The following is a 144,179-nucleotide window of genomic DNA, read 5'->3' as shown; positions in this document are numbered from 1 at the left end:
AAGTCTGCAGTGTGCCAGCTGTGCACCAAGTCTGGAGTAGTGAGGGCAGCTTTTCCTTCTGGGACCTGTCAGGTAAAGCACTTGTAATAGCCTGTGGTTGGACCTATAAGATCATGCATGGTGTTTTGGCTGGTGCCAAACTCTTCAACTTTATTTCCTTAGTTTCTTGGGCTCAAATGTGAAATAGACTAACTCATCATTGAACCAAATAGGTTTGGCTTTGAATAGCTGTGCCAAAAAACTGAGTAATTAGCCTGAGGCCATAGGGGAGAGGAAAGTCACAATCAAGATCATTCCAAGAAGTATTACCAGGGCTACCTGGAGTATAGAACTTAGCCATAAGCTCCAATCATTGCCAAGCCAGGAAAAGATATCCCAAAATAAATCTTTCTTCAGAGAACCTGAAGTCTTCTTTTATAAGCTGTACAATGGACTGTATTTTGCCATTCCATTGATCCAGGTGCAACACAAAGTGTTAGCAATTGCACAGACTTGTCTTGGCTGGCCATCAGGAAGTTGAGGACTGTGGTCATTCAAAAATCCTGGGGCCAAAGAATTGGGTCTCATTCACTGTGCCTCCAAAGTTTAAGGTATTATTAATCACCTCAGAAAAGATCAAGGACAAGTTTTATACAACCTTTTCTTTTTTTTTAATATGAAATTTATTGTCAAATTGGTTTCCATACAACACCCAGTGCTCATCCCAACAGGTGCCTTCCTCAGTGCCCATTACCCACTTTCGCTTCCCTCCCACCCCAATCAACCCTCAGTTTATTCTCAGTTTTTAAAAGTCTCTTATGGTTTGGCTCTATACAACCTTTTCTAACTGAAGGACCCTGATAGTGGGAATAATTCCCTGGTTCATTTATTTTAGCAGAGTTAGTAATATCACCTGGAATTTCCTTCACTAATCAGCATCTGCCTGGTTTTGGAGTTACTGCCTTACTTGTCTTTGTGTGATATTGTTAATTAGAGGGACTATTTTAATTATTTAGAAGTTTCTTATTGCTGACCCATATGAGCATGTTACATTGCTAGGGAAAAGACAAGTAAAAGTCTGGGCTTTAAAAAAATAAATAGGGGCCCCTGGATGGCTCAGTCAGTTAGGCATCTGACTTTGGCTCAGGTCATATCTCATACCTTGTGAGTTTGAGCCCCATGTCAGGCTCTGTGCTGATAGCTCAGAGCTGACAGCTGACAGCTGACAACTCTGTGTCTCTCTCTCTCTCTCTCTCTCTCTCTCTACCCCTCCCTTACTCTTGCTGTCTCTCTCTCTCTATCCCTCCCTCTTTCTCAAAAATAAATAAACATTAAAAAATTAGAAAAAAAATATCCCAAGGTGGCCCTCACAGTGCTAAGAGTGTAATAATACGACCATGGAGATCAATTCATCACAAATCCCTGCCAAAGGGAAGATCCGTTAAGTGGAACTGAACAGTCTATATAAGGCAGGAGCAAGAATGGGATAGGAGAAGGCTGCCACTATCAAGGCCAAAACAACCCTAAAGTTTTTCATCCTTTTCCCATACATTCTGATTGTCCCCATCTTTGACAGGGATGAGCTAACATCTTGGGAGGTGTTTTATTCCTACAGTATAAGAGTTCAGCTGTGGAACTCTGGGTCTAGATTAATAAAGTTGGGGTATATTAGGTAGCAGAATGTTCCATTTTTTAAAAAAAATATCCATTCGTAATACAAAGTGGCACAGCAGCCATGTTTATCAGTGGGATTGGACAATGAGTGACATATTCGTTAGTCAAGTTCAGCGCAGTGGCAACAACCTGGGACATATATATCAATAAATTTGGTGAGGTGGGAGTCACACAGTCTACTCTTTAGGAGACAGAGAAGAGATATTAGATCCGCATGCCTCCCTCAAGCTTATCCAGGCTCACTGATCTGAAAATGATGATGTTCTATCATTTGGGGGACTTTTCCCCATCAACTGAGACAGGGACAGTCTTTTCTGTACGATGAGTAAACATAGTATCTTTCATGAATCCCCTAGTGGGGAAAACACAAATATTCACATATGGATCTCCTCTTGTGGCTCAATAGCATTTTCTATTCTAGACATTGGTACCCATCACAAGGGGCTATCCAAAAAAAAGCAGGAGGACCACCTTAGGAAACTAGAAGCCTTAAATTAATGGTCATCAATTTCAAAGTCTTTGTAGGCAAAACTTCATAATGATTCTAATCTCCTTATCTATTTAAATTTTGGTCTAAGAACATGGGAGATTATAAGAGGGAAAAACAACTTTGTTTTAGTTTACACTATTACTACTCTCAGTACTTTTGGCCAAAAAATGTATGGGCCTTTCTCACATCAAACAATTCTCCAAATTTCTGTGGACACCAATTGGGTGCCCTAGAATTCAATTTCATTCTCACACTACCTAAAGATAGATCCCACAGATTAAAGTCTCCATACTTCAAGACTACTCCACCTCTCACACATGAACACTTCAGTTATAGATCCATAGTCATCTGTACTTCCGAATGCTGTCTCTATACAGAGATTCCCATGATTCTCTTCTTGAGTTTGATAATTTGCTACAGTGGCTCACAGAACTCAGAAAATCATTTTACCTTCTAGATCATTGGCTTATTATAAAAGGACATAACTCAGGAATAATAAGATGCAAGAGGTGCATAGGGAAAGTTATATAGAAAGGGACATGGAGCTTCCAAGCCCTCTTCAAGAGCATTACACTCATAGCACCTCCAAATTTTCCTAGAAGCTCTCTGAACTCCATACGTTAGGGATTTTTTATAGAAACTTTAATACATAGGTGGGCATGATTGATTCAATCATTGACCACTAATGACTAAATCAACCTCCTACTTTTCTCCCCTTCCCAGTGGTCAGGGGTGGAAATGAATGCTCCAATACTGTAATCACATCATTCATTCCCCTGGCAACAAGTTCCATCCATAGTTGTTTTCCAAAATATAAACTCAAGTGTGGTTGAAAGGAACTTGTTATAAATAGCAAGACATTCCTTCACTCTTATCACTTAAGAAATTACAAGGGTATTAGGAGCCCTGTGCCAGAAATTGGGACAAAGACCAAAGATATAATTTTTATTATTAATCACATTATCAAAAGTTCTCTTTATTAGGGTGTCTGAGTGGCTCAGTTGGTTAAGCATTGACTCTTGATTTCAGCGCAGGTCACGATCTTATAATTCATGGGTTTCAGCCCAGAATCGGACTCTACTGATAGCCTGGAGCCTGCTTGGGATTCTCTGTCTCCTTCTCACTCTCTGCCCCTCTCCCACTGTGCATTCACTCTCTTCTCCTCTCTCTTTCTCTCCCTGTCTCTCAAAAGAAATAAATAAACATTTTTTATATGGCCCTTTTTGTGTCCACCACAGAAACTGATGTATCAGTAACCATAAAAGAAGAATTGGAGGAAGTAGGTGGATAACCTTATAAAACAGACAGCACAAATAATAAATGCCCCTTCAAAAAATGCTGTATTATGATGACAGGTTTCTCACTTGAGATGTGTAGTTTGGACTGGGGCTATTTTCTCTTCTCTTCTAATCTACCACTTAAGCATGCCCTTCAATTTTTATTAACATTTCATCTTCTCTGAGGCTTGGTGGAAATATGGAACATAAATATTTCATTGAATACCCTTGATTGGGACCACTGATGTGTAGCTTCAGCCTCAAATATTGGGCTGTTGTCATATGCAATGTGCTCAGGACATCCGAACAAGAAATAAATGTGTTCTTGTAGGGCTTGGCTAACATGACCGAAGTGGAACACATGAAGTGTCTATGACAAACCAATAAGAAATTTCAATTGCGGTCAGAACCCAGTGGGATTTTTGGGATGGGATGAGAGTTCCAATACGATCTAGTGGAAGGAGTGTCCTGGCCCATTGGATCGAGAATCAGTCCCTGGGCAATGTTTTGGCCTTCGTCAGAGTCTGGCAAATAGGGAAGATTTTCCATGTTGTTTTTACATCTTCTGAATATATTGGTTGTCCAAACTTAGTTTCTATATTTATTAAATCATCATCAGTTAATATAGATCTTCATGAAAGTATGATATCTTGCATGGAAAGCCATAACTTATAAATCATTTTAATACATTTATTTGAGACTTCTTGCCTTCCTTCATTCACTCTCTTCATTTTAGGGGAAGAAGATTAATGATATTTGTATTTCCACATATTATTTTTGCATTCATTCAAGTTACATTTGCTTTTGTTGATGTTTGTTTTTTAAAAATTTGTTTATAGTGGACACATAACATCACATTACTTTCAGATGTACAACATAGTGATTCAGCTTTTAGATTTTTATTTTGAATGTTATAGCAACTTACTGAAGGAGAAAGATCACAATATTAGAAGTGTAAGGGTGCATTTCCCCCCAGTTAAGAGACTTTTAAGCATACAGTAATTCATTCCCACAGCTGATAATCTAATAGTGCTCACAGAAGGCATTTCATTGACCTCCTAAGTCAATTTAATGGTGAACATCAACAGAATGCATTTTTAAAAAGACCCTAAAAAAAGGATCCCGTCATATATTTTCTAGATGAAAGTCACTTCAAATATAAAAACATTGGTAGATTAAAATTAAAATGATGAAAAAATATATGCCATGGAAACATTAATTTTAGCAAAAAAAAGAGGAGTGAATAAAATAAAACAAATAAAATCATTAGAGAAAAAATGAGATATGGTGTATGAATAAAAATATCAATTCACCAAGAAGATATAAGAATTTTAAATGTATATACACCAAACAATAGAGTTTCAAAATGCATTAAGAAAAAACAAGTAGAGCTAAAAGAACAAAAAACAAATACACACTTGTAATTAGATAATTCAGTCTTCCTTCTCAGCAACTAGTAGAATTACTAGACAGAAAATCAACAAGAATATAGAAGAACTAAAAGAATGAAATTCACTAATAGGAACTACATGGATATACGTGTAGAACATTATATTCTGACCTGAATTAGACAGTATTCTCCTGAGATTCTATCTATCGATCTATCTATCTACACACACACACACACAAACACACACACACAGAGACACACACACACACACAATCTAGATTTTCCCAGATTAGATAGATAGATAGATAGACAGACTTTTCTATATATAGAGAGAGACAGAGAAAGATGGAGAGAGAGAGACAGAGATGGACAGAGACAGACACAGACACAAAAACACAGTGATAGAAGCAGAGAGGCAGAGGTAGAAAGAGAAGCAGTATAAGGAATATTTTTATACAATAAGGTAGGCTGAGAAGTCCCCAATCTGCTGTTGTCAAGCTGGAGATCAAGAGAGTTGATGGCATAGTTGCAGTCTGAGTCCAAAGGCCTAATTCCAGTATAAGGGCAAGAGAAAACTAATATTTCTGCTCAGCATTCAAGCAGGAGATGTTTCCTTCTTAGACTTTTTTGTTCTATCCAGGTATTCAACTGATTGAGGTCCACTCACAAAAGAGAGAGCGATTTGTTTTATTCAGTCTCCCAATTCAAACATTAATCTCATTAAGAAGCAACTTCACAGGCACACTAAGAAAAATATTTGTCCATATGTTTGGGTACATCCTACCCAATCAAGTTGACACATGAAATTAACCATCATACTTCTAATAAGAATGAGGGTCTGGTTTATTATGGGAGAAATTTTCCTGAGGATCGGGTCAGTAGAACACTGAGAAAATTTTGATGATTAATGCAGGCAAAGGGTAGGTATTTGAACTTTATAATGAGGAATCAGAGCACTGTTACAACACTGGCAAGCTTCCCATGAGATATGGAACTGAGGATACTGGGACAATACAGAGAAACTTCTGACAGAAATGCAGGCAATGTTTACTATTGGGCAATTTAAACATTTTATGATCATTAATATTGGAATGAAGAATAGAACACTACTATCTTACCAAAAGTATCAAGGGGCACCTGGGTGGTTGAGTCAGTTGAGCACCCAACTTTGGCTCAGGTCATGATCTCACAATTTGTGAGTTCATGCCCCACTTCGGGCTCTGTGCTGACAGCTCAGAGCCTAGAGCTTGCTTTGGATTCTGTGTCTCCCTCTCTCTCTGACCCTCCCCTGCTCACACTCTGTCTCTCTTTGTCCCTCAAAAATAAATTAAAATGTTATTTAAAAAAATATATCAAAATTGGGACAAAAAGGTAGAAGAAGCCCCATCATACCTTGTTCTCCCACAGAGACACAAACGTAACGTTATACAATCCAAAAAAATCTTTATGAAAATGCCAGAAATCAATTCAGAAGGTGCAATATCCCAAAGAAGGCGACGTTAAGAACAGCACAATGAAATGTGTAAGAAGAGCTGCTGTATTTAGTCTACAAAATCCCTTCCCCAAGCCAGCAAATATTGGCACAATTTGGACAAAAGATCCAAGTTGAAATTTTTCCTTTGGGAGAAGAAGAGTGGAAATGACTTCCAGTGTTTCAGGGACTTTCCTGAGGGACTGGTTTTTGTCTTTCATAACTTGTGGAGTGATGATGGGAACTGACAAATATTGAACACCATGGGGTTGCTGAAAACAAAGAGAGGAGAGGGGTCTGTGACACTACCAGGGAATTTGCATTACCATGGGCAAACATCAATGGGAGCATGTTTTCTGAAAAAGACACTGGCAAACATCTTTAATTGGGAAATTGCATGCACAAGACTAAAGGAGATTTGTCCAGAAAAGTTTTCAGAAGTTCCCAGAAACTCTACCCAGGCTGGTGAAAGGTTTTCCCTGTATAAAGGCAATGGCAAAATATACATTCTTCCCAAGTGCATAAGTATATCATGTGGTAGGCCACAAAATAATTATTTTTCCCCATAACTTTTAATTATTTCCTCTTATAGACAGAAGTGCCAAGTATTCCTTTTGGAAGAAATTGTCTTTGAAGTACAGGTGTCTTCTTTGCTTTGCTTTATTATTTTGGTTAACATACAGTGCTATCGTAGGTTTAGGTGTACAATTTAGTGATTCAACACTTATGTACAACACCCTGTATCATCACAAGTGTACTCCTTTGTCCCCATCACCTATTTAACCCCTCCTTCCACCTATCTCCCCCCCGGTAGCCATCAGTTTGTTCTCTATAGTTAAGAATCTGTTTCTTTGTACTCAAGTTTATTTATTGATTTTGGGAGAGAGAGAGAGAGAGTGCAAGCAGAGGAAGGGCAGAGAGAGAGAAAAAAAATCCCAAGCAGGCTCTGTACTGTCAGCATTGGGCTCAATCCCATTAACTGTGAGATCATGACCTGAATCTAAATCAAGGGTTAAATCCTTCAACACCTGAGCCACGCAGGTGCCCCAAGAACCTGTTTCATGATTTGTGTCTCTCACTTTTTTTTTGCTTTGCTCATTTGTATTCTTTCTTAAATTCCACATGTGAATGAAATCATAGGGTATTTCTCTTTGGCAGACTTATTTCACTTAGCATTATACTCTCTGGCTCCATCCATGTCATTGCAAATCGCAAGATTCAATTATTTTTTATGGATGAGTAATATTCTATTATATATGTATATATACATATACATACCTCGTGTGTGTGTGTGTGTGTGTGTGTGTGTGTGTGTGTTATATCTCTCTTCTTTATCCACTCATCAACCAATGAACATGTGGCCTGCCTCAATATCTTGGGCATTTTAAATAGTGCTGCAATAATCATATGGCTCATGTATCCCCTTAGATTACTGTTTTTGTATTCTTTAAGTAAATACCTATCAGTATGACTGCTGGATTATAAGGTAATTTAATCTTTTTAACTTTTTGAGGACCCTATATACTGTTTTCCACAGTAGTGTCTGAAAACTTTTTCTTCAGTGCACAGCTACGTATGTATTCATTTTTATGCCAGTACCATACTGTCTTGATTATTACAACTTTGTAATGTAACTTGAAGTCCAGAATTGTGATGCTTCCAGCACTGCTTTCCTTTGTCAAGATTGCTTTGGTTATTCAGGGTCTTTGAGGATGCATACAAATTTTAAAATCATTTGTTCTAGTTCTGTGAAGAATTCTGGTGACATTTTGATAAGGAATGAATTAAATGTGTAGATTACTTTAGGTAGTGGAGAAAATTTAACATTTGTTCTTCCAGTCCATGAGCATGGAGTGTCTTTCCATTTCTTTGTGTCCTCTTCAGTTCTTTAATCAGTGTTTTATAGTTTACAGAGTACAGATGGTTTGCCTCTTTGCTTAGGTTTATTCCGAGGTATTTTGTTTATGGTGTAATTGTAAAATGGATTGTTTTCTTAATCTCTCTTTCTGCTGCTTCATTGTTGGTGTAACAGAAACACAACGGATTTTTGTACATTGATTTTCTGTATTCTGCAACTTTACTGAACTCAGTTATCAGTTCTAACATTTTTTTGGTGGAGTCTTTCAGGTTTTCAATATATAATATCATGTAATCTGCAAATAGTGAAATTATTACTGTTTACAAATTGGATGCCTTTTATTTCTTTTTGTTGTCTTATTGCTGTGGTTTGGACTTCCAGTACTATGTTTAATAAAAGTGTTAAGAGTGGACATCCTTATCTTGCTCCTGATGTTAGGGGAAAAGCTATGTTTATTCCCCTTTTTGGATAATGTTAGCTGAGAGTTTTTAATAGATGGCATTAATATGTTTAGGTATGTTCCCTCTAAACCTCCTTTGTTGATGGCTTTTTATCACAAATGGATGTTGTACTTTATCATATGCCTTTCTGCATCTATTGAAATGATCCTATGGTTTTTATTATTTCTCTTGTACATGGGATGTATCACAATGATTTATTTGTGAATATTGACGTGTCTGGATCTCCATAATAAATCCAATTTTATTGTAGTGATGACTTTTAAATGCACTTATTTTTTTTAAATATTTATTTCTGAGAGAGAGAGAGAGAGAGAGAGAGAGAGAGAGAGAGAGAGAGATGGGGTGGGGGGGTGGGACACAGAATCCAAAGCAGGTTCAGGCTCTGAGCTGTCAGCACAGAGCCTGATGTGGGCCTCAAACTCATGAACTGAAAGATCATGACCTGAGTTGGGCGCTTAACTGACTGAGCCACCCAGGTGCCCCTCAATGCATTTTTGAAGATGGTTTGATAGTATTTTCTTGAGGACTTTTGCATCTGTGTTTGTCAGGGTATTGGTCTGTGTAGTTCTATTTTTTAGTGGTGTCTTATCTGGTTTTGGCATCAATGCAATATTGGCTTCATAGAATAAATTTGGAATATTTGTTTCCTTTTATATTTTTTGGACTAGTCTGAGAAAAAATAGGTATTTACTCTTCTTTAAGTGGTTGGTAGAATTCACCTGTGAAACAATCAATTCCTTAAATTTTGTTGTTTGGATTTTTTTTCATATCATTTTAAATTATTTGCTGGTTATTAATCTGTTCAAATTTTCTATTTCTTCCACTTTCAGTTGTGGTAGTTCATATGCTTCTAGGAATTTATCCCTTTCTTTTAGGTTGTCCAATTTGTTTGGCATATGATTTTTGATAATATTCACTTAAAATTGTTTGAATTCCTGTGGTGTTGGTTTTTCTCTTCTTTCATTTATGATTTTATTCACTTGAATCTTCTCTCTTTTTTTTCTTAATAATATTGGCTAGAGGTTTATTGATCTTATTGACCTTTCCAAAGGACCAGATCCTGCTTCATCGATCTGTTCTTTAATTTTTTTTAAGTTTATTTGTTTGTTTTGAGAGACAGAGGAGGGGTAGAGAGAGAGGGAGAATCTCAAGCATGCTCCACGCTGCGAGTACAGAGCCCAATATGGGGCTCTGATATGGGGCTCAAACCCACAAAACTGCGAGATCATGACCTGAGCTGAAATCAAGAGTCAGATGCTCAAACAACTGAGCCATCCAGATGCCACTTCATTGATCTATTTTACTGTTTATTTAGTTTTTATGTCATTGGCAGATGACATGGTATTCTACATAGAAAACCCTGGGTCATCTGGTGGCTCATTTGCTTTAGCATCCAACTTTGGCTCAGGTCATGACCTCATAGCCTGTGGGTTCAAGCCCCACGTTGGGCTCTGTGCTGACAGCTCAGAGCCTGGAGTCTGCTTTGGATTCTGTGTCTCCCTCTTTCTCTGCCCCTCCCCCAGTCACGCTCTGTTTCTCTATATCTTACACAAAACTAAAAATAAATAAATAAATAAATAACCCAAAATACTATGCACACATAAATTGCTAGAACTGATATGTGAATTCAGTAAGGTCATAGGATAAAAAAATGTTCCATTTTTAGACCTATGGAACAGATTTGTAGAAATTTATTGCATTTCTATACACCAACAATGAAGCAACAAGAATAATAAATCAAGGAATCAAGGTCATTTACAACTGCACCAAAACCAATGAGATACCTAGGAATAAACCTAACCAAAGAGGGAAACATCTGTATTCTGAAAACTATAAAATACTGATAAAAGAAATTGAAGATGACACAAAGAAACAGTAAAACATTCCATGCTCATGGATCAGAACAAATATTATTAAAATGTCATACTACTGAAAGCAATCAATACAGTTAGCGCAATCCCTATCAAAATGCCAACAGCATTTTTCACAGAGCTAGAACAAGCATTAAATTTGTATGGAACAACAAAAGACCCCAAATAGCCAAAGCAATCCTGAAAAAGAAAAGAAGGCATCACTATTTCAGACTTCAACTTATATTATAAAGCTATAATCTTCAAGATAGTATGGTACAGTGACAGAAACAGACACATAGAAAAATGGAACAGAATAAAAAAACGCAAAATGAACCAACATTTACATGGTCAATTAATCTTTGACAAAACAGGAAAGAATATCCAGTGTAAAAACAAAACAAAAGAAACAACTAAAAAAATGGTCTCTTTAATAAATGGTGCTGGGGAAACTGTACAGCAACATGAAAAAGAAAGAAACTGGACCACCTTCTTACACCATACACAAATGTAAATTCAAAATGAATGAAAGACCTAAAGGTCAGACAGGAAACCATAAAAGTCCTAGAAGAGAGCACAGGCAGTAACTTCTTTGACATAGACCTTAGCTACTTCTTACTAAATATGCCTCCTGAGACAAAGGAAGTAAAGGCAAAAATAAACTATTGGGACCTCATCAATATAAAAAGCTTCTGCACAGAGAAGTAAACAGTCAAAAAAAGTAAAAGTCAAAATTCAGAAAGGGAGAAGATATTTATAAATGACATATCTGATAAAGGGATAGTATACGAAACATACCAAAAATCTTATAAAACTAAACACTCACAAACAAACAAACAAACAGAAACAAATAACCTAGTTAAAAATGATAAGAAGAGGAGAGGAGCCAAGATGGGGGAAAAGTATGGAAGTTTTTGTGTGTCTCATGTCCTTGAAATACAGCCAGACCAACATTAAACCATCCTACACACCTACAAAACTGATTGGAGGATTAACACAACAATCTGCACAACATGAACCAAAGAATTCAGCAGGTGAGTGGTGTGGAGAGGTGAACTTGGGGAGAAAGAAGCTGGCAGCAGGGAGGGAGCCACTTTTGCAGGTGGGGAGAGGGCAGAGACTGGGGTGAGGGGAGAGAATACAGAAAAGCACCCCTCCCCAAAAGCAGCTGGAGAGAAAGTGGAAAATTGGAAACAGCCACAGGGACTAAACTAAAAAGGGAGAAAGGAGAGGGTTTAAATTCCATTAAGACTGTAAACAAGGGGAGCACAAAGTCTGCAACTCTGCAGCTCCATACCTGGCGGTGCTCTGGTAGGAACAGCGAATCCCCAGGAACAGAGTGGGGTCTGGGAGGTTCTTGGGCCACACAGGGAAAAGCGGTTTCGCTGCTAGAAGGATATTTGGTAGAAAATGTTGAAGCCACCTGGTCCCAGAAGACTGCCACATTCGCTGGTGCTGGAACAAGGTCCTTAATGGTGAAGCCTTGTGTGTGCCAGATGTGTGTTGTGATTTTCCACAATCCCTGAAACACTGTTGCTACACTATCTCACGAACTTTTTCTGGGGCAGGCTGGCACCTGGCTGCAGTCTCAGGCACCGGCAGCAGCAGGGTTCAGCAAGCGTTCCTGGGTGCAGCCAGCATTTTGGCATTGCTCAGTGAGACCCTCCGGCGGAGGGGAGGAATGGGTCAAAGCCACAGTCCTTCTGAAGTAAGGGGCCGGGGAAAACTGCCGCATCTGAGACAAAACTCGGGAGGGAGAGAGGTGCTCCCTGGGGCTTGGTAACAGACAGTGAGGAAACGGAAAGTGGATGAAAGCTGAAGACAGAGGACAGGTGCACGACCTCATCAAAATAAAAAGCTTCTGCACAGCAAAGGAAACAATCAGCAAAACTAAAAGGCAACCAACAGAATGGGAGAAGATATTTGCAAACGACATATCAAATAAAGGGTTAGTATCCAAAATCTATAAAGAACTTATCGAACTCAACACCCAAAAAACAAATAATCCAGTGAAGAAATAAGCAAAAGACATGAAGAGACACTTCTCCAAAGAAGACATCCAGATGGCCAACCAACACATGAAAAAATGCTCAACATCACTCATCATCAGGGAAATACAAATCAAACCACAATGAGATACCACCTGACACCTGCCAGAATGGCTAACATTAATAACTCAGTCCACAACAGATGTTGGTGAGGATGAAAAGAAAGAGGATCTCTTTTGCATTGTTGGTGGCAATGCAAGCTGGTGCAGCCACTCTGGAAACAGTATGGAGGTTCCTCAAAAAACTAAAAATAGAACTACCCTACGACCCAGCAATTGCACTACTGGGCATTTATGCATGGGATACAGGTGTGCTCTTTTGAAGGGATACATGCACCCCCATGTTTATAGCAGCACTATCAACAATATCCAAAGTATGGAAACAGTCCAATGTCCATTGACTGATAAATGGATAAAGCAGATGTGGTATACATATAAACAATGGAATATTACTCAGTAATAAAAAATAATGAAATCTTGTCATTTGTAGCAATGTGGATAGAACTAGATTGTACATCATAAGTGGAATTAGTCAGTCAAAGACAAAAATCATATGACTTCACTAATATGAGGACTTTAAGAGACAAAGCATATGAACATAAGGGAAGGGAAATGAAAATAATATAAAAGAAGTGAGGGGGACAAAACAGAAGAGTCTCATAAATATGCAGAACAAACTGAGGGTTACTGGAGGGGTTGTGGAAGAGGGGATGGGCTAAATGGGTAAGGGGCACTAAGGAATCTATTCCTGAAATCATTGTTGCACTATATGGTAACTAATTTGTATGTAAATTTTAAAAAAATAAAAAATAAAACAAGTTAATAAAAAAATGTGAGGAAGACATTAATAAGCATTTTCCCAAAGTAGACATACAGATGGCTAATAAACACATTAAAAGATGCTCAACGTCGGTCATCATCCAGTAAATACAAAGCAAAACTGTAATGAGATATCTCCTCACAACAGTCAGAATGTCTAAATTTAACAACACAGGAGAGAACTGGTGACCCAATGGCAAGTGATTAATGAATGGATAAAGAAATGTGGGATATGGTTGGTGGTAGAACATATTATCCTAAGCGAAATTAGTCAGAGAAAGACAAATACCATATGATGTCACTCATATCTGGAATTTAAGAAACAAAACAGATGAAAATAGCGGAAAAAAGAGATGCAAACCAGGAATCAGACTCTTAACTGTAGAGAAAAACATGAGGGTTACTGGAGAGGAAGTGGGCAGGGAGATGGGTAAAATGGGTAATGGGGATTAAGGAGGGCACTTGCTGTTATAAACACTGGGTGTTGTATGTAAGTGATGAATCATAATTCTACACCTGTAACTAGTATTACACTCTATGTTAACTAACTGGAATTGAAATATAAACTTGAAAACAAAACACAACAATTCCAAGTCAAGCAAGAATCTGCTCTGTGATTTGATTCACACATTCATGGACATCACCCCTTGAACCCTTGATGTGTAGACCTATGCTCTATTACACTATAACTCTTCCCACAATGATAATTATGAAAAAAATATATACTGAAATTTGTTTAAGCAGTTTGAATTTTCTTTGTAAATTACTCATATTTTATTCACACATAGACATGTTGCTATAACTTGCTTTTATGTTAACAAAATGAAAATGATATTTTCCAATGGGTAAAGTGTAAGCAGACAACTTTGACAAAGTTGAATTCTCTAGAGTTTTTACAAAATTTCATTTAAGAAAATTCATGTTTATTTTATTTTTTAATGTTTATTTATTTTGGGGGGGAGAAAGAGAACATGAGTGCACTTAGGGAGGGTCAAAAAGAGAGGGAGAGAGAACCCAAGGCAGGCTCCATGCTCAGTGCAGAGCCCAATGCAGGGCTCGATCTCATGACCATGAAGTCATAACCTGAGTTGAAATCAAATCAGACACTAAACCCACTGAGTCACCAGGTACCCAGAAAAATTCATGTTTACTTAAAAAATACACCATTAACATTAACTTTTAGAACTGATAAATTGAGATGCTTCTCTTGGAGAAATAATGGAATTTACAGGTGTCACTATAAATAGAAAGCTAAGGATTACATTTAATGAGCTGGCTGTCATTAGCAGTAAAAGGAGTATAAATTATTTTGTTTTTCTTTCTTACATGAAGTTAACTAGCTCCCCTTGGGGTCCAACTTAAAACTTTTCCTCTGTTAATAAATAGACTTCACTTACTCACTCAAGCATATATTCTGGATTTATAATTCCTGGCAAATAATCTTTATTTACCCTACCCTCTTCTTCCACTATATTTCATATAAATTTGGGATAATTAAGAAAACGAATGAAATATGAATAATTTGTGTGCTAAAATTAATAATATAAAATCAGGGGAACAGTTTTTGCATATCACCAGCCATAGCTGCCTCTTTCTATTCAACATAACTGAAGAGCATGTTTTCAAAAGACAATTTCTGGGTAGGGTTAAATATGATGAATTCTAGTGGTTGACAAGTGGCTATAGTTTTCATGCTGTCTCCTTTACAGGTGGAGATTTGATAGTTGGACCCTGTCCAAGACCCTCTCTTCATTTATCAGTTTCCAGTACGGAGGAGACTATAGAAGAAAAGCTTTCATAACAACAACAACAACAACAACAACAACAACAACAAAAATAGGGCAGGTATGTCAACTGCTTTTTTCTCCTAGGTGCACTCTCTTCCACAAGTATGCAGTTGAAATTCTGCCTGTAGACACTCTGTCTCTGTCTTTCACTATCTCTCTCCCTCTCCCTGTCTCTCTGTCTCTTGTTTCTCTGTCCTTTTCTCTGTGTTTCACTCTTGGTTTCTGCCTATGGACTCTCTTTCTCTGTCTCTTTGTTTTTCTCTCCCTCTCTGTCTCTCTTTCTGTTTCTGTCTCTCTTTTCCTTTCTCTCTCTCTACCCTTCCCTCCCCCTGTCTTGTTGCTGTGTGAGTCCTGTGATCTGATCGCCTAGTAACTTAAGTTGTGCAAACAGCAAAAAATATTCAATAGAGAATTAGAAAAAGGACTAGGAAAGTCTTTCACATAAAAGTCTACAAGGAAATAACAGAAAAGAAGAAATAAAGGCAGGACAAAAAGACACACTGGAAATATGAATTAGTGGAGAAAAGAGAGGTGTTAGAGTACAGAGGGTTTAAAGGACTTTATGCAAACTTCAGGCTATATCTTTTACATTTATGTTCCTCTGTGTTTAAATATTCTCATAAGATTAAAGATTCTCATAAACATTTTACTTTCTTTTTATTTGGTTAGTGTTGTGGTGCCTTGTTAATAGCATCTAGCATTGGTGTGTGTGTGTGTGTGGTATGGAAGGTAGTCAACACATTATATAACCAGTCTATATCTTCCATTTAAGCACAGGCTAGCAAATTTAATTCAAAGATTTTGATAAAGAACACAAGTGTATCAGTAAAAATATATATCCACAAAGGAGACATAGGCCCATAAGCATTTTCACACTGACTTCAAAATGGTAAAAAAAGCTTAGCTTTGAAACAATTACTTTTCTAAGGTCATTACTATAAATTTGGAAGTTCAATTGTTTAGAGGATTAATTATATTATTCCTTCTAATATTGAAGTAATGAAAGTAGTTAAAATAAGTAGATTTTGTGTATTATTGTACTTTTATGACATTGGAATTTATGTTCCATAAGAACTAAGAATTAAAACAAAACAATCAATCCTTTGTCTTGCTAAATGTAAACTTTATTATTATTGATGATTTTTTTCTTATAGTAGAAAGAAAATGGAATTATTTTTAACTATTATATTTTATACTAGGAATTTGGTAAAATCATTTTATTTTGCAGAATCTCTAGTTCTTTTTTAGAAAATGGATATTAATATTTGATTAGTAAAATGTAGAAGTGTGCTGTGTAGTACATATGATACAATGAGTAGAGGTGGGAGAAATTCTCAGTGTGAAACCAAAACCCTGTAATTCATCAAAAACAAGCAGTTGCATGATGCAGACAGTGATTTGGAAATGTTATTATTCCTTTGAATAGAATATTTGTGCAACAAAATTTCACAAATAATTGTTTATCCAACTTAAGATACATTTATCTCTAGCATTGTAGTTGATGTAATATGGGAATAGATTTAATGTTGCAATTTTAAAATAAGACCATTTTTGGTTTTTGCCTTCCTTTCATTTCAGCAGGAAACTTTCAGTGGTCAAAATGGGTCATGGGAATTTCAGTGTCATCAGTGAGCTGATCCTTGTAGGATTTTCCAATTACCCCCAGACTGAAATCCCACTCTTTTTTCTATTCTCTCTGGTCTACTTGGCAAGTCTCTTTGGAAACACAACTGTCATCACTTTAGTCATTCTAGATTTCTCTCTCCAGACACCCATGTACATCTTCCTCTGTCATCTGGCCTTTCTCAACATATTTTTTAGCACATTTGTGGTCCCCAAGATGCTTTTTAATTTTCTCGCAAGCAAGAAAGTTATATCTTACAACTTCTGTATTGCTCAGACCTACATCACCTTATTCCTGGAGTCAACTGAGTGCTTTCTTCTTGCAGTAATGGCTTTGGATCGCTATGTGGCCATTTGTTACCTACTGAGATATCTGCTCATCATGAACTGGTCTGTGTGTGCGGCATTAGCTCTGGGGGCCTGGACCGTTGGCTTTTTTGCCTCAGTGGTGCCTCTCTACCTCACAATTCTTCCACTCTGTGGTCCATATGTTGTTGACTATATTTTCTGTGAATTGCCCATTCTTCTTCATATGTTCTGTGCTGATACATCCCTGCTGGAGACCATAATGGCCACAGGAGGGGCTGGAACAGTGTTATTCCCCTTCCTCTTCATTATACTCTCTTACCTTCGCATCCTGGTGGCTGTGATGACAATAGACTCTATTAAGGGCAGAAAAAAAGCCTTTTCCACATGTACTTCCCACCTGATTGCTGTGATCATGTATTATGGAACAGGAATGATCCGGTACTTAAGACCCAAGTCCCTCTATTCAGCAGAGGGAGACAAACTCATTTCTGTGTTCTATGCAGTCATCAACCCTATGCTGAATCCTTTCATTTACAGCCTAAGGAACAAGGAAATGAAGGAGGGTATGAAAAAAGTTATGGGCAAATACAAAATTAAAACAAAACAACAAATCACAGGCTAGAATCTTTATGATTCTATAAGCGTTCTTATAAGCGTTTAAGGCAATGCTTATTTTTTTAACCTGTGTTCATATCCAAATACTATGAGACTAAGCTCCACCCCAAGTAATTTGGATTTGGCAGACTTCCAGATGAAAGTAGTCATTACATTTTTACAAATCTCCTCAAGTGTTTCCAGTTCAGATTTCTCCCATGAGTTAATATTTATGTATAGTTGTTCTTTAAGTGTTAGAACATTGTTATATCAACTCAGTCAAATAGTTTGTGACCTGCACGATGAATTCCAGGTCAACACATTCTTATCCTCTGTAGCCACTCAATTTACAGTATTTTATTCTCTCTTTTTCCATTTATTTTGCGAAGTTTAAAATTATGACAAGGTGACCAATCCTACTCTACTCATATGCTCCATCCTTTGAGGGATATAAATCTGAAGATACAAGTCTCAGATCTTTACAGGGGTAAAAAAGGCAGGCTAAATTCTGAAATACATGTCATTAACTCTTACAAAAAGAAAATATATTTGAAATCACTAATGAGAATTTTTTAAAGAAATATAAAACTCTGTCCCCATTTTACTGCTTTTACTTTTTATTTATCTAAACTTTTACTTTTTGGTCTCTAATTTTAGGAAAAGGGTATGATTTTTTGAAATTGAAAACTGAGAAAAAAACTTCTCAATTACTTGAACTTTAGTTATCTCCATATGGAAAATAGCTTGCAGGAGTAAATACTAACCGTCATTTAATTTATTAACTTTTTAGCTATTTAAACATGTTGGTTACAATAGATTTGCAACTATAGTATTTTGAGGAGCCATATGCTAATTAGTTTAATACTGCTAGATTTGGAGGCAAACTTAAGAGTTAATCCTAGGTTCAATCACTTAGTTGGTGCATGTCCTTTATCAAAATCTTCCCTGTGCTTTAATATCCCACTTGAAAAATCAGGAAATGCAATGTATAGGAGTGTAAAAGTGAACACATATAATACAACTAAACTATGGGAGAGGCTTAAAACACACAAGACAAGATCATTCTCCATCTGCTATTGAAAAAAAGAAAAACTTTGTGCTAGATTCTACAATATTTTAGAAAGAAAAGAAATGTACAGTAATTACACTAAATAAAAAATTTTTCAGATTATCTTTTCTAATATCTGTTGGAAATTGATGTTCCCATGAAAGTGGAAATTCCTCTTTTCAAGGTTAGGTTTGTACACTTGGAATAATCTAGAGGATCTATTCATGTGTCTAAGTATGAGGCCCAAAGAACTTAATGTTTCCAATTAACATATTTCATACCTGTGTACCAGAGGATGGCTAAAACATATGCCTGTGTAGCAGCCTTCTGACTTCTTCAAAGAAATTTAATTCTAATATATGGAAGAACCAGGATTTGTTCCTCTGTCATCAAATTTTATTAAATCCCAATGTATAATTCATAAGGAAAAAAAAAGGAAACAAATCTTAATGTGGAATGAAGCAATAGGTGTCTGATTTGTAATATTTTTTTGCAATACTTAGGATTCCATGGCAACATTGTACAAACTACGCATGTGGATGGTTTTCTTTATTCCAAGTTCATTTAACAGTGGCTCTATATTAGTGAATTTTCTTGAAAATAATACAATATTTATAGTGATCCCAAATGTCGTCAAAACCAAAACATAGTAACATTGTATCTTGCTCTTATAACCATTTATCCAGCAAGCAGAACATACTGGGGAAATCATTTGAAAGGGAAGGAGTGAGAAGACCTGAATAAAAACTGAATTTAACTCAATATATACCTTGAAATCAATGACAAAACTATCCTTAGTTCACTGAAAAATGATCCTTCCTTTTAACTAGAAAATAGTTCTGGGGTACCAGAACTGTCGCCCAACCTACCGAGCCACTGACTTCGGTTCAGGTCATGATCTCACAGCTCTCATGAGTTTGAGCCCTGCTTTGGACTCTGTGCTCACAGCCCAGAGCCTGGAGCCTGCTTTGGATCCTGTGTCTCTCTCTCTCTCTCTGCCCCTAACCCACTCACATTCTGTCTCTGTCTCTCTCAAAAGTAAATAAACATTAAAAAAATTAACTAGAAAGTAGTTCCAATGAATCTTTCATGACTCACTGTCAGCAATGCAAGAATATTATGTGAGACTGTGGTAGTAATCAAGTGACTCTAGAACCAACATATATAGAGTAAGACCAGTTATTTTTCTGTTATTGCTTAAAATTAACAACATAGTTAGTAAAATGACTTTTAAATAACAAAATATAAATTAAGTGTGAAATAATAATCATAGATCAAGACTTTGATTAAAAGTATTTTTCAGGGAAAGTTTATAGCCTCCCCAAACCCCTGTGTTTGAATTTCATGTTGAATATTTAGCTATCTCTCAATGAAAATTTCCTGAGAATATAAATTTTGTCTGCTTTCTAGAGATTTCTGTTGTTGTTCACCTCGTGGATTATATAAAAAACACAAGATATATCAATTTAGTTTATTAAATTATTATCACTGTTAATCCAGTAAATATTTGATTAACTCACTCTTATCTTTGGTTAAACCAAATTTTGCTTCCACAGCAAAAATTAATTTTGAACTCGCTTTTGACATGATTAATTTTGACAATATGTTGACATAGGTAATTTAAGCAATTTTGCAAACAATGGGTCTGTTACTGGAAACCATAAGCTAGAATACAAATGGACAAGAAAGAGCAATTATGGGAAAACAATGTGGAGGGAAATCAGTTTCTCTAAGAATTAATTATGAGATACTTCTTGCTCAAGTAACTAGCATAGGCTTTCCACACATCTTAATGAGATCATGGTAGGGAAAGGTATTTCTTTGTTTTGCCTCAACACACTGTCTCAAACACCAATGAAGACATCTTTTTTTGAAATTTAAACACATTACTTTGATTATTTGAGAAGAAATGACTAGTTATATAGGTAAGTAAATTATATGCCCACTAAGTTCTTTCTTTTTAGCTTACAAAGAGGGCAGACTTGCAAGGAGTGTGTGTGTGTGTGTGTGTGTGTGTGCATAAAATATATGGACTTGATAATTAACTGTGTTGTAGGATCTAACCAAGTAAAATTTTAATACATTGTGAATACTTGAAGGCAACATAAATTTTAGTGTCTTTAAAGTAATGTTCTCAGTATCAGGAATTAATGATGTTTACTCAGAAAATATATTTATTATATTTATTTTCTCTTTTTTCTTTGTTTTAAAATTTTTTAATGTTTATTTATTTTGGAGAGACAGAGAGAGACAGAATGTGAGCAGGGGAGGGGCAGAGAGAGAGGGAGAAAGAACAGCACAGAGCCCTACACGGGGCTTGAACTCACTAGCTGTGAGATCATGACCTGAGCCGAAGTCAGATGCTTAACCAACTGAGTCACCAAGATATCCCTCTCTTTTTGTCTTATTCCACTCTAAATTTCTTTCCATTTCATTTGAAAATGACATTGCTTGGGGCACCTGGGTGGCTCACTTAAGTGTCTGACTCTTGATTTTGGCTCAGGTCATCTCATGGTTATGAGATCAAGCCTGGTGTGTGGCTCCTTGCTGAGCATGGAGCCTGCTTAATGTTCTCTCCCACCTTCTCCCTCTGTGCCTCCCACTTGTGCATGCTTGCACTTTCTTTCTTTCTTTCTTTCTTTCTTTCTTCTCTCTCAAAAAAAAATGACATTGCTAGCACTCTGTTACTCAACCTATACTGGGACATCCAACCTCTTAAATAATATTCCCCTTGCTGAAGTTGTTTCTCTTATCAAATGTTACAGAGTATAAATAAAATCTAACAAAAAACCTCAATATCCATTTAACTTGTGATCCCTCTAAAAGGTATATGCACCCAATTGGCAGCACATTTTAGGTATCTCTACTGAGGATGGATATGACATGTGCCAAACTGTTTCTTAACAATTTTCCACAGTGATAAATCATTTTTATGTTCTTAGTGTGTCACTTCTTATCTGGGGAAATTTCGATATATTAATTAACAAGAATATACCACTTCAGAGGAAAATAAGGGTCCTAATACTGTCTGTATTATATATGTATATATTATCTATACAACATATATGTATAGTAAAAAGAATGTATATATGTATATATATATATACACACATATATATACATACATATATATACACATATGTTTATATACTATAGTATAATTACTATATTTTATTTATATATAATAATTATATTATAATTATAATATTATATATTATAATTATAATATTATATATTATATATAACTATATATGTGTGTGTATATATATTTATATATATCTATATATCTATATCTACATCTATATCTATAACTTATTTTAAGGAATTATCTCAAGTGATTATGGAGGCTTGAAAGTCAAAGTCCAACCCAAAACATGCAGATGGGCCAACATGCTGGAAACTCAGAAAGAGCTAATGCTATAGTTGATATCTAAAGGTCTTCTACCTGCTGAATACCCTCCTGGTAAGGAGACTTTAATATTTTGCTCTATTTAGGCCTTCAAATGATTGAATAAAGCCCACCCACATCATGGAAGGAAAATCTGCTCTTTTCAAAATCCACTGATTTAAATGTTAATCTCATCCAAAACACTCTTACAAAAACATCTAGAATAATATTTGACCATATATCATATATCTGGGCAACCATGGCCCAGCCAAGTTGACATATAAAATTAACCATACAATTCTTTATTTAGTTTGTTCATTTCTTGCATATAGTAGCTCATTGTTTTTTAGGTGTTCATTCTGTACCATACACAGTATGAATCGATTAAGTCAAGTAGTTATTTAATATATTATTTGGGGTTTTCTATATATAATATTGTATTAACTGTGAGTAAAGATCTTTCTCTCCACTTTGGATACCTGTTATTGGTTTAAATTCTCTGAATAGTATTTCCAATACTATGTGGAGTAAAAGTGACAATAGTAAGTGCATCCCTAATTTGTTCTGTTCTTGATTTTAGAGTAAAGTATTTCAAAATTTTGGCTTCACTGGAAAGATAGCAGGGTAGGAGGACCCTAAAGTTGGTTTGTACCACAGATACAACTAGCTGACACTCACAGTAGCGTAAATCACCCAGAATCTGCCGAAGAGTGGCAGAAAAAACTCCATAACTAAAGGTAGGGAAGAAAAAATCAAAGATGGTGGGAAGGGTGAGACTTCTTGGAAGAAAATTGACTGTGGCTGTTCACAGTGGGGAGGGAGTTTGTGGTACAAAGAAGGGTGGAAAACAGACATTCACACTGGGAAGCCCACAAAGAGGGGAGGATGAATCCCTATTATATTTTCCTTGAAAGCTAGAGGGACTGAATTCAGTGAGTTCTTACAATCAGTGGGAGTTAAATCTTGGAATTTTAAAAATCAGTGGGTGAAAACAGGGAGGGAGGGAAGATGGCTGCGTAGGAGGACGCTGGGCTCACTGCGTGTCCTGCTGATCACTGAGATTCCACCTACACCTGCCTAAATAACCCAGAAAACTGTCAGAGGATTAGCAGAACGGAGTCTCCGGAGCCAAGCACCAGACGAGAGGCCCACGGAAGAGCGTAGGAAGGAGGCGGTGCGCGCTCCACGGACTGGCGGGAGGGAGCCGGGGCGGAGGGGCCGCTCGCTGGCCAAGCAGAGTCCCCGAGTCTGGCAGGCAAAAGCAGAGGGGCCTGACAGACTGTGTTCCGACAGCAAGCGTGACTTAGCGTCTGGGAGGTCATAAGTTAACAGCTCTGCTCAGAAAGTGGGAAGGCTGGAGGACAAAGGGAGGGAGAGCTGCTGAGCCCCCGGAGGACAGAGCTCAGTTTGGTGGGGAACAAAGGCGCTTGCCAGCGCCATCTCCCCTGCCCATCCCCCAGCCAAAATCCCAAAGAGAACCAGTTCCTGCAGGGAACTTGCTCGCTCCGTGCAAACACCCAACTCTGTGCTTCTGTGGAGCCAAACCTCCGGGAGCGGATCTGACTCCCTCCCGCTGCCACAGGGCCCCTCCTGAAGTGGATCACCTAAGCAGAAGTGAGCTAAGCCTGCCCCTCCTGCCCCCATGAACTTTGCCTACCCACCCCAGCTAATACACCAGATCCCCAGCATCACAAGCCTGGCAGTGTGCAAGTAGCCCAGACGGGCCATGCCACCCCACAGTGAATCCCACCCCTAGGATAGGGGAAGAGAAGGCACACACCAGTCTGACTGTGGCCCCAGCAGTGGACTGGGGGCAGACATCAGGTCGGACTGCAGCCCCGCCACCAACTCCAGTTATACACCACAGCACAGGGGAAGTGCCCTGCAGGCCCTCACCACTCCAGGGACTATCCAAAATGACCAAATGGAAGAATTCCCCTCAGAAGAATCTCCAGGAAATAACAGCTAATGAACTGATCAAAAAGGATTTAAATAATACAACAGAAAGTGAATTTAGGATAATAGTCATAAAATTAATCACTGGGCTTGAAAACAGTATAGAGGACAGCAGAGAATCTCTTGCCACAGAGATCAAGGGACTAAGGAACAGTCACAAGGAGCTGAAAAGCACTTTAAACGAAATGCAAAACAAAATGGAAACGACGACGGCTCGGAGTGAAGAGGCAGAGGAGAGAATAGGTGAACTAGAAGATAAAGTTATGGAAAAAGAGGAAGCTGAGAGAAAGAGAGATAAAAAAATCCAGGAGTATGAAGGGAAAATTAGAGAACTAAGTGATACACTAAAAATAAATAATATACGCATAATTGGTATCCCAGAGGAGGAAGAGAGAGGGAAAGGTGCTGAAGGGGTACTTGAAGAAATCATAGCTGAGAACTTCCCTGAACTGGGGAAGGAAAAAGGCATTGCAATCCAAGAGGCACAGAGAACTCCCTTCAGATGTAACTTGAATCGATCTTCTGCACGACATATCATAGTGAAACTGGCAAACTACAAGGATAAAGAGAAAATTCTGAAAGCAGCAAGGGATAAACTTGCCCTCACATATAAAGGGAGACCTATAAGACTCGTGACTGATCTCTCTTTTGAAACTTGGCAGGCCAGAAAGGATTGGCACAATATCTTCAGTGTGCTAAACATAAAAAATATGCAGCCGAGAATCCTTTATCCAGCAAGTCTGTCATTTAGAATAGAAGGAGAGATAAAGTCTTCCCAAACAAACAAAAACTGAAGGAATTTGTCACCACTAAACCAGCCCTACAAGAGATTCTAAGGGGGACCCTGTGAGACAAAGTACCAGAGACATCACTACAAGCATAAAACATACAGACATCAAAATGACTCTAAGCCCGTATCTTTCTATAATAACACTGAATGTAAATGGATTAAATGCGCCAACCAAAAGACATAGGGTATCAGAATGGATAAAAAAACAAGACCCATCTACTTTCTGTCTACAAGAGACTCATTTTAGATCTGAGGACACCTTTAGATTGAGAGTGAGGGGATGGAGAACTATCTATCATGCTACTGGAAGCCAAAAGAAAGCTGAAGTAGCCATACTTATATCAGACAAACTAGACTTTAAATTAAAGGCTGTAACAAGAGATGAAGAAGGGCATTATATAATAATTACAGGGTCTATCCATCAGGAAGAGCTAACAATTATAAATGTCTATGCGCCAAATACGGGAGCCCCCAAATATATAAAACAATTACTCATAAACATAAGCAACCTTATTGATAAGAATGTGGTAATTGCAGGGGACTTTAACACCCCACTTACAGAAATGGATAGATCATCTAGACACATGGTCAATAAAGAAACAAGGGCCCTGAATGATACATTGAATCAGATGGACTTGACAGATATATTTAGAACTCTGCATCCGAAAGCAACAGAATATACTTTCTTCTCGAGTGCACATGGAACATTCTCCAAGATAGATCATATACTGGGTCACAAAACAGCCCTTCATAAGTTTACAAGAATTGAAATTATACCATGCATACTTTCAGACCACAATGCTATGAAGCTTGAAATCAACCACAGGAAAAAGTCTCGAAAACCTCCAAAAGCATGGAGGTTAGAGCACACCCTACTAACGAATGAGTGGGTCAACCAGACAATTAGAGAAGAAATTAAAAAATATATGGAAACAAACGAAAATGAAAATACAACAATCCAAACGCTTTGGGACGCAGCGAAGGCAGTCCTGAGAGGAAAATACATTGCAATCCAGGCCTATCTCAAGAAACAAGAAAAATCCCAAATACGAAATCTAACAGCACACCTAAAGGAAATAGAAGCAGAACAGCAAAGGCAGCCTAAACCCAGCAGAAGAAGAGAAATGATAAAGATCAGAGCAGAAATAAACAATATACAATCTCAAAAAACTGTAGAGCAGATCAATGAAACCAAGAGTTGTTTTTTTGAAAAAATAAACAAAATTGACAAACCTCTAGCCAGGCTTCTCAAAAAGAAAAGAGAGATGACCCAAATAGATCAAATCATGAATGAAAATGGAATTATTACAACCAATCCCTCAGAGATACAAACAATTATTAGGGAATACTATGAAAAATTATATGCCAACAAATTGGACAACCTGGAAGAAATGGACAAATTCCTAAACACCCACACTCTTCCAAAACTCAATCAGGAGGAAATAGAAAGCTTGAACAGACCCATAACCAGCGAAGAAATTGAATCGGTTATCAAAAATCTCCCAACAAATAAGAGTCCAGGACCAGATGACTTCCCAGGGGAGTTCTACCAGATGTTTAAAGCAGAGATAATACCTATCCTTCTCAAGCTATTCCAAGAAATAGAAAGGGAAGGAAAACTTCCAGACTCATTCTATGAAGCCAGTATTACTTTGATTCCTAAACCAGACAGAGACCCAGTAAAAAAAGAAGTACAGGCCAATATCCCTGATGAATATGGATGCAAAAATTCTCAATAAGATACTAGCAAATCGAATTCAACGGCATATAAAAAGCATTATTCACCATGATCAAGTGGGATTCATTCCTGGGATGCAGGGCTGGTTCAACATTCGCAAATCGATCAACGTGATACATCACATTAACAAATAAAAAGAGAAGAACCATATGATCCTGTCAATCGATGCAGAAAAGGCCTTTGACAAAATCCAGCACCCTTTGTTAATAAATACCCTTGAGAAAGTCAGGATAGAAGGAACATACTTAAAGATCATAAAAGCCATTTATGAAAAGCCCACAGCTAACATCATCCTCAATGGGGAAAAACTGAGAGCTTTTTCCCTGAGATCAGGAACACGACAGGGATGCCCACTCTCACTGCTGTTGTTAAACATAGTGCTGGAAGTTCTAGCTTCAGCAATCAGACAACAAAAGGAAATCAAAGGCATCAAAATTGGCAAAGATGAAGTCAACCTTTCGCTTTTTGCAGATGACATGATATTATACATGGAAAATCCGATAGACTCCACCAAAAGTCTGTTAGAACTGATACATGAATTCCGTAAAGTCGCAGGATACAAAATCAATGTACAGAAATCAGTTGCATTCTTATACACTAACAATGAAGCAACAGAAAGGCAAATAAAGAAACTGATCCCATTCACAATTGCACCAAGAAGCATAAAATACCTAGGAATAAATCTAACCAAAGATGTAAAAGATCTGTATGCTGAAAACAATAAAAACCTTATGAAGGTAATTGAAGAAGATATAAAGAAATGGAAAGACCTTCCCTGCTCATGGATTGGAAGAATGAATATTGTCAAAATGTCAATACTACCCAAAGCTATCTATACATTCAATGCAATCCCAATCACAATTGCACCAGCATTCTTCTCGAAACTAGAACAAGCAATCCTAAAATTCATATGGAACCACAAAAGGCCCCGAATAGCCAAAGTAATTTTGAAGAAGAAGACCAAAGCAGGAGGCATCATAATCCCAGACTTTAGCCTCTACTACAAAGCTGTCATCATTAAGACAGCATGGTATTGGCACAAAAACAGACACATAGACCAATGGAGTAGAATAGAAACCCCAGAAATAGACCCACAAACGTATGGCCAACTCATCTTTGACAAAGCAGGAAAGAACATCCAATGGAAAAAAGACAGTCTCTTTAACAAATGGTGCTGGGAGAACTGGACGGCAACATGCAGAAGGTTGAAACTAGACCACTTTCTCACACCATTCACAAAAATAAACTCAAAATGGATAAAGGACCTGAATGGGAGACAGGAAACCATCAAAACCCTATAGGAGAAAGCAGGAAAAGACCTCTCTGACCTCAGCCCTAGCAATCTCTTACTCGACACATTCCCAAAGGCAAGGGAATTAAAAGCAAAAGTGAATTACTGGGACCTTATGAAGATAAAAAGCTTCTGCACAGCAAAGGAAACAACCAATAAAACTAAAAGGCAACCAACGGAATGGGAAAAGATATTTGCAAATGACATATCGGACAAAGGGCTAATATCCAAAATCTATAAAGAGCTCATCAAACTCCACACCCGAAAAACAAATAACCCTGTGAAGAAATGGGCAGAAAACATGAATAGATACTTCTCTAAAGAAGACATCCGGATGGCCAACAGGCACATGAAAAGATGTTCAACGTCGCTCCTTATCAGGGAAATACAAATCAAAACCACACTCAGATATCACCTCACGCCAGTCAGAGTGGCCAAAATGAAGAAATCAGGAGACTATAGATTCTGGAGAGGATGTGGAGAAACGAGAACCCTCCTGCACTGTTGGTGGGAATGCAAATTGGTGCAGCCGCTCTGGAAAGCAGTGTGGAGGTTCCTCAGAAAATTAAAAATAGACCTACCCTATGACCCAGCAATAGCACTGCTAGGAATATATCCAAGGGATACAGGAGTACTGATGCATAGGGGCACTTGTACCCCAATGTTTACAGCAGCACTCTCAACAATAGTCAAATTATGGAAAGAGCCTAAATGTCCATCAAGTGATGAGTGGATAAAGAAATTGTGGTTTATATACACAATGGAATACTACGTGGCAATGAGGAAAAATGAGATATGGCCTTTTGTAGCAACGTGGATGGAACTGGAGAGTGTGATGCTAAGTGAAATAAGTCATACAGAGAAAGACAGATACCATATGGTTTCACTCTTATGTGGATCCTGAGAAACGTAACAGAAACCCATGGGGGAGTGGAAGGAAAAAAAAAAGAGGTTAGAGTGGGAGAGAGCCAGAGCATAAGAGACTGTTAAAAACTGAGAACAAACTGAGGTTTGATGGGGGGGTGGGAGGGAGGGGAGGGTGATTGATGGGTATTGAGGAGGGCACCTTTTGGGATGAGCACTGGGTGTTGTATGGAAATTAATTTGACAATAAACTTCATATATAGAAAAAAAAATAAATAAATAAACATTAAAAAAAATCAGTGGGTTAGGTTCTGGGAGATCTCAAAAGGCATTAGGAAGCAGGATTCCCTTGCTTAAAGAAAAAGCACCACAACAGCCACTACAGATATAGCATAGAACAAGTAGTTCGAAAAATGACAGGGAGGGGGCAAACAGAAAGAAGAGTGATTTGTCCACCTCATACCATGGCCCAGAGAGACAAGGATCACACTCCAGTAACAAAGGAGGTGGTAGGTGCCATCCACCTCTCCCAACCCCAGCATAAACAATGGCCACCTATGGGAACCAGTACTGCTTATCTAACTTCCTTAAAAAAAGCCTCCACCCATGCATCAGGGGAGTCATGCCCTTTGTAGGCCCTGCACTGCAGGCGCCTGCCTAAAAATACCAGCACAAACCATGCTTATACCACATTTCCTGATCTTCATGTTTTGTGGGACCTCAGTCTGGCAAGAGTGGGGCAGCTCTCATTTCCTAAGCAGACAACTACACACCTTGTCACAACAAGCCCCACCCCTGCTGGGGACCAAAAGCTGCCCACATTAGGCAAAAAGAGCTTCTGCAGATGACTGGACTAAGGGAGAAATAAGCCAATATTCAACAGCAAAGCACACATAACATACACAGGAAACACTCCCTAAAGCACTAGGCCCTGGGGAACAGGGGACACTTCACTGCAGAGCACTATTGGACCACTTCTTCATAAAGCTATTTATAAAAGCAAGAGAAGGAGCTGACTTTCCTAACACAGAGAGAAACAGACACAGAAAGTCAGATAAAATGAGAAGACAGAGAAATATCTCCCAAGTGAAATAACAGGACCAAATCATAACAGAATACCAAAGTGAAATGAATATAATTAATATGCCTGAAAGGTAATTTAAAGTAATGATCATAAAGATATTCAGTAGACCTGAGAAAAGAGTAGAGGACATCAGTGAGACTCTTAACATAGATGAAAAACCAATCAGAGATCAAGAACACAATAAATAAAATGAAAAATACACTTGAAGGAATAAATAGCAGGCCAGATGAAGCAGATAAACAAATTTATAACCTGGAAGAATAATGGAATGTAACTAAGCTGAGCAAAGGAGAGGAAATACAATTATTCAAATTGAGATTGTTATAGGGAACTCAGTGATTTCATGAAGTATAATAGCATTTATATTCTAGGAATCCCTGATGAGAGAAAAAAGGGGGCAGAAAGTGAATTTGAAGAAATAATAACTGAAAAGTGTCCTAATAAGGGGAGGGAAACAGACCTCCACACCCAGCAGGCACAGAGATCTCCCCAGAAATTCATGCTAAAAAAGTCCACACCAAGACACACAATTATGAAAACAGCAAAAAGTAACCATAAAGAAAAAAATTTAAATAAGCAACAGTAAAGAAGACAGTCACATTCAAGGGAAATTCCACAAAGTTATCAATGGGTTTTTCAACTGAAAGTTTGCAGGCCAGAAGAGAGTAATATCATGTATTTGAAGGGCTAAAGGGGAAAATTCTACATCCAAGAATACTCCATCCAGTAGATCTATCATTCAGAATACAAGGAGAGTTGAAGAATGTCTCAGACAAACAAAACTAAAGGAGTTTGTGACCACTAAACCAATCCTGCAAGAAATATTAAAGGAGACTCTTTGAGTGGAAAGGAAAGCACAAGTGAGCATATAAAAACTAAAAATCACAAAACCGTAAAAATAAATATTCTGTGAAAATAAGTCAATATTTCATAAAAGGATGTAAAATATCACACCATGTACCTAAATCACGGCAGCGGGGGGAGTGGAGTAAAGAATGGTTTTAAACTTAAGCAACCATCAACTGAATATAGACGACCTTATGCAGAAGATGTTATATACAACCCTAACAGTAGCCACAAATCAAAAACCACTATGGGATATACAATGATAAAGAGAAAAGAATCAAAATATATGACTAAAGAAAGCCAACAAACTTTGAAACAGACCAGAAGAAAGAATCAGAGGAAATCTATACAAAAAACAAAAAAACAAAACTACAAAACAAGTAATAAAATGACAATACATAAATATCTATCAGTAATTATTTTGAATGCAAATATACTCCAAACAGAAGACACAGGATATCAGAATAAAGATTAAAAAAATCCATGTATATGTTGCCTATAAAAGACTTTTTTTCAAGTCTAAAGACACCTGCAGATTGAAGGTGAGGGTATGGAGAAATATTTGTCATGCAAATGAATGACAAATAAAATCTTAGGTAGCAATACTTACATTGAACAAAATTGACCTTAAAACAAAGATTATAACAAGAGACAAAGAAGTACATGTATAATCATAAAGGCAATACAACAAGAGAATCTAACAATTATAAATATTTACGCACCAAACATGAGAGCACACAAATACATAAGACAATTAATAACAACATAAAGAAAATATTGGGTAGTAATACGATAATACTAGGGGACTTTAACACCACACTTACATGGATGGACAGATCATCCAAACAAATCAACAAGTAAGGATTTGAATGACACACTGGATGAGATAGATTTAACAGATATATTCAGAACATTTTATCCTAAAAGAGCAGAATACACATTCTTTTCAGATTCACATAGAACATTCTCCAGAATAGATCACATTTTAGGCCACAAAACAAGTCTCAACAAATAAAAAAAAATCAAAGTCAAAACCATAAATCTTTTCTGATCACAATGCTATAAAACTAGAAATCAATCGAAATCAAAATTCTGGAAAGAACACAAATACATGGAGGTTAAATAACATACTGCTAAACAATGAGTGGCTAAACCTAAAAATCAAAGAATTAAAAAGTACATGGGGACAAATGAAAATGAAACACAATGGTCCAAATCTTTGGGATGAAGCAATGTGGCTCTAAGAGGGAAGCATACAGCAATACAAGCCAACATCAAGAAGAAAGAAAAAATCTCAAATAAACAACCTAACCTTACACTTAAGGGAGCTAGAAATAGAAGAACAAAAGAAACCCCAACCCACCTAAAGGAAGAAAATAATAAAATTAGAGCAGAAATAAATAATACAGAAACTAAAAACAAAACAAAACAAAACAACATACAAACACACACACTAGAGGAGGTCAATGAACCCAGGAGCTGGTTATTTGAAAAGGTCAACAAAAAAGAAAAAAGAGAGAGAGAAAGAGGACAAAAATAAAATTACTAATGAGATAGAAAAAAACAGCCAACACCACAGAAATACAAATAATTATGAAAATATTATGAAAATTTATATCCCAACAATTGGAAATATTAGAAGAAATGGATAAATTCCTAGAAACATATAACCTACCAAAAATGAAGCAGGAAGAAATAGAAGAAATAGAAAATTTGAACAGACCAATTACCAGCAATGAAATTAAATCAGAAAAATAAAATAAAAGCCTCCCAACAAACAAAAGTTCAGACAGTTTCACAGAGAAATTCTACCAAGCATTAAAGAGGAACTTTTAAATTATTCCAAAAAATACAAGAAGAATAAAAAGTATCAAATTCATTCTAGGAGGCTAGTACCTAGCCTAATACCAAAACCAGATAAAGACACCACAAGAAAAGTAAAGAGAGAGAGAGAGAGGAGAGAGAGAGGAAATAACAGGCCAACTACTCTCATGAATATATGTAATAATTCTCAGTAAAATATTAGCAAACAGAATCCAATAATACATTTAAAAAATCATTACCACAACCAAGTGATAGTTACTCCCAGGATTCAAGGGGGGTTCAATATTCACAAAATAGTCAACATGAAAAGGTACATCAATAAGATAAATAATAAGAACCATATTATCATATTTTGCTTCCCTTCCCCTATGTTCATCTGTTGTGTTTCTTAAATTCCACATGAGTTAAATCATATGATATTTTTCTTTCTCTAACTGAATTATTTCACTTAGCATAATACACTCTTGTTCCATACACGTTGTGGTAAATGGCAAGATCTCATTCTTTATATATATATATATATATATATATATATATATATATATATACACATACATATATATATACCAGCTCTTCTTTTTTTTTTCAACGTTTTTTTTTTTTTTTTTATTTTTGGGACAGAGAGAGACAGAGCATGAACGGGGGAGGGGCAGAGAGAGAGGGAGACACAGAATCGGAAACAGGCTCCAGGCTTCGAGCAATCAGCCCAGAGCCTGACGCGGGGCTCGAACCCACGGACCGCAAGATCGTGACCTGGCTGAAGTCGGACGCTTAACCGACTGCGCCACCCAGGCGCCCCTATATACCAGCTCTTCTTTATCGATTCATCAGACGTCAGATTTTTGGGCTTTTTCCATAATTTGGCTATGTTTATAGCACTGCTATAAACATTGGTGCGCATGTGCCCCTTCAAGTTTTTATATTCATTGGATAAAAATCTAGTAGTTCAATTGCTGGGTCATAGGGTAGCTCTAATTTTAATTTTTTGAGGAAACACAACACTGTTTTCCAGAGTGTCTTCACCAGTCTACATTCCCACCAATAGTGCAAAAGTGTTTTCCTTTTTCCTCATCCCTTACAACATCTGTTGTGTCCCGAGTTGTTAATTTTAGCCATTCTGACAGGTGTTATATGGTATCTCCTTGTGGTTTAGATTTGTATTTCTCCGATGAGTTATGTTGAGCATCTTTTCATGTGTCTGTTAGCCATCTGGATGCCTTCTGCCCATTTCTTTACTGGGTTATTTATTTTTTTGGGGGGGTGTTGAGTTTGGTAAGTTCTTTATAGATTTTGGACACTAGTCCTTTATGTGATATGTCATTTGCAAATATCTTCTCCCATTCTACCAGTTGCCCTTTAGTTTTGTTGATTTTTTTGCTTCACTGTGCAGAAGCTTTTTCTTGATGAGGTTCCAATAGTTCATTTCTGCTTTTGTTTCCCTTGCTTCTGGAGATATTTCTAGTAAGAAGCTACTGCTACCAAGGTCAAATAAGTTGTTGCCTCTTATCCCTTGTAGGATTTTGAAGTTTCCTGTCTCACATTTAGATCTTTCAGCCATTTTGAATTTATTTTGTGAATGGCTTAAGAAAGTGGTCCAGTTTTATTCTGATTATCACTGTCCAGTTTTCCCACACCATTTGCTGAAGAGACTATCTTTTTTCCATTGGATATTCTTCTGCTTTATCAAAGATTAGGTGGCCATGCTTTGTGGGTCCAATTCTGGGTTCTCTATTCTGTTCCATTGAGTTATGTGTCTGTTTTTCTGCCAGTACTATTCTGTCTTGATGATTACAACTTTGTAATACAGGTTGAAGTCTGGGATTGTGATGCCTCCAGCTTTGGTTTTCTTTTCCAAGATTGCTTTGGCTACTTGGGGGTCTTTTCTGTTTCCAAATTTCGGGTTGTTTGTTCTAGCTCTGTAAAGAATGCTGGTGTTATTTGGTAGGCATTGCACTGAATGTGTACGTTGCTTTGGGTAGTATAGACTTTTTAACAATATTTATTCCTCCAATCCATAAGCATGGAATGTTTTTCCATTTCTTTGTTTCCTCTTCAATTTCTTTCATAAGCTTTCTATAGGTTTCAGCACATAGGTCTTCACCTCTTTGGTTACATTTATTTTTTTTCTTTTTAATTTTTTTTAACGTTTATTTATTTTTGAGACAGAGCATGAACGGGGGAGGGTCAGAGAGAGGGAGACACAGAATCTGAAAGAGGCTTCAGGCTCTGAGTTGTCAGCACAGAGCCCGACGCGGGGCTCGAACTCACGGACCGGACTGCAAGATCATGACCTGAGCCGAAGTCAGCTGCTTAACCGACTGAGCCACCCAGGCGCCCCTGGTTACATTTATTCTTAAGTATCTTATGGTTTTGGGTGCAATTATAATGAGATCAATTCCTTGATATCTCTTTCTGCTGCTTGATTATTGGTGTGTAAAAATGAAACTGATGTCTGTACATTGGTTTTATATCCTATGAGTTTGCTAAGGACAGTGAGGGAGGCAAACCATAAGAGACTTTTAAATAAAAAGAATCAACTGAGGGATTCTGGAGGGGCGGTGGGGGATGGACTAAATGGGTGATGGTCATTAATGAGGGCACTTTCTGGGATGAACACTGGGTGTTACACGTAAGTGATGAATCTCTAGGTTCTACCCCTGAAACCAACACTACACTGTATGTTAACTAACTTTAATTTAAATAAATAAATTGAAAAAAGAACCATGTCATCATTTCAATGGATGCATAAAAGGCATTTGACAAAATATAACATCATTCATGAATAAAATTCTCAGCAAAGTAGGTTTAGAGAGAATATACCTCAACATAATAAAGGTCGTCTATGAAAATCACACAGCATACACCTTCCTTAATGGGGAAAAGGGAGAGCTTTGTTTCTAAGGTCAAGAACAAGAGAAGGATGTCCCTCTCACCACTTTAACTCTACACAGTCCTGGAAGTCCTAAGCCACAGCAACCAGACAATAGAAAAAGTAAAAGGCATCCAATTAGTAAAAAATATGTAAAACTTTCACTATTTGCAAATGGCATGATACTATATACAGAAAACCAAAACATTGAAAAACTTCTAGAACTGATAAATGAATTCAGTGAAGTCACAGGATACAAAATCACTGTATAGGAATGTGTTGCATACAGGAATGTGCTGTAATGAAGCAGTAGAAAGATAAATTATGAAAACAATACCATTTACAATTTCGCTAAAAGCAATAAAATATCTAAACATAAACTTCACCAAAGAGTGAAAGACCTGTACTCTGAAAAATATAAAACACTGATGAAAGAAATTCAAGATGACACAAAGAAAAGGAAAGGCATCCATGCTCATGGGTTGAAACAATAAATATTATGAAAATTTCTACATTGCCCAAAGCAATCTACACAATTAATACAATACCTATCAAAACACCAACAGTATTTTTCACAGAACTATTAAAAAATCCTAAAATTTGTATGGAATTGTAAATGACCATGAAGCCAAAATAATCTTGAAATGAAAAACAAAACTGGAAATATCACAATTTCCGATTTCAAGTTAAATTACAAACAGCAATATTAATTAAATTAAAACAATATGGTACTGTCATAAAATAAACATATAAGATCCAGAAATGAATCTGCAGTTATATGGTTCATTAATCCTTTACAAAGGAGGAATGAAAACGCAATGGGAAAACGACTGTCTTTTCAACAAATGGTGTTGGGAAAACTGGACACAACATGTAAAAGAATGAAAAAGCACCACTTTCATTCACTACACAAAATAAACATCAAAAATAATTAATGGCCTAAATGTGAGACCTGAAACCATAAAAATCCCTGAAGAGGGCACAGGCAGTAATTTCTCTGATATTGACCATAGCAAAAATTTTCTAGTTATGTCTTATAAGGCAAAGGGAATAAAAGCAAATGTACACTTTTGGGATGACATCAAAATAAAATCCATTTGCATGGTGAAAGAAACAATCAATAAATCTAAACCTACTGAATGGAGGAAGATATTTGCAAATGGCATATCTGATAAAGGGTTAGAATCCAATGTATATAAAAAATGGTACAACTCAACATCCAAAAAACAAATCATCTAATTAAAATGAGCAGAAAACATGAACTGACAGTTCTCCAAAGAAGGCATACAGTTGACCAACAGACACATGAAAAGATTATCAACATCACTCATCATCAGGGAAATGTAGATCAAAAACACAATGATATATCATGTCACACTTGTCAGAAAGGTTAAAATCAACAACACAAGAAACAACAGGTGTCGGCAAGGATATGGAGAAAAAGGAACGCTTTTACATTGTTGGTTGAAATGTAAACTGGTGTAGCCATTCTGGAAAACAGTTTTAGAGGATCCTCAAAAGTTAAAAATAGAACTACCCTATGATCCAGCAATTACAACACTAGGTATTAACCCAAAGGATACAAAAATGCTAATTCAAAGGGAGACATGAACCCCAGTGTTTATAGCAGTGTTATCAACAATAGCCATAATTATGGAAACAGCCCAAGTATCCATCGACTGATGAATGGATAAAGAAGATGTTGTATATATATGCTATGGAATATTGCGATCAAAAAGCATAAAATCTGTCAACTTTTAAAGCTCTTTACTACAGGGGCGCCTGGATGGCTCAGTTGGTTGAGCATCTGCCTTTGGCTCAGGTCATGAACTCATAGTTTGTGGGATCGAGCCCCGCATCAGTCTCTGTGCTGATGGCTCAGAGCCCGGAGCCTGCTTCAAATTCTGTGTCTCCCTCTCTCTCTGCTCCTCCCCTGCTCATTCTCTGTATCTCTCTCACTTTCAAAAATAAATAAAAACATTAAAAAAAATTAAAGCTCTTTACTACATTATTATGTTGAGGAAGTCCTCGTCTATTCTTTGTTTTCTGAGTACTTATATTAGGAAAGAGTGTTGGATATTATTAAATTCTTTGTCAGTTGAGAAGGTATTTATTTCCTTTGTTCTATTCACATGGTGTACTACATAGACTGATTTTCTTAGTAGAATCATCGCTGTACATCTGGGATACATCTACTTGGTCATGGTGTTTAATCCTTGTAATGTGTCATTGATTTCAGTTTGCTAGTATTTTGTTTAGAAAATTGCAACTGTGATCAGATAATTAGGAATAATGATCTGTAGTTTCTTTTCTTTCTTGATTTCTTGGCTTTTTAAAAAATATAATCACTGAGTTGGTTTTTGTATTTTATTATCTGCATGTATTACCTTTCATCATTAATTTTTTCTATGTATCATACTTTCATTTTGTATTTATTTTTATTGAAGTATAATTAACATACAGTGTTATATTAGTTTCAGGTGCACTGCATATTGATTCAACAGTTATATACATTCCTCAGTGTTCATCACAATAAGTATGCTCCTTTCTTTGATTTATAGTTTTTATTTTATTCTAACCAACATTTAACAGGATATGGCTGTGCTTGTTTTTTTTTTTTTTTATATTATGCCTTGTGATATTTCTATATGTGGAGTTCTTTTGAAAGATTAATTTCATTTTTATTCATTTTATTATTTTAATTCCAGTGTTATACAGTGTTATATTAGATTTACATGTACAGCGTAGTATGTAGTACAAAGTGATTCAACAACTCTATACATTACTCAGTGCTCATCAAGATAAGTATACCTTTAATTCTCTTCACCTATTTCACTCATCTGCCTGCTCAACTCCCCTCTGGCATGCACCAGTTTGTTATCCCTATTTATGAGTCTATTTTTTATATTTGTTTGTTTGTTTTCTTTCTTAAATTCCACAACTGCATGAAGTCATAGGGTATTTGTCTTTCACTGACTCATTTCACTTAGCTATAGATACTCTAGGTCCATTTATGTTGCTGCAAATGATAATATCTCATCTTTTTTATAGCTGAGTAATATTCCAAGACATATGTATTTATCAATTCATCTATGGATGGACACTTAGGTTGCTTCCATATCTTGGCTGTTGTAAATAATACTGAAATAAAAGTAGAAATGCATATATCTTTCTGAATTAGTGTTTCATTTTCTTTGGGTAAAAACCCAGTAGTGGAATTATTAGATACTATGGAGTTCTATTTTTACTTTTTGAGGAACCTATATAATGTTTTCCACAACAGTTGCCACCAATTTGCATTCCCACCAACAATGCACAAGGATTCCTTTCTCTCCACATCCTCATCAACATTTGTTATTTCTTGTGTTTTTTTTTTATTTCTTGTCTTTTTGATTTTAGCTATTCTGACTTGCATTTTGATTTGCATTTCCCTGATGGTTAGTGCTGTTGAGTATGTTTTCATGAATCTGTTGGATATATAAATATATATATATATATATATATATATATATATATATATATAGTTTTTTTGGTAAAATGTCTATTGCATATTTTTTAATCAGATATTTTTGATGTTGAGTTTTCTAAGTTCTTTATATACCATGGATATATACTCTGACTTCCTGGCTTTGATATTAGTGTTAATTTGGCCTGACAAAATGAGTTAGGAATTTTCCCCTTCTCTTCAGTTTTTAGAACTTTCTGTGAAAGATTTGTATTAATTCTTCTTTAACAGTTTGGTAGTGATTACCACTGAAGACATGTGATGCTAAGCTTTTGTTGAGAGGCTTCCCCATTATCAATATCCCCACCAGAGTAGTACATTTTTTTTGAATACTGATTTAATCTCTTATTCGACGATGTTGCTATTTTATATTTCCTTTTGAGTCAATTTTCAGAATTTGAATATTTCCAAAAAATTTTGTCAAGTTCATCTAGGCTATGCAATTGGTTGGTGTAGTTTGCTGTTCACAGTATTCTATTGTGATCCTCCTTGTTTTTGTAAATTCAGTATAGTATTTTCACTTTAATTCTGATAATAAATATTTATGTCTTCTCTCTTATATTCTTTGTCAGTCTAAATAAAAGTTTGTCTATTTTGTTGCTATTTTTAAAGAAACAACTTTTTTTTCAGTGATTCATTTTCTATTGTTTTCTATTCCCTATTTTATTTATCTTCACTCTATTTTTTTTATTTCTTTGGCTAGCTTTGGGTTTATTTGATTTATTTTAAAACTTCCCTCAAGGTATAAAATTAGGCTATTGAAATGAGAATGTTCTTTTTTGGTGTAAGCATTTATAGCTATATATTTCCATCTTAATGCTGCCTTAGCAAATCCCATACGTTTAATATGCTATGTTTTCTTTCAAAATCATTCTCAATATTTTTGGTAGATTTTATTTTAAAGCATATATATATATATATATATATATATATATATATGCAGCATTCTTGATCAGAAAGTATAAAGTGTCCTTATAAGTCCTCAACCCCATGCATTCACAGCCTCCCCCATTATGATCACCATCAGAGTGGCACATTTGTTAAAAACCCTGGCCCTACATTGAGAAAGCATTGTCATCTAAAGTGCATTATTTACACTAGAGTTTAATCCTGATGTACATTCTGTATTTTTTGACAAATGTATAATTACATTAATCCACATTTATAGTGTCATTAGGAATAATTTCACTGTCCTCAAAATCCTGTCTTCAACCTGTTTACCCCTCCCACCCCCCCCCCCCACCCCCCTAGTGTCTGGAAACCACTGATATTGTATTGTCATCATGATTTGGCCTTTTCCAGAATATCATATAGCTGGGATCCTACAGTATGTAGCCTCTTCAGATTATTTCACTCAATAATATGCATTTAAGTTTCCTATATGTATTTTTTTTTGCTTGCTAGTTAATTTCTTTTTAGCACTGAATAATATTCCATTATTTGTATATACCACAGTTTATCTATCCATTCACCAAGATATCTTCATCACTTCCAAGTGTGGGCAATTGTAAATAAAACTGCTATAAGAATTCATGTGCAGGTTTTTACTAAAACATAATTTTTCAACCCCCTTTGTGTAAATATCAAGAGAAGTTATTGATAGAATGTATGACTATATTTTATTTCATAAGAAATTGCCAAACTGTCTTTCAAGGTGGCTGTAACATTTTGCATTCCCACAAGCAATGAATGAGAATTCCTATTTGCCACATCCTCATTAGGATGTGATATTGTCGATGTTTTGGTTTTTGAACATTCTAGTAGGTGTGTAGTAGTATCTCATTGCTGTTATAGTTTGCAATCCATTGAGCATGATATTGAGCATCTTTTCATATACTTATTTGCTATCTGTATGTCTTCTTCAATGAGGTGTATATTCAGAACTTTTGTCCATTTTTAATCAAGTTGTTTATTCTCTTATTGTTGATTTTTAAGATTTATTGATATATTTTGGACAATAGTCCCTTGCTATATTTGTCTTTTGCAAGTATTTTCTCCCAGACTGACTTATCTTTCTATTCTCTAGAGTGTCTTTTGCACACTTGATTTTAGTGAAGCCCAATTTATCAATTATTTCTTTCAAGATTCTTCCTTAGGTGTTGCATTTAGAAAGCCATTGCCATATGCTAGATGCCCCAGATTTTCTCCTCTCTTAACTTCTTAATGTTCTCCAACTTGTTCATTTCCTTGAATATTGTGTTGACTATTCTCTGTCTTTTCCTTCTCCATATAACCTTTAGAAAAAGCTATTGATAACCAGAAAATAATTTTCTGGGATTTTTATTGTGACTGCATTGAACCTATATAACAGGTTGAGAAGAATTACATCTTGACAATATTAAGGCTTCCAATCCATGAAGATGCATTATGGTATTTTAAGTGATGCCATAAATGTGTGATTGGGGGAAACAAAAAGGATCTCAGAAATACCAACTCTGCAGTTTCCTTCTGAGACTCTTAAATTAACATACTATGGAAACTTCCCCTACGTGTTTTTCATCTTTACTTACCTTTATGTGGATGTTCTTTTTTACAACATAACTGCAATCATTCTGTGTGACACAGATAACTACACCGATGATTCAGTAGAAATAATAGAAGTTTAATGTTCTGAGTAAAGGGAATGGAGAAGGGATAGGTTTAAAAAACATTATAGATACAAATACAACAAGCATTGTGGAATAATTCAATGAGAGATCAGATGCACCATTGAGAAGACAAGATGTCAAGGAAGAATGTGCCAAAGGATTTAAATGTTCTGGAGGACACACAACTCTTTGCAGGACAGTTTCCTAGTCTTCACAATTTTTATCATGGTCTTGAAAAAACAAAACCAAGAATGGCTTATTGTCTCAATTTGTTTGAGTGCAACTGAGGGTACCTTAAAGATATTCTTTTAATTGCCTGGGGAAAGGATTTTTTTTTATTTTCAAGTTGTTTTTAAGTATATATAATAGCACTTTGTTATGTACAAGGCCATTTATGGCTTAGTGCCATTCTAAATTACCTACCTTCATCAAACTTTGAGTACCTCAAGTTTCCATCAATGCTGGTAATTTCAATTACAATTATGTATGACTATTGTAAAACCCTGAAAAACATTTCTATCTAAATCTTTCCCAAGGCTCTCCAAACTGTTCGTCAGCAAATCTCACCGTGGTGCATATGTGCATGTGAAAGCATGTATGTGCAGGTGTGTACATGTGTATCACATGTGAAGCTATACCTGCTCATTATTGCCACAGTTCTTGGTGCACGCTGGGGAGTCAGATTTCATTGGGATGAGCACTGGGTGTTGTATGGAAACCAATTTGACAATAAATTTCATATTAAAAAAAAGGAAGTGCCTCTGACTGTGATAAAAAAAAAATGGGGGGGGGGTGAATGAAATACCACAGTGACCAATGGAGTTAATTCTTCTCAATGTTCACACTAATTTTCAACAAAAATCAGAAAATTTCTCTCCTCTCTATTTCAACGTGAAGGTGAACAAACATTTTGTGTCCTCAAATCTGACAGAGGTGTAAGAGATGTGGATAGAGCTTCTTAAACTCTATGACCCTTACAAGTTTGTGTGCCAGTATTAGTAGGCAAATATTTTGTATTTCACCCCAAATCAGCCGTCCCCACTATCCACTCATTTGACATATTTTACTTACTCAAAAAACAAACAAAAACAAAACAAAACAAAACAAAACAAAACAAAACAAAACCACTCAGATCTATCTTCTTCCAGATTTTATCCATGTGTGATCTCTCATCATATATACATTTTGTTGACAGAAATCGGCTGTCTGCCAAACCCATGATGTTGCTTGGATCGTACTTAAGCCATAGTCTTCTTGACTTCTCTGAGTTAGCAACACTGGAGCAAATGACAAAATAGAGAAAAGTGTAGCCACTGCATGCACGGTCTCTTATGCCCACTGTACTCTCAGTATGCCCAGCAATCCCCTTCATGCTCCTATTATCTCTAATGCATCCTCCTAACAGAGATTCTAGTTCTTAACCATTGTGGACAAATGCCCTCCTATTATTTCCTGTACTATTCTGAATAATTCATTTTGCAAAAAAAAAAAAAAAAATCAATCAATAAATTAATTAACTTAGAGAGCATGAGAGGGGCGGGGCAGAGAGAGAAAGATAGAGAGGGTCTCAAGCAGGCTCTGTGCTGTCAGCGCAGAGCAAGCCAGGAGTGGGGGTGGAGGGCTTGATCTCACTCAGAGTGAGATCATGACCTGAGCTGAAATCAAGAGTCAGAGGCTTAAGCGACTGAGCCATCCAGGCGCCCCTCCAAGGACTCATTTTTATCTCAGGTTTCAGAGGGAAGAGAGTAAATAGAAAGAACCAGAGGTAGGGATTTCTTATCTCTATTCTTTTAAATTTTAAGTGCATCTCTGTGTCTGCATCTTATACTACATCCTGTTCATACAGAAAGTTCCATTATTATTATTTTTTTAATCTATGGATATTCTCGGGTGAGTTTTTCCTTGTCACCTCATGACGCTTGCTGCCATAAGGACAGTATTTCTCTGTCTCTAGCATTCTGCTATTTTTTAGTCCTGCCCCATCAGCATTTTAATATAGGGGCACTTGTACCCCAATGTTTATACCTAAATCTTTTAATCTCAATTTAAAATTGAAATGGAATGGAATAAAATGAGGCAATGTTCCCTTCGTTGACATTTCTTTGAATACTTTCCATAGCCTTGCAATCTCAGGATGAAACTCATGAGGTGCATGCGAAATTTTCATATACTCTGTGCTCTGTCCCTATTTCTTCATTTAAGATCTTGGTAATTTCTTCATTTAAGATCTTGGGATCTTCATTTCTCAATGTGCTGCAAGTTCTATCAAATCACAAATAATGTCTCTATTTGTATGTTTAATGGATGTTTAAAAATGACTGCCATTTAGTACACTAGTAATTCAATTTCCTCAGATTTTTTATTCTTTTGTTTTATAGTCACTATATTTCTAGCTTTTTCCTTAATTATAAATGCTCTGACTAGTGAGCTTATGTCAAAGGAATATTCAATAAATTGTCTTTTTTTTTCTGTTTCTCACTTTCTTTTAGTGTCATTATGATTTGAGGGATATCTAATATATTTTAATTCACTGACATCAATACTTATTATGATGCTCGAATTGTCCAGTATAATATTTTAAACACAATTTCATTGTCTTTGACAGATAATTACCCGCTGAAAATCAAGATGACTCAGGCTCATCCTGCACACCCCTGTTCCAGATATGGAATTGGCCATTTTCTGTGCAAATTTGCTCCATTTATTTTTTATGGGGGATTGGATGGCATCTTGAGATCCTACTCTTAACACCTGTTTTTTTTTTTCACTGCTATAAAACTTGGAAACATGTATTTTTTAAGTTAATAATTTTCAATTGTATTTCCATTTGGAATTTAGGATGATAGGATTTTAAACATTGTTTTTTTTTTTTTTTAATTTTTTTTTTTAACGTTTATTTAGTTTTGAGACAGAGAGAGACAGAGCATGAACGGGGGAGGGTCAGAGAGAGGGAGATACAGAATCCGAAACAGGCTCCAGGCTCTGAGCTGTCAGCACAGTGCCCGATGCGGGGCTTGAACCCACGGTCCGCGAGATCATGACCCGAGCTGAAGTCGGCCGCTTAACCGACTGAGCCACCCAGGCGCCCTAAACATTGTTTTTTAATCGTGTTTATTTCTTTTTTCCTTCTTATTACAAAAATCTTACTTCCTGTAGTCATTAACGTAATTACTTGTTTGTTTATAGTAAAACAGAATAGCTTCATAATCTCATTGCTAGTATTATTATAATAAGTGTAAACAATTAACATTTTTGAAGTTTTCCTCGGAGTTATTTATCCCTTAGACAAAATTCAATGCTAACTATATAAATTACAGTAGCCTATGACAATAATGATGCACACCATCACAGATTTGATGTACTCTAATCAAAGGATGTACCCTAAATAGAACAGCAGCTATCACATTTTTAAAAGTGATACATAATGGGCATTCTGTTGGTCATAGAGCATAAGGGAGATCCACAAAAATACGGAGAATCTTGAGGTCATTTTGGAGCTATTAAAAAACTAGTTCCTAATGAGTGAAAGGATGTAGAAGTGTGACAAGTCTCCCTGTCTTTGACAATGTATCACTGCACAAGATCTACCAATAGGAACCTGAGCAAAGGAACAGATGTGGTAAAAGCCAAGAGTTCTCTTCTGGTGTTCAGAGGGAGGCACTCCATCACTTACTCTCCATTTGTCTGTCTGCCCTCCTCCCATAGAAGAATATCAAATATATGCTTATTTTCTTAATAATGATCCACAATATGGTGTCACAACACTCAAAGAATACTTATAAAGTAGGTTACTTGTGCAGTCTATTAGGTTAGGAATTAAGTTTGTTTATAAAATCAGTGGCTTATTCAAGCCATCAAAAATCATTTAGGTGACTCACTTTCAAATTAATTTGTTAGGATGTATTGCTCTTCATGTAATACCTTCAATGATATTTTTGTTACACTAAATGACTTGGTATTTCACTTAGATGCTAAATCAAACTGTCGACATCTGATGCAACTGAAATGTTAGCTGTTGTGGTTCTCATCTTCTCTACTTGTTACACAGTGCTGGGATCAATCCCCACTATTGCAATCATTGTTTTGCTTTGTTGTTATTCACTGTGAATCCAACAACTTTCACTCTATTTTAAGCTCCTAGAGGCTGTCAGTGACTTGTGCCTTACCTGTGCCAAAGTATGATATGGGTTTGCCTCAGATTAAGGGCACACTGATCATATTGAATGAAATAAAATCAGTGAAGTAATTGAGCACCTGAAAATGGTGATCTATATTCTTAACAATTTACTGAGTTTATTTAAGAGTGACAGATAATGCTGGATTTACTTGGTAGATTACATGGAATGAAACCAAATACTATATGAATATTCAGTTGCATTTTTTCTTTTAATTTCTGAGAATTCTATGTAACAAATAAAATTTTAAGGTACTAATTAAAGTTTTTGTGTGTTTTATTTTCCTGTTGTTTGATGTTGCCATGGTACAGTATATATACTATGGTGATTACCCAGACCCCATCTGTAGAATGAAAGCATTTATTCCCCAACTGCTGGAAATGTTTGTAACTGACAACTTTTAGGTGATGCTTACTGTCCAGGAATTTCTCTTGCCAGAAAAGAACCCCTTACATGGTGGGGAGGGCAAGTCATGTTCTAAAACTGGTCATTACAGGGTAAGAGGTCTGTCCTCCAAGCTTCCATTTAGGACCCCTCTGAGGGGCCATCCCAGCTCCAGACCTCCTTCTGGAATTGGCTGAAGCCTCAGTGTTGCAGTTTAGCTCCCTTCACCCCTTTGCAGAGATTAATCTCATAGTATTCTCCAATAAACATTTTGAAAGCAAATCTCCATCTCAGAGGCTGCTTCTTAGGGAAACTGACCTCCTCATCTTTAACTCACTTTTCAACTTCTCATACTTTTACACCTTTATGAATCAATAGGCTTACTAATTTTTGTATGCTCCATTATCATGGGATATACATAATATTATCTTGGTTTCCTATGTAGTATTTCATCATGAATTCTTCCAAGAAGAAACAATCAAGAGAAATTCAAGTGATACTGAGAGCCCTGAGAGAAAGTAAGAAGGAAAGGTGCAATGGTGAAAGCATGATAGGGAGGAAGGGACACTAAAGGGATGCAGGTAAAGACAGAGAAGAAGGAAGGCACATGGAAGGCAGACAGAGAACTCTTCCATTCACTGTAGATATCCCAGAGTATGTCTACTGGAGGACAATCGTGGTGACTTAGCAGAATAAATCCCAGAACCCACTGCTGGTGCAATATTATGTGACTAGCAAGTCACCCTGATGAAGTTCCTACTTCTCTGCATAAGTATACCATGGATTTCCCATAGGAGAGATGCTATGATTGTTGGTATCAGAAATGCTATAAAATAAAAACACTAGGGCACATGACAATTGCTGTGCAGGTACTTTCATTCTAAACCTCTATTGATAAACTCATTCTACATCTTTTACTCTGCCTTCTTGCAGGCCATAGCCCAGCTAAGATGACCTGGAGACAATCACCATCATCAGTAAAAAGCCAGTAGTAAAAAGTAGGAGCCCTGATAAGGACCCATGACTCAGTTAAGCTCAGTGGCCTAGAATATTTGATACTGATAAAAGATCACAGAAGTACTTAAGGCTAAGCCCTAGGAAGTAATAATGATGGACATTTCTTGTGCATGCTTACTTTGCAAGATGCTGTCTCTGATGGTGATGACAGCCGCTAGCTGCTAGTGAATATTCAGTATCTGTCTTGCATGTGCTAAGCTCTTTCCCTGTTGTTTCAATCATCAAAACAAATGCATATAACAGTGACTTCTGTTCCTTCTCTTCTATTTAACAGGAATAACAACTTCACTTATAGTTCATGTTAATTTCAGGTAATGTTCTAAGGCACATTGTTTTTAGCAATGTAATAATGCTCCTACCACATTTTGATACATAAGATAGAAAACTGAGACAGGTCATCAAATGTTTCCAAATTGCCTTGTACTTAATAACCTGTCTTAATAAAAGGTATTTATTTTAAAATGTTATGCATTGGGGTTCCGGGGTGGCTCAGTTGGTAAGCTTCTGATTTGGGCTCTGGTCATGATCTCGTGGTTCTTGAGTTCAAGTCCCACATTGGCTCTGTGCTGACAACTCAGATCTTGGAGCCTGCTTCGGATTTTGTGTCTCCCTCTCCTGCTCGCAATCTGTTCCCCTCTCTCTCTTCAAAATAAATAAACATTAAAAAACTTTTAAAAATGTTATGCATGTACATACCAGAAGCCTATATATCTTTGGAAAAATTTATCTACTAATTTTCGTTTTTCATGTATGCCTGGATATTAGATATTGAAGCTGTCTCATATAATCAGAAACACAGTATTTTTCTTAAAAATTGTATTTAAAACACTAGTTTTATGAATCCATCAGCCAATGTGGAAACATTATTTGACAATAGCAAAATTTATTTCAAAATCATGTAATTGTCTGACTATTAAGATAGAAACCCTAATGCATTAAGAGATCATATTGTGCTCTAAGGACTGAGTGTGCTTGGTGACTTGGTGCCTTGTTGGAGCAGGGGCTGGTTTGTGCCAGGGGTCCTGGGGCTTTCCACATAGAGGGCACCTTGTCAGGACAGCTACAAGGCAAGGGCTAAATTCAGCTACAACTGAATTGGATCTAGGCCAAGGTGTCCTTAGTTTCTACACACCTTAGTAGGTTAGCTGAAGCTGAAATGGGTGTCCTAAGGCACTCTGTGCAGTGACTGCCTTAGTGCGGTATGTGGAGCTGATTCAGTGTGTGGGCCAAGAAGTCTCTAAGCTCTCTGTGAGAAGGTGCTCTAGAAGGGTAGTTGAAAATAAAGTGAGTGCAAAGCAAGGGGACCTGGGGCTCTACACACACATGACACCTTAGCAAGATAAAGTATAAATGGATGTAAACTGGGATATTCCTGGACTGTATGTACAGTGAGTACCCTGATAGGGTGGCTGAAGTTGTGGAAGAGTACAGTTTTAGAGATCTTGGGGTGCTCTACTCAGAGGGTGTCCTGGCAAGACAGCTAACATTATAGTGGGCATGGGCCAATGTGGTTCTTGGGCTCTGTACACAAAATATGTCCTGTCAAGACTGCTTACATTGAAATGGGGGCACACCTGTGTATCCCATGGTTTTCAGCACAGTGGATTCCCTGGCTGGGCAGCTGGAACTGACTGAGGCTAGCAAGGGTGGGAGTACTCTGGGGTGCTCCACACATGAGGGAGGCTGCCAGGGTGGCTAAAACTGATACACGTATGGGACTGGGGTTCTCGGGGTGCTCTGGGTTGGGGGCACATTGAAACAGTGGCTGGATCTGAAACACACATCAAATTAGATGTTTTGCTACACTCTGCACAGGGCTTTGCCCTAGCAAGCCACCTGAAACCAAAGTAGTGTGGGCCTGCAGTGTTTTTGTGTGATTCATTCTTATTTCATCTTGGTACTAAGGGTGGGTCTATAGTGAATGCTAACGAAGCATGTCCCATTCTGTACTACCCAGAGGCCTCCTTTTTGGGACAGCTGGGGCTGTGTGGGCTATTGGCCCAGGACTCACTGAGGGACCAGGGCAATTAGGGCACTCATTTTGCACTGCTCTGTCCTTGTAAGGTAAAGGGGAAGTACAGACTGTGTCCATTAGCTATTTATATACTAGTTGCTCTTTTAAATTATGGCTTTTGATAAAGAAAATGGTAAGATAACAAAGAAAGAAGAAAAAAGAAAAAAAAGAGAAGAAAAAAAAAAAAGAAGCAGGGACTCCTGAGTGGCTCAAATCAGTTAAGTCCAACTCTTGGTTTCAGCTCAGGTGTTGATCTCATAGTTCATGAGTTTGAACCCTGTGTTGGGCTCTGTGTTGACAGTGTGGAGGCTGCTTGTGATTCTCTATCCCCCTCTCTCTCTGCCCCTCGTCCACTCACTCTGTCTTTCTCAAAATAAATAAATAAGCTTAAAAAAAGAGTTAAATATTAAAAAAAGAATAAGAAAAGAAGAAAAAAAGGGAAGAAAAGAAAGAAAAACAAAACCAAAAAAACATTTAATGAAATAAGACAAGAAAAAAATGTGGTTTATTTTTTTATGTCTCAACCTGGCAAGGGCTGGTGTGAGTTTTCAGACTTTGGATTTGCTGAGGTCACAAGCTCGCCTTGGGTCTCTGAGGTCACAAGCTCACAGTGGATCCTGTTCCAGTTTGGACATTTAAGGTGGTCAGGGAGAGAGCATTCTGGCAGCTCTTTGGCCCTTTCAAACAAAGGCTTTTTTTTTCCTGTGTCCCAGCTTAACCAAGGATGGTGTGTACTTGGTTTTCCAGTCCTTCTGCCCTGGAGAGCATTCCTGCAGTTCCTCCACAGTTAGGCGGACTTCTAGTGTTTTCTCTTTTATATCCTAGTTGCTCCTTTGAACCACATTTTCCCCCTGTGCTTAAGGACAGAGGAATCCATTTCCTGTCCCTCAGTACTGTCCTTCCCCACTACTGTTTACAGTGTAAGGGGTGGGGATTCTCTTTGTTATCATGTCTTTATCTCTTTTGCTATTCTTTTTGGCCATCCTCTTTGCTTTTATAGAAGCTTTTTATTTAGCCCTCAGTTCCTCTTCTGGAAGACTTGCTCTATAAATAGGTATACTTTGGTCTGTTCCCTGGAGGAGGTGAATTCAGAGTCCATGACCACCTTGGCTTGGAGCTGTAATCTAATGTTGCAAATTTATAACGTGCATATTTTCCTTCCTATCTCTTCTTTACTGAAGTGTTTATTCAAATCTTTTGTCCATCTTTACAATTGAGTTTTTCCTCTTATTGAATTGTAAGCATTATTTATATATTCTAGGCATAAATTCTTATTCTGTTATGGGATTTGCAAATATTTTCTCCCAGTCTGTGGTTTGTCTTTTTATGCTCTTAGCAGAACCATTTTGAAATCAGAAATTTTATCTTTCAGTAAGTATAATCTTCTTTTGTCTTTCTTATTCTTTAGGGGTTCATATCTTATGTGTCTATCTAAAAAGTGCTTGCATAACCAAGGTCTCAATGATTTTTTCTATAGTTTCCTTTTTTTTAAGTTTATTTATTTAAGTAATCTCTACAGACAACATGGGGTTCAAACTCATGACCCTGAGATTAAGAGTCACATGCTTCTCTGACTGAGCCAGCCAGGCACTCCATCTTCTATGATTTCTAATAGTAATTTTGTAGTTTTGAGGTTTGCATTTAAGTAATAATCTGTTTGAAATTAAGTTGTGAAAATGGTGTGAGATATATACAAATTCTTTTTTTTTTAATTTGGTTATCCAGTTGTACTAACACTGGAAAGGATAGAAGACTATCCTTTCCCATTAAATTAGATATAGATATAGATATAGATATAGATATAGATATAGATATAGATATATAGATATAGATAGATAGATATGGGTCTATTTCTGGACTCAGTACTCTGTCTCATTGATCTCTGTACCTATATTTATACCTATATCACACTATCCTGATCACTGTAGCTTTATATTAAATATTATAAAATAGGGAGTACTCCTCTAGAAATGCTGAAGCACCATCTGTTACTGCCTGTTCACCTATAAAATCTTCAACAGGGGAAAAATCATGCGTCTGTAATTAAAAATATGATGTGAATAATAAGATAATAGATATAAGAAGTAAAATTAAATTAGTCTTGTGTTGGTTTTGCTTTCTAATCAAGAAGGGGATCCCAGACACTGTAAAGGGCAAATATGGAAGACTGGGTGTTACATAAAAATTAAAATCTTGTAATGAAAATCATCATAAACAAAATGAAAGGAAAATATTTGCACCACATTTAGTAGATAATATCTTGAAGGGTGGCCAACTGCAGGAAAAAATAAAGAATAATATAAATGTGGAAAAATTCAGACAAATGATCATCTCAAACTGTAAGGAATAGAGTTTTCATAACCTCTGTAGAGATAGGCAAAAAAGAGGATCCTGAGTGCAGGCTGAGTGAGCCAAACTACACTTACAGGGGAAATTTTGTAGAATATTCCTATAATTCTGTGGCATCTGCTTCCTTTGATGAGGGAGTAAGGTAGTGGTTTCCTGGTTCAGAGGCCAAAGGCAGGGACCACTCCTCCCAAGATGGGCCACTTTGGCATAAACATTATTTTGATTTAAAAGTAGTTAAACCCCAGAGGGGCGTCTGGATGGCTCAGTCTGTTGAGCATCCGACTTCGGCTCAGGTCATGATCTCACAGCTCCCGGGTTGGCTGTCGTTGGGCTCTGTGCTGACAGCTCAGAGCCTGGAGCCTACTTCGGATTCTGTGTCTTCCTCTCTCTCTGCCCCTTACCCACTGGCATTGTGTCTCTGTTTCTCTCAAAAATAAATAAACATTAAAAAATAAAAATAAAATAAATAAAATAAAAGTAGTTAAACCCCAGCAGATCCAGGAAAAGCTCTTCACCTCCACCTCAGTTGCCTGCCTGTAGGAAGAGGAATTCCTCTTTCCCTAAGTAAATTACAGGCATAATTGATAACCTTTGTTTTCCAAACACCTCCTCTCATCTTCCTAATAATAGTCTTCCTCCCATTTGTATCCTCAGACCTCCATTTTTCTCTTTAGCTCATACAAGCATCATGTTGCCTCACAGTCTCTACAATTTCAATGTCTGTATGGATTCCCTATACGTGCATTATTAAATTTGATTTTCTCCAATTAATCTGTTTCATGTCAATTTGATGCTAAATCCAGCTAGAAAGGTCTTAAAGACAGAGAAAACTCTTCCTTCCCAATAGTTGGTCCAATTGGCTGGATACTTTAGCTGGACACCGCTCAACCCTGGGGACACTGTTGCAACTGAGAGATCCTCAGGAAATCTGAAAAACAGCCGTCATAAGGTAAGATTTTCTTACCATGTAAGCCTCCTGGAATCAGTAGAAGAGTACAGTGGAGCAAGAGTGGGGAGAGTCCTTTTTCTCTCTTTCTAAATTTAGATTAATGTCACAGACTTTGAGTCTAGAGTTCTCTTGTCCAGCAAGAGAGCAGACACAGGAATAAAAACTAGAGAGACTAATGTCCTCGAGGAGACAAGAGCCCTGAGTAAAGGTGCTTTCATTGTACTTATTAGGATCAGAAGGCTTATATACATGATGGAGCGGCAGAAAGAAGCAATAAAACAGCAATAATTAATTTATGTGTGTGAGAATAAAAGGGGTTTTGAAGGGATGCAATATAGTGAGTAAGGGTCAAGACAGATCAACATCTCAGGTGCCAAGCAGAAGGCCATTTACTGCAGACACTCTGTTGTCTTAACTTTTCTAGGGACTAAGATAAATGGGGCATTTTACCTCACGGTGAACAAGGTATTTTTCTTTCTAGCTAACCTGGGGCTATTTTGCCCTGGACTGGCTTTCTGCCCTATGCTTTGTTTTACTTAATGACTAGCCCTGGGAGCTTTTGACCTGTAGTGGCTTCCCCTCCTAAACTTTATTAACCCATTGGTGGAAGTGTAGAGAATTCTTAAACTTATTCCCTACAGATTAACAGAAAATATTTGTGGAACTATTTCCTTGGGACTATTGACTCTTTGGTTAAGTTTGGTAGAGTACTCTTTGGTTACTAACATATTTGCTTCCAGAGATTGTCTTTGTTTTTCTTTCATCCATGTCTTATGTCATTTAGTGTGCACATGAGGTAAAGGCTGTTGCTAAGGAATATCTTAGAAGCCACAGCTGCAAAATTGATGGGCATGTGTCAGGACTTAAAAGCTGTTAAGTCACCTGCCAATCTCAAGAAAACGTCCATGTTATGAGATATACTGTAAAACAATACATGGTCCCCAACCTTAATAACATCTCTTCTAGGTACTAGTATGGCTCCAAAAGACCCATGGGTTAGCCTAAAGGGAAATTATATAGGTATGTATATATATATATATATGTGTGTGTGTATATATATATATATATATATATATATATACACAATAGCAATTACCTTGTGTGAGTTGGAATGGCCCACTTTTGGTGTGGGGGGGCCCTCTGGGGGAACCTTGGATGTCCGATGATCTGCTGCATCTGGCATATTGTCTCCAGAGACCCAGGTCACCCTGATCAATTCTCATGCATCGACTCCTGGCTTGAAATTGCCCAAAATCCTCTGCCTTGGGTGCAATTCACCCATAACAAGCAGAGCCAGGCAAAGGTTTTAGCCGCTTTATCCAGAGACTCACCCAGGGAGCCAAAAAAGCGAAGCACCCCTCCCCTAGTGTTCTGTCTCCTAAGGACTCATTAGGCTCCCTTCCCCCCTCCCCTGAGCTTGAAAATCCTTCCCTGTCTGTCTTGCCACTGCCACTACCAATTTCTCCTCCCTTTCCAGGCCGGGAGAACCCTTCCGCACAAGGACCAGCAGCCAGATTGCACCCTCAGCAAGGCACAGAGTCTCTCCAGATGCTGGTCCACATCTGCTGGTACCAAGAGGCTTTCTGGGGGATCAGAGCAGAGGCTGAGAAGCCCATGAATATGCCCAGCAGCAAGGGGATCCCCCCAGGGATTATTATAAGACACTATGTGAGGCTTACACCCTGTTTGCTCCAGAGACACAGAAAAGCCATAACAAAAGGACAGGGAAGGTCTAGCCGCCAAAAGGGGGGAGGCCTAGAACCTCCTTAGCAAGAGGCCAATGAACCTACTGCAAGGGGAAAGGACATTGAAAAGAATAGGTTTCCAACCAGGGAGAGTCCCAAAAACCCAGACGATATCAGGAGGAACCTGGAGAAGGGGACCTTCGTGGTCTAGCCGAGATAGAATTAGACTAAAAGGGGACAGTGATTCTCTCTCCCTGTTCCTCTGCCTAATAGATGTGAGGGATTCTCCCTCATTTCCCAGGTTAACAACTATAATTGGAGCCAACTGTGGTTAGTCTACCTTGGGACAGGGACTTTAAGGAATATTCCCAAGCAGTTGCTGCTTCAGCCTTCCCCTCCCCCTCATGTTTCTGCACCAACTTGGGTGTGGTCCTATACCATCCTCAGTGTCTCAGGCACCATTGGTTCCTCCTCCCACCCTCCAAGTCAAGGAGCAAAGTGCACATCCCTTGGACCACCCATTTCAGATATCTCCACTGGTGCCCCAAAATGAAAATTGACAATGGGTAAAAATTCATGGACTTTTAGGTGGACACAGGTGAAACACTGAATGTTTAAACTAATTTAAGTTTACTGGACCTGTCTTTAAAGTTATCAGCAAAGGTCAAATAAGCTCATGTTATCTCTGTTGCAATTTGTTAATGATAGTTAATTTTGTCTGTCTCAAAGTTTTCATGGGTAATTGTTAAGATAACTTTCAAGGTCCTTGGTAACCTGAAACTTTCCAAATAGGATGGGATGCTAAAGCTTTGATTATTGAACATAGGTTTGTGTTTTTAACTTCTTATTGCTGAGAAACTAAGGCTATTTGGACCTACTGGAAAACATGCTTTGTACTTAATTGGTTCATGAATTTACCATCTAAAAAATTCTGATGTAAATACCTCTCAGTTGGCTGCTAAGTCCTCAATTGGAGACTAAGGTTTCCTAAGAGTTAAAATTTTGCTAAGTTTACTTAAGACTGAGGAAAATAAAGAAAGCAATCCTGTATGTAGGAAAGTAGGAGGTATATAAGAAAGATATAAGGAATGGAAATACAGTTTTGTTGAGGGTAGAAGAAAGTAATTTTGTCCTAAATGAGACTGGATATTTGGAAAGAAATGGCTTTGGGATAAAATTTGAAAGCAAAAGAAAGTTGTAGAAGGTTGAGATGAATGGAATTTTTATTTTTTTATTTTTTTTAAATGGTCTTTAACGTTTATTTATTTTTGAGACAAAGAGAGACAGAGCAAGAACGGGGGAGGGGCAGAGAGAGGGAGACACAAAACCAGAAGCAGGGTCCAGGCTCTGAGCCATCAGCCCAGAGCCCGACGCGGGGCTCAAACTCATGGACCATGAGATCGTGACCTGAGCCAAAGTCAGACGCCCAACTGACTGAGCCACCCAGGCGCCCCAAGAGATGAATGGAATTTTTAAACTACACTGGTATAAGGTTGAAATTCTGCTTTTCTCTCTGCTCAAATTACAAAGTTTTCTTGAACTGTTGACCTGCTTTTGATGAGACAATGCAAACAAAGGTTTATCCTCTGGGAAAGTCAAAGTTTTAGGTTACATCTTTTTCAGGTCTATGATTACTTAGTTAAAACTTCTCAACGTTAAAGGAACTAGGTTTTGATAACAACTGTATAATGCTATACATTCATCTTTGGGATCTTTCATTGCCACTTTGGTTGAATATAAAATTTTAAGATTTGTAATGATCTATAATCCTATTTAGGATGCACTTAGGACTTCTGAGGTTTTAACAAACTTCTCAGGATTTAAATGGTAAATGAAGTCTTCTTGACCAATTAGGCCCTTTTATTTGGGATGCTAAATTACTTGGACAGGCACTGTCATACAATTGTAAACCTTAGGTTGTATTGCACAGGTAAATGCTGTAACTGCCCAAATATATGCAATTCCTAAAGTTTTAATGTTTTGATATAAGGTCATCACTTAATATTCTGATTACTTGAAATGTTATGTGTCACAGAGATAACCAGATTTACTTGTCAACTGCAACATAATGAACTCTCATCAGATCTTTACCAATGTCCATTTCTGAGATTTTGCCATTTATAATCATTCTTATTCTCTCACAAAACATGTTTATCCTTCAAGGATATTTATAAAAAGGACTTTGAGTACAAATACACGTATTCAACACCTTTAAGATTAATACTAAAATGGGTAAGAATTTCCAGAACTGAAAAGCTGCATTCAAATTGAACAAGAATTAGGCACATGGGATTAAATGAACTGAGGAAGATTATAGTTTTGTGATTCTTGTTGAAACTATTGCTGGTTCTCTAATGTTTCTTCTTCCAGGTAAGGAAACTTTCTCTTAAGATATCTATGATATACAAAAATGTCATAAAGTATTCATTTGTAAACTAAAGCATTTATATTTTCTCTCTACATAATTCCCCTGAAACTCAAAAACTCTCAATGAATACTCTTTCTTTTATGGCAATTACAATTGTTTGCATAAGTTCACTAAGAATCTGTTCATCTTGTAACAGGTCACCATTGGAAATACTGGTTATTTTACTAAGGCTTTGGCTGGAATGTCATATTTGAGGGTGACATTCATAGACTCTGATATGACCAGACAGCTTTAAGGAATTAGGGTTGGCCTTATTAAACATGGTGCCATAAAGCCTCTTGGAAATGTTGGTCTGGTGCCTTGCTTACAGAGTTCCCAGTAGCCTCACCAGGTGAGTAAAGAAGGTCACTTCCTGGCAGGTGCAGGGACCTCAGGATATCTTGTGGAACACATGAAGAGGAATTTGCCCAATTCTACAGTTATTGCAGGCCTGTCTGATGGCAAGTATTTGGCTTGGCTTCTGGCCTGGAGAGGCAACTAAAAGTTCAACCTGGAGATTCCTTATAAAAGTTTCCAGCAAAGCAAACTTTAAAAGGTTCTCATGATCAATCACTATTCTTGCTGAGCTTATGTAAATAATTAAGCCAGATTTGTTAAGACTGGATTTGTTCTACAAATGTATTAGTCTCAATTTGGCTATCTCTGGAAAGGAGGGGTTTTTAGAGAGAACAACTATGTTTCAACAATACACCATTATGGATGTTAAGTTCTAGTTATGATTGTCTTTAAATGTTTGTCGTTTGCCTAAACTAGACAACTTGAGGTAAACTTCAGAAAATTGTTATAGTATTTCATATATAGGCAATCTTCTGTGCTTGTTATTCTATGGGTATAATAATAAGACCCCATGGGCATATGATTATTTAAGCAACTGGACAGGATGGATCTCTAAATATGCAAACCATGTTTTCCCTAAACCTGATCTGACAGTTACCAGAATCCCGCCCCTTTCGAAGACTTGGAGGTGGACTTTACAGACTCACAACCAAATAGATGATTCAGTTTCAGGTATCACCACATGGATCCAGCACTCCAGAGTTAAGAAGGCCAACTCAGAGGAACCCTCAACCTGGCAAAGTGCTCCAGATCCAGTCAACACGCTTAAGTTGATCCTCAAAAAGACACTGGCCCCTGAGATCTTCAGCCCTACCCCAGCCACACACCAGAAGCTGGTTGGCCTGCGCACAGCAGAAGCTTTAGGAATCAACATGTTGACCAAGCCCAGGGGTTTGGATGCAACTCTGCCAGCCCTTGCCCCTTGCTGGCATCATAGTCCTGATCTTACTTCTTACTTTTGGGCTGACAGAGACTACACCAACAAGCTGGACATGAGACAAAAGATGCATTCTGGGTCTCACATACCTCTTCTGGATGGGAAGCTTATTAAGTATTGCTTGTATATTATGGTAACCTCTCTCACCCTCACAACTGCCTCTTACCCATTTTGCCCCCAGGATTGTTATATGACAATATGGGGGTTAAGAGCATTCAGCTCCTTCACCTCCTTCCACAAAAATTGCTATTATGGAAAAACACCAACTATCTGTCAGTCACCCAGTGTCCCAAGGACTAAGTATTGGACCATAGCGATAACTCAAAATAACCCATGTCACAACAAAGGGCTCCAGAGATGGAATCGAGCTTGCTACACTTACCTTCCTGAATGGGCAATCTCAGGAGTGGGAGGGGCGCATGACAGGGCCCTTCAAAAGTTTATAAAGGATACCCAGGACAGGGAAATACAAGCCATAAAGGCGACCACTCCCCAGGCAGCCTACCAGGGTTTGAAACTTTCAGCCCTCAATCAGATGCTTACCAATTCTCCACTTCAGTGTTGGGCCAACACAACTCTACAAATCCTCCATAAAACAGATACTCACACCCAAACCTACCAGATGTGCTTGCCCCTCAGGCAAATGGCTTACTTAGCCACTACTATACCTTTGACCTGGGAACCTCCTGAAAATCTCAAAACCAACACCTCTGTCTTAATTGGACCCCTGGCCACTGGGGTCCATCTCACAAATGCCAACAATCTAATCTGTACAGTCCCTGAAGGTATGAATGGTACCTCTCTATGCGGAAGAAATATAACCTTAAAGAGGAATGCAAACCTATGTTTAACCCCTGGGTGTTCTGTCTGTGTTCTAATTCAGCCTACTGATGATTAGAGGCCAGCTGGACTCAGATATGTTATTTCATCTTCCTAACCCCAGAGATAACCATATACACTGAAGATCAGCTCCTAACAGACTTTAGCCCCAAGTCCTGGACTAAACGAGCAATCCTGCTACCCATTCTGATAGGAGCAGGAATTGTGACAGGAATAGGAACTGGAATAGGGGGCGTAGGTTCATCTATAGGACTATACCAGAGACTATCTCAAGAGCTAAATGAAGACATGGAACGGGTGGCAGATTAGCTGGTAACCTTACAAAGCCAAATAAACTCTCTGGTGGCAGTGACCCTCCAAAATAGGCAAGCCCTTGACCTCCTCACTTCATGAAAAGGAGGGACTTGCATCTTTCTGGGGGAGGAATGTTGCTATTTCATAAACCAGTCAGGAATAATTACAACTAAGGTTAAGGAACTCAAGAAAAGAATTCAACATAGACAACAAGAAAGTATCAATCAATGGAAAGGATGGGATCTCACAGATTGGGCATCCTGGCTTCCTGTCCTGGCAGGGCCCCTCCTCTCCATAATTTTACTTGTATCCATCAGCCCCTGTATACTTAATGCTGTGTGGTATGTTTTATTGAAAACACTGTTGCTTACCAAACTACTGCATGTATCTTAGCCTTCAGAGAGTACCAACCTGTAAAACTGAAGGGTGATGCCTACTAAAAGTATTTTTTAAAGGCATCAAAGGGGGGAATGTTGGAGAAGTGAATAAAGTATGCCAAAGATAGGGATAAAATGGGGATAAAACAAACTCTGGTCTCTAGTTTACAGACCCCTCCTCCGGGTTCTTCTTCCTTTGTTTGCTGTGTGCACAAAAACCCCCACAGATATGGAAGCTGATGACTATAAATTACCCTCCCCACTTCCATTCGGTGTTCAGACTTTGGAGAAATGGTCTCCTCTGAGCCTGCCGGTGTTAAATAAATCTCTGATCCATCAAGATCTCCGAGTGCTGCTTGGTTTTTCCGCCAACGTTCCAGCCTGGTTCTGTAACAATTTTAAAAGAAAAAACAAATGTAAAAACAAATAGCCACTACTAGGCCAGGAGATAGTCTAACCATATCATAGAATAAATCAGTGGTAAAACTCCCAGTGCTGTTTTGAAAGTAAAGATTGACCTAATGCACATTTTGTTTTTAAAAAAACAAACTTATTTTTTTAAGTATATTTATTTATTTTGATAGACAGAAACAGAGAACACGGTGGAGGAGGGACACAGATGGAGAGAGAGAATCCCAAGCAGACTCCACACTGTCAGCACAGAGCTCAATGTGGGGCTTGAACCCACGAATCGTGAGATCATGGGTTTAACCTGAGCCACAGTCCAGAGCTGGAAACAACTGAATGAGCCTCCCAGGTGCCTCCCAGAAGTTTTTATTTATTTATTTATTTTTTTTTTTTAAATTTTTTTTTTCAACATTTTTTATTTATTTTTGGGACAGAGAGAGACAGAGCATGAATGGGGGAGGGGCAGAGAGAGAGGGAGACACAGAATCGGAAACAGGCTCCAGGCTCCGAGCCATCGGCCCAGAGCCCGACGCAGGGCTCGAACTCACGGACCGCGAGATCGTGACCTGGCTGAAGTCGGACGCTTAACCGACTGCGCCACCCAGGCGCCCCCAAAAGTTTTTATTTAAATTCCAGTTAGTTCACATGTAATATTTGTCTCAGGTATAGAATGTGGTGATGCAATGCTGTCATACCACACCCAGTGCTAATCACAAGTTCTCTCCTCAATCCCTATCACCTACTTAATACATCCCCCCCCCCCCCATATTCTTGAGTTGTTTAACAGAATTTAGACCACTTGAGCACTTAGACAAGGAACTGATTTGGAGCCAGAGAACTGAGGATGCCTACCCTTGTTGGCCCTTGTGAACTAGGACTGGGACTCTGTCAACTTAGGATATTTTTTGCCCAAATTCACATTTCATTCTCCTTTGCCAACCCCCTTTATGAATATACATGCACACTGAGCTTAAAACTTTCCCAATTTTGGGGGCATCTGGGTGGCTTGGTTGGTTAAGCATCCAACTTTGGTTCAGGCCATAATCTCATTATTTGTGAGTTTGATCACTGCATTGGGCTTTGCACTGGCAATGCAGAGCCTGCTTGGGATTCTCTCTCTTTATCTCTGAAAATAAATAAATAACTTGAAAAAAAATTCTGATTTTGTTGTTCATGGAGATAGTGCTTTGCGAAATATCCCCGGTGTTTTCCTTATCTTTTGAAAGTACAATCCTTCATTTTCCATTCTTAGGCTTGATTATGTCTTTTGGCTTGATGGCCACCAAGATGTGAACCCAGTTTTGAGATTACAATATAAATGTGATTGCATGAGTATTATATTATGGTAGCAAAACTATCTTCCCACATTGTGTGAAGTCCTATGTGTTGTAACCTCCTTCCATTCCCTCCTTGTTTCACATCAACTGAAATTGATATATGTATCACTATGCTTGCTTTTAACATGGCTTCTTAAGGGTAGGTATTGAGTGAGTACCTGGGGCATTAGGATGGTTGGAATCCCTGTTACGAGATACATCCGTAGCAAGTGAGGGAGGCAGGCATAAGACAAGTGTGAAGCTTCCCCACAGTATGGCTATACCTGAGGCTCTGGGCATGCCATGGAAAACTGGGGGAAAAGGGAAGGTCTTTGTATCTAGTCAGTGGCTACAGAATTCCCCTGAAAGGGGCATAAAATCAGATTCAGCAGCCCAGTGTGCATCCCATAGAAAATGCGGGTGTGAGTCATCATCAGCAGGTAGGTATTGTGGCCTTAATTGGGAACCCGTATTGAATATCAATATATCCACTCCACAGACAATCCAGTATTACAATAGATAATGTAATATATGCAGAGCTCCCTGAAGGAATTTACATAGAAAACTATTATGGGGTGAATAATATTTTCCTTGTTTTAAAATCTGAGTTACTTAAAGGTGACATTGATTAAATGGTATATGACATGTCATGCTCCACATGTGTGGAAGAGCTAGAATTTGAAGAAATGAATATCTAATTCACATGTCCTTTTGACCACTATGTTGTGTAATAAGTATTCATTGTTAATACTATGCACTAAATGAAATGATAATCTAATCAGCCCAACTCCATTGACAGATATGACAGATGTTATAGGACAATGGGTCAATCAAAAGACACTGTGGGCTGGTATGGGGTCAACAGTAACTTGTCTCTCTTACTTCTGTCTGGTCCTACATCTGTGTCCATTCATTTTCTACCTGTTGTGAGTAGGATGATGAGTTAAAACCAGAGATAAAGTCATAATACTTGTTTTCAAAAGACATATTAAGGGGTAATTAATCTTTTTTTTTTTTTTTTTCTCTTTGGAACTTTTTTTTTTTTTTTTAATATATGAGATTTACTGTCAAATTGGTTTCCATACAACACCCAGTGCTCATCCCAAAAGGTGCCCTCCTCAATACCCATCACCCACCCTGCCCTCCCTCCCACCCCCCATCAACCCTCAGTTTGTTCTCAGTTTTTAACAGTCTCTTATGCTTTGGCTCTCTCCCACTCTAACCTCTTTTTTTTTTTTTTTTTCCCTTCCCCTCCCCCATGGGTTTCTGTTACGTTTCTCAGGATCCACATAAGAGTGAAACCGTATGGTATCTGTCTTTCTCTGTATGGCTTATTTCACTTAGCATCACACTCTCCAGTTCCATCCACGTTGCTACAAAAGGCCATATTTCATTTTTTCTCATTGCCACGTAGTATTCCATTGTGTATATAAACCACAATTTCTTTATCCATTCATCAGTTGATGGACATTTAGGCTCTTTCCATAATTTGGCTATTGTTGAGAGTGCTGCTATAAACATTGGGGTACAAGTGCCCCTATGCATCAGTACTCCTGTATCCCTTGGATAAATTCCTAGCAGTGCTATTGCTGGGTCATAGGGTAGGTCTATTTTTAATTTCCTGAGGAACCTCCACACTGCTTTCCAGAGCGGCTGCACCAATTTGCATTCCCACCAACAGTGCAAGAGGGTTCCCGTCTCTCCACATCCTCTCCAGCATCTATAGTCTCCTGATTTCTTCATTTTGGCCACTCTGACTGGCGTGAGGTGGTATTTGAGTGTGGTTTTGATTTGTATTTCTCAGGGGTAATTAATCTTAAAGAAAACATATAAGTCACATTATTACATAGAAATGGGTCAGGATAGGGGCTCCTGGGTGGCTCAGTTGGTTGAGCGTCCAACTTCAGCTCAGTTCATGGTCTCTCAGTTCATGAGTTTGAGCCCTGCATCAGGCTCTGTGCTAAGAAACAGCTAAGAGCCTGGAGCCTGCTTTGGATTCTGTATCTCCCTCTCTCTATCCCCCTCCCCTGCTCATGCTCTGCCTCTCTCTGTCTTTCAAAAATAAATGTTAAAAAAAAAAAAACATGGGTCAAGGTCTAGCTGGAGCCATTGGGAGTCAAAATCACTTTTAGTTCTGTGTTTGCTAGAGATAGAAACAATTGAATGTCAATTTCAATGTTCTTTAAAATCATTATAGTGTTGGTAAAATGGTATATTTAACAAAAATTGATGTCTACGTCATACTGAATGTTATTTTTTTATTTTGTACATTTAATAGAAAGATCAACTGTGTGGAAATAGGTTCTACTTATGTAAATGGGTTAGAAAAAAGCTTAAGGAAGAAAACCGCCACCACAGGGTTAAAGTGCCTAAGGTTAGCTAGCAAGATATTGTGATGGAATCACGAGTAACTTGTTCTATCACCTGCAGGAAATTACTTTCCATTTAACGCCAAAATACTATTATACTTTGATCATAAACTCCACTTGCCCCCCAGACCCTTTGCTTCTTACACATACAAGTTAAAGATTACTGTCTGATTGTTTTCTCCACATTCACACGTGTAAGATCTTGTTTTCTTCAAGTTTACCACGTGGCTAATATCTTGTGAGCTCAGTAAATACAGAGATGAAACCCCTGTTCAGAGCTTTTGCCTCCTCCCAGACATTAGCCTCTCTCATATTCAATTCTCTGTCCACTCTCTTACTGGACAAGAGAGAACTCCTGATTCAAAGTCTGTGACAATCAACCACCTGATTAAACAACAATTAGGAAAATGATATATTGTTTGTTTCTACTGGTAAAATGTTTAATTACAGAAATTTATTTGCAGTTAGCAGGGATGAACTTCATTAACAGCTCCATGTAGTTTTCCTGGCCCATGCTATAACAAAAACATTTCTAATTTCTGAGATGATTCCTTCAAGCATATTACCCTTCAGTGTATCATAGTTTTTGAACAACATAGAAAAAAAGTAAATGATCAACAACACATGTAACATTGGCTCTTTTAATGCCACAACACAATGGCCTAGAGTCCCTCTTAAAAGAAACTGAGAATCAAATTGTGTTTAATTTAAAACATGTTACATGTACTTCCATCAAAGATGGAGACTCTGACATGTTCCACCTGGCATATTCCATGCAAGGAATGCAAGGTTGGAATATGCCAGCCTTTAGAGAATGGTGATGGGTTCACATCACGAGATGTCTCAGAAAACTGACAGCCCGAGATTCACCACAGTGAAGCCCTGCCTTTGGAACTCATGTCTCTTTCAGCTATCATTTCATGAATCTTATCCACCTCCTTGCCTGAATGGAAACCAAACACTAATTTTCTTAACTGGAACTGCTAAAATTTTCCCCTTCTCTGTTTTTCAGGGTCAGTCTGTGGACATGATAAACTCCTTGTCCTTGGGATATTTCTCTCCCTGTTAACACACTTGGGGCACCTGAGTGGCTTAGTTGGTTAAGGGTTTGACTTTGGCTCAGGTTGTGGTCTCATGGCTCACTGCTGTCAGTGTGGGACCCCTTTGGATCCTCTATCACCCTCCCTTTCTGTCCATCCCTTGTTCAAGCTCTCTCTCTCTCTCCCAAAAATAAAATAAACACACACACACACACATAGATAGATACATATACACACATATACGTATATACATATTTTTTAAGTTTCATGATAAAAAGATATTGAATAAATTCCCCCTCATTGAGATGATTTACTAAACTACTGACTACTCCCTCAACTACTGACTATATGATAAACTACTGACTACAAGAACCATAGTTTTTCTTCCTGCTGGAATTCTTGTCCCCAGCCATGTGCCCAATCCATCTTTCTTCTCATGATCCAATTTCTCTCACTTATTCTTATAGCCATACTTTTGGCTTTGTTGTCACCTAAAACTAAATCTTATCTTAAATTACTATTTTAAGCCAGTAAACTTTCATGTGTCTCTTCCTATCAATCCATAGAACACAAATAGTCCTATAATAAATAACACAGTTCTATAAAACAACCCTGCTTTTTTTTTTAACTCTGGAATTCTAGTCATTATTTGCTTCACTTCCCTACTATATGTTGATATGTCTTCTTAACAGTCTGAGACTCAAAAGTGCATTCTGTCCTTGCATTTATTCCCAACTCTATCCACAGACCTAAGTCTCAACCCAAAATGAACACTGTCTTTCACTGTATGAGCCTGAGCACTAACAGCTGAGTGGTCTTTTTTAAAAAAAAAAATTAATTTATTTAAATTCAAGTTAGTCAACACAGTGCAGTATTGGTTTCAGGAGTAGAAGCCAGTGATCCATCTCTTACCTATAATACCCAGTGCTCATCCCAACAAGTGCTCTCCTTAATACCCATCACCCATTTAACCCACCCACCCACCCACCTCTAGCAACCCTCCTTTTGTTCTGTGTATTTAAGACTCTCTTATGGTTTGCCTCCAACTCTGTTTTTATCTTATCTTTCCTTACCTTCCCTTACATTCATGTGTTGAGTTTCTCAAATTCTACATATGAGTGAAATCATATAGTTGTAATTCTCTGACTGACTTATTTCACTTAGCACGATACACTCTAGTTCCATCCATGTTGTTGAGAATGCAATATTTCATTATTTTTGATCACTGTGTGTGTGTGTGTGATATATATATATATATATCACATCTTCTTTATCCCTTCATCAGTTAATAAATGGGTAGAAGACATGAATAAACACTTTTCCAAAGGAGACATCAGATGACCCACAGACACATGGACAGATGCTCAGCATAACTTATCATCAGGGAAATACAAATCAAAACCATGATGAGATACCACCTGATAGCTGAGTGATCTTAAAGCTGTGGGCAAGACCAGCAGCTTAGTTTCACAATATATCAGTGTTATCCTATTTCAACCAGGCACTCCTTTTGCACCCAATTTCACCTGTCTTCAGACACCTATCAATTCCATTAAAAAAAAATGAATTTGGTGGGGCACCTGGGTGGCTCAGTTAGTTGAGCGTCCAACTTTGGCTCAGGTCATGATCTCACAGTTGGTGAGTTCGAGCCCCGCGTCAGGCTTTGTGCTGACAGCTTGGAGCCTGCTTCAGATTCTGTGTTCCCCCTCTCTCTCCACCCCACACCTGCTTGTGCTCTGTCTCTCTCTGTCTTTCAAAAATGAATAAACATAAAAAAAATTAAAAAATGAATTTGGAATGCCATTGCCACTTTCTTCAAACCTAAAGGAGAGCAGTTGACCTTATCTCAGAAACACAAGCCATGTAAGTCCTCAGGTGAGAGTGTGTACAAGTCCCAACTATTTCTTTGAATGCCCATCAGATTGCAATATCCTCTCCCTTCAGCCTTTCACAGTAAATATTTTTTTTCCTATTGAATGTTGATTTGAATAACATTTGTCTCAAATCGTTCTCTTTTCAACTTTGGACTGTCAGTTATTACCTCTATGTCCATTCTTCAAACTTTTGCTCACTAATGGATTCTTACTAGAAGTGTTCAAACCTACTCAGATGTTAAAATCTTACATCTTGCAAAATTGCAGTGATCCCTCCAATATAGACACTTTTATCTCAGTCTTTCATAGTTTCATTTCTCAGGGTAATTGTTTGCATACACACAATTGCCTTCCTTTCCTTGCAATCTACTCCCAGTGAAAAGAAGCTTCCATTTCCAGGAACAACAGCAACTTCTGAGTTGGGAACTTCCATGTAACCTCTTAATCCTTACCTTCTATGCTCACCACCTCCTCCTTCCAAAACATTTTCTTCCCTTAGAAGAGTCTACACAGGGGCGCCTGGGTGGCTCAGTCGGTTGGGCGTCCGACTTCGGCTCAGGTCATGATCTCGCGGTCCGTGAGTTCGAGCCCCGCGTCGGGCTCTGTGCTGACAGCTCAGAGCCTGGAGCCTGTTTCAGATTCTATGTCTCCCTCTCTCTCTGACCCTCCCCCGTTCATGCTCTGTCTCTCTCTGTCTCAAAAATAAATAAACTTAAAAAAAAAATTAAAAAAAAAAGAGTCTACGCAGCCACCTTACAAATATCTTTCCATCTCTATGGCTGTTCCTTCTTGGTTCACCTTTAGGTACTTCTACTCCACTTAAAATTTGTGATTTGCAATTCCTCCATGCTCTATCATTTTCAAATATGATCTATATGTTTTTAAAAAACCTCCAAATTTTGGCTTTCATTCAGGCTACTCCTCTGAGTTCCAGTTTCAGGCATCCAAACGTCCACTTGGCATCAAGTTTTGAAATCTCTCATATATGGTCAATAATCTTTTGGAAAGACATACACAGAGCCAGGTACCTATCAAGTTTAAAATTAGAAGAAGCTTTTGGCTAGATAACAGAAGTCTGCTTAAATATAAGGCACATAATATATTGATCAGTGATGGACATCTGAAAGGTAAGATATTTGTTTGTTTCTTGATATTCCATCCAAAAGCCCAGAACAATGATAATTCCCTTCCTATATCACCCATTTCCTGTTCTATCTCAGATTCCAATGCCTCCTTTTCCTTTTATTCAACATTTGAAACAGTTGGATCTGATAACGACTAACAACAGTCCTCACAGGTCAAATTCTGGGAGAAGAAGAAATGAAGGCTGGAAGAAAGAGGGTAAAAAGAATGAAAAAACATGCGGTGAGAAGAAATTTCATGATTAAAGGGTCAAAGTACACTTACTCTTAAAGCTTGGGGGTAGATGTGGAACATATGAATCTGTGAAGAGACCTCAAAATGGCCCCACTGCAAGAAATTAGTGAATGAGTCCAGAATTTTCACTCCTAACCTCACCATCTGGGAGGATTTTCCTGTGCTGAGTTGCATAATCAAACCTAAAATCAAGCCAGGCTCCTCTCTCATGTGGACTACTGCTATGGCTCCAACAATTCTTGATTTCTTTCACTCTTTTCTCTAAATGGCATTGAGATTTGCAAATGTAAAATATATAATGTCATATCCTATTTGATACCCTTTGATAATCATTTTCTTGGTGTAAAATCTAAAAACCCTAATAGGGCTTTTAATGACCTACAGGGACTAGCTCTTGCCTTTCTCTACAAACTTATCTCCTTCCATCCTCAAGTCTGCAGGCTTCTTCTCCTGACATTCATACCACGCTCTCTGCCTGAGCTACTACTTCCATTCTTTTCTCCTCACCCTTAAAGTGTAGGTTAAAGTACAATATAAACTTAGAAACTTCTCCTAACCCTCTATGCTGATTCAGACCTTATTGTTCCATGTAGATGCATTATCTTACACTTTGTTTCACAGCAAACATCACAAATAGTTATGTCAATTATTCCTTTTATAAGTCATTACATCTCTCTCTCTTTCAAAAGTAAAGGCTCCACTAAGGCAAAACCTTCCTTGGCCATTTCTTTACCATTATATCCCAGGGGAATTCAGGCTGAAGCAGGGGATTGGCTAGATAGAGTCCTTGAACATATTTGTGGAATTAATGAATGAAATAGTAGACAGGATTACTAGAGGTCTTCTAAATATTGGCTGAATAAAAGAAATTTTGGGGGCACCTGGGTTTCTCAGTGGATTAAGCATCTGACTCTTGATTTCAGCTCATGTCATGACCTCACAGTTCTTGAGATGGAGCCCTCCCACCCCCGTCAGGCTCTGTGGTGACAGTACACAACCTACCTGGGATTATCTTTCCCTCTCTCTCTCTCTCTCTCTTCCCCTCCCCAACTCTCAAAATGAATAAACAAACAAAAAAGAAACGTTGACCTCTCTTCCCTTCTTTTCCTTTCCCTTTCCTTCCTTTTTTTCCCTCTCTCCCTGCTTGCTTGTATGCTTGCTTCCTTTGTCTCTTTGTTTCTTTCTTCCTTCTCTCTCTGTCTCTCTTTGTTTTGTCTTTCTCTCCTCCTCCCCTCTCCACCTGTCCCTCTGCCTCCACCTATGCCTCCCTCCCTCTGTCTTCCTCCTTCCCTTCCTTCCTTCCTTTCATAGAATTTTATTAAACAGAAAAAATATGTAAAGTCTAAGTTACTGTAAATAAATCTTTGGCACTTCAAAATTCTTTCTTTGTTCTTTCACTAGGAGATGATTTAAGTCAATGATCATTATATACCTTCATTCATTTATTCCAATAAATATATTTTATTAAATAGGTGCAGGCTGAATGTGGGGCTTTAACTCATGACACTGAGATAAAGACCTGAGCTGAAATAAAGAGTCAGATGCTTAACCCACTGAACCACCCACAAGTCCCATTCCACAAACATTTAAGAAGCACCAATAGCACCAGGAACTGAATTTATAAGGCCAATATCCTAACAATGCTTAAAAGATGTATAACATGCTGCATTCATGAGGAATATTACTGAAAAATCCGAAAGTAATGTTTGAAATCATCATGTCCTGGAACTGTACAATTAGATTCTCATTAGAAGATGAAATAACATGTCAAAGGACAAAATTCCCCCCAAAATGATTTGATAGAGGCAATTTATTTTCTGAGCAATTGTTGGCAAGGGGCCATGAAAAAACTTTCATTAAGGCTTGTAGAATTTAACATAGTGGCAAGGGTGACATTCAAGTTTGAAGTCTCTGAACCTTTCACTCATGTATTCCCAAACTTAATCTATGGCATGTTCTGTGCTAATTTTCCTTACCTAATAAAGAAACTGCCCTTCACTTTTCCTCCATAGATATCACACTTTTTTCTCATGACTTTTCTAACAGCCTCTTTGAATTCTTGATTCCTCAAGCTGTAGATAATAGGGTTCAGAAGTGGAGTGACCACAGTGTAGAAGACAGAAATAATCTTGTTGATTTCAGGTGACAGGTGGTCATTGGGGCAGACATACATGGAGATCATGGTGCCATAGTAGATAGTGACAACAGCCAAATGGGAGCCACATGTGGAAAAGGTCTTCATCCGGCCAGAGCCTGAAGGAATTCTCAATATGGTGGACACAATGAAAACATAGGATACAAGTGTGAGAAAAAAGCAAATGCACAACACTGCAATTGACAGAATAAAGATGACCATCCTAGTGATATACACACTGGAACATGAGAGCTGCATGAGGGGAGGGAGGTCACAGAAGAAATGATTGATCCGGTTAGGCCCACAGAAATCCAACTTGGAAATCATTAGGGAGGGCAGAAGCCCTGTGCCAACACCTGTCAACCAGGAGATTGCCACTAACTTGGTGCAGATCTCAGGACTCATCAGGGAAGAGTAGTGGAGTGGGCTGTAGATGGCCAGATATCGGTCATAGGCCATCATGGCCAGAAGAAAACACTCAGTAGCTCCAAAGAACACAAAGAAGTAAAGCTGTGCCATACAGGTGGAGAAGGAGATGACTTGTCCATGGGAGAACAGGTTGGCTAGGAGAAGGGGCACAATATTGAATGTATAGCAGAGCTCCAGAAAGGAGAGGTGTTTGAGAAATATGTACATAGGCAAGCGGAGTCGCTGGTCCTGGCTCACCACTGTAATAATGACAACATTCCCTGTTACTGTGAGAAAGTAGATGAACAAGAAGATGGCAAAGAGTAGTGTCTGCCATTCAAGAAGGTTCTGGAATCCTAAAAGCTGAAACTCAGTGACACTGGACACATTTAGAGGCATCATTACCTGTGGAAGGGAAAATATTTTGGAAAACCACTTTACACAAATCATGCACATATTTGCAGCTATTGATGTTTAGAGCTTCAGAGATGATTAAAAGTAGTTCAGAACTTTATATACAACACTTTGTTGGGAAAAATGCATAATTTCATCTTGATTTTATGCAAAAATATTTTTCATATCACAAGTTGAATGTGGATGATAGATCTTGGAAAGAACCTCAGCAAATTCCATGCATTGTGTTTTCTGAAATTTAGAAGTCTCTGGTCCAAAGATTAAAAAAAATAACAACAGGGGCGCCTGGGTGGCGCAGTCGGTTAAGCGTCCGACTTCGGCCGGGTCACGATCTCGCGGTCCGTGAGTTCGAGCCCCGCGTCAGGCTCTGGGCTGATGGCTCGGAGCCTGGAGCCTGTTTCCGATTCTGTGTCTCCCTCTCTCTCTGCCCCTCCCCCATTCATGCTCTGTCTCTCTCTGTCCCAAAAATAAATAAAAATAAAAAATGTTGAAAAAAAAATTAAAAAAAAAAATAACAACAATAATAATAAAACTACAATAACAAAACAAAATGAAAAATATCTCTGATGGACATCAAACTTGGAAACTAAGAATAGCAACAACAACATTTTTTTAAAGCAGGTACATATGGAAGCAATGGTTTTCTTTTCTCACCTATGGGTTTTGTCTGATAAAGAAGTCAGACAAAGCATATCTCCTATGACATCTTGGGGAAATTTATCCATTCTCCTCACAAAGAGTATTTATGGATGCCTTGCTCTCTCTGTCTTTGTCTCTCTGTGTGCACATGCATGTGTGTGTGTGTGTGTTTGTGTGTGTGTGCACGTGCGTGTAAAGCTTTGTGCTGAGCTAACCTGCATGTCCACTGTTGTCCTTTCTTGCCCAGGTGGATACAATGCTCAGCCACTGTAATCACTCTTTGTTATATTCATTTAACGTGTCACTTTTCTTTACTTTCCTTTTCTTCATTGTCAGGGCTAGTCCTGGTTAAAGGCAACATCCACCTGCCATACATAAGCTTCCATGCAATAAAGGAAATGAGAGACAACACATAATGTTGCTATTTCAAAATTCATAACCAATAACTCCAGTGTGTCTCTAGTGCCATGGAACAATGAGTGCACACTTCCTGCATCTATTTACTCTTCCATTCTCCTCAGTGACTGTTTCATATGTGTTTTTCTCTTTTCGAACTTTCAACACTTCCTTGTCTATCTATGCCTTTGGCAAAGTTCTGAAGAGAACACTAAAATCCTCCAATGGGAATATCCAAATGCTCAGACCACTAAATTCCCTAACCTCCTTTTGTTCCTCTGTGTCTGTTTCCTACGACTTACTCCAAATAAAAGGGCCACTTCTTCTCACCTGGATTCTTTGATAGTCTCCTTACAGCCCTCTGTATCCATCTGCCCTGGTTCAGGAAATTCTCAATAAAGCAGCCAGAATGAGACTTTGAAACACAGTGCAGAGTGTGTCACTCCTCCGCTCAAAGCCAACAGTGGCACTCAGCCTCCAGAGTGTCATGGGAACATATGGTCCTGTGAATCATTCCTGACAAGTGAATAAAATAACGTGGCCAACCAATTTATCCACACATCAGGAATCAATTGTTCTGTCAATTCAGTGTTGTTTTAGTTTACTAGTTTTGCTGTCTTCTGTTTCCTCCTTACATACTTGAACAAAATCTTTAGGAAGATTATCTTCATTTGACCAGGAAAAATTCATATAGAATGAAAATGATACTGTAACAAAATCTATGCACTTGTTATCAGACACAATATTGGATGTGTCTTATACATCTTGAACTATATAATATGTGATTACTTAAAGTCTAAGAAAGAAAAGCCAATGACTTCACAGTGTATGAGACCCTACTTGTCTCCTCCCATCCCCTCTGCAATCTCTTTGTATACTTTTTCCCATTCTGCTTCCAGAATTCCAGCTCCCTCAGTATTGTTAAAACAACATGGGTTTTTTGTTTTTTTTTTTTTGAGAGAGCATGAACCAGGGAGAGGGGCAGAGGGAGAGAGAGAATACCAATCAGTCTGCACACTAAGTGCAGAACCCAACACAGGGTTCAATCTCACGACTGGGATCATGACCTGAGATCAAATCAAGAGTGTGATGCTCAACTGACTGAGCCACCTAGGTGCCCCAAATAGCATAAGTCTTGACTCCCTTTCTATTCAACACATTCAGTTTTTTGGTACATTATACCTGTATATTTCTAAGTGGCTTATATCCTTTCAGTCTGCTCAGATATCACCAATTCCATGACACCTTCTCTAATCCATTCTGGGAGCTTAGGACATCAATTCAAGATTCAAATGCTAGAAGTACCTTAATTATACTGAAGTAAAAAATATTTAAAAATATAAAATAAAACAAATAAAAATGAAAAGGTCTGCCTCCCAAAATGCTGAGTCCACTTTAGCAGCCAGTATAAGCTTAGATGTAATTCTGTAGCTCTTTTTGAAACTATATGAAAATAAACATTAAAAAATGTTATTGTTGTGGGGCGCCTGAGTGGCTCAGTCAGTTAAGCATCTGACTTCCGCTCAAGTCATGATCTCACAGCTTATGAGTTTGATCCTCACACCAGGCCCTGTGCTGACAGCTCAGCTCATAGCTTGGAGCCTGCTTTGGGTTCTGAGTCTCCCTCTTTCTCTGCCTGTCCCCTGCTCACACTCTCTCTCTTTCAAAAATAAATAAACGTTAAAAAATAATTTTAAAAATGTTATTATTGCAATCTTGCCTAGGACCAACTAAATGGCCTTTGACTCCCTAAGAATTCTTTCTTGATTACTTTCTGTTACTACAGATTTATATGCTAGGCAATTGAGGTAAAATCATTTACTTAGTTTTTACATCAGCAAAGGCTCCAACTGCCTTGGTAGTGAGGAATAATTTATTGAAGTCTATAATTTTAGAATTCAACATCAACAACCAAAGCAAACACTACAATAGCGTTTATGTCACGTGACACTAAAATATACACCATGTTGATTTCCATCTGAAAACCTTTGTGCCTGTCTACATGAACCTCCCTTACCTGTCTTTCTTCCCAACGTGGAGAGCCCTAATGAGCCACTGCTCCACAACCTGCCTTGCCCTCCTCATACCCAAATGTGGGCTTTCCTCCTGCAAGTTGGAATTTGCCATGTCCTCTGCTGGGGTTTGATGCTGAGTGAAGCAGGCTTTTCCTCTCAATAACTGGGTATCTTGGGGACCTGACCCTTCTGAGAATCCTGGTCCCCAGATATTTTTCTGTAATTTGTTGATCAAGTTAGTAAACAACGGAATGAATCTTCTGAGATTCAACTCTGCCCACTGAGGCTTGGATATCTATAATACATTCAGGATAGATGAATTTTTACATTCTTTTGGAGTTTTTTTTTAATTAGAATTTGTCTCAAAAATTGAATCAAACAAGAATTCTTTGCTAAAATATTGCAAACAGGCAAATGGTGAATCACCTATCCTGAGAATTGGACATTTGACAGTCACTTTTTGTTGAGTGGCATTTTGCCATCATATTTTAATTGCAATTACAACTAAATGAAAAGCAAAAACATAATAATTTATGATTGAAATTTAGTTAATTCATGCAACAAAAGCAGTCAGTACCCAAGCTTAATCTAAATGTGACTCTGTCAGTTTAACAACAACAACAAAAAAAAATGCAGTATCTGAGTTTGTCTGAGAGGTTGTCTTAGTTTGGGTTTTGGAAGATGGAATTGGAACGGAAAAGGTTCTCAATCTGCCTGTGGCATAGCAAGACTAAAAACAAAACAAAAGATGTGCCAAATATATACAATGGAATATGAGTTGGTGATCAAAAAGAATGACATCTTGCCATTTGCAGCAATGTGGGTGTAACTAGAGTGTATCATGCTAAGTGAAATAAGTCAGAGAAAGACAGATATTATATGATTTCACTTGTATGTGGAATTTAAGAAACACAACAGATGAAAATAGGGGAAGGGAAGGAAAAATAAGATAAAAACAGAAAGGGAGGTAAATCATAAAAGACTCTTAAATACAGAGAACAATCTGAGAGGGTTCTTGGAGGGGAGGTTGGGGGGGGATGGGTTAAATGGTTAATGGGTATTAAGGAGGGTACTTGCTGGGATGAGCACTGGGTTTTATATGTAAGTGATGAATCGCTGAATTCTACTCCTGAAGCCAATAGTATACTGTATGTTGCCTAACTTGAATTTAAATAAATTAATACAAAATATAAAGTCATACAAAGTAAAAAAAAAAAACACTAAACAAAAACTAAAATAAAACAATAACAAGCAACACACACACACACACACACACACACATAAATCCAAGTGTATGAAAGGCATTATAATCTGATGCATTGATATGTTATTTAATTAATATATATTTTTAATTTTTAATTTGTTTTAATATTATTTATTTTTGAGAGAGAGAGAGAGAGAGAGAGAGAGTGCGCGCGCGCAAGTGGGGGAGGGGCAGAGAGAAAAGGGGACAGAATCTGAAGCAGGCTCCAGGGTCCGAGCAGTCAGCACAGAGCCCCATGCAGGGCTAGAACTCATGAACTGTGAGATCATGACCTAAGCATAAGTTGAATGCTCAACTGAATGAGCCACCCAGGTGCCCCAATATAACTTTTTTTTAAATAATATGATTCATGTGTATAGTTTTCAGAAAACTTGGAAATAGATGTAGACAAAAGTATCAGTAAATTTATTTTGGTGTGATGCACATATATGGATGTTTATTTTTTTTTTTTATTTTTTTTTTTTTTTAAATTTTTTTTTTTTTTTTATTTAATGTTTTTTATTTATTTTTGGGACAGACAGAGACAGAGCATGAACGGGGGAGGGGCAGAGAGAGAGGGAGACACAGAATTGGAAACAGGCTCCAGGCTCCGAGCCATCAGCCCAGAGCCTGACGCGGGGCTCGAACTCACGGACCGCGAGATCGTGACCTGGCTGAAGTCGGACGCTTAACCGACTGCGCCACCCAGGCGCCCCTATGGATGTTTATTTTTAAGTCAACATCTTTCTTAATATGTAGTAAATTACAGTAAAAATAATTTTAAATGAGAAACTGTGGTGAAATAAAATGCATAGCAAATTGCCTTGGGATGCTCCTTCAGATGTGTTGTATACCATACTATCAGAAGCTATGGTGCTCATAGGTAATAAAATATTATGAAGAATATCCAGGTTACTTGGGGGGTTGGCTTTATAGTACTGTCTTCCAGAGTTATCTACCTGATGTCTTACCTTCCAAACTTTGTGTGTGTGTGTGTGTGTGTGTGTGTGTGTGTGTGTTCTACATATGGGTAATACAGTTGGGTCAGTACTGTATAGCCTATATCCTGGCTGTTTTTATAGCTAATTTTATATAGTCTGTATATCTTGGCATTTTTGACACTACTTTTACAACTAATTTCCATAATAGCTGTTTTATAGTGCTATTAAATTTGGGAAAACAAAGTTAAGCACCATTTATAAATGACATAGTCTTACGTGAGGTGGGTTTTTCATATCCTCCCCATCCCCTGCCTTTCTTAAGTAAGCTCCATTCTGTGCATGGAGCCCAATGCAGGACTCAAACCTACAACCTTGAGGATCAAGACCTGAGCCAAGGTCACAAGTAAGATGCTTAACACACTCAGCCACCCAGTCACCCCTGGGCTTTTCATATCTAATCTCAAATCCAGATTTTTAATTCCTGTATGTTTGCAGAAAAAAGAAAAAAGACATGATAGAGTCTTCAAAGCAGATATATACTTTGACAGTTTTCTCTAGTACTTTTATCTATACACCTCAGCCACGGCTCTACTCATGGAGATGGAAAAGTGTCCATTCCTACAAAGATCATCACTGCCAATGCATGAGGGACAGCCAGCCAGAGGGCGCATGGAACATGAGAGGGCACATGGAACATGAGTATATATATATATATATATATATATATATATATATATACCTACTACCAGAAAGTGTCAGGCTTCACAAATCTGCCTGGTTGCCTAGTGAGAGCGAACCATGGGAGATAGGGGGCACCAGGACGCTTCTTTCTATCATTTAAGCATGTTGTGACAGCGTGGGTGTCTCTTCTCTGTCAAGAGAAGATATTAGAGCACAGGTGGATAGACATCGCCTCTATGACTAAGGTGGATAATGAGAATTAAAAACATATCATGAAATATATAAATTGCAAGCTATGGTGTACATTTGTAGGTTTCAAATGATATTAATGACATAAACACTTAAAAACCTACAAATGTGTACCTTAAGAACCTAATTTAATTTTTTTTAATGTTTTATTTATTTTTGAGAGAGAGACAGACCACGAGAGGAGGAGGAGCAGAAAGAGAGGGAGCCACAAAATCTGAAACAGGCTCCGAGCTCTGAGCTGTCAGCACAGAGCCAGATGCAGGGCTTGAGCTCAGGAACCATGAGATCATGACCCCAGCTGAAGTCAGACTTAACCAATTGAGCCGCCCAGGCACCCCAATAACATAATTTTTGAGGTCTCTTTCGGTTTCTCTCCTTCACTGGGTCATCTTTCCCTCACTACTGCTGGCCCTCAGTTATCTTGGGTATTCTATCCAGTAGCTTTTATTTCCCAGAAGCATCATGGCTTCTGATAGTGCAATACACAATCTATCCTAACAAATGTTTATGATGGCCATTTGCTCTGTATTTTATTTCATAGTGCAGGAAGAATTCTGTTATTGATTTCTTATTTCAAAAATTATAAGCTTATTTTAACTAAAGTTTATTGCATATTAATTAACAATATTGTTGCCTTAAAAATAAATATCCATTTCAATCAAAACAAATTTACAGATAATTTTAAATATTCAAAGTTTCATCCAGAATAACATTTTAAAATTCCTCTTTTATATTTCCCAGTAAAGTTGATATTTTAGAGTTTTTTTCATTGACATATGATTGATTTGTTTATCAATGCACAGAGAAATTTGAAATTCAGTAATTATCACTTTGATATGAAGGATTATGTGAAAATTATAGATATTAAATAGTAACCAATATATATTCATACAGATATAGATAAAAACAGATGCTTAGAACTAACCAAATGTTACTAAAAATCCTTTCAAATGTTTCAAAAATCCTTTCAAATTAAAAAAATTGATAATATTCCATTGTATTAACAACGTAGTTTCAATGTAAAATGAAAAATAATCATTCTTTTATTATATAATAGAACCAATATTTCTTGACCATTTGTTTAATTTGAGTCATGGTGCTTTATATGTATTATTTCATCTCACATTAACAATAGGTCTACATATTGGGCACCAATCTACAAGTAAGAAAGCTAAGGCCTAGAAATAAGTGATTCAATCAAGGTAACTGAGCTCAAGGACACTACGAAACCATAAATTCCAACTAGAGTGTCTGGATATAGAGGCCATGTTGGAACAGAGTTCTTTTCTGCTTCTCTAGGTATAGAGTGATAGAGACTTGTCTTATTAAATATACTTGTTTACAAAATAAGGAAGGAGAGGCAAGTATGTGTAAATCAATAGACGACTCACATTTAACCATGGAGACAGACAGCTTCATTTGCAGCCTTCCTGGAACCCACTGCCTTTACTTTTGAGGGTATTCTTGAGAAACTCCTAGACAATATGGTACGTGCTCAATGGTGAAAGTTGTGAGGTTTTACAATTATGGAATGAAAAAGAAGTGGGAGTATCTCATCTGATTTGAAGAATATAAACATGGATGATTTTATAGGAGGTATTAAATAGTTTTATAAGAGAAGTTAAAACGACTCTATTTCATCTTAAAAGTAGAGATGCCATTAACAGATAGTGCCTTTAGCAAAATATATTTTCATTCAATAAAAACAAGGACATTCTAAAACTCAGGGTTGATATTGTTCAAACTCAGGAAATATCATCACTTGCCTAGGTATTATACAGGGAAACAATTATTGAATAGAGAGAATAGATATCCAAGTGTTTTGAAAAATGTGATTCTATGATATCATAGACAAAAGTTTTTTTTTTTTAAATTAAATTAGGGGCATAGTTTTCTGACAACATCTAAATTCAACTTTATCAGTATGATACTGCCTTTGTAGAACTACAGAAATGAGGGGGATTTTCCAGAATGCATTCATCACAGACCTTTATTTCCAAAGTGGAGTCACCACCTCCCTAAAATCCCATTCTAATCCCGTAACATTGTTTATCTTTTATAGGGGCTTGAAGAATGAAGGATGGAGACAGAATTCTCAGTCCATCAATTTAAATTATTTACAGAGTTATTTTCAAATCTGTTTAACTTTTTTTTTTGTAAAATAACAATGAGAATTATCCAAACATTATATCTCATTGCTTGTTGCATTCTGTACATATTCATATAATGTGGTTAGTCCATTATAAGTATAAGGGATGCTTTGTGCTATATTTGCAATACAGTGATTGATGATGTTGTATTTTTTAGAAATCCCTAATATCCAAGGACAAACTTGGGCAATGTGTTTTTTTTTTAATAATTTACAGCTACTCTCTAGATTCAAGTAACTGAAAAAAGCTGATGAAATAATTGAAGCAACCAGCCAAAAGCCAGTACAGACGTCAATAATTATTCTTTTCAAGACAGCCATGTTTTAAAATGAGCAGATAATGTGTTATTATCTTGATAAACCTTCCAGCACATAATGATGAAGAAAACGTTGGCTTCTGAACATCTCCATGTTGAACAGACTATAGAGACAAGGAAATTCAGAACAATTACCCCTGCATGGAACTGAACAGATTATGTCCCCAAAGATTTGCACTTTCCTTACTTTCTCTCAGGTGTATTATATGACTGGGGAGTGAGGGTTTTAGACAACACTTGTTGAGTGTGTATTAGATGCCAGGCCCTCCAAGCACAAAAACCCATATAAGGCTTGTGTAAGGACCCATTTCACCCACAAAGACAGTCAGAGAGGCTTGCATAACTCACCAGGGTCACCAGAGGGGTATTTGCATAACAAAATGCCACTCACCAGGGTCAGAGCACCAATATTTGAATGCAGATCTATTTCAGCTTCAAATCCATAGTAATGTTCTGCTCTTAGGGCAATTCTGAGAATTGTACCATCAATATTAGTGGAATCAAGCTCAAAGGATACCAAAGGAAATGAGTAAATGCTCATTATACTAATGATAGAAGGTTTGTTATCCTGCTGGCTAATGCAGGAGCTACCCAGAGACAAAAATGAGGAAGAAACTTATATCTGCAGTAAAAAGAATTTCTACCACAGAAGTGGTGAGGTGGCATCTGAGGGGATGGGTGGTTAAAAAAGCCCTCCTCAGGGAACTAGGAAGAATGTGCAGATATAGCTCCTGGGGCTGATACCAAGACATTCATCTAGGAAGATCTGCTTTTCAGAGAAACTACTTTGAATTGTTTCTGATTTTTTTTTTAATTTTACTTTTAAGAGGCCCAAACCAGATATTACAGGTATTCCCTGCTTTTTCAAAGTGTGAATTTCTACATTTGGCTTTTATGAGAGACATACATCTGCTTTTGCTAACCAAAAGAAATCTGAGGAGGATTTTCACTTTTACAAAAAATAGTGAAAAGCAAAAATCACATTCATTGTTTGTTTTTTGGGGAGCCATTACAGAGGTAGCATGCACCCTGTGCACAAGAGTGGCCCCACCAAACTCCTTCCCCAGGAACTATACTCAGCATCAAGCCACCATAGCTTTGAACTTTGTGAGCCTCTGTGCTTTATCTCTATTTAGTTTTGTGAGTTTGTCAGCAAGATGCATCCCTATCAGACAAGCCTAAGATTATTTTGTGGGTCTGGGAATCTTCAAAAATGTTTCTGTGTAAGTTTTTTTTTATGCTATTTCAGTTCATGAAAGGTTTCATATGAACATTACACTTCTTTACTTATACTTTCAGAAAACGTTCACTTATTTTTTAAAAAAATGAGGCTAAACTTGGTAATTTTTTTTTTAAATTAAGTGCTTTGTGTCCTGCTATTTCCACTCTTGGGAAACCCTCTTCAAATATCACCATGAATTCTTCCTGATTTCTCTCTCACCCTGCCACTAATTAAAACTATGTTATCTTCTCTTTTAAATCTTATAGGAAGCTGGAAAAAATTCTCTTTTATGTCTCATTTTTTTCTCCCTATGCTATAATGGGTTTGTAGAAGACTGTTGAATTCAGGCATTCTTAGCATAGGGCATATCATGTGAGTACTAAGTGACAATGCATATGTTTGTAACAAAATGATTTAGAACAATAGCATTATATGAAACACTGGATTCCATACTAGACCATTAATTGTGAGTGTGTGAAAATCTACATATAAATGAGGAAATGCCTCAGTGCCTTTTCTCATGTAGAATGGAGATAGACTAAGGGGTTGCGATAACATTGCACTCATTGAAGAGTCTTTCATGGGCCTTGCTTGGTGTGGCCAGAGAGGTCTAGAAGGTCTATTGGATACAGATTAATGGAATCTATATAAATACAATTGAGTCCAGGCTGCCTCTACAATTTTGGAGAAACATATGTGTACCATTTCCCCCCATGTTTCCAGCCACACTGGAGCATCCCTGAGGACAGGCAAAGCCTCTAATTCACAGTGACCCATAGGGCTCCAACACCCAAACCACTAGGAAAGACAACAGCAGGGGCTGGGCATAAATCTGTCATCAGTACTAATTCACAGTGACCCATAGGGCTTCGACACCCAAACCACTAAAAAAGACAACAGCGAGGGCTGGGTATAAATCTGTCATCAGTAACCATTACCCACAAATAAAAATCTAAACATATTTGCATAGCATGCAACACTGGTCATCAGCTGGTCTTGCCTCAGTCCCAGTCTGAACAGGAGCCACATCAAACTACAGGAAGTTCCAAGACACCCAATGTTGCTTCATACCTCCCTGGATTTTGCACTTGTGTTTATTCTGGCCTGATTCCACCAGAAGTACAAAGGCAAGCTGACAGTTCCAGGTCTTCCTGGACACTGTGTTCCAGTAGTAGTTACTTTATGAACTTTTTCAGACCCCTTTCTCCACATGCTTACACATACATGGTATCTTCATTCTGGTTGTCCTGCTTGTCCATCCTACAAACACCTGGTAACATGTGCCATCACCTTGTTATTTTGTCCATGTGCCAGTTCTCTCTTATAGCTGGATGTAACTCTGAGTTCTTCCTCTTAATTTTTTTAATGTTTATTTATTTTTTAAAAAGAGACAGAGACAGAGACAGGCTCCACACTGTCAGTGCAGAGTCTGATGCAGGGCTTGAACTCACGAACCATGAGAGATCATGACCTGAGCCCAAATCAACAGTCAGGTGCTTTACCGACTGAGCCACGCAGGTGCCCTCTTAATTAGCTCTGCATTTGATCCCAATACCTGGCTCCACGTTTCTAACCCCGTCTACGGAAGAGGAGTGTCATATCTGCACAGGCCTGCAGAGGACACTAGCATCATCATCAAACATTAGACATAGAAGAACAGTTAAGACAGGGTCTGCTTCCACTCCCTGCATGTGTTCCCATCTCAGATATCTCCTAATATATGGGTAGGGTTTACAACATTTCTTTCAGAGAAAGATTGCATATCTCACCTGGGACATTGTATTTGTTATTTTATTCCAGAAGCTACATGGGGCCCTTACTCTGGGCAAACCCAGAGTGAAGGGACTTTGGAATAAAAATATGAACAGGATACATTTTTGTCCTTCAGTACATCAAATTAATTACAAGAAAATTATAATGTAAGTCACTTTTTAAATATAAATTTACTGGGGCACCTGGGTGGCTCAGTCTGTTAAGCATCTGAATTCAGCTCAGGTCATGATCTCATAGTTCATGGGTTCGAGCCCTGCAACAGACCCTGATTTGGATCCTCTGTCTCCCTTTCTCTGCCCCTCCCCTGCTCACTAACCCCTCTCTCTCTCTCTCTCTCTCTCTCTCTCTCTCTCTCTCAAAAATAAAAGTCATAAACATTAACAAAAATATATATAACATTACTACATAAGTCTTTATCTGTCAACAAGCACAGACAGAGCTCGTGTGTGTGTGAAACTGGCCAAGCAGTGGCATTTGCCCAGTGTACCCTTGGTTCTCCCTTATAGTCATGAGGAAACTTCTCTACTTCAACTTTTCTTTTTGGATTCCTTCCATGAAAACATGGAGGCACACTGGATGCAAGTGCCTCTTACCTAACTAGGAAAACTGAGGCTGTGTCCATAGAAGACATTTGAAAATGTTACCTCAATGACTCACCAATGTGGTCTCTGGGGAAAAAGGAACCACAAAAATGCAGGGTGTAACTGCTGAATGAAAACCAACCAAGATCCTTTTAAAAGCCACAAACAGGAAGTAATGTGCTGTGTCAGTGGCTGTTGCTTTTGAGGTTTGCACTTTTTTTTTTTTTCCTGTGGAGTAGGATGAGCTTGGGTCCAGGAGATAGTGAATCCCCAGAGCTGAGGCAAATGGTATGGCCAGGGAGGGCTGAGAGTCCTGGTGAAAAGACATAGAACTCAAGCTGGGGGAGAAAATATGGATGCCCGAGAGAGCCTTCTTTTATGCCTAAGAAGTTAGGAAAGGTGATTAGGGAGGAATACTAAAAAGGTGGAGGACCCCATATTGTTAGAGATGGCAGGACACAAATGGAGAGAATTAGAGAAAGAATATTAGTGAGGTTTGGGGAGGGCATTTGGAGCTATGCAACCTGAAAAAGAGCCCAAAGTAAGAGACGAGTTCACCAAAATATGGTTGTATCAACACACAGAGGTGTTTTATTCACCTTAGAAGAAAGATCATGAGAAAATACAAATTTAAGTTAGACCAACCCTATTAAATAAGATGGTGCTCAGGGAGTCCCTTCGCATAGCATTTTAATTACAATGAAATCAAATTATAATCCAGTCCACAATTTATCTGTACAAGGGAATGTGTTTTTCTAACAGCAATGAAGGCACAGACCTCATTCCTAGGCTAACAAGTCTGGAGACAAAACAGATCTTAAACGCTGCTAGCCTAGAATCCGTGGGAAGAAATGCCATCTGACATCAATTCACTTACTATGCCTCATCCTTCTGAAAACCACTGTGATTCTTAAACTGGAAGCCAGCAAGCTTCTCTAAGCCTCCTAAGAATTAGGAAATCTACACGCAAGTGAGCTGTGTTACAAATTCATCCATACATTTGAGCAAATATATTGTTTTATTGTGTCTCCCAATAAAATGCAGAAGTTTCTAGCATCACTGAGAGTCTCAGGAATATAAATAAAACAAACAAACTAATATTTGTAAACTTTAGAAAAATATAGAACTCACTTTTTAATTTTTTTTTTCGTTTTATTCATTTTTAGAGACAGAGCACAACTGGGAGAGAGGGGCAGGAGGGAGAGAGAGAGAGAGAGAGAGAGAGAGAAAGAGAGAATCTCAAGTAGGCTCCACATTCATCCCGACTCATGGTTTGATCATAACCTGAGCCAAAATCAAGAGTCAGAGACCCAGCCGACTGAGCCACCCAGGCACCCTGGAACTCACTTTTGACATAATATTTTCACCTTTGAAATTCCCTCATCCATTATCTTCTAGGATAAACTGTACTGATTCTGTTCATTCATTTATTATTTATTCAATTAGTATTTACTGAGTGTCCAAATGTGCCAATCACTCTTCAAGGTACCAGGGGACACAGCATTGAAAAAAACCAGAACCCCCCACCTTTTGCAAAAACAACAACAACAACAACAACAACAACAACAACAACAAAAACAACCTCCTTATTTCAATGTGCTTAAAGTGTCTCACCAGGCTTCTTCCATTTATGTTGCTACTTTTCTTTTCTCTTTTTTTCTTTAGGTTTATTCATTCACCTTGAGAAAGAAAGAATGTGCATTAGTGAGGGAGGGGCAGAGAGAGGAGAGAGAGAGAGTCAGAGACAGAGACAGAGAGAGACAGAATCTCAAGCAGGCTCTATGCTTCCAGCACAGGGCACGATGAGGGGCTTGAACCCAGGAAACCATGAGATCACAACCTGAGATAAAACCAAGAGTCGGATGTTCAACTGACTGAGCCACCCGTGCACCCCTTTGCTATTTTGCTATTTCTTGAATTAAATATACTTACTGCAAGAGAGTGACCTGAATGTGTGGTATCTATGAATCCATTTGATCCTCTGAACAGTCCTGTATGAGTGGCACTAACAATGTCCTCATATTTTAGAGGAAGTTTGGCACAGAAATGTGGACTTGGCTTTATCTAAACCTCGTTAGCTAGAAAATAGAATTTCCCCGACTGGTGCTCTTAAAAATAACCAGCTCATTCAGCCTGGGCCAGGGTCTGCTCTTCTAGCGAGAAGACCTCTGTTTTTTGCTTTCTTTTCTAACTCCACATCTCTGTTGTTCAGCTCATACCTGCATCTGTTTGTTCTCAAAGAATCTTTTTTTTTTTTTTCCACCGATACTCTGGACAGATAAACCTTTCAGACCCTGCCCACCACCAAAACTTCAGGCTAAGAACTTATCCTTAGAATAAGGACACACAAACCTCACATCAGCCCCAAACACCTGAGTCATGTGTCCCAGCCTCTCACTGGGACCTTATCGGCAGCCACTCATCGTCATCTGGTCCCACATACCAGCCTGCCTGGATGGCTGTCAGGTGGTGTATGTTGCTCCCTCCCATACAGTTCAGTTCTGTGCACCCTGTGTCCTCTGTGTGTGGCTTCCCTTCCTGCTTTCTGCTTGTACTCACACCTCAGTTGTTAGCTCAGAGACTCCCTGAGGGCTACAGCCCAACCATGCAGGCTAGTTCAGAGTCCTCTATTATCTTCTTGTGCATGGGTGAACATCCTTTCTCCTAGTTAGTTCTTTGTAATTGCCTGAGTGCTCATGACGTGTCTTAAGGCTCCTTGAGAGATGCCGGTTATATCTTTCTCTTACACTTGTGTCCGAGACTCTGACTACTGACACACGTGTGCTGAGGGAGACCAGATAATTAGGTACAGGCATACCCACCATCACTCCAAACTCCACAGAATGGAAATTACATGTTGCACAGTGACAGACACTCCCTATATTTGCCACCTTCCAGATGACCTAATGGCCTCACCATGCTTATCCTGAGTGGCATCATATCCTGTCTTCAAATTATCTTGCTCCTTATGCCTCTTTCTCAGTCTCCCCATCTCAGAGGTGAAGGAGCACTGATGGACTCTGCTTGAATTATTCCTTCTGAGGAAAGCCTCAGCCTACAGTTTTGCAACAGTAATAACAAGTATGCAGTCCTTATGGGACCCTCATTGAACTATGCCAGATACTTACGTTCTGAATCATTGCTGGTCTATACACCTATCATTATCCTACACACATTTGCAACATCTGCACAGCAGCCTACTTCATCTACTCATTTCATTTTTTTTGTTTTTGTTTTTGTTTTTTAATTTATTTATTTTGGGAAAGAATGAAAGAGAGAGTGGGGAGGGGCAGAGTGGGGAGAGAGAATACCAAACAGTCTCTGTGCTGGGAGGGCAGAGCGCCACCCACTGTTCCAATTCACAAACACAGAGATCAAGACGTCAGCGTAAATCAAGAGTCAGGTGCTAGGGGCGCCTGGGTGGCGCAGTCGGTTAAGCGTCCGACTTCAGCCAGGTCACGATCTCGCGGCCCGTGAGTTCGAGCCCCGCGTCAGGCTCTGGGCTGATGGCTCGGAGCCTGGAGCCTGTTTCTGATTCTGTGTCTCCCTCTCTCTCTGCCCCTCCCCCGTTCATGTTCTGTCTCTCTCTGTCCCAAAAATAAATAAAAAGCGTTGAAAAAAAAAATTAAAAAAAAAAAAAAGAGTCAGGTGCTTACCAGACTGAGCCACCCAGGTTCCCCTACTCATTTCTTTATCATGAGCTAATTAAATGGGAGTAGACAAATTAAAGTTTGGAACATATTTTAAGAACTTATTATGTCTTATAAGGATAAGGAGACCATGGAATAGTTCAAAAAGTAACGAAAGGCAGGAGCTCAGCCATTCTCCAAATGCACTGACAGTGAAAACATGAGATTAGGGGCTCCGTTAAGGTACAGTGTGAGGGATTCCGTTAGAAATGTTCAGTTTCCCAGGAGGCCAGGGTTAACATTATTAAACACTATGTTAAAATGTTAATTTTATCCTTGTAACTGAGGGTTGTCTGAGCTATGACTTTTCCTAGGGAGTGGCTGGTTTGGACTCTTGGAGCCGAGCCAGTGGATAAAACCCTTCCTGGGCCTGCATCTTCTGACGCTGTAGAGTCCCTCCCTTCTGTGCCAGAGCACTGGCCCAGATAGCGTGCGCAGCTGGGGAAGAGAGCGCTGCTATCAGCGGGGCCAGGCGACTTCCAGCCTGCCATGGCCTCTGGGGCACCTGGGGAGCGGTTGCGCGAGGAGGCTAGGTGCCCGGTGTGTCTGGATTTCCTTCAGGATCCGGTCAGCGTAGCCTGTGGCCACAGCTTCTGCCTCAGGTGCATCTCGGAGTTCTGTGAGAAGTCTGACAGCGCGCAGGGCGGCCTCTATGCCTGCCCGCAGTGCCGGGGCCCCTTTGGGCTGGAGAGCTTTCGGCCCAACCGGCAGCTGGCCAGCCTGGTGGACAGCGTGCGGCAGCTGGGGCTCGGCGCGGGGCCGGTGGGAGTGCGCCTGTGTGCGCAGCACTGCGAGGAACTGACCCTCTTCTGCGAAGTGGACCAGGAGGCACTGTGCTGGGTCTGTGACACCACTGCTGAACACAGGAGTCACCACACCATGCCTCTGCAAGAGGCAGCTCGGTGTTACCAGGTGAGAGTCCCTGTGTGCACCCTGCAAAGCGCACGTGGAGAGGCCCCCACTGCGAGTCTGCAAATGCGGCCCAGACATTCGAGCGGACCAGACATCCGAGCGGACTGAGCCACAGGTGTTAGTGACAAACCCTAGGGACAAACCCACATGATACCATCCTGATCTGTGCCCTTCCCACATCCTGTCTCTCACAGCCCACATTCAAGTTCGGTCTCCTTGCCTTATAGTAACCCCCTTTTGGGACCTCTATTCAGGAGTTCAAATGCACCCTTATTTTAGACTATCCTTTTTCCCATGAAGCCTTCCCTAGCTTTTTAGTTTCATCTTTTTTTTTTTTTAAGTTTATTTATTTATTTTGAGAGAGAGAGCAGGGGAGAGGCCAGAGAGAAAGGGAGAGAATCCCAACCAGGCTTAGTGCAGAGCCCCTAGTGGGGCTCAAACCCATAGGCCTTCAGATCATGACCTGAGCCAAGTCAAGAGTTGGACTGAGCCGCCCAGGTGCTCCTTCTCTTGGTTTTATTCTTGCTGATGCTGACATTCTGGTTCCAACAGCAAGACCTCTGGTGTGGAGGGTTGTGTTATCCAATTGGTTCTTGGTTACAGGTGTGTGTCTTTATTTTAAATACTTCTTAATAACTCCCAGTTGTATAATGCCTTGGTTTTTCATAATGCTTCTATGTTGATTAATATTGTCACCAAAACAATGCCGGGGTTTGGACACGTGTTAAGAATAGTGTCTGTGAGTACACAGCTCTGATCACTTGGATGCATGTGTACCCTGCAGATGCATGTGTACCCTGAAGTAAGAGTCCAGTAGGTAAGCACACAGGCCAGTCTCTATTCAACACCTATTTGGCAGCTGATGATGTGAGCATCCTCAATGCAGACAGGACTTGTATTGGAGTATTTGGCCCTCAAAGTGGCATCTGTGAAACTCTAATAGAATTTTCCCTACTGTTGCTTTTCAAGAGTTCTTTGACATATCCTGATCATGTCTTTTTTTTTTTTTAATGCTTATTTATTTTTGAGGGAGGGACTGAGAGAGAGAGAGAGAGAGAGAGAGAGAGCAGAGGAGGGGCAGAGAAAGAGAGAGAGGGGACAGAGGATCTGAAACAGCTCCAGGCTCTGTGCTGAAGCCTGGAGGATCTGTGCTGTCAGCTCAGAGCCCTGATGCAGGGCTCAAACTTACAAACAGTGAGATCATGATCTGAGCTGAAGTCGGATGCCTAACTGACTGAGCCACCCAGGCACCCCATCTGATCATGTTTAAATTCCCAACATCTGGAACAGCTACTACCACAAAGGAGATCAAAGTCATCTTTAATCTACTGACATGTCTAACTGAATACTATCACAATGAAATAATTTGCAAACATTGAATTTCTAAAATAATAATAATGTTATTATTTTAATTTTGTTTTACTTTTTAAATTTTTTTTAATGTTTATTTTTGAGAGAGAGACAGACAGAGCATGAGCAGGGGAGGGGCAGAGAGACAGGGAGACAGAGAATCTGAAACAGGCTCCTGGCTCTGAGCTGTCAGCACAGAGCTGACTCAGGGCTCAAACTCAGGAACCTGAGATCTTGACATGAGCCAAAGTTGAATGATTAACCGATTGACCCATTCAGGTGCCCCTTAACTTTGTTTTAAATTAAGGGTTTGAGATATTTCTTACCTCAACTTCCTTGTTGACATACCTAGAAATATCTCTTAGTTTTTTGTTTGTTTGTTGGTTTGTTGGTTTGTTTGTTTGTTTGTTTGTTTTTTGTTGTTGTCATCTACAAAATTCAGGTGCCAGCTACTTCCTACTTACACTTTTGAAGCATGTTGTCCCTGCTTTCTTTTTATCCAGAAGTTACCTCAATCTAACTTGATTGCATGTAATATGTCTCAAGAAGTTCCTTATATTTCAGTAGTTCTTAATTAAATGCCAGATAAATATCTTTTAAACTCCTTCACCTGTCAGTCAAGACTTTCTAGGGCCCCAACTTCTGTTTCCACAGTTCTTGTCTTAACCAACCATGAGGTCCAACAAAACCAGCCTGATCACTGTGGTCCCCAAACAGGCCACATCTTTTTCCCCTCCTTGCTTTTGCTCACAGTTTCTTCTGCCCAAGGGAGCTTTCCTCTCAGTGTCACAGTTCTATTTCTTGCAAACACTAAAACCAATGCCACTTCCCCCATCTTGTCAAATGTTTCCATAAATTCTACTGCTAGTTTATGTAGAGCGCTATAGATAAGATTATAGAAGTCTCTTTTTAAAGTCAGTTGTTGTTTAAGACTTATTAAATGGCTTTAGAAAGAGTTCCCCCCCCCCATTTTTCCTAAGATTTATTGAATGACTTGGGACAAATTTAAAAATATGCATATTGCGTATCTTTATGGGTGTTCTCTGTAGATAAAATGTATGTGTTTATTTCTAGCAGTGGTTGAAAGGAGATATAGTTTCTGTTTTTTTTTTTGTTAATTCCTCATAAGATTTATGACATTCTCTATCTTCTTTTCATTTAAGCATTAGTAATTTGCAAGGTTTCAGTTGACCAAATAATAATAAACAATTTTCTTATTATAAATCAATAAATAATTTTAAGAAGTTTAAATATATAGATACAAGGAATAACATCACTTTTGGGGTGCCTGGGTGGCTTAGTCAGTTGAGCATCCAACTTCAGCTTAGGTCATGATCTCACAGTTCATGAGCTCAAGCCCCACATTGGGCTCTCTACTGTCAGTGCGGAGCCTGCTTTGGATCCTTTCTCCCCCTCTCTGTCTGTCCCTCTCCTGCTCACTCTGTCTGTCTCTCTCAAAATAAGTAAATGTTAAATCAGATTATTTAAAAAAAAGGTATACACTTTCAACCAAGCAATAATTAAGATGCAATTTTGTCTACTGCACATTTGATGCTAACTAGTTTTTATATATCCATTGCAAGTACTTTTTTTTTCCAAAATTGGTGGTGTATTATATAAAATACACTTATTTCAATTTATTTTATAGTTGTGAATATTTCTTGTCATTCAGTATTTTGCAACACACTATTTTAGTTCCATCATGTTAATATAAAATATATTTTTCTCACTCTCTTATTGTTGACACTTGAAGTTACAATCCTACTATTTTGTTTATTTTATTTCATTTTATTTTATTACTTACTTAATTTATTTATTTTGAAAAGCACTTGTTAGCATTTCAAGCTACCAGGATGCAACCTCCCAACACCCCATCACCACACACTTAATCTTCTTCTCAGCTCTTCTGCTGAGGAATTTGACCTTCTCCACAACAGACTGTATTGGGACCTTTCTGTTTCCCCAAACTTTGTAGTAGCCGGATCATACCACCTCAATGATAGGGGCAGCTCCAGTCTTGTTTCTCACAGCATTTCCCGGTGTCCGCTCACTGACGTGTCCACTATTTATCAAGGCTAACAGTAGGGCAGACACTCTGGTTCCTCTTTAAGTGGTAATGTCTCATACCACCTTTTCCAAAGTAACCTGGGCAATATTTGTGGAGGTTGGCTGATAACTATGGTGATTCAAGAGGCCAGCATTACCCTGGCCTCCTGGGTGCTTCTGTGCTTCCCAGTGCAGCCATGGCTGTGGCTCATGTGGCCCCTAAGCTTCAAGATCTTCTGCAATATGGATGGTATGTCCACAGCCCAAAGGAAAGAGAGTCCTACTAATTTAAATTATGCTGCAATGAACATATATTTAGATAAACACTTAATTATACCTGGCATTAATACTTAAAAATATATTTATATTTTACTTAATCCTTAATGAGGTTAAACATTTTTATGTGCTCACTAAAGCCTGTTTTAATTGATCTTTGTATTTCCTGGTTAACCTAGTTGATGCCAGGTACTGAAATAGGGCATATACAATGGGTTCAGTGTATCTTTCCAAACAGGTAAAGCTCCAGAGGGCCCTGGAAATGGTAAGAAAGAAGATGGAGGAGGCCTTGACTCAGGAGGTCAATGTGGGGAAGAAAACTATCATTTGGAAGGTAAGAGATTCTTGGAACTTCAGGAGGCTTGCTTTTCCAAAAGATCCAAGTTTGGGTCATTAAATTACTGTTCAACCATTTTCCCTGCTCCACTACTTTTGTTCCATTTATATACTTGCTCTTGGGAAACATCTCAGTGTCATCCTGGGTCATCCCATGCCTGCAAATTACATCAGGTATGTGTGTTCTTTTTAACTCTATTAATAGTACCCCAATCCAAATTGTAAATAGAGAGTTTTACTGATCTTAATCTTACTATAATTTACTGCTCTATTCCTAATACCTAGAAAAGTCTCATACTTGAGTCTCATACTATCATCACTAGTTTAAAATATATGTATTTGTGTGTGTATATGTATATATATATATATATATATATATATATATATATGTATATAAGATGAATGGCATGATAAATACTTCGCAGCATTGATACATATGAAATATAGCTAATAGTGATCATCTTACAGATAGGAAGATAATGTGAACTTTCACCTCTTTTCAGTAATTCATATATATGTCCTTTTTTTTTACACTTCATCAGTTTTTTCACTTAACTCTTCATACACACACACACACATACACACATACCACACACAGTGATTTCAATCTGCGGTGATTTTGCCCTCTAAAGGATATTTTACAATATATGTATTTTTGGTTCTCACAATTCGGCGGGGTGGGGGAGTGGGCTCGCTACTGGAATTTCATGCGTGAAGGGCAAGCATGCTGCTAAACACCATACAAAGCACAGGACAGCCCATGGAAACTCATAATTTAAAAAAAAATAAATTTAATGTTTATTTATTTTTGAGAGAGAGATACATCGTGAGTGGGGGATGGGCAGAGAAAGAGGGAGACACAGAATATGAAGCAGGTCCCAGGCTGTGAGCTGTCAGCACAGAACCTATGCAGGTCTCAAACCTACTAACCTTGAGATCATGACCTGAGCTGAAGTCGGATGCTTAACTGACTGAGCCACTCAGGCGCCCCATTTAAAAAAAAAAAAAATTAATGTGAAACTCATAATAAAGAATAATCTGGTAAGATATCATTAGGGTCAAGATTGAGAAACTATACATAGAAGTTATATGTAAATAATATATAACATATATAGGATTTATTTTATAGAGTATTTCTATTATTTTTCTGTCTCCAAATAACCCTTATTCTGTGATCATATTCTATAATTTTTCTAATTATACTTTTTAAGTTTATTTATTTTGAGAGAGAGAGAGAGAGAGAGAGAGAGAGAAAGAGCAAGCACATGAATGCACACCAGAGTGGGGGAGGGGCAGAAAGAGAGGTAGAGAGAGAATCTCAAGCAAGCTCTGTACTGTCAGCATGGTGATGAGCCCAACGTGGGGCTTGAACTCACAAATTGTGAGATTATGACTTGAGCTGAGTGAAATCAAGAGTCAAGGGCTCTTTCACCTATGGACTGAGCCATTAGGTGCTCCTATATTTTTCTAATTCTTTCCTTACTCTTTTCTTAAAATTTTTGTTTTATACACTATCCTCAGACAGATATTTCCATAAGGACCATTTAGGCTACATTTTTCTTCTGTGTTGAGTCTTATCTTTTTCTCTTGCTATGCAGTATATAGTTAATGTATGTAGTTACATGTAGTTAAATACTTAATGATAATTTTTGTTCTTTTTGGGCTAATAATCCAAGTCTCTCTCCCTCCCTCTCTCTCTGCTCTGCTCCCCAACTTGTGCTCTCTGTCTCTAACATAATAATTATAATTAAAAAAATAAAATAAAAAGTGATAGCTTATGCCCTTTAATCAAACCAAGGCATTATAATGTTTAGCAATGAGCCTGGGGATCCAAAATGAGAGACTGTGGGAGGTTAACTTGCCTCCTATACTCAGTTTAAAGCTAGTTTTACACATATCAGTATGAAGAGAATAAAATTTATGTCTCTGTGTATAATAATGCTGCAACAAAGTATATTCCTTAGGTCTATTTAAAAAATGTAGATGTGAGATTTGGGTGGAAATCAGTATTAATTTCCTGAAGTCAACTCTGCAGTAAATGGCCTGACAATCATTTATTTCCTTTTGGGCTATACAGAGAATGTTAGCCTTAGGTTTCACAATTACAATATTACTAAGTAATATTCACATCTCTACTCTCTAAGACTCTTTTTCACATTTATAAATCTAGGTCTCTGTAAGCTCTTTTCATAAGTTATTTCCACCCTGTTCTCATTCTAGTGAATATTTTTTTTTAAATCAGGCTCTCTTTTTTTTAAGTTTATTTATTTATTTTGAGAGAGAGTGCAAGTGGGGGGGGGCGGGGCAGAGAGAGAAGGAGACAGGGAATCCCAAGCAGGCTCTGCACTGTCAGCACAGAGCCAGACATAGGGCCTGAGCCCACCAACTTTGAGATCATGACCTGAGCTGACCCCAGTGCTTAAAGAACTAAGCCACCCAGATGTCCCTCTAGTGTAATAATCTATAATGTATTTTATGTATAGTATAATAATGTATTTTAACTTCATTGTGCAACTATTCCTTGCTAGTCATTCTGCTCAGCAGTTTAATAGATATCCAATTTTAATTCCCATACCATACACCTGTTTCCCCATATTTTATTTTATCTTAGAGAGAAGGCACAATCAGGGGAGAGGGACAGAGGGAGAGAGAGAGAATCTTTTTCTTTTTTTAAATTTTTTTAGCATTTACTCATTTTTGAGTGACAAAGACAGAGTATGAGTGGGGGGAGTGGCAGAGAGGGGGGAGACACAGAATCTGAAGCAGGCCCCAGGTTCTGAGCTGTCAGCACAGAGCCTGACGCAGGGCTCCACTTCATGAACCGTGAGATCACGACCTGAGCCGAAGTTAGACACTTAACAGACTGAGCCACCCAGGTGCCCAGAGAGAGAGAGAGAGAGAGAGAGAGAGAGAATCTTAAGCAGGCCTCATGCTCAGCAAGCTCAATCACATCACCCTGGGATCATGACCTGAGACAATATTAAGAGTTAGAGGCTCAACTGACTGAGCCATGCAGGTGCCTCTCTCCATATTTTATTTTATTATTTTTTTAAATAAAGTTTATTTATTTTGAGAGAGACAGAGTGAGTGGGGGAGGGGAAGAGAGAGAATTGCAAGTAGGCTTCATGCTGTCAGCGCAGAGCACACAGGGCTTGAACTCATGAAGTACGAGATCCTGACCTGAGCCGAAATCAAGAGTGGGATGCTCAATCAACTCAGCCACCCAGGTGCCTCTTCCCATATTTAAAATGTGGCACCAAAACTTGCCTATAAAAGTGCCTTGCACCCAACTCCATGGCAAAATGGGAACCCAAATCCAACTGTCTTTTCAAATTCTAGTGGCCTCTGGTTCTTGCATGTTGTTAAAATGCAGCCCATTCATTCACAGACATTGCCTCCAGCCTCACTGTCCCATACCTGTATGGGGAAGCCAGACGCTGTGCCCCCACTGCTGATGCTCTGATCCCCTGTGTCACTCCAGGAAAAAGTGGAGATGCAGAGGCAGCGCTTCAGGCTGGAGTTTGAGAAGTATCGTGGCTTCCTGGCCCATGAGGAGCAGCTCCAGCTGCGGAGGATGGAGGAGGAGGAGCGAGCCACCCTGCAGAAACTGCGGCACAGCAAGAACCTTCTGGGGCAGCAAAGCAGGGCTCTGAAGGAGCTGGCTGAGGAGCTGGAGGAGAGGTTCCAACGCCCAGCTCTGGGGCTGCTGGAGGTAAGCCTGGGCGCCTCCGGCACAGGGAGGCTCAAGTGCCAGACCACAGGGACAAATAGCCGCTTTCAGAGACAAGTCACATAGTCATTCATGCTTTTTAGCAAAAGGACACCCTAGAATGTATGTGTGAGGCACCTTAATTCGAAGTCCTAGCATCAGAATGAGAACGGACCCTACACAATTCTATAAAATAGTTCATAGTAGAGAGAAAAGTTTAAGTATTTTTTAAAAAGTAAAATTAATTCAGTATCTTACCTATAAGGTTAACCAGAAAATGGACAATCTATGCTATGTTTCCTGCAAAACACTTCTTTTTAAATTTTTTAACATTTACTTTTTTTTTTTTTTTTGAGAGAGAGAGACAGAGAGAGAGAGTGAGAGAACAGGGGAGGAGCAGAAAGAGGGAGACACAGAATCTGTAGCAGGCTCCAGGCTCTGAGCTGTCAGCACAGACCCCAATGCCAGGCTCAAACTCATGAACCTTGAGATCATGATCTGAGCCTAAGTCAGACATTTAACTGTGAGCCACCCAGGGGCTTCATGAAAAACACTTCTTAAAACTTCATAGTCAATCTGTCAATGATGATATGCTGTATTTCAGTGATGGCCAATTCCAAAAGTCTTTGGTAATCCATTTCAATGTCAGAGCTGAAAATATGAATGATGGTTTAACTTCTTCAGCTTGAAGTTTTCCTGTTAAATCTTATGGCAAACACTAATTTCCTTGTCCATATTGCATGCCTATTCCAGGCAAAGTGAAGAGGGATTCAGTAGGTTTCGTGCAGTTTCCTTATAATCAGTAGGGATTATACAGCAGAGACACAAATAACAAGAAAAAATATTTGTTCTTAACCCTCCAGGAGGTCATCAAAATCCCAAGTGAACTGAGAAACTCATTGTTGTTAATGTACGCATATTATCATGATAGAATCTACTGCAGTCAAAGATTTCTGGGCATATTTCATTCTGTCTCATCCCCAGTGACTCATCAGGATATTCTGAACTAAGTAATTCATATCATCCCTTAGCCACTGACCCACAGATTCCACCTTGTCTGAGTTAGTTCCAGACACTGAAAGTACCATGAAATAAATATTCATATTAACTATCTATATAATGTTTACAAGTACAATGAATAAACAGCACTGGTTACATAGTTGGGGGAGGTCATTGAATGAATGAACTTACAATGCATTTTTATTTATTTTGTCTAATTTAATTCATTTTGTCTTCAATATATCTGTATCTACACAAAATTTATTATTATTATTATTATTATTATTATTACTATGGTCATTTCCTTGTGAGCAAACTAAGTATGAGAAAGGAATTAATTTTCTGAATTTCAGACAGTAAATATACACAGAAAGTTTAACATTTTCCTTTTTTCTAATTTTTATATATATTTTTAATGTTTATTCATTTTTGTGTGAGGGACAGAGTGTGAGCATGGGAGGGGCAGAGAGATAGAGGGAGACACAGAATCCAAAGCAGGCTCCAGGCTATGAGCTGTCAGCACAGAGCTCGACACAGGGCTCAAAAACACAAGCTGTGTGGGGCGCCTGGGTGGCGCAGTCGGTTAAGCGTCCGACTTCAGCCAGGTCACGATCTCGCGGTCCGTGAGTTCGAGCCCCGCGTCAGGCTCTGGGCTGATGGCTCGGAGCCTGGAGCCTGTTTCCGATTCTGCGTCTCCCTCTCTCTCTGCCCCTCCCCCGTTCATGCTCTGTCTCTCTCTGTCCCAAAAATAAATAAAAAACGTTGAAAAAAAAAAAATTTAAAAAAAAAAAAAAAAAAAAAAAAAAAAAAAAAACACAAGCTGTGAGATCATGACCTGAGTTAGTCAGATGCCCAACCGACTGAGCCACTCAGGTGCCCTTAACATTTTCAATAATAATATTCATCATCTTATCTTACTATATCTCAAAACACACCATTACTTTTTTTTACATTTATTTATTTTTGAAAGAGAGAGAGCACAAGTTGGGGAGGGGTACAGAGAGGGAGACAGAATCTGAAGCAGGCTCCAGGTTCTGAGCTGTCAGCACAGAGCCAGATGAGGGGCTTGAATTCACCAACCGTGAAATCATGACTTGAGCTGAAGTTGGAAACTTAACCAACTGAGCTACCCAGGTGCCCCACAAAACACACAATTTAAAACTAGCATTTATTAGCACCAAAAGTTGTTAAAATGATTTATAGTACAAATCTTAGGGAGAATATATTCTAAAATTATTTATGTTGATTGTTATATCCACCTTTGCCTTTCTTCCTCAGTACCAGTAAGCGGCATTTTACCCTCCCACTCCCCAAAGCCTGCCAGTCCCATAAAAAGTAATTATTTCCCTGCGTTTATGCCTTCTGAAAATTATCTACCACGTGGGTATTTTTTAGAGGGAAAAGGAAAATTTAAGGCAGGTGATTTATTTAAATAATCTCCTTTGAGATAAAATGTTGCTATTAATTAATGACTTTCTTTTTTATCCAGTTAGTAAACCTACTTCCATATGAGTTCGTAGCTATGGTAGGTTGGTTCAACGAGTGAGGAATTTGGGGTTTTCTTACAGAGACATTGAGAGTAATGTTTTTTTGTCTATACCTTTCATCATCCCTCAAATGAATTCTGGAGACATTTATGGTCTATTTTTACCTTCATTTCATCCACATTAGTTACCAGAATGTATTTCTCTATTAAAATATCCAAATGTCAGAATTATCAATTCAAAAAATAATTAAGTTGGTTGATATCATAGGAGTTAACCTAAACTTTGTGTATTCTGATTCTATTCAAATAGAGGCAAACTGATTCTATTATGTTAAAATTCATGAGAAAAGTCAACAGCCAAGTTTTGGATTTGGTTAAGAGAGATTCATGTCTCCTCTATTTTCGTCTTCATAGTTAATTATTTCTGATCATTCCTAAAGAGATGTTCATAGTTTGTTTCCAATCTGTCAAAAGCAGTTCAGAGGGCTGACTCACACCTGCTTGTATTTCTCTTTTACTTTCAGGGTGTGAGAGAAGCATTGAGCAGGTATGTTTACTTTCTGGATCAGGGAATGGGTTTGGAGATGACAAGGAAGGTGGTTGATAAGTCCTACTGAGAATTATTGGTTCTGTGTCTTTCTCAGAAGTAAGGATGTCATGCAGCTGGAACTGGAGAACATCCCCATGGAGCTGAAGACAATGTGTCACATCCCTGGGATGAGGGAAATGTTGAGAAAGTTCCAAGGTAGGCTGCATCTTTGAGCTTGGAGAACTATGGAGCCCAGGGTTTGGCTGTTTTTGTAATGTGTTACTGCAGAAGTCAGTCTGCAGAAACAAACAGAACCCAAAGTTTACTGACTAAAATCAGTAAAGGGCTATTTTTAAATCATGTAATTGGCTTCTTTCTGGATTGTGAAGGCTTTTGTTTCACCTCATCTCCCTCTGGGAGCCATGCAGATAGAGCCCAACCTCCTTTCTGTTGCTGGTAGCTTTGGGAAAGGGCACGGTTATGGTGATTTGGGCACTGCTCATAAAGGCAACCACACTACAGTGGAACACTGGCTTCCCTAAAGATTTTATTAAGTAAAGTGAATCACATGGCCATGCCAAGTTATAAGGGTGGGTGGGAGAGAACACTTTGTTCAGAAGAAAGAAAACTGGGATATGTGTATAATTATAAAAAATACCAGAGGTACTAACACACATTTTAGCTACATTTAGTTAGAACAATATAGACTTGAAAGTGTGGTTCTTAGTTTATTAACTGTGATTTGAGTAAAATTAGTTCCAATGAATATTCATTTCCCTGTTTATAAAATGCTGAAAAATGTATTATTGTTTGGAAAACTAAATGAATGATACTTGAAAGCAGAAAAATAACCAATATAAAAGCCTTAAGGTACATCAAATAAGAGATTTGATTTTAAAAATTTTTTTTTAACGTTTATTTATTTTTGAGACAGAGAGAGACAGAGAATGAATGGGGGAGGGTCAGAGAGAAGGAGACACAGAATCTGAAACAGGCTTGAGGCTCTGAGCTGTCAGCACAGAGCCCGATGTAGGGCTGGAACTCATGGACCGCAAGATCATGACCTGAGCCACAGTCCGACGCTCAACTGATTGAGACACCCAGGCGCCCCGGGATTTGATTTATTATCTGTCACTTGAGGAGGGGCCAATGATATTCAATCAATTACTTTTGTGTATGAATAACTGTGGTGACATAAATTTGTCTGTTAGATTTGATTATTCTGTTCTTTAAAACAATATAGATTCAATATTTGTATTTATTTTTTATTTTGTGTTTTTTTAATGCTTATTTTTATTTTTGAGAGAGAGAGAGAGACAGAGCACGAACAGGGGAAGTGCAGAGAGACAGGGAAACACAGAATCTGAAACAGGCTCCAGGCTCTGAGCTGTCAGCACAGAGCCTGATGCAGGGCTCGAACTCACAAATTATGAGATCATGACCTAAGTCAAAGTCGGACACTCAACTGACTGAGCCACCCAGGTACCACTGTATTTATTTTTTAAAATTCACATTATATGCAGCAATGAAAACAAACTGTGGTTAAATACTGGTTTCACTACTTACAGGGAGACAGCTTTGACCCATATTGAGAAAACCCATATTACCAGTCCTGCTCCTGCTTAATGATGGGAAAATCAATATATACCAACTGCATGAATTGTTACAATTTATTAAACTCTCATAATCAGTGTCATAATATTCCCATTTCTTTTACTGAATTAAATAATTAATGAATCAATTCAATAAAATGAATTTATGCCACTCACTTCTCTAAGTATTGAAATATATTATTGAACAATAACAAAAAATCCTACAAACCCATAACTTTGTGTTGTAAATATTTATTTAAATTATACAAAATACACAGAATGTTAGAAGATTATACAGAATATAAGGTAAGGGTAGCCAGAAGTTCGTGGGGTAGGGCATCTAAACTTGAATTTGACAATAAAGGAGGGCCCCTTCAGGGATAACTCAGCAGATATCTAATCTGAAAGAAAACATTCCAGGCAATAGAAATGATGAGTGCCCATGCCTGAGACAGAAATATAGAAGATGTGTTTCAGGAACTATGAGGTCTTTGTAGCTGGGGAAGAATTAACAAGGGGAGAGTCAGAGAGGCCAAGACAAGACCAATTAGCACAGGGTGGTATGGGCAGGTCACTGTGAACAGGATGCTTTACCTTTGAGTAAACAGGAAGTCAATAAAAAGCTGTGAATGGAGGAATAGCATGATTATATTAATGTTTTGAGAGGCTCACTCTGTATGCTTCACTGAGAATAAATGCAAAGGGGCAAGGCTTTAGGTGGGAAAAGCAATTAGGAGCCTTTGCAATAATTCCATTAGAGATGATTGTGGATTGGATCGGAGTGGTACTGTTGGAGGTGCTGAGGTGTGTACAGAATCTTGGCATATTTTGAAGGTAGAGCTGGCAAGATCTGCTGTTGGATTAGATGTGAGTTGTCAGAGAAAGAGAAAAGTCCGAAATGACCCAAAGATTTAAATCTCTACAGCTGGTGTAAGGAAGTTGCCATTTATATTGATGGTTAAAAGGGCAGGTGAGGCAGAAGGAGGAGAGTTGGGTTTTGAGCATATCAATCTTGTGATGAGTATTAAATATCAAAAGTTTCATGTCAGGTAGGCAAATGATTTTGCAAATATGGAGTTTCAGGAGAAAGGTCTAAGGTAGAGATATGCATTTGGAGTCAGTAAGCATTTGAATGGAATTAAATTAAATCAGTGAGCCAACCAGCCCAAGAACTATTGTGTGCTGAGTCAGAAAGAAGAGGTCCAGGTCCTGAGACCACTGGTTTCTCCAATGGCAGTGATGGAGAAGAGGAGAAAACAGGAAAGGGGATCAAGAACGAGTGAGGAGAAAAGAGGGAAGGAAAGCATGATGATGGCTGTCTTTGGGAAAGAGAAAGGAGGTTTTTCAGAACAAGGGTATTCTCAACAGCATTAATGCTACAGAGAAGTAATTTAAGGTGAATTCATCAGTGTGGAGGTCACTGAGGAGATGGACACGGACAGTTTGATTACAGTATTGTTATATCGTGATGAGCAATTGAATCTAACAGAGAAGGGTTGGGGAAGGAATTGGAGACAGACCATATTAAAAACCATGTCACAGATTTATTGTCTTATAAATGGAGCAAGGAAGTGTGGTGGCTGGGAAATAATGTGTAAAGACATAACATACATCACATACACCTAGCACAATTCCATGGAAAACCATGTCTCAGTCTGTTATTTATGACTTCTAGAATATGGAGAGACCACATAAGCTCTGATTCTGAGTCTCCTCAGCTGTAATGTGGGGATGATAATGGCCACCCTGTGGGTGGGTAAATGCATTAGCAGAGATGAGGTATTATTTATGTGACCAACTCAGGTTTGGGTTTCAACACAAGATCACTAGAAGTGGTCATTGGAATAGTATTTGTTATTATGATATTAAAAATAAAACTATGTTGATGAAATTTATTATTTTGAATATTTATAAGACAAGACACTGAATATTTTACATCCTTCCTTCTTCACTGAGATTTCACACATGCACAAGTAAAACTTCACATCAATCTGACTGGGACTTCACAGCATCAATATTGGTTTTCTATTGGTGTATAACAAATTACCACAGACTTAACTGCTTAAAACCTCACATGCTTATTAGCTCATAATTATACAGATCAGACATCCATGTGGGATCAGCTAATTTTTCTCCTTATGGTTTCACAAGATCAACATTAAAGTGTTGGCCAAGCTGGTCTTCTCTGAAGAGTGTGGGGAAGAATCCACTCCCAAGTTTATTCAGTTTATAGGCATAATGTAGTCCTGACAGTTGTAAGGCTGAGATCCCCATTTTAAGAGTTCGTGTGATTATATTAGATCCACTCAGATAATCTTCCTCTTCTCAAAAAACATAACATAATCCTGAGAGTAGCACCAGGGTCTGAAGGTCATGGAGCTCATCTTAGAATTCTGCCTACCACAGTAACATAACTTTGAAAGTAGTGGATTTCAAATTAATGAAATTTTCCTATGGATTTTGAGAAAAAATAAATAAATGCGGAAGATCTTCCTAAGAACACCCAAGTGCTCTGAATTTAGATGAAAGGAATCTAAATGGTCATGCACATGGTTTGTCATATTATCAATGGTTATGTTTTTATTGAGGCAATAATGAGTTCTGAATCATGTAGAGGTAACTGAGGAATACACAAGTGAGTGATGAAGAAAATAGTCAGCCACCTGCAAGGTAAAATATTTATTTCGCTTTCTCTAGGAGTTAATAGAGAGAGAGAGAAATGGGGAGTATTATGGACTATTATCCATAATATTGTGGCTTCCTAAGTTTTCACCTGTCTTTTCTGACGTTTCATATGTCCCACAAAATTCTTCCCACAGTTGATGTCAAGCTGGACCCTGTCACAGCGCATCCTAGCCTCCTCTTGACTGCTGATCTGCGCAGTGTGCAGGACGGAGAGCTGTGGAGGGATCTCCCCAACAACCCGGAGCGATTTGATACATGGCCCTGTGTCCTGGGTTTGCAGAACTTCTCCTCAGGAAGGCATTACTGGGAGGTCATGGTAGGAGAAAGAGCAGAGTGGGGTGTAGGTGTCTGTCGAGAGACGGTGCTGAGAAAGGGGGAGACCACACCCTCTCCTGAGAACGGAGTCTGGGCCATGTGGCTACTGAAAGGAAATGAGTACATGGTCCTTGCCTCCCCATCTGTACCTCTCCTCCACCTGGAACGGCCTCATTGCATTGGGATTTTTTTGGACTATGAAGCAGGTGAAATCTCCTTTTACAATGTAACAAATGGGTCTTACATCTACACATTCAACCAACTGTTCTCTGGTATTCTCCGACCTTACTTTTTCATCTGTGACACAATTCCTCTTACCTTGCCACCTATGACAGATGTGGAGTCAGAAAATTGGGCATCCAGGGGTCATCTTTACTCTGCTTCTAATGTTGGACATGATCATTCCTAAAATTCTGTTCCTGAGAATTTTATGCCTAGCAAGTTTTCCTGGAGTGGAATCGGGAGGATGCAAATATGCTAAGCCCCAAAATGTCCCCATTTAGATCAGCACTTTAATCCTTATTGCTATGGACATTTTTCCATGAGGACAAAACAGAAAATATGAAATATTTGCATCTGGAGGAGGATTACAGAGCATAATAATTTTAGAAATGCAGCAATCTCCTCAAGTCTTTCCAGGTGGTGCTACAGCTTTTCTTGATGAGGCTTTCTTCAAGTGAATGGACCTGGTGTTAAACAAAGATTTCTATTCATTCATTATAATTTCACATTCATTTTTATATCTTTTTGTTCCAAGCCTTCGATATATTGAGGATAAGAAATGTCATTTTTTTTTTTTTTTTTAGAAATGGCAATTCCTAAATTGGTGGAGAACAGTCCAATACAGCATCAGATCTATAATTCTGTTTCTCCCTCTTCTTATTTCCCTTCTCTTCTCTCATTCTTTCTGTGTGTTTGTCTCCGTCTCTAACTTTTTTCTCTTTCTTGCTCTTGACTTTTTTTTTTCTCTCTACCTCTTCTTGTTCAGCCTTCCATTTTTTTCTAGATTAACAAATTCAGGACCATTTCTTTTTATTCAATTTTCCTATGACTACATTCATTTACTCTTTGAATCCTCTTTGTACTGAGACTAATTGGATTCTGGAATCCATTTCTTTCATTCTGATATAACTGATTACCACACCACACCCCTCTGAGATTGCCATTTTTCCCTTTATCTTTGAAGACATGTTTTAGAATAGGAATTTCTCAGAATTCTGATGCAACTAGTTCTTTGACTTAGCCATTTACTAGTTTAAGACCTCAACACCTTTCTCTTTAGGTCTCAGCTACTTAATATGGTTCCTATATGTGGAAAAAATGATATGAATCTTAGAATTCTATGGCAAATATTTAAGATCATGATTGATATGATTGGTGTGAATTAAACTTTCTACTTAAATACAATATAAAGATGATGATGACGATTATGATGATGATCTGCTAATAATATTTGACTTTTCTTTAAAATACACTCTCTACTTTCCAAACAAAATTCTTAAGTCATTGAAGGCTAACTTTGCTGTTATATTTCTCTGTATCTGTCTAATAAAAAATTGTGAGGCAAATGCTAAAATTCAAATGTTTAAGTGCCAAACAATTACTAATGAATGGCAAATTTAGTTAACAGTATTTTGATAATAATCTGCCAACATTTTAATCTTCCACTTTAATTCTACCTTGAATTTTAAAGTATTTTTCTCTTCCAGAGAGATCTCTTTGACTAAAATCTTTCACTTACTTTCCAATAATATTATTAACATAGTTTTCTTTCTGCACTTTTTCAATATTTTTCTTTCCAGACATTTTTCTTACATTTGGAGGACTATCATGAAATATAATAGTTTTAGAAATGGTATGATCTCATAAACTATTACCAAAAGACTCTATGAACTTTATTGATGAATCCTTGCATTAAAAAAGATTTATATACATTCATGTTTGGTATATTTATATTTGATCATAAGCAAACAATTCCTCTCTCCATCTCTCCTTTCCAAATGGGGGTATTAATGTATTCTTATCTCCATCTTGGTGACATTTTATAGACCATGAATGCCCTAGGCCTCTTCCATGCATGGTTTGAGTAAAGAAGAGGCTCATGCCTTGGGTTTCAGCTCATGCTTCCCCATCATCAGGGATTAAACAGGAGCTGGCAACTTACTGTAACACCTGAGTGTTGATGTTACTGTAAGGCCAGGATCCATGACAGGAGTCAATGCAGAGAAAATACACTCAGAGCAGTAGAGACCCTTCCACATAGACATCAGGAGAAACAGAGTCACTTTTCTGAGATCTCACCTCCTTGGGGGTTCCAACACCCATTCACTTATGCTTAATGGGTAGAAGGACAACACCACATACTCAGGGTGTGAACAGAGAATAACCAGTTCCTATGAGAAAGCAAACATCCTGGTTTCCACTGTTTCTCTCTAATGCTGTTATCTTACTTTGCATCTTACTATGATTTATGTCAATCATTAAGCCAACTTAAGTGTGCCTTCATCCCTTGTTTCCTAAACTTTGCAAGGTTTTGTGCGTCTTCCTAAAGGTTTCTTCTGTTCTTTATGGAATTCTGGTTCACTAACAGCAAACTTCTTTAAATCCTATTTAAAGATTTTTCCTATTCTCCTGAAACATATAGGAATGTGAGAGTGTGCATGTACGCATGCATGCACACATACACACAGACTTCTCCATCTCAGTGGAAAGCAACACCATCCTTTCAGTCGCTCAAGCCAAGAATCTGGTTGACTTCTCTCTTGATTTCTTTGGCCCTCATCCAAACCATCAGCAAACCCTTGGTTCTACCTTCAGAACATATACAAAGCTTAGCCAGTCCTAACCACTCTGCTGCTATAACTAGTCTGAACTTCCATCCTCTTCCACTGAGTTGCTACATTTGGTTCCTAACATTAGCTGTACTCCAGCCCTTTGCGCATCCATTATGGATGCTGCAGCTGGGTTATCCTTCAGCTCCCAAGACAGTACTTTGCAATGACTTTCCATTCAACTTAGATAATCTTTACAGCAAAACTTCAAACCCTGGAGTATCTAAACACAAGCTCCTTACCTGATTCTGATTTTGTGTCCCTCCACATGCTTCTGTTTTTATCTTCCTCCCTCTATCCTGGCACCTGGGCTGGGTTTACATCAGACAAGGCACTTCCCACCATGGGTCTTTCTCCCAGATTAGCCCTCTACCTGTGGTTCCATTTTCCCACATATCTCCTTTACTTATCCCATTTTTTTCATTAATCCTGCTCAAATCCAACTTCTCAGTTCAACTAAACTGTCTGAATCACCTTGGAGTCCACCCAGAACCCACTCTCCCAGTCCCCTTTACCAGGCCCAATGGAGCCTTTTTTTCCAATATTGTAGTTAACAATTTCTAAATGTATTCTATTATATTGTTATCTTATTTATTGTGTTTATTTTTGTTTGTTTGTTTTGCCTTTTATTGGTAGAATGTAAGCACTCTGAAGGGAGGGATATCGGTCTATTGATAACAGTATTCCCAACATATCTCAAGCACCTCAGATACTGGTTTGTACATGGTTATCACTCAATTCATATTTGTTGAATAATAAATGATTGACTTTCAGGGGAAGCATTAAATCATAGATCTAAAAGTGTTTTCTGAAATGTAACATATTATACTATTATAATTAGTATTTTATTATTATTACTATTATTTATAAGTACACAATCACTGTCCAATAAAGTTTAATGTCAAGTGCTAAATGAGTAGAATCCATTTTTAGGTATACAGAAAATTTGAAAAGAGGGATCAATTTGTGAAGGTAATAAATTCTAGGAACATGATGACTTGCCATTCCCAGGTATGGTCTTATTGAGCCTCTGGTAGCTTTGATTCCCTATGACAATATGCCAACACTTTTGAATTATGCATTACTTCATATGCACTCCGTATGCCACCTTTCATACCCACTAAGGGTGTGGGGAGACTTCTGTAAAATTATATGGACTAAAACCTTTTTTTAAATTGAATCTTTCATGCTTTATGAGACCCTCTTGATCTGAGGTTCACAGAAGAGCCAACTCCAACAGCTAAAGGGTGTCTTGGGTCTCCTCTCCTCCCCATCACTCCTTACCATCATGCATGTCTCTGTTATTATACATTGGACTTTTTGTCTGGCCCAGGTCACTTTAAAGAATGACTAAAATCATAAAGAATGATTCAAAAGTCAACTAAAAACCTTAGATTATAGTTTCTCTGAAGCTATAGCTCTCAGAGTTAGGTTTACAGTTTAACAAGACTGGATAATCTATTCAAATACCTAATTTGATAATTTCCTACTCCACCCCCTCAATCAGGTGACTGGTTTGTCAAGTGAGTTAACCAAATAAGCTAATGATTCTAACATGTTAAGAAGGTCCTGAATGAAGTAAAAAGGGAGGAGAGAGATATATGGGGCTGGTTGGACATAGGAAGTGAAATAGCTGCATTAGGAGTTAGAAAGAACTTAGCAAATTGAGAGTTGTAATTTCAACTCTTAGTGTCCCAAAGGGCACAGAAATTGGGAATGCTGGGATTTATTAAACCTGTCTGCTCTTCAAGCATGGACCCCTCCATGCACATTTTCTGGGTGCTACTGGGTCCCTCTGTGGAATTGTTCAACAGGGAAGAAGGAACAATGGAGGTGGTCTGAATATGTATGGGCACATTCTAGAAACCTACAAGTTATATTGATTCATTTATATGAAATATCTTCTTTGTTCCCTGACTCTGTAACCATATGTACTCAAAAGTACCCAAATAATCCTTTTGATAAATTCTCTAACTAGTTGATTCAAACTCGTCTGATTATTCTCTGATATTTCTTGGCTGATTGCATGGATTCAATTTCTATTTATATATTTACTTTAGTATTATTAAAAAAAGTCCAACCTCATGATGTCACATTTGCCTCAAAAAGGGCATTAAAAACATGGTCACATATCCACAATCTAATAAAGTTAGAATTTCATAATAACTGCTCAAATTACCTCTAGTTTTTTTTCTTCTGAAACTATAAGGTATAAATTAATATATGCTGACATCTTCCTTTCAGATCTAAAAATAAGTAAATAAATGAATTAAACAAAATAGTTCACCCTATTAGCTCCTTAAATTAATAATAAAATGTATATTAGTTAATGCATTTATGACATTTTTCACTAAGACAAAGAGTTCTTTGTCATCATTCATAAAATTTTTTAGTAAAAAAAAAAGGTCAAAATTCTTTTGCTAAAGAAGAAAAAAAGGAAAAAAAAAAGCATGATCTTATTCCATGTAGTATGGAACTGATTAGTCCTCAATTGTTTTTCAGGCACATAAAAATTCTTGGTAACAGGGGAGCAAATGGCCCATCAGGATTTATGTTTATAAAACAACAATGGATTGAGGCTTTAGTTTTACTTACATGAAGTAATAAATCTTTTTTTATACAAGGGACAAATTATCATGGTACTCATTTTTTGTCTAGACCTTATGGGAGATTGAACACAATGTGATAGATATCTACAGCACACCTCAGTGTATGTACTAATGACCCCTGTGGGCTCAGAAGTTTTCCCAGAGCTTAAGGCTGTTGATGAATCAAGACCACCATTATAATACCTCCCCAGTCTTTCCTCAGGAGAGCTACATCATACTATCATTGCCCTCAGGATAAATATTGTGGTCAATTGCATTTAAAGAGGAATGAGCCAAGCCAAGGAGAGGTGCTTTCATTTCCTCCACATCTGGAATTACACCTGGCTAGAACATCCATGTGAACTCAGTAGTCATGGAGAGGGCATTGTAAAATCCATGGAGGTCTTCCACCTAGATCTGTACATTCTGACTTCTGACTTTTAGTGGAACCTGGTGCACACAAATAAAGATGGTGAGTAGATTTCTGGATTTAGGGACTCGACTCATAAATCTACAGTTATCTTTGGTTTGTTAAAAAAAAGCTGTATGAGATGAATCAAAGGAACACAGAAATATAAAATGAGGAGTATCCTCCTTGCTCTTGGAAAATTTATGGATTATGACAGACAGACCAAGAGAAAAGCTACACATAAGCACATACATCACAACTCATGTTATTTAGCTATAATAGAGCAATAATCTACCAATACAAAATCATTTTAAAAGATAAACAAGTAAAAGTGCTAAAGAGACAAAATATGAAGAAACACAATATACAAATTCCCTTTTTTTTAATGTTAGAATTGGTGTCAAGGAAGATAGATTTCTCAGGCAGACATGAGAAAATGATATCTGAGATGGGAGTTTCATTTTGGCGGAGAAAAAAAAAAGACATTGAAAAGGGTGTTCTCAGCTTCCAGGAGGGAGATGGGAAAACGTCATCCCTTGCTTGGGAAGATATAAGTCTGAACCGTTCCTGCATCAAAACATCAATCCTAGTCCCTATCATCTGCCATTGTAGCTACTTTTTGTGAGCTTAAAACTCTTTAATCTTTATGGATGCCTGGATGGCTCAGTCAGTTAAGATTCCGACCTTGGCTCAGGTCATGGTTTCACCTTTCTTGAGTTCCAGCCCCACATTGGGCTCTGTGCTGACAGCTCAGAGCCTGGAGACTGCTTCCTCAGATTCTGTGTCTTCCTCTCCCTGCCCCTCCCCCATTCATGCTCTGTCTCTGTTTCTCAAAAATTAATAAATGTTAAAATTTTTTAAAACTCTTTAATCTTTAAAAATACTTTGTAAATAAACTAAAATCTTTGATTATATGACCATCTACTTTCCAAGAACTGAAAAAAGTACAATTTCTTTGACTTATGGTTTCAGTGTGGGCATTTTTGCCATAGAATGGTGCATTTGGATGCAATGGTATTTCCAGTGTTTGACCAGCACCTACAGGGAGAAATGTATTTTATCCTTTGGTACACACACACTGCCAAATACACAAGTTAAGTGGTTGTTTTACAAGGTAATAGTTCCCTTTGTGCAGGTGAGCTGCTCTTTTTTTTCCAATTCCACACAAAATTATGTCTGAAAGACCAAATCGTTAGTGTGTGGGGAGAGGTCAGTTCTCTCCAGTTCAGAGTTTGATACAGCCTTTAAGTTTCTCTGGTTTTGTTCAATGAAGAGGAAATGCTTCTCCAGGGTAAGGCAAACCTGAAAGGCCATGTTAAGCAATTCATTGTTTATTCTTTTGAGCTGTGTCCATGTATAAATGATAAAATGATAGATATTGCCCAATCTCTCTCCTCACCAGGAGAATAATGACAAATTCACGTAACATACGGTAAAATTTGCTATGTGCAGGAACAGGTACACAATTAGGTTAAATATGAAGATATTCACAGTGGTTATAGAAGGCAGTTATGAAGAGAAAACTGCATTGGGAGGTGGGGAAGGTGGGGAGGTTGTTCATGCAGAACCAATATGCTGAGAATGATCTCTACACAGAGAAAAGAAAACTGATTCTATTCCTTTCAAAGTTTGAAATTAAAGGGAGAAAATATTTGTCCCATCCCCAGAACCATTCAGAAAATGACCATATTCCATATTCCCCATGAGAGACCTGTTTCTTCCATGGAGAGAAGTGTGTGCTAGCAGCTGGCCTCATGGACCCTCCCTGTCAGAGCCCCAGGGGCAGGACAAGTGACTCCTGTCTCATTCTAAAGACAAGGAAAGAGTGGTGCCTGGGCGGCTCAGTCTGTTAAGTGTCGGACTTCAGCTCAGGTGATGATCTCATGGTTTGTGAGTTCAAGACCTACATTGGACTCTGTGGTATCTGCACAAAGCCCGCTTCCGATATTCTGCCCCACCCCCTGCCCCTTCCTCACTCCCTCTGTCTCGCTTTCTCAAAATAAATAAACTTAAAAAAATATTAAAAACCAAAAAGAGGCAGCATCCTGGTTAGGAGCTGGAATGATGTAACATAATAACATTTATTCTGAGTTTCCATTGTTGCAAGTCTTTTTGTGAAGTCATTCTTGCCTCCCCATAGAAGATGTGAACACAGGTGCAGTGGGGGGCTCAGTAGGTTAGCGACAAACTCCTGATTTTGACTCAAGTCATGATCTAGTGGTTGGTGAGATCCAGCACCTTGCTGGGCTTCAGGAGACAGTAAGAAGCCTCCTTGGGATTCTCACTCTCTGCCTGCCCTCTCTCTCTGCCTCTCTCTCTCTCTGCCCCTCCCCTGAGCTCCCTGTCTCTGTCTCTCTCTCAAAATAAATACATAAACTTAAAAACAAAGTTGTGAAAACAATTCAGGAGATTAGAACTCAAGTTATTTTGAAAGACAAACCCATGCCCTTTCATAAGCATATGGCTCATTTTCTGCTCCTCTTTCTACTGTTCTCTTATTTCACAGAAAACATAATTTTAGGACCATGAAGTTGTGCAGTTGTTTGTTATAAAACACTGACACCATTACAATGATTGAAAATTTGTTCCTGCCTTTCTTTCTACATCATGCCTTTTTTAGTTTGTTAATAAAATCAGATTTTCTTAAGTCAGATGGGACAATGATCTCTCTAAAGGAGGAATGACAAAGCTAAAAAGACATATTAACAAATTCAGAAAAATAACCATAGGGGAATTTCCTAAATATTATATTATACTAAATACATGCATGGGCATGTGTTCTATCTAATTTCATAATTCATGATTATTGATGATTATTTAATAAAGAAGGAATCATGTACAAATGAAAGCCTTGTTTAAAATGCATCATACTCTTGGGGCGCCTGGGTGGCGCAGTCGGTTGAGCGTCCGACTTCAGCCAGGTCACGATCTCGCGGTCCGTGAGTTCGAGCCCCGCGTCGGGCTCTGGGCGGATGGCTCGGAGCCTGGAGCCTGTTTCCGATTCTGTGTCTCCCTCTCTCTCTGCCCCTCCCCCGTTCATGCTCTGTCTCTCTCTGTCCCAAAAAAATAAATAAAAAAAAAAAAAAAAAAAAAAAAAAAACGTTGAAAAAAAAATGCATCATACTCTTGAGAAGTAGGTCTTTTCAACAATTCAGTGCATACTTCCAGATATTGTTTCTATTTTAATGTACATTTTATACATAGAAAAATATATAATACATAGAGTTTGTGACCAAAAAATGGCATCAAGGTACATATAATCTGATTATACATTATATTTCACTTTTCACTAGTTTGAAATTAATCTAGGTTTTGGAAAAAAATTGCAGGTGAAGTTATGTACCTATACTTATTTTCATTTAGTAGTTGTTTCTAGTTCATAAAATTGTCATTTTTAATCTTTTCAATAACTTTAAACATATTTTTCTATTATCCATTTCAATCAATGTTATAATAAAGTTTCTTGATTTTTATTTACATAATGTGGGTTAATAAATGCAAAATAGATTGCTAGATTCACAATTAATAAGTCAGAAAAATAACATGTAATTTTAAATTTTATAATAGGTGTTTCTTTTGTTAAAATTACATATACAACCTCAAGATATATGTGTACTTTTAATTAATGATCTTTATAAAGGTTGTTCCAAAGTTAATATTCCAATTTATTCCTATCAAAAGTTAATGAGTTTATTTCCCCATACTTTCTCAGCTGTGTATGTATCACATCTTTAAATACTTACCAATCTAAAAAGTAAATAACTTTATATGTTATACTCTTAGTCATTAGTGAGAATGATTTTAATATTTTTAAATCATGTTTTGTAAATCATTTGTTTTCCTGTGAACTTCTTCAAGTCGCTGCCTATTTTTCATTACATGTTTTTTCTCCAATTTCTTGAAAAAAATTTACTAAACAAGGTAGCCTTTCAGCTGTCATATTGAATTGCTCTAGTATTATCATTATTCCTTAGGCTTTGTATTAGTATTTTCTGTGGTAGGATTCCTTATAGGTTTTTTTAAAAATATGTAATCAACTTTATTTGTATTTTGCTTCATACCTTTTGATAGTTGCAACTTGTTTAGTGAGATCTAAGATAATCAGGAAAAAAAGAGAACAACTATGATTCTTTCCTATATAGTAGTTTTATCTTTTTAAATAAGTCTAAATAAGTTTTTATGGTAAGTTTTTATGAAAAAAATGAATGAAGGATCTATGGTCTACCCACTCCAAATTCCTCGTCATTGATCATGTTTTAATTATTGCATTTCCATAGTATGTCTGGATGTATATTAAAGATAGTTTCCTCTCACTAGACTTTTTTTTTTTTTTTTGTCTTCATAATTTCCTTGACTTTTCTCATGGGCTTATTTTCCCATTCCCTATTTGTATAACACATAACCTTTATGTGACATACATATAAACTTTCATATTTGCTATATTTCTTTCATATTAAAAAAATCCCAAAACTTACTTGTAAAATAAATAAGATAGTTTGATTATTACAATTTTAGATGAGAAAACTATAAAACGGTAAAGGAACATTCCAAGGTTTCATAATTGTCTCTTGTTGGCTAAAGGATTGTAACATGGGAGATTGGAGTTATAGCCCAAGATATTTTAAATCTATTCTTCTATATTGATCTGCAAGAGTTGTGGTTTATGTTCTCAAAAATGCTTTGCTTTGAATGTGATTCATTCTTGGAATTACAATTTGGTAGATGTTTCTACACACATATGTGATTATCACATCAAAGTTTTATTATTTGTTGCATAATATTGTGATTTTTCCCCTCAAACACTGTATAATACTTTGGAAGAAAAAATACTCTATTTCTTGAATACCATACCCAAATGAGAGAGAGCAAGAGAAAGAGAGGGAGAGGGGTAGAGAGGGAATAATTTTATGTGGATGTTGCTTTACTAATATTCTATTGTATCATACATTATTTATCTACTCAGGTGCTATAAAATTTCCTCAATAATAATACTGAAATAAATGAGATTTACCTTTTGAATTTTTTTTTCAATGTCTATTTATTTTTGAGAGAGAGAGACAGAGTATGAGTGGGAGAGAGGCAGAGAGAGAGAGGGAGATACACAGAATGGGAAGCAGGATCCAGGATCTTAGCTGTCAGCACAGAGCCCAACGTGGGGCTCGGGCCCACAAACCGTGAGATCATGACCTGAGCTGAAGTTGGACACTTCTCCAACTGAGCCACCCAGGGGCCCCGAGATTTGCTTTTTGGATAAAGAGTGGATAATGTATTCTGCATATAGTGGAGATATTGTAAATACTATTAATTGGTTATTGTGGGGCTCCATCTGGGACCTTTGAGATTTGAGCAGGAACTTAGGAACATTTTCCTGTCACTGGAATTAGAATCAGTTCCAGCAGTAAAGGAAGAAGGTTCTCAGTTCCATTCCCTGGGTTCCAAACCAGCTCTGCTCCTTTCTAGAAAATGATAATTTGCTTAACATATATCTGTGTCAGTTTCCTCTTCTGTAAGTCAGGAATAAAAAGAGTGCCAACTGCAAATCATTGTAGTTGGAGGTTAAATGAGTAAATAAATGTAAAGAAGCACAGAAGAATGTTTGGCTCATTGTAAGTGTTCCCTTATAATGGATATAAGTATTATTAGTATCACTATTCCTCTCAGGTGCAGTAGAGATGGATGGGACCAATGACAGCACTCAGGGAAATTTCATCCTTTTGGGGTTTTCTGACCATCCCCATCTCGAGAGGATCCTCTTTGTGGTCATCTTGATTGCATACCTCCTGACCCTTGTGGGCAACACCACCATCATCCTGGTGTCCCGGCTGGACCCCCACCTCCACACGCCTATGTACTTCTTCCTCACCCACCTATCTTTCCTGGACCTCAGTTTCACCACCAGCTCCATTCCTCAGCTGCTCTATAACCTGAACGGCCGTGACAAGACCATCAGTTACACAGGCTGTGCCATCCAGCTCTTCCTGTTTCTGGGTCTGGGTGGTGTGGAGTGCTTGCTCCTGGCTGTCATGGCATATGACCGGTTTGTTGCAGTCTGCAAGCCCCTGCACTACCTGGTGATCATGAATCCACGTCTCTGCATGGGCTTAGTGTTGGTGGTCTGGGGCTGTGGTGTGGCTAACTCCTTGGTCATGTCCCCAGTCACCCTGCAGTTACCCCGCTGTGGGCGCCACAGTGTGGACCACTTCCTGTGTGAGATGCCTGCCCTGATTCGGATGGCCTGTGTCAATACAGCTGCCATTGAAGGCACTGTCTTTGTCCTGGCAGTGGGCATTGTGCTGTCACCTCTAGTGTTTATCCTGGTGTCCTACGGCTACATTGTAAGGGCTGTGTTACAGATTCAGCCAGTGTCAGGGAGACAAAGGGCGTTTAACACCTGTGGCTCCCATCTCACAGTGGTCTCCCTTTTCTATGGAAACATCATTTACATGTACATGCAACCTGGAAACAGCTCTTCCCAGGACCAGAGCAAATTCCTCACCCTCTTCTACAACATTGTCACACCACTCCTGAACCCCCTGATTTACACCCTCCGAAACAAAGAGGTGAAGGGGGCACTGAGGAGAATGCTGCTGGATAACAGAGGGGTAGGAAAGGATTAAGTGAGAATGAAAGACCAACATCTCCATCTGGCTGTCACTCCATCAGGGGCCAATGACGGCATCTGGAACTGTTGGAACAGACCAGACAATAATCTTAATCTATTCTTCCCAACTTATATAACTTTTCTTAGACTTCTATAACTGTTTCAGTTCCAATACTATGTTTTAATGAGTGAACTGCACAACACATAGCATTCCAAAACCACCAAATGATCTATCAAACAGGTCTGAAGAACAATGTGTGATCAATAGTTATAAAGATGAGTTTTCACAACTTATACCAGAGTGCCAAATAGAAAACTACTTTTCATAATCAGATTTTTTTTTCTTTTTTGTTGTTTGTTTTTAATTGGTTAACTTTCTGGGTTTTTTTTTTTTTTTTGTCAGAATGATCACAGATTGATCTTTTACATGACAGCCATCCAATATGGGAATTTAACACATTGAGTATTTTTTTTTTCAAATTCTCATCTGAAGCCTTTCATCAAATCATATTTTCTTCTACCCTTTGTCCCCCAAGTCGGGTTTAAATTTTAGATAAACCAAGAAGTTAACTTGTACAAATGACATGTGGGTCATTCACATCTTAATGTACTATTATTTCTCAAGTATGTTTTTATTTCATTGGTGAGAAAACCCTGATATTTATTAAGTTCCTACTATGAGTCAGGTGCTCTTAATTCATCTAATCATCTCCACATTTGTCAGAGATCAGCATGATTATCATTATCTTTATTTTTACCTATGTGATACTTGAGACTTCAGGTTAAATCATTTGCTCAAGTAGAAATGAACCAGAGATTTACTCCAAGTTTTGTCTGACCCCCAATTCCTGCTGCTTCTACTGCTACAAGAACATTTAGAGAGCAAAAATCCTTAAGCATGTAAGTTGTTAAAAACCCTGTAGGTCTAAGGAGCATGACTTATGTAATACAGAGTGTAGGGGACAAATAGTTTCCTGGACGTTTTTCATGTCCCTGTCTTGGTCTGAAAATTAAACTGACAAAGATATATTAATTAGAGAAAAGCAGACAGATTTCTTTGATGTAAGTTTTACATGACATGGGAGCTTTCATAAGGAGGTGAAAACCCCAAAGTATGATTGTCATGCTAGATTTGATAAAGAGTAGACAGTGATGGAGAAATACGATAGGACAAGTGGAGATATGAACAAAATTTAATAAACAGGGGGAACCTTAATAATGCCTGTGTCCTCAGATTCATTTCAGGGTCCCTCCCTCTTGGAAATAAAGATGTCCCTTTCCTCCAGGAACAGGGAGGGCTCCCACATGAGGATCTTCTGACCTGCTTCAGGGAGAAGATCAGAAAGTCCTTCCTCCAAAGCCATTTCACAAATTCCTTTATCTCAAAACATTCAGTACACCAAAGTGCCATATTTTGAGGTAGTGTGTACTGAACCCCATCAAGGGCTTCTTCCACTTAATGTGCAAATGAATTCTCTGCAATCTTACTAACATGCAGATTCTGATTTAGGTGGTCCTAGGACAGGCTTGGGATTCTATATTTCTGCAAACCTCCCAGGGGATACTCTTATTCACAGCTGACCCTCAGACCACACTTTAAGGACATAGCATAAAGATCACCCTCAGCTCTTTTTGCAAGCATTTGGAGATCAGACACATTCTAGAATAAGCTGAGATGGGATTCATAGACTAAGGGGAGATAAGATGAGGAGGAAATGAGGCAAAGAGCTTGGCTGAGGGATATCCTTACTTCCATTCTCAGTAACTAAGTTTCATATTCTTCCCTATTTCACAATGACCTGTCATTCCCACCCTCACTTTCTAACATCCTTTATTCTCTCACCTCATCTCATTTCAAATGGTGCCAGCCCTAGTGAGGATCATTTAATTGTGGAAAATCCAGGGCCTCTTGAAAGAAGGCATACCATGTTTCAAGGGGATCCCTATCTGAATATTCAAAACTGCCGTTTTAAAGAAGTAGTGGTATCAATAGCTTGATGGGAGTTATCTGTAGGAGAGTTAGGGTTTCCTCCCAATGCATCCTTGATACACAGTCTAAGGGGTGATTTAATAGAGAATTGAGAAGTGGCCCCAGGACTTCTGCAAACCCATATTCTTTTTTTTTCCTTAAAAATTTTTTAAATGTTTACCTGAAAGAGAGAAAGAGAGAGAGAGAGTGTGCACATGAGCAGAGGAGGGGCAGAGAAACAGAGGGAGATACAGAATCTGAAGCAGGCTCCAGGCTCTGAGCTGTCAGCACAGAGCCCAACATGGGGCTTGAACTCACTAATCACAAAATCATGACCTGAGCTGAAGTCTGACACTTAACTGACGGAGCCACCGAGGCATCCCTCCCATATTCTTTTCTTAAGTTTTATTTATTTATTTATTTATTTATTTATTTATTTATTTATATTTTTATTTTGAGAGAGAGAGAGAGCAAGCAGAGAAGGGGCAGAGAGAGAGGGAGAGAGATAATCCCAGGCAGGCTCCCCACTGTCAGCACAGAGTCTGATATGTGCCCTGAACTCATGAACAGTGAAATGATGACCTGAGAAGTCAAGAGTTGGACATTTAACCAACTGAGCCACCCCACCCCCTGTAAAAACAATACCTTGTTGGATGCCCTGAGTGAACCTGAGGAGCAGCCACATGGGCTCTGGAGTTGCGATGTTTCTATCTCTGGAAAAATGTACCAGAGGGAATAAAGAAGGTTTGCGTAACTCTAAGAAATAAAAGTAGTCCTGTGCACTGTGGTGAGTTATTTTTGTTGTTTCCTCTATTAAGAGCAAAACCCAGTTGAATACATTTTAAGGATCTTATTGGCTTTATTCAGTGACTCGTAAATTGGACAGCATTCAATCTAATAGATAGAAAGGTGCTCCAAAGAGCTGTGCAAAATAAGAGGCTTTTATAGGCAGAAGAGAACAGGAGCAGGGAAATCATTCTAGGCAAAAGTGAACTGATTATTGCAAGATTGCTTTCCTTCAAGAGATGGCAGAGGCTTCTCAGGCAGACCACCTAAGGAATGCTGACCAGGCAATTTCTGGTTGGCTGGTGAAAGTTTCGATCTCTGAGAGACGTGAAACTCCAGTGAATTTTTGTTATTTAACAGATTTGGGTCAGTGATGGTGGGATCCAAAGGAAAGTTCTCACAGTGTTTCCATTTGGGGACAATGGGAAACACAGGCATGGTGCCTTCGTGAACCCTTTTGAGTTGTTTTCCTCACCATTTCTGAGGGCTGTAGGTAATTACGTTCTTCTCAGTATTCTGCTCTTTTTGCATCAACCTCTTTAAATGGCTTTCCAGTAAGTTCCCCATTTGTTTGAAATCACTATTTCCACATTAGGAACTGCTGAAAGGTTAGTCCACAATTCTCCATTTGATTGGAAACCTCGGCCCTCTCTTCTGTCCCTATCCCACATTGAGAACTGCTGGCTGCAGTTCCTCATTTGTTTGGACTCAGTCAGCAGTCGTTATTTATTAAGTTCTGCCTGTTCAATCCATTCCCCAGTCCCAAATTCTGAGAATTGTTGGATGTGTACACAGGGACTTCTCTTGGTCAGGAGACTAACATCACTTGGTTACTGTGATAAATAAGCCCACTGACCCAATCAAAGTAGGAATGAGGAGACTCAGAGCGCAGAGAAGCAAGGCTTTAATCAACTTTCTTGTAAGAGCAGATGTCTGATGGACAGACACGCTGGGGGCAGTTATGGGAGGCAACTTATCTCCTACTATGCAAGTCCCTCCCCTGATTCCTCATTGGCTGAGTTCTACAGACTTACAGCCTTACCAGGAAGTCGCCTATGCGACTGGCTTGGTAAGCATCGGGCTGTGGGCCTCCAAATAGAGCTGGACAGAAATGTGGTTTGCATCCCGTTTGTAACCAGGTATGACTGGACAGAAATGTGGGTTAAACTCCATTTACAGCTAAGGGTCCTACCAAACTATTGCTGGCCCTCAGGGAAATTATAAGGGCCATTATGAGGAAAATTCCAATTAGATAAGATTAGTTAAGTGCAATTGAAAGTAAGGGTGCCTCCAGAATTCTTCAAAATTCCAAAATAGCTTCATTACAAAGATTTATTACAAAAGGCTAATAAAAAAAAAAAGTAAAAGTGCAAGAGGTACCTAATACAAAATATTGTAAAACTGATGTAATTCCTACTGCTCCTGTATTTGAACACTCATTTTAATAACCCTCTATTGAGTTGTCTTTACAATCTGAAGAGACTACCAGTCTATAAACAGAAGTCTGTCCTGTTAATGGCCTTACAGATAGCCCCATATCTACCTTTGGAGGGAGGCCCCTGGGGGCTCATTCCAGAGATGATGAGACTCTGAGGGATTTTCTGATAAACGGCTACATCATTCCCTAAACAGCTGAGGGAAACTAAATTAAAATAATAATAATAATAAAGTTCATTTTTGAGAAAGAGAGACAGAGCACAAGCGGGGGAAGGGCAGAGAGACAGGGAGACACAGAATCCTAAGCTCTAACCTCTGAGCTGTAAGCAGAGGCCAGTGTGGGGCTGGAACTCACGAACTGTAAAATCATGACCTGAGCTGAAGTCTGGTACTCAACCAACCTGAGGCACCCCGGTGCCCTGGGAAACTAAATTTAAAATTAATAAATCCTTTCCAAATTCTGGTAAATATTGAAGTTATAATTCTCCACTAAAACCCCACTCAGAAGCTATAGATCAGATTCTTGACAAACTGACAAAAATATCTAAATATTCTTATAAGTCAGCCCTCCCAGATTGCCTGTATTTGTTTTGGCTCAAAAGCAGCAAGATATTTAAAAGAAATTTATAAGTTGCTCTCTAAACAAAGGTTGGCCAAATTGGAAGCTCATATTCAGAGCCTGATAGTAATCATTGTTTTAGACCTTCTCGTTTAAGCAACTGAAGGTAGTGTAGTTGAATGTGTGGATGTCATTTATGAGGCCTTTTAGTTTGCAACTCAGTACTCAGAAATTGACAGCTTAGAAATCTTTGCAAAACTAGAAATGCAGCTCTAGAGGCAGTTCAAACTTTACCTATTCCTTTTTACCACTCCTAAAAACCTTCCTTATCTCACAAGCCTTGTAAATATTGACATTGGGAGACCAAAGCTCTATTTGAGAAACTTGTATTCCTTCTACATGATTCCTTCAGGAATTCTTATCTAGACCAGCCCCAATTACTAAGATGAAAGAAACAAAAAACAATAACAAAAGGTTAAACAAGTTTTTAAAAACTAAAATATGTTCCACAACTTCCATAAATTTACTTATCAGAACATTTACAAAACTTTTTTTTTTTTTTTTTTTTTTTTTTTTTAAATATGGAGAAGTACTACACTAAGGTATTAGATTGATGGAACATGTTTGGACAAGTTGGAAATAAAGACTAGAGTGGACTCACATATTCCTGTCAGAAATTATTTGTTTTTAATGTTTATTTATTTTTGAGAGAGAGAGTGTACACACTCCCTTTACCTACCCAACAAGAACCCAATGTGGTGCTCAAACCCATGAACAATGATATGACTTGAGCTGAAGTCAGATGCTTAATTTACTGAGCCATTCAGGCAGCCCGAACATATACAAATCTTATGTGTTCTCTCCAAAAACATTAGTAATAAAAACCTTTAGCCACATAAACTATGAGCTGTCTGCATCTGCCTATATGTTCATGTATGTGTGTGTGTATGTATATATATTTGTGTGTGTGTGTATGTTGTAGATGTGTGGTATTTTCTACACCTAGATGATATTGCAAAAATTAATTTCTAAAACAGCTGTATCTAATTCACTTAAAAATAAAGTTGTTATATGAACTAAATACCCCTAAAATTCTCAGAAATGTAATAAAAACTATTATGTAATAAAGACATGATATGGGAAAATATTCAATATGAAAGCTAATTTAGTCTTGTGGGTTTAATTAAAATGGAATGTCTAGAGTTATCAACATTGAATATAATGCAGACATGTACTTTTTGTTTATTTGAGTTTATTTGTCAAATAAGTTTATGTTACCTCTGCCCAAAAATTGTCATCAATAAAAACAAGATATTATGATGAAATTTCATAGGTAATGCAAAAATAATTGTTGAGAACAAGATAAAAGTTTTAGGTGATTTTTAAAAGGTTTTCCTCAATTTTTTTTTTTGTAAACTGAATCCTTGAAGTTTTACCAAGTTAAACTGAATATTGGATAATCATTACATAGCTAAATCATTTCCAAAAAATGTAAGACAATGCAACATTAATTATTGAACATAGGATTACCTAGTTTTTACTTCTTATTGCAGAGGAAATAAATATTTGGAGTCTACTAGTAAGTATATTTTATGCCATGCTGAGAAATTTTCATTAAAAAGCCCATGTTTCTAGAACTTATGAGAAGTATTTATAAATTTGCCAATCTACAGAATGCTAATATAAAAGACAATTCATAATTGCTTACTCTTTAGTTTTGACTAGAGTTTAAAGAATTCTAAGGGGGAGAATTATAATATATGTAATTGAAACACTAGAACTAATAAAAAAAAATAGAGCTGGCTAAGAATGGAATAAATTTAAGTAAATTTAATTGAATAATTTTTAGTATTGAAAGTAAGTTGGTATAAAGGGCAAAGTTTTTTTTTTTTTTTTAGAAATTTTGCTCTGCTTTTAATGAGGAATTTAAATAAAGGTTTTTTTTTTCCTTTACTTTTTAACTTATCTATCCAGAAAGTACATATTTTATGTTTAGTCAAAATAATTCCCTGCATTTTTTTTAATCAGGTCTCTAATTACTTTAGAAAATTAAGTATTCTCTGTTATAAAGCTAAGTATTCATTAACAATGAACTATGATTCTGTTTGACCAAGTGTTTTAAAACCTTTTGATATTTTGACAAACTTCTTCCAATCAAATTCTGAATGAAGTCTCTTTGATCTCAAACAATTTTTAGAACTTCCAGAGGGTCCCTGGAAAATTTCCAAAAGCTTTCTTTCTTTACTAGAAATATATATATATACACACACACACACACACACATATATACATATACATATATATGTATATATATGTATATACACACATATATATGCATATATGTATACACACACATATATATACACACATATATATGTATATATGTATATACGTATATATGCATATATATGTGTGTATATATATACATATATGTGTATATATATATGTATATATATATACACACACACAACACACATACATATTAGGGGCGCTGGGATGATTCAGTTGCAGTTGGTCAAGCTTCCAACTCTTGATTTCAGCTCAGGTCATGATCTCACAGTTTGTGAGTTCAAGCCCCATGTCAGTCTCCATGATGACAGTGCAGATCCTGCTTGGGAGTCTCTCTCTCTCTCTCTCTCTCTCTCTCTCTCTCTCTGTCTGTCTCTCAAAAAAAAAAAAATAAATAAATAAATAAACTTAAAAAAAAAAAACGGAAAAAAAAAAGGACATGTTAAACTAATTAGGCTTATTTGATAAGTTAAATTATGCGGGAAGTATTGTCAAATAACAAGTAATAATAAGCTGTTTTTATAGGGCATCTGGGTGGCTCAGTCGGTTGAGCATCCGACTTCAGCTCAGGTCATGATCTCACAGTCTGTGAGTTCCAGCCCCGAATCGGGCTCTGTGCTGACAGCTCGTAGGCTGGAGCCTGCTTCAGATTCTGTGTCTCCATCTCTCTCTGCCCCTCCCCTACTCATGCTCTCTCTCTGTCTCAAAAATAAATAAAAACATTAAAAAAATTTTTTTAAAAAGACTAAAAAAAAGACTAAAAAAAAAGAAGTAATAAGCTGTTTTTATGTAGTACTTGTATAACTATGTTATGAGTTTTATAAATAGTATGAAATTCCTGAAGTTTGATATGTCCTTGTATAATGTTATCAGTAAGAAGTCCAGTTGTTATATTAAAATGTGGCATGTTGCAGATATAATAAAATTTCCTTGTCAATTTCATTATAAAGAACTCTCACTAGATCTTTAACAATGGACATGTAAAAAGTCTTTTTTAATTGACAGTTGTTGTTTTACTCTGATACTTTGCAAAAGTGTTCCTGTGAAAGTGCTCCATATTCAAGAAGATTCAAGGAAAAGACTTTTCACAAGTACAGGCTCTCATAACTTTAAGGTCATAAAACTGAACTGAGTAAGAATTACCAAAACTTATAGCAATATTTGATTAAAGTAGAATAAGAATTAACAGCATGGGACTGAATGAACTGAGGGAAACATAATTTTTATGACTTCTTGTTTGAAACATTGTTGGTTCTTTAATGCTTTGCTTTTCCAGTATTAAGGAACCTATTAGCTTCAGCTATCTATGACTTACAACAACATGGTAAAGTATACATTTGTAGACAAAGGTGACGCATTTACTTTTTCCCCTAACTGCCCCAAATAGATTTCAGAAAACTCTTTTTAGTAGTCTCTTCCTGGCAGTACCGTCAGCTATTTTTATAAGTTCAATGAGAACCTCTTTTCCTTGTAGTAGGACACATTTGGAATTATCAGCTATTTTGTCAAGGATTTGATTAGTTTGTCACATTTGAGAGAGATGTTCATATGACTGGACAGGTTTCAGAAGTTAAGGTGGATTCTATGAAACCAATAAAGCCCCTCAGAAAATTTTCTTGGTAGCTTACTTACAAATTTCCAGCAAAACAGTCTTAAAAGTAGCTTCAAAAAGAGTAAAATCACTATTCCTGCTGCATCTATGTCATTAATCAGGCCAAGTTTGATTAAAAAAATATTTTTTTACTATTATTATCTTTTAAAAATGGGGGGATGTTAGAAAGAAAAATATATTTGTACCTTTGAAAATATTAGATTCTAATCTTGTTACTTGTTTCTGAGGTTTTGTTACATACCTGTAAACTGGGATGTATCCTGAATTCTCCTAGTTTCATCAACTATCTGGCTATATTCCTCCAAACTAACCTGTCCAGTTTTAGCTAACTGTTCTGATTTGAAATCACTAAGAACAAAGACTGCCATTGTATCTCCTTGAAAGGGACTCTACAAAGTCCTCTTCACTACTTGGATGACAGCCAAACTTCAGGGCCTTGAACCCAAGATATACGTCTCACAGCTGTAGAAGACATTGTGTGACATTAGGCCCTATTTCACTACTGCAGACCTCCAAATCAAATAGACTAGGAAGAGATGTAGTTGACATCAAGGCAGGCTGCTTCCTCCTGAGACAGTGTATCAAAACTTCATGCTTTAAATAAACATAAAATCCTATTTCTCTCTTCTTTCCTTTATTCTGGCATTGGCCTGGAAAGATAATGCCATAATCTTCCAGGCCATTGTTAATGGGAATAAATTTTCAGACTATTGGATTTGTCAACAAAACAAAACAAAACAAAACAACCCTCTGATCTGTTTATGGTGCTAGAGACCCCCTGGGCCCTTTCCTTGCCTCTGGTTAAGAATCCCAAACTTGGGGAATCTTATGTCTAGACTCTGTTCCAAAAAAGGGACACAAGTCAAGGGTATCCAGAATAAAACTACTTGTGTCCTGAGTGACAGATTCCAATGAGAACTTAAGGAGGCATTCATGATTCAGATTCACTTCCTTTAACAGGGTCATATTTCCAGGTTTAGGAGTAAATGTAAATGAGGCTATAATCAGGAACCTCTCCTTAATTCTTTAAAGTATTGTGGAATTTTTTTGCTAAGACAATATCTGCCCAAGAAAGAATCTTAGATTCTCTGTCCAAAGTTATTTTTGGTAATAAGATAGCCCTTGATAATCTTTTAGTTGAACAAGGTGTCTGTGCTGTGAAAAATACCACCTGCTGTAATTGGATTAAAACTTCTGGGGAAGTTGAAATTCAACTAAGTAAAATCACTGAGCAAGCCACTTGGCTTAAAGAGGTAACTCCAGTAGGTTTTATCTGAATTATTTGATTTTTATTGACTTGGATCTTGGAGACCATGGCTCCAAAGTGTGCTCCAAATATTGGAAACCATCCTACTTATAACCACCATAGTAATCTCCATGGTGTGTTTTATCCTCTCAAAAACCTTAGACACATGTTTGAAGCTGTTAGCCATCAACAGATTATCTCCCTAAGACTGGACTGCCAGAACAGGAATACTAAAAAAAAAAAAAAAAAAAAAAAAAAAGTTTACCTGAAACCATGACCCATGAATATCACAGAGATTAAACAAAAATGTCATGGCCTATGGATACTACAGAAAATCAACCAAAGCAGTAAGCAGTAGCTGAGGATAGTGCTAAGGCCTTAAATTCTGATCACACTGTCAGATAAACAGAGTTTGATCAACAGTGGGGAGATGGTTAAAACAAAACAGCAGACCCAAAATAGAGTCACTTATACTAAGTCCACAAGAGTGAAACAAGGCTCAATCCCAGTTTCCACCTTACCCAGGAATACAGACTTAACTGGTCAGTCTGGAATTTTCTGTTGGTACCAGTAAGGTAATCTGCCACATGGACCCTTCCCATCCCCCCATAGGTAGATGAGGTAGTCCACTCTTTCCTGATAACTTCCCCTTAGGCTTTTCCTTCTACTTTTCTAGGTTTTTGTTTGCTCTAATAATCAGGTAACATAAGACAGATATTAATAAGAGAAAAAGAAACCAAAACATTAGTGACATGTGTGTAGAAGTCCCCTAAAAATGTGAGACCTAAGGACAAATCAGGCAATTGAGGCTGACATGCCCTTCTGAACTAAGGAATGGGATGGCTCCTAGGGAGGAAAAGTGATTCACAGGACAGAAAGAAGAACAGATGTTTGGGGCACCTGGGAGGCTCAGTTGGTTGAGCATCCAACTTTGTCTTAGGTCATGATCTCACTGTTAGTTGGTTTAAGCCCTGCATCAGTCTTGGCACTGACAATGTGGAGCGTGCTTTGAATTCTTTCTGTCTCTCCCTCACTCATGCTCTGTCTCTCTGTCTCTTTCTGTCTCTGTCTCTGTCTCTCAACAATAAATAAACATTAAAAAAAAAAAAAGAAGCTTAGTAACTAGATGTTTTCCATGCCATATAGGTAGGTCATTCAGATAAAATTATCTCTGCTAATTTCTGAACCAGGTCCCCTATCTAAATTCATTTATTAGTTAAGGAAGGATCAAAAATAACTACAATAGCTGATATTTTTCTAAACTCCCAAAATTAATTTTTCTCCTTTGGCGATGATATTGCCAATAATACCTGATCTGGCAGAAATTACGCATCCACCACATAAGGAAAATTCCCATAATCTTTTAGAAAATTTATAGTACAGAAATTTAATGTCCCTAAGAGACCAAATCTTGTATTATGGAATATTTTCAAAGGGAAACATAATCACAGCAGGCACTCTACTGCTGACAGTCTACAAAATTATGAAGTCGAATTTGATGATAAAAGTCCTTTTACCTCTGATTTTTGTTTCACTTTCTTACCTTTGCACACGTGTTGGTATCATTCCCACTGAAGGTTTTTACTGACTCTACCCCTACCCCAGTCATAGGAAGAACTCTCTAGTGTTCTACTAAATCCCAATTAATCTCATATGGAATATTTTACATAAAAGTATTAACAACATTTTCTATCTAAAAACACATTATTTACATATCTATTTAATCTGTGACTTATTTTTTTTTACATATTACACACACATACACACACACAGGTAAAATATATACACACAATATTGCAGGGGCAATAGGTGGGCTACCCAAGATGGGCCATCTGGCATGAACATTATTTGAGTTAAAAGCAACCAAAACCCACTAGATTCTGAAAAAGCTCTTTTTCTCCCCCTTCAACTAACTGTCTATACCAGAAAGAGAGCTAATAATAGAGATTCCTCTTTAACTAAAGTATTTATCTACATAATAGGACAACATTTGCTTTCTAAACATCTCCTTTTACCTTCCTACTAATGTTTTTCCTCCCCTTTGTATTCTCAGACTCCCATCCTTCTTAGCTCACGAGCATCATGTTACCTCACTGCCTTTGAAATTTCTATGTCTGTGTGGATTCCCTTATGAGCACTATTAGCTTGATTTTCTCCTGTTAATCTTCCTCAAGTCCATTTGATTCTTAGGCTAGAACTGTAAAGGGTATGGGAATTATTGGTCCCTGACAATATTTATACACACACTTGTGTGTATATCTGTCTTTGCATATACATGGTGTGTGTGTATATGTGTGTGTGTGTGTGTGTGTCTGTTTGTACACATGCACACGTGCATTTAAGATAAAGGAGTTGCTCAGGAAGTTTGTTACAAGTAATGTATATATAATCTACACTCATTGGGTAGCATTAGTGGAGAAAAAATAGTTATTCATTATGCTTCATATGATTTGGGGGGGGGATTTTAATGTCCATCAAAACAAGAAATATGGCCTACCTTTTGGCTTATTTTTTTAAACATATTTTGTACTCAATAGCCATAAAACTTATGGATCAACTGACTCAGTGTATATTGACATCAAATTTTCCACTACATTTGGACTTATTTGAATTCTTCCTTTATCATAGCTTTTTTTCTAATTTGAAAAAGTAAAGTTCTTTGTTATTCTGTATCCCAAACATTTGATTACTGTAAGCTCTTCCTTCTCAATTTCATCCATCCTTTTTATTTGTTTATTTCAAATACTGCTTGATGAAAATTCCTTTTCAAAACATCTCTCTTGAGTTATTACAACTGGATTATTGTAGCTATAACCTTGTCTTTGACACTGATGTTTTTAACTTTGCTCTTTTGCTATGATCAGTGTCAAATATGTCATATCCAAAAAAGACACAGGCATTTGAAGAAGTAAAATGGGACATGAACTAGGAAATTGTACTTTGTTGTGTTTTGTCCCATCCACACCATCCTGCCAAAAGGGGTGTCATAATCACTGGATTGATTCTCATCTATGAGACCAATCAACAGTCTTTATTTCCATTGAAGGTATTACCAAGGGGAACCACAACTGCATCTTCCTTCCACTGATGCACTCATCAGTTAAGCAATCTGTTGAGGACCTACTCTTTCAGAGACTAGGGTTATGAAGCCCGCTTGACTTTCTTAATTAGCATGGTGATCTTTAATAGGTGTTCTTAAGTTTATATGATTAATTTACTAACATTCCTTGTGTATCTATAAATCTTACTTTCCTTTCTAGAAGGAGAATAGAAAGCCTCCATGTTCCAGGAATTCCAGAACATGAATTAGACGTCTTGCACAACACTCAAGCAAGCACTGAAAGCTGTGAACAGCCACTACCAAATCTACACACAATTAGGAATTTTTACAAATCACTGTACACTCTCATTGATTAACTACCCCCATTCCTTTAAAGTCCTCTTGGTTAGACACAAACCACCAATTTGGTTTTGGGACAAAAGTCCACCTCTCCCCAGGTAGATGGCTCTCTGAATATGGCTCATATTCTTTTTCAATCAACCTTTATCTCTTGAGTATTGACCTTTGAGTGATGGGCAGACAAACTTGGGATTCTGCAACAGTTATAGAAGCAGATATGACTGCTAAATTCCTTGCTATTGGATAAGATTGAAAACACACACAAATGTATAGATATACAATATAAAAAGAAAGATATAAAACTATTAGATGAAAAAATCATAGGTGATACATTTGGGGCCAGGTATCTCTGTGCAGGTTACAAACTTTGTGGGGGTGCATTTTTTTTTTTTTAAGTGAGCTCTGTGCCCAATGTAGGCTTGACTCATGACACCAAGATCAAGAGCCACATGTACTAGTGGCTAAGCCAGTTGGGTACCCTAAGGTTGCAAACCTTGAGTAATTTTCTTTAAATTTTTTAATGTTTATTTATTTTTGAGAGACAGAGCCAAGCAGGGTTGGGGCAGAGAGAGAGAGGGACACAGAATACAAAGCAGGCTTCAGGCTCTGAGCTCTCAGCACAGAGCCCAACACAGGGCTTGAACCTATGAACTGTGAGATCATGACCTGAGCTGAAGACAGATGCTTAACTGACTGAGCCATACAGGCACCCCATTGAGTAGTTTTTTTTAACATGTTGAGGCAGAGTGCCTTTTGGAAACTTTCATTTGTATAAAACCATCTGAACTTCTATGTAGAGTCTATGCCAGCTATTTATTTTTGAACTGTTTTTTACAATATTGGTTAAAACCATCTAGGAAATAAAGCCAAATGAATAATTATAGGAAGAGTGAATACTGATATACTCAGCTGAGGCAGAAGACTTAATGAAGGGCAAAAAAAAGAGGTGACTGAAAAGGAGGTACAGATGGGGTGCCTTAATGGCTCAGTCAAGCATCAGCTCAGGTCATAATCTCGCGTTTTGAGATCAAACCTTGTATCAGGTTCCACACTGAACATGGAACCTGTTTGAGATTCTCTGTCTCCTTTTGCCTCTCCCCTGCTTGTTCTTGTGTGTGAGCTCTCTCTCTCCTTCTCAAAAAATAAAAAAAAATAAAAAATAGAAGAAGTAAAATAAAAATAAAAAAAGGAGGTACAGAACAAGCTTATGTGACAGAAGAAAATTTCCAAAAGGAAGCAGCATCGACATGTCCAGTATGCCAGGGACTCAGTAAAAGGAAGCTGCAAAATTCCCAGTGAATCATTTGTGACAATCACAAAGACATCGTAACCTTCAATCAAAGCAGTGTTAAGAAAGTTTAAAGAGAAGAAGCCAGATTTCTATGTGCTGTAGACTTAAAAGGCGACAAGACTCTTCTTTTGTAAGAGAAGAAAATAAAGTTATAATTGAGTCCAGAGTTAGAAATGGAAGAAACGAGCTCTGTGCTAATTGATTTGTTTTTCTTTAAAAAGTGTTAGTAGGGGCGCCTGGGTGGCTCAGTCGGTTAAGCGTCCGACTTCAGCTCAGGTCATGATCTCACGGTCTGTGAGTTCAAGCCCCGCATGGGGCTCTGTGCTGACAGCTCAGAGCCTGGAGCCTATTTCAGATTCTGTGTCTCCCTCTCTCTCTGCCCCTCCCCTGTTCATGCTCTGTCTCTCTGTCTCAAAATTAAATAAACGTTAAAAAATAAACTGAAAAAAAAGTGTTAGTAGATGATGTTAAGGTTGAAAGTAGTCTGAGAGTGTGATTAAAAGTGGAGAGATAATGTGGCCAGTAGCATGTCATAGCAAGAGAAGTAGTGATATATATGACTTAATTCACATTTTAATTCAAATAATAAATAAACAAAAATAAATTATAAAAGAGAAAAACTAATGGATGTAATTATCAATAAAAACAAAGTTCTTACTAATGAGAAAGAAAATTAAATCTTTCCAATGTGTAAACTCCAAGAAATCTCCAGGGGCTAGTAAGCATTAAGTTCTAATAAAATATTTTTTTTATTTATTTATTTATTTATTTATTTATTTAAGAAAGAGAGACAGAGACAGATACAGAGAGAGGAAGTATGTGAGCAGGGGAGAGGGGCAGAGAGAGGAAGAGAGAGAATCACAGGCTCCATACTGTCAGCACAGAGCCCAATGCAGGATTCGATCTCATGAATCAGTGAGATCATGACCTGAGCCAAAATCAAGAGTTGGACACTTAACCAACTGAGCCATCCTGGTGCACTCTTCCCCTTCCTGGTGAAATATTTTTAAATAAATGAAGTATTAACAGAATAAGTGAATGCAGAGTAACTGACACTAGAGCTGTTTAATTACTGATGTAAAGGATGTAGGAGATAGAAAAAGAATGAATATGAGGGAGGAAAGAAAAAGAAAGAAAGAAAGAAAGAAAGAAAGAAAGAAAGAAAGAAAGAAAGAAAGAAAGAAAGAGAAAGAAAGAAAGAAAGAAAGAAAGAGAAAGAAAGAAAGAAAGAAAGAAAGAAAGAAAGAAAGAAAGAAAGAAAGAAAGAAAGAAAGAAAAGGGAACAGATAAATCTATTTGAAGGAATAATAGCTGAAAACTTTCCTAATCTGGGCAGGGAAACATGTAGCCAGATCCAGGAGGCAGTTCTTTTAGGAGACAGAAGAGAAAGGAGAACAGATGGGAAAATCAGCCTTCTGTACAATGAGGAACATTTCCTGCTGTGTGGTTACAGAAAGAAGGAGAGAAGGTAGCCCTTAGCTTATTGATGAGCCCATATGGATATAGCAGTGGCTGCTTTCTAAAGAAAAAATGGCAGCTTTAAAATCTTTTGTTTCTGAATAATTAGAAGTGGGACATATTGGACCTTTAGCTAGTCCCTGGAATTCTCCAGTTTTTGTTATAAAAAAGAAATCTGGAAAATGGAGAATGCTGAGTGATCTCCGAGCCATAAATAAAAACATACAACCTATGAGGGCTCTACAGCCTGGCCTTCCAACACCTGCTGCTATCCCTCGAGATTGAAAAATTATAATTATTGCTCTTAAGGATTGGTTTTTCTCCATTTCCTTAAATCTTAAAGATTCAAAGATATTTGTGTTCTCCGTTCCTGTAATTAATCATGAGGAGCCCATAAACATATTTCAATGGAAAATTTTACCTCAAGGAATGTTAAATAGTCGTACTCTTTGTCAGCTTTTTGTTGCAGAACCTCTCCGATATTTATGATCTCAGTTTCCTCATGCTAAGATCATCCATTACATGGATGGTATCCTATTAGCTTTACCAGAACGACATGATTTACATGCACTGTTTTTAGCAGCTCAGACAACCCTCTCAGAATATGGCCTTATTATAGCAGAAGACAAAATTCAACTTGATGATTCCTTATTATATTTGGGTCAAAAATTAATGCAAAATTCAACAATGCCTCAAAATGTTTAAATTAATAAAGATACCTTGCATACTTTAAATGATTTCCAGAAGTTATTAGGAGACATTAACTGGCTAAGTCCTACTCTAGGTATACCTACTTATCAACTGACTCATCTTTTTGATATACTTAAAGGAGATTCCAATTTAAATAGCCCTAGAAAAGTAACTCTGGAAGCATCCCAAGAATTACAATGGACTGAAAAAAAAATCGCTTCCAGTCAGCTTACTCTAATTAACCCCATGCTACCTGTTTCCTTGTTAATTTTACTGTCACCTCATTCTCTTACAGGAGTATTTTGGCAGGCTAATGGAATCATAGAATGGATATTTCTTTCCAGCAAAGCCTTTAAAAAATTAGCTACATATTTAGACAAAATAGGAATGTTAATTTTTAAGAGTCAAGAAAGACTTAAGGAAATAACAACACAAGACCCCGAGACAATTATTGTACCTCTGTGTCATGCACAAATATCCAAGGCATATCGGCAATGCATTTCATAGCAACTTGGAGTTGCAGATTATATAGGTCACATAGACAACCATTATCCCAAATCCAGATTAATTGAATTTATTAAAACCACCTCCTTTATCATGTCTCGAATTGTACAATCAGTACCTGCAAATGGACCTAATTATTTTACAGACGCCAACAAATCCAGTTATTCTGCATATTATGGTCCTACTTCTACATATAAAATCCCCATAAGCCTCAATACAAAAGGCTGAACTCTTTGCCATATTTCTATTGCTTAAGGATGTTCCCTCCTCCATCAATATCTTAATGGATTCAGCCTATTCTAAACAAGTGATTGAAAATTTGGAAACCATTAATATTTATTCAGATGTCAGAATTGTCATAATTGTCTGACTTATTTTTTCAGGTCCAACATTGTCTCTAACATCGATCCCATCCTATATATATTACTCACATACAATCTCATTCTGGCCTCCCTGGACCTTTGGCAGAAGGAAATGCTACAGCGGATTCCTTACTGGCAGCTCCTGTTATTACAGCACAAGATTTTCACAATCTGACTCATCTTAATGTTAAAGGCTTAAGTAAACACTTTTCTATTTCCCTAAAACAAGCTAGAGAAATTATCACACAATGCCCCACTTGTGGGCCTATTGTCATTCCTCCATATTCTCAGGGGGTTAATCCCAGAGGTCAATAACCTAATGATTTATGGCAAATGGATGTTACTCATGTTCTCCAATTTGGTCACCTTGCATATGTACATGTATCAATAGATACATATTCTTGTTTTATAAGGGCTACACCTTTGTCAGGAGAAAAAATGGCCTACGTTATTTAACACCTTTTAGAAGCATTTGCCACGATGGGACTCTCCTGGAATCTTAAAACTGACAATGGTCTGGCTTATACTTCTCACAATTTTCTTATATTTTGCCAAAAATGGGGCATTCATCATACTACAGGCATTCCTTATAATCCACAAGGTCAAGCTGTTATTGAACGTGCTAATCGTACATTAGAAACCATGTTACAAAAACAAAAACAGGGGTCTATGGCCTTGAATCCAAAGAATCAATTAATGAAAGCATTATTTACAATTCACTTTTTGGATTTAAGAGGTAAACGAGCTCACCGTAGCTGAAAAATATCACACAGTCTCTAAAACTAGACCCCTTTCACAACCAATATTTTGGAAAAAATGATAATAACCAATGGTACCCTAGGTATGTTAAATTGTGGGGTCGAGGATTTGCTCTTGTATGCACAGATAACGGGGATATCTGGCTCCCAGCCCGGTGATTAAAACCACAATATGAACAGATGGACGAACAGAAAAAGAGGGACAATTTTCGACCACTGGAGAAAGATATGGAAGAATTAAGCCTTGAATGGGAGATTAAAACAACAGAGAAAACAACGAAAGCCAAACCTCTGACATGGGGACAAAGAAGATGACTCTAGAAGCAGAACAGATCCTCCAAAAAACAGGAACACCTAAGACTTCTACTACTCTGTTCAGTACCATGATGTCAGTTCTTACCTTAACCGTGAGTACTAAAGAGAATCACACATATTGGGCTTATATTCCAAATCCACCTCTTAATAGATTAGTTACATGGGATGATCCCTCTTTCTCAGTTTATGTAAATGATTCGGTCTGGTTGCCTGGACCTTATGATAATAGAGGCCCATTTAAACCAGAAGAAGAAGGAAAAATAATTCCTGAATATTCTGTAGGTGCAGATGGGCCACCTATATGCTTTGGAACAGGCGACCACTGTGTTAAATTTTGTTCACAGGTGTGGATAGCAGAAATACCCAATGGGACTAATGTCTCTATATTGTACTTACTACAGGGAGTCTCCATGGGAAGTCAAAGAATAACATATGATCACCCTCCTAAATTGCCTCGATGTCAATTAAGAAAGATCATAAATCCTGAGGAACGGGTTAATTGGGAGCTCTGTAGAGTGAAAGGGCGGGCCTATGCCCGCCGAATCCATCTTGTTCGGTGTCCTTCACCTTGACCACACCTCCTCCCCTTGAGCAACTCCCCCCCACTCACCTGCCTAACAGGACTCAGACCCTTCCCCAGCCAATCAGCTGAGGCCACAGCCATTACCTCACCAACTGCCCCTAGGCCCCCAAAAAACCTTTGTCCTTTTGAAACTCGCTCTCCCAGGTATCTCACCGCTGCGTAGGTGCAGGTAGGGGATTGAGCTCGAGCTACCTCGAATAAAGGCTCTTCTCCTTTTACATCGGACTTAGCTCCCTGGCAGTATTTGGGGATCACGAATTCTGGGCATAACAAGAGGAGAGGTTTGTAGAGTTCTTCTTAATACTTCCAAAGGAAGTGTCATTAATTGGGCCTCTGTAGGCTCTGCTCAGACCAAATACTCCAAAAAAGAGCTCTGATGGCGACAATATCAAGAAAACATAATTTCAGATGTAACATCTGAACCCATTATATGGCATGAAGGATGATGATTCCCCCCAGACCACATTTACCTGATGAGCCAGTTCATTCAGAACTTTGGGAAATTGGTACTGTATTATTAGGCATGGGGACTCGGAAAGGCCACTTTATGAATATTTCAAATAAATTCTCTATCTCTTTTAGATTAAATGAGACTCATGAAATTCAACAAGTGTCAGACTTTCTTTTCTGATTATGTTAGGCATGCCTCATTGGGACCCTGATAACAATCATCTTACTTTCCATAATTGTTCCTTTTATACTTGTCTTAATTCTACTATTTCTTTTAACCAGGAAAAACAAAGCTTACATATCCTTAAGGCAAGAAATGGGGTTCGGATACCTGTAATCATGGATCGGTCTTGGCAACACTCCCCTGAAATGTTTCTCATAGATGAAATATGGAAACGTGTCTTACACCGCATCCAATGGTTTGTAGCTTTACTGGTAACTGTTGTACTTGGAATTATAGCCATTACAGCTACAGCAGCAACAGCTGGTTTTGCACTGCATCAGACTGTACAAACCACCCACTTTATACAAAACTGGCATCAAGATTCAGAAAGGCTGTGGAATGTGGGACCCACGGAATTTAACAAAAATCCCCTACCCCTGGACAAGCAGAGCAAGACTAACTCCATTTTGTGCTACACCCACCATCTCATGTATAACCCCCACATGACCTACTTATTGCTTAAGACACTCCCCCACCCTAGTCAAGCCGCTGAGCACACCCTTACTGGAAACCGGCTCATATAGGAATGCGGAACCCCTAACCGCCAAAGAAGGGAAACCCCGCCTTTTGCCTGCCAAACTTGTGCGCCAATTCTTAAACCCTGCCTTTTGCCCGCCAAACTTGCGCGCCAATTTTGACCAGAGTGATAGGTTAGTTACTAGCCTATCAGTAAACAGTAAACAGTTACTATAGGGTAAATTGTAATTCAATTGGCCACCTGCGTGTGGACTGACATGACTATGCAACTTTCTGTGTGTGTTACAATCTCATTGGCCACCGACCCCTATAAAACTGCTATGCCTCTTAACCTAGGGTCCAAGTCTCTGCTCTGCTGTGTCAGGTATACTTGGGCCCAAACTCGAGCTTGCAAATAAACCCTCGTGCGTTTGCATCGGTATCGGCTTCTTGGTCTCTTGGATTCGAAATCGGGGACATTACAGAACAGCCAACGGCTGATTGATAGCCGAATAGAGAGCCAGTTATCTGACTTGCCACAAGCTGTTCCTTTTCTAGGAGATCGATTGATTAGTTTACAACAGATAAAGCTTCAATGTGATTGAAACATAACCAGCTTTTGTATCACCCCCATGTATATAATCAGTCTAAGATGTCATGGGACCTGGTGCATCGACACTTTTTTTTCTAATTTTTTTAATGTTTATTTATTTTTGACAGAGAGAGCATGAGTGGGAGAGGGGCAGAGAGAGAGAGGGAGACACAGAATCAGAAGAAGGATCCAGGCTCCAGGCTTGGAGATGTCAGCACAGAGCCCGTTGAAGGGCTGGAACCCACCAACCGCGAGATCATGACCTGAGACGAAGGCAGAAGCTTAACCCACTGAGCCACCCAGGCGCTCCACGTTGACACCTTCTTAATCAAGGTAACACCTCTGCTGATATAGCTCAATTGCAAAAGGACATCTATGAAATATTCAAAAATAAGCTTGAGATTTCTTGTGCTCCTTTATCTGAGATAACTAATCGAATCTTGGAATTGAATCCAATGAATTATATAAAACCCTTAAGCTTTTCTGCGATTGGTATTTTTATATTAATCTTTGTCTTATTACTTTGCATATACCTAGCCTGGAGAAGAGGACAGCAATGAAGCCGAGAATATCCTTCACAAGCCTCTCTCTTTGCCCTCCAGCTTTACCAAATGAAAGAAAAAGGGGGAGATGTGGGAGATCCAGAGAGAAACATCAAAGGAAAATACTTCAAAAGGGAAGGGCTGGAGAAGGTGCAAGGCCTTAGGACATGTTTACACAGCTGAACACAGCTGTGGCTGCAGCTTGTAAGGAATGTCTAGAGCCATTAACATTGTCCAGGGCCGGATCATCCTTCACACCTGACCCTTTTTCATGTTATAGAAACCAATTAACTCAAAATTCAACCTTGAAAAGCTAAACCATTAGATTGATTAACACACTTGCTTAGCTGACTTTATGCACGTAGTCTTTAGCAATTATCCTAATAAAAACAGGCTTCATTCTAGAGTCGGGGCCTCATTCTGACTTGAGTATGAGGATCTTCACTTAACTGCACTTTGTGGATACATTTTTTGCGACTCTGGCCATACTCCCTACAACACTTTATAAGTGAAGTTTGATAGAAAAAAAAAAAGAGGAGAAAAATAAAAAGTGTAAAATATTAATAAAATAAAATAAATAAAATAAAATACGTTGTTTTCTGCATCCAAGAATAAGTAATAAAAGAGAACAAAGAAGCAAATAAATGAGACCACATCCAGTTTCTCCAGGAGCTGAAATTTTGCAGCACTCTATGATCAGCAGACTAAGGCCTGTGGAAGGTATTTGCACTGGGTGTTCAGGGGGAGGGGCCTGCTGCTTTGATTTTCAGGAGTACTTGTTCTTAGCAAAGAAGAGGTTAGAGGGCACAGGGGTTGGGGCTTGTTGTAATGGCTCTGTTTTTCACACAGTGGCTCCCTTTAGGTCACTGAGGTCTATCTGTGTTTGTAGGCTAGGGGTGAAAACAGCTTCACCATGCTCTCTAGTGTCCAGAGTAGGAAGTTTGGTTTCTCACAGACACACAATCAATAACCCTCCCATATCTCTGGCTTCTATAAACTCCCCACCTTCCCACTGACTGTGTCTAAGCTGTCTGCCTGAGAGGTGTCACCTCCCTCCAGAGTTTTATCTCAGGCACAGCTGCATTTCAAAACCCCACACTTCAGAGAGCCCCATCGTTTGACTTGGACTGCCCTGACCCTCTACAGGAGGTTCTCATTGAACTGTGGTTATACCAGCTTGTCCCAGTATTTGTGCAACTGTGCAGTGACAGAGGCTCAGAGTTTATGGCAAATTGCAACACACAGTAGGTGCCAGGGTTTGCTGGCCTCAGCTGCTTTGTTCCTATATACAGATATTGGTGAATAGGGCAGCACTATGTCACCCACTAAGTCTTTTGCCCATGGAGAGGCCTTATCTCCTGTATCAGATGCACCCCAAGCAGGGGAACCCCCCTCCCCCAGCAACCCAGGAGCTCCTCATACCACACTGCCAGCACCTGTGACTGCACTCTGCTTCCTCACTGGAGCAAACAATTCTAAACATTACACAGTGCTCATGTTGATATTCACCCATTCCACTACCCATCTCCCCTCCAGAAAACTTCAATTTATTCTCTATATTTAAGAGATTGGTTTCGTTTATTTGTTGGTTTGTCTCTTGTTTTTTTTTTATTTGCCTTGTTTCTTAAATTTCACATATGAGTAAAATCACATGGTATTTGCCTTTCTCTGACTGACTTATTTTGCTTACCAATACTCTAGCTCCATCCACATGTTGCAAGTGGCAACTTCTTGAGGAAACTCCATACTGTTTTCCAAAGTGGCTGTACCAACTTCCCTTACCACCAACAGTACAGGAGAGTTTCTTTTTCTATATATCCTCTCCAACACTTGCTTTTTGTCTATTTTTGATTTAAGCCATTTTGACAAGTGTGAGGTAACATCTCATTGTAGTTTCGACTTGCAATTCCCTGAAGATGAGTAATTTGGAGCATCTTTCATGTGTTCAGTGGCCATTCTTATGTCTTCTTTTGAGAGATATACCATTTTGTAATTGAATTACTTGTTTGGGGGTGTTGAGTTTTGTGAGTTCCTTATATATTTTGAATACTAACCCTTTATTGGATATGTCATATTTTCTCGTTTAGGTTTGGTTGGTTATTTCCTTTGCTATGCAGAAACTTTTCATTTCAATGTAGTTCAAATAGTTCATTTTTGCTTTTATTTTCTGTGCCTTAGAAGACATATCTAGAAAAAAATGTTGAATGGCTAATTTCAGGTAAATTACTGCATGTGCTCTTTTAGTTTTTTTTATGGTTTCAGGTGTCACATTTAGGTCCTTAGTCCATTTTGAGTGTATTTGTGTGTGTGTGTGTGTGTGTGTGTGTGTGTGTGTGTGTAAGAAAGTTGTCCACTTCCATTCTTTTGCATGTGACTGACCAGTTGTCCCAACACTATATGAAGAGACTGTCTTTTTCCAATTGCATATCCATTCATCATTTGTCAAAGATTAATTGACCATATAATCATGGGTTAGTTTCTGTGCTTTCTACACTCTTCCTTTCATCTATGTGTCTATTTTTGTGCTAGTATCATATTCTTGATTTTCGCAGCTTTGTAGTATAACTTGAAATTTGGAATTGTGATACCTTCATCTTTTTTCTTGCTTATTCAAGATGGTTTTTGCTATTCAAGGTTTTTTGTCATTCTATAAAATTTTTTATTTGTTTGCTCTACATGTGAGAAAAAAAATGTGTTAGTATTTTGAGAGGGTTTGCACTAAATCTGTGGATTGCTTTGGGTATTTTACCCTATTTTAAATTCCAATCCATGAGCATGGGCTATCTATTTCTTTGTGTCATATATTTCTTTCATTATAGTTTTATAGTTTTCAGATCATAGGTCTTTCATCTCCTTGGTTAAGTTAGTTCTAGATATTTTACTATATTTGGTGCATTTGTAAGTGAGATAACTTTCTCAATTTCTCTTTATTTTACTTAATTACTAGTTAATACAAATGCAGTGTATTTTTGCACATTGATTTTGTATTGAATTTACTCAATTCATTTATCAGTTTTACTATTTTTTTGGTGGAGTATTTTGGGTTTCGTATTTAGTATCATGCCATCTGCAAATAGTGAAAGTTTTACTTTTTTCTTACCAATCTGAATGCCTTCTATTACTTTTTTTTGTCTGATATCTGTGGCTTGGACTTTCAATACTATGTTGAATAAAATTGTTGAGAATGGACATCCTTGTCTTGTTTCTGACTTAAAGGTAAATTTTTCAGTTTTCCCCTATGGAATATGACATTAACTGTAGGTTTTTCATATATGGTCTTTATTATATTGAGGTATGTTACCTCTAAACCGACTTTGTTGAGGGCTTTATCATGAATGGATGTGGTACTTTGTCAATTGCATTTTCTGCATCTATTGAAATGATGATATGTTTATTCGTTTGCTTGCTTGCTTGCTTTTAAATTTAATTTCATTTTAGTTAACATACAATGTTATATGAGTTTCAAGTGTAAAAAAAATAAAGATTCAACATATCCATATATTACTTAGTTCTCATCAAAATAGATGTACTCTTAATTCCCTTCACCTATTTCACTTATCACCCCATCAACCCCAACTCTGGCAACTATATGTTCATTCCCTGTAGCTAAGAGTCTAATTTTTGGTTTCTCTCTCTCTCTTGTTTCCTTTGCCCATTTGTTTTGTTTCTTAAATTCCACAGATAAGTGAAATCATATGGTATTTTTTCTTTCCCTGACTTGCTTATCTCATTTAGAATTATGCTGTCTAGAACCATGCATGTTTTTGCAAATGACAAGATTTCATTCTTTTTTATGGTGGATAATATTGAAATTATGGTATGTTGTTTTCATCCTTTCTCTTGTTGATGTGATATATCAATCACATTGATTGATATGCAAATATTGAACTACCCTCACATCTACAGAATAAATCCCATTTTATTGTGGTGAATGATTATTTAATGCATTGTTGGATTTAGTTTGCTAATATGATGTTGAGGATTTTTTCACATATGATCATCATGGATATTGGCCTGTAGGTTCCTTTTTTTGTAGGGTCTTTATCGGGTTGGTATCAGGGAAATGCTAACCTCATTAAATCACTTTGGAAGTTTTCCTTCATCGTATATTTTTTTGGAGTTTGGAATAGTTTGAGAATAGGTATTAACTCCTCTTTAAATGTTTGGTAGAATCACCTGTGAAGCCATCAGGTTATGGACTTTTGTTTGATGGGAGTTTTTTGATTACTGATTCAAGTTCATTGTTGGTAATCTGTCTATCCAAATTTTCTCTTTCTTCTTGCTTCAGTTTTGGTGGCTTATATGATTTTATGGATTTACCCATTTCTTCTAGTTTGTTCTATTTGTTGGCATATAGTTTTTCCCAGTATTCTTTTATAATTTGTATTTTTGTGATGTTGGTTATTTCTCATCTCTTATTTCTGGTTTTGTTTATTTGAGTTCTCTCATTCTAACTTTTGTTTGTTTGTTTGTTTGTTTCTCAGTCTGGCTAAATGTTTATCCATTTTGTTGATTTTTTCAGAGAACCAGATCCTGGTTTCATTGATCTCTTCTATTGTCTTGTTGTTGTTTTGTTATTGTTGTTAGTTTGGGGGATTGTTTGTTTTAGTTTCTATGTCATTTATTTCTGCTCTAATCTTTATTATTTTCTTCTGTCTGCTGGCTTTAGTCTTTGTTTTCTGTTCTTTCTGAGGCTCCTTTGGGTATAAGGTTATGTTGTTTATCTGAGATTTTTCTTGCTTCTTTGTCTCTTGTTACCATCTTTATTTTAAAGTTTATTTTTCAGATAAGTGTTGCTACCTCAGCTTTCTTTTCACATTCATTTGTATGATAAATGTTTCTCCATTTTTTCACATTCAATCTGCATGTGTCTTTGGGTTTGAAATGAGTGTCTTTTAGGCAGCATATAGATATGTCTTGCTTTTTTATTCATTCCATCATTCTTCATTTGATTGGAGTGTTTAGTCCATTTACATTCAAAGTAATTATTTCTAGGTGTGTATTTATTGCTATTTTTTTATTGTTTTCTGGTTGTTTTTGTAGTTCTTTGATCTTTTATTGCTCTCCTCTCTCACAGTTTGCTGATTTTCTTTAGTGATATACTTAGATTCTTTTCTACTTTTTTGGCATATCTAATACTGTTTTTTTATTTGTTGTTATTACTAGGTTTATACATAACATGTGCATTAGAAGTCTATATTAAGTTGATGGTCATTTAAGTATGAGCCCATTCTTTATTCCTCTCCCTCCTACATTTTATGTATATGATACGATAATTTATATCTTTTTATCTTGTGAATTCTTTGACTGATTTTTATAAATATAATTGATTTTACTGCTTTTTTGCTTTAACTTCTATATTGATTTTACTAGTGCTTAGTCTACTCTTCTTTATTATGTTTGCATATACCTGTAATTTTTGTTGTTGTTGTTGTTGTTGTTGTTGTCTTATAATATTTTACTCCTGACTGTAACTTGTCCTTTCCACTCAAATAATTTTCTTTAACATTAATTCTTGTAAAGCTGGGTTCATGGTGATGAGTTTTTTAGTAGTAGTAATAGTAGTAGTAGTAATTTTGTTGTTCAGCTTGGTTGTTTTCGATTATGTTGTCTTACATCTCACTGAACTGTTCTTTCACTTCATCTAGTCTACTATTTATTCCCTCTACTATAGTTGTAATTTCAGTTATGGAATGAAAACATCTCTGCTTTCTGCATCAGTTAAGAAGAATCTCTGTTTGCTTCTTATTTATCTTTTTGTTGAACAGCTCACTGAGATCCTTCATTCTTTCCTCAATCCAATAAGTATCTTTATGACCATGACTTAGAATTCTCTATCATATATATTGTTTATCTTTGTTTTATTTAGCTGTTGGATATTATTTTTTCTGTTCTTTTATACTATTGTCTGTCTCTTCATTTTGTCTAACTCTGTGTTTGTTTCTATGTATTTAGACAGTCAGCTGTGTCTCTTGATGTTGAAAGTAGTGGCCTTATGAAGAAAACGTCCTAAATGTCCTCCCATGTTCACCAGAGGCAGGTGCTCGAAGGGTGTCTCCCATGTGCTGTGTGCCCTACTGTTGTGCCATGTTTTTCTTCAGTCTAGTCATCTTCAATGGCCTTCTTTCCCAGGTGTGGGCAGGTTTTGGTCCCTGTGGTCTTAAGGTGTGAGTCTTGGGCTACCTTGGACTTGTATTTCCTCAGACCCAGATGTCTGCCTTCAGTCAGTTTTCCAGAAGTGTGGTAATACTCATCTGCAGTCTCTATTCCCTGAATTGTCCCCTGAAAGACTTTCACTGGTGGACAGAGCTGGCAATGAGAAAAATTGTCTGTCCCCCTATCTGTTAGGGTTGTAGTACCCTGAACTATAGGGTTCTCTATTTTTACTGCCCCCATGAAGTTTTAGTTGTGGATGGGGCTGGGAGTTAAATCAAATGTCTTCCCTACTCCACTGCTGGGGCAACAGTTGAACAATTGTGTGTGGTTATCTTCCTTTTCAACCAGGGCAGGAGTCACTTTGTAGCTCTGCTGGTCACTGTTAGGGCTGTTTGTAGAATGAGATGAATCACATTCTGCTTTGGATAGACTCCTGCTGAGTGGAGTGGGTTGAACAGGGGCAAATCCATAGGAGAGGATGGAAACTGGGTACATGGTGTTAACAAGGTATACATAAGTCCCTGCCAGCCTTGCTTGAAGGATGAAGTCTGGCTGGAGTAGCACTGGAAAGACTCCTACTGAGTGGGGCAGGTAAGATGGGGCAAATCCACAGGAGATCACAGGAGCAGGGTGCAGACTGTTAGCAAGCTATATTGAGAGTGCTGGTTCACACAGTTGTTAAGGTATCTATACTGAGGGTAGGGAAGAGAAATGGTGGTTGACAGCTCTTTTGTTCCTGGAGAAGTCTCCCAAAGATTCTTTCCTTTCCAGTGCACATTCTTAGATTAGTTAATAAATCTCCTTCCCACATAGTCCAGGTGCTTTTCAAACTGCTGTTTCCATGTTGTATCTTGGAAACTATTTGCTATGCTTTTTCTTTAAGGGTGGGGACTCATTTTCTTATTGCCCTTCAGCCCCCTTACCCCCAAGCCTGCTGATTTTTAAAGTTCCTGGTGGTAAGCCCTGATAATTGTAAAAAATTACAGTTAATCTTCTCTGGTTTTCAAAGCCCAAAGTTATGGGGACTTCTCTTCCCAGTGCAGGGTCCCTATATCTGGGGGTTCCTGGTGTGGAGTCTCAATGCTTTAGGAGTCTCTCTTGTTTGTGGTTAGTCTTGAAGATTTATTTGATTCCCACACAACTGGGACTCCTCCCTTCCTACCACTTTCCATGTGGCCTCCTCTCCAGGATTAGTTGTGAAGCGTCTGTTCTGCTAGTATTTTGTTTGTTTTAGGTTAATTGCCCCAATATGGAAATTATGTAGGTGTATTTGAGGGACAAGTTGAAATTATGATCCTCTCACTCTGCAATCTTCCCAGGCTGACATTTTGAGATACTTTTGGGAAGATCAAAATCTTAGAAGAAAGTTCAAAAATAAAACAAATATTTCCAAAGCT

The 144,179-nt window shown here is 38.0% G+C and overlaps 4 protein-coding genes across 5 annotated transcripts; 3 read left to right on the top strand and 1 right to left on the bottom strand.

Moving 5' to 3' along the window:
* The first annotated feature begins 16,703 nt into the window (after positions 1–16,703).
* On the top strand, positions 16,704–17,657 carry LOC131486051 (olfactory receptor 2A12-like). Its single transcript, XM_058686195.1, has one exon. It carries the CDS (start codon positions 16,704–16,706, stop codon positions 17,655–17,657), a length of 954 nt encoding a protein of 317 aa, XP_058542178.1.
* A 51,904-nt stretch (positions 17,658–69,561) lies between these two features.
* On the bottom strand, positions 69,562–70,533 carry LOC131485987 (olfactory receptor 11L1). Its single transcript, XM_058686084.1, has one exon. The coding sequence runs from the start codon at positions 70,531–70,533 to the stop codon at positions 69,562–69,564; it is 972 nt and encodes a 323-aa protein (XP_058542067.1).
* Positions 70,534–86,839: 16,306 nt separating this feature from the next.
* Positions 86,840–106,500, top strand: TRIM58 (tripartite motif containing 58). Of its 2 annotated transcripts, XM_058740911.1 has the most exons (6): positions 86,843–87,352; positions 91,263–91,358; positions 94,842–95,072; positions 98,079–98,101; positions 98,199–98,299; positions 102,495–106,500. In XM_058740911.1, exons 1-6 carry the CDS (start codon positions 86,930–86,932, stop codon positions 103,082–103,084), a joined length of 1,464 nt encoding a protein of 487 aa, XP_058596894.1. In that variant the 5' UTR covers positions 86,843–86,929; the 3' UTR covers positions 103,085–106,500. The 2 variants fall into 2 exon arrangements, with proteins under 2 accessions (XP_058596903.1, XP_058596894.1); XM_058740920.1 differs by lacking the exon at positions 91,263–91,358 and having other exon boundaries at positions 86,840–87,352.
* A 7,675-nt stretch (positions 106,501–114,175) lies between these two features.
* Positions 114,176–115,120, top strand: LOC131492740 (olfactory receptor 2W3). The gene has a single exon (XM_058696537.1). The coding sequence runs from the start codon at positions 114,176–114,178 to the stop codon at positions 115,118–115,120; it is 945 nt and encodes a 314-aa protein (XP_058552520.1).
* Positions 115,121–144,179: the final 29,059 nt, after the last annotated feature.

This window comes from Neofelis nebulosa, chromosome 1 (genome assembly GCF_028018385.1).
Source record: "Neofelis nebulosa isolate mNeoNeb1 chromosome 1, mNeoNeb1.pri, whole genome shotgun sequence".
Classification (NCBI taxonomy): Eukaryota; Metazoa; Chordata; class Mammalia; order Carnivora; family Felidae; genus Neofelis; species Neofelis nebulosa.
This window is presented reverse-complemented; position numbering and strand designations above follow the sequence as displayed.

What these genes read in the sequence shown, in the direction of transcription:
- TRIM58 (XM_058740911.1), top strand. Translation starts at nt 86,930, where the DNA reads ATGGCCTCTGGGGCACCTGGGGAGCGGTTGCGCGAGGAGGCTAGGTGC. An exon ending in CAGCTCTGGGGCTGCTGGAG is followed by an intron (nt 95,073 to 98,078) that starts GTAAGCCTGGGC and finishes TTTTACTTTCAG; the next exon opens with GGTGTGAGAGAAGCATTGAG. An exon ending in GTGAGAGAAGCATTGAGCAG is followed by an intron (nt 98,102 to 98,198) that starts GTATGTTTACTT and finishes TGTCTTTCTCAG; the next exon opens with AAGTAAGGATGTCATGCAGC.
- LOC131485987 (XM_058686084.1), bottom strand. Translation starts at nt 70,533, where the DNA reads ATGATGCCTCTAAATGTGTCCAGTGTCACTGAGTTTCAGCTTTTAGGA.
- LOC131486051 (XM_058686195.1), top strand. Translation starts at nt 16,704, where the DNA reads ATGGGTCATGGGAATTTCAGTGTCATCAGTGAGCTGATCCTTGTAGGA.
- LOC131492740 (XM_058696537.1), top strand. Translation starts at nt 114,176, where the DNA reads ATGGATGGGACCAATGACAGCACTCAGGGAAATTTCATCCTTTTGGGG.